The sequence below is a fragment of the Vanessa atalanta genome, chromosome 23 (assembly GCF_905147765.1).
Source record: "Vanessa atalanta chromosome 23, ilVanAtal1.2, whole genome shotgun sequence".
In the NCBI taxonomy this organism is placed as follows: domain Eukaryota; kingdom Metazoa; phylum Arthropoda; class Insecta; order Lepidoptera; family Nymphalidae; genus Vanessa; species Vanessa atalanta.
This window is the reverse complement of record NC_061893.1, coordinates 2,587,251-2,720,456: the sequence shown is the minus strand read 5'-3', so window position 1 is coordinate 2,720,456 and position 133,206 is coordinate 2,587,251. Positions and strand designations below refer to the sequence as shown.

Genomic DNA, 133,206 nt, shown 5'->3' with positions numbered 1-133,206 from the left:
AATTAACATTACGGATATATAATTTGAAATCATTTGAAATATCGAAATTATAGTTTGATTTAAAAACTTTTTTTATGGTATAGGTTATGGCGGACGAGCATATGGGCCACCTGATGGTAAGTCACTACCGCCCGTAGACAATAGCGCTGTAGGAAATATTAACCATTCCTTACATCGCCAATGCGTAGTAATTGCACTGGCTCACTCAGCCTTCAAACCGGAACACAACAATACTGAGTACTGTTGTTTGGCGGCAGAATATCTGATGAGTGGGTGGTACCTACCCGGATGGGTTTGCACAAAGCCCTACCACCAAGTCCTAATGAATATTAGAAACATGGTTTTCAAGTTTTTTTATTAAGTTTTATGTCATTAGCATCTCTGGTTGAAAAATGTATGGCAACCTGAGTGCCTGAGTAGCCAAATATTAATAAACGCGAACTTTATACTCGTATAGTTTCCTACATGGCAAATTAACCTTAATATTTAACAAAATAGTAATAAGAAAAGTAAATCTCAAAATTTTACTTTTTATTACAAATTAATATTTAGTTATTCATAAAATTCATTTTGCGCATAGGATTCCAAATATCCCGAAATATTGCATTAGCAGCCCGTAAATGTCCCACTGCTGGGATAAAGGCCTCCTCTCCCTTTGAGGAGAAGGTTTGGAGCATATTCCACCACGCTGCTCCAATGCGGGTTGGCGGAATACACATGTGGCAGAATTTCGTTGAAATTAGACACATGCAGGTTTCCTCACGATGTTTTCCTTCACCGCCGAGCACGAGATGAATTATAAACACAAATTAAGCACATGAAATTTCAGTGGTGCCTGCCTGGGTTTGAACTCGAAATCATCGGTTAAGATGCACGCGTTCTAGCCACTGGGCCATCTCGGCTCGAAATATTGGGCTAATGCCAAAAAAATTATGAAATGAATTACAAGTACTTAGAATTTACCAAATTTTGTATAGAGTAGGGTGAACATTAGAAGCAAAATTTGTTCTTTTTTTAAATATTTTTTTTAAACATGCAAATAAATGTATTTAGTACTAAACACTTGATGGTAGGACACACACTTATCACATATTATACCACCAAATAGAAATACTTAGTATTGTTTTAAAAAACATTGAATAGGTATAACAGTAGATGAAAATACAAGCCGGTCTATTAATTAACGAAACACGTAAAATATTTCTGTTTTTCCATCGGATGGAACAAACTCTAAATAAAAAAACCATGAGAAGTTTATTTAATGTTACAGTAAGTACTGCACATGGTGAACTTCGAAATGCCTGGATCAGAGGATCTCGATGTTTAATAACGATACGTTTTACTACAAAATAAATAATAAATGTACTTATTATTCCTATTTTCTTATATAGGTATTAAGCTTAATTTCTTGAATATACCTAAATAAAGTTATTAAGAAATAAATAATTATTACAAATATCTAAAGATTTGAATCTTCAACTACAGCGAAGTATCAGGAGCACAATTTCGTCGCGTACTTCGACTGGGAGCGTGGCGTCTCCTGTAATCCGGCTACTCGGAGGTCGGGGCCGGAGGATGGTCTGAGGTCGGGAGTCTTGGTGCTGTGTGGCCCACGTTGACTGGACGTCCACACTAAGCCTGGTATTAATATGGACTGCCCCCAGGAATCTGGGGAGTGCAGGTTCACTGAGGAGGGGAAACCCAGCAGCCAAAAGTCTCCGTATCAGGCAGTAGTGGGATAGCGGCCGGGAGAGGGCGCTCAGCGACAATCTGACCAATATAACCAGACCCGTCCCTTTTTATTTTAGTCTTTAAAATACAATGAATATTAAAAATACATAAAAGAAAACATGGCGACCTGGGTAGATAGCTATTTTGAAAAAAACTATTTTATTTTATTCGCTCACGTTAAATTGCTTGTTTTTAAATAAAATATATATAACAAATATTATATTATTTGTAAGAGATGTGATCCTGCCCCTGGCTATAATTGTCGGCCCCACTCCTTGCACAAGCTTTAAGCTTAAAAAATGTGTAAATGATTAATATTACTTACAGGGCCATTGTCTATGGGCGGAGGTGACCACTTACCATAAAGTGCCTTATATGCTCGTCCGCCAACCTACATCATAAAAAAAATGTATTATGAACGTACGTAAGATGAGTAGGAGCCGTGCGATGCCGAGACTGATAAGGCACGCTAGTTAGTAGTTACGAAAAATAAATAAGTATTTAATATTATCTGTAATTAAACGCATTATTGTTAGCTAGCAATTAATGTGCACTACAATAAAACCGTGAGTAGGAAATATTTACCGTTATGTTTTACGAATGCAATTACGTTGTTATTATTTTTATCACGTCCTAAACACACCTTTTTTTGTTTAATTATTTCCTCTTGCAAATAGCACATGTACTATAACATACAGCCTCATCTAATCAATTTTTTTTTATATAATACTTCTTTTGGTGTTTTGTGACAAAAATGATGAGTATTAATTTTTATGATGGGCGCACACAGGGTGACAAGAAAACTAAAACAGTTGCTCGCTAAACAAGTGTCAAATCGCTCAAAATAGATAACTTCACACCTTTCGAAATTTTGAATCATAATTTTACAGAATGTATTAAAAACTAGCTGTGCCCGCGGCTTTGTGCGCGTTTGAATTTAACAAAAAAGTTTTTGCTCATTTATATAACGGTACCGCGTTTTATCAGTGAAATTAAAAAAAAAAACGAGCCCACATACAACAACATAGCTTATTTATTGAGAATGCTACGACCCACAGAACCGAGCGCTCGTGAAACAAGCTAGTTGGGTGAGTGAGCCAGTGTAAATACAGCCACAACATCCGAACTTCCAAGGTTGGTGGCGGATTGATGCGTATTGTTTTGAATAAAAAAAAAGAAAATAAACTTCCGTTATACTAAAACTTTATTTAAATGTATCTATTGAGGTTAAATATAGTTTTACATTCCGTTATTATAAATCTAAAAATTAGATCATTTATTTACTTTCGATTTTTTTTTAATATTTAAAGAGAAAAAAATGAAATAAAAAGCAACAATAAAAGTCGACCTTATTGCTAAAATATCTTTTCCCCCGAGACCTTGGGATCGAGGAAATAGTTTAGTAACGGTGTAGCTTTGTATGATAACGATAATAATAATAACGAGCTCCTGTCGGTAAATATTTTAAATGGTTGATTGATCTAGATTAGAATTTAAATCGGTAAAGTTCGAAGCGCAGGCTTGTGGGTTCCGTAGATTTCGAATTCCCTGGATTTTTTCTGATTTAAGAATTTTCTTTTTATATTTTTCCCGTTTACTATGAGGCAGACATTGTATATTATAAATTTAGGATATTTCTAAAATAAGACGGGAGAGGAATGATTCAATCGTATATTTTACTTAGTATCTTTAAAACTTTACATTTTAGGACGTTGTCTTGTTTAACAACGAAAACACAGAATTTTTTTTTTTTTATGTAAGATCGTTACATTGTTGTTTTTATGGCAGAAAATGACAAATATGGTTAAAAATTCTAAAAGTTTACACCACTTCTTAATTTCGTCTCTTATCTTCTTAATTCGTCCTTAATTTGTTTTTATAATTCATCTCGTGCTCGGCGGTGAAGGAAAACATCGTGAGGAAACCTGCATGTGTCTAATTTTAACGAAATTCTGCCACATGTGTATTCCACCAACCCGCATTGGAGCAGCGTGGCTTAATATGCTCCAACCTTCTCCTCAAAGGGAGATGAGGCCTTAGCCCAGCAGAGGGAAATTTACAGGCTGCTAATGTATGTATGTAAATGTATTATTATATAAAATACTTGCTAAACTTAGCAGTTTCACTTGCTTTAAATTTAGACTATTGACGTCGTAACTGAGAATCTCATGGTCTTATTTATGCGTTCATCATAGAGTAAGTTTAAGTGATTCATCATTTGGAGTTATGACGATGAACACATATGCGTTTAATTTGATTATATAGCTAACATTCTATGTCACTGGTAAGATCTGAGCTCGGGGATTCCCAAAACATAAAATAGAACGTTAACAAACGTTTCTTCAAATACCGTTTGATAATATTGCTTTTTTACTTTTTGTAGCGACTATAAGTTATTAATATGAATTTACATTTTCCTGTACAAATATAATTTTGATTCATAATGTAAATTTAATCTTTGTAATTACTAATGAAATTATCTACGAACATTACGCAATAAATCGTTCAAGGATAATGAATCCGTATACGCTCAATTTAAGTGATTATCGATGTCGTTAGGCTTTTGCTACAACCCGTTCTGGGTAGAAAAAGGTTATTCTATCGCTGAACATAAATACCTTCTAATAGCTGTCGTTCAATTTCAAGGGTAATTTAGTCCTTGTAATTAAAAAGGTATACGTGTAAACTCGTCTAGATAGTACATAGTCAGCCGTTAAACAATATTAATTAGTATTGTATAGTTTGAACCGAGATGGCCCAGTGGTTAGAACGCGTACATCTTAACCGATGATTTCGGGCTCAAACCCGCGCAAGCACCACTCTATTTTCATGTCCTTAATTTCATGTTTATAATTCATCTCGTGCTCGGCGGTGAAGGAAAACATCGTGAGGAAACCTGGTGGTATATGCTCCAAAAACCTTCTCCTCAAAGGGAGAGGAGGCCTTAGCCCAGCAGTGGGAAATTTACAGTCTGTCAATGTAATGTAATGTATGTAATAGTTTGAACGGCCAGTGTAATGACCGGGGCAAGTAGACACAGGTTCATTTAAGTAATGGTTAATTTTTTACAGCCCCAATGTCTGTGAGAAATGGTTACCATTAAACTCATGTGGACTGTTTGTTAGTCCTACCTAGCAAACAATTCAAAATAATAAATACCAGATGTTATTTAATAAATTCCATGGTTGTCAGCACTTCCCGCGTTAAGAAAGATATATGATTTATTTGTATTTATTGAATACGGAGGTGAACTGTTATCTGTATCCTGACCCATTTGCAAGTCGGCCTTCTTGTTTTAGTGAACACAAAATAACAAAAGTAAATTAACACGTAATTATTTTATTGAATCCAAAGTCATTCGTAATTTAATCGCGTCACATTTATTAAAATTAATTGCGATATTTGTTGTCATTTAAGTATAACAAGCGGCCCTTCCTTGGCTTTGCCGAAAGAGGAAAAAAAATGTCGTTACAATCGATTTTTTATATAAAACAATGTAAAATATTGTGAATATTCCATTTCCGCACAGAAAAAAAAAAGTAAAATCAACGGCACAAGGACAAAAGTTCATTGACGCATAACCTGTTTCAGAATGAACGATCGACTCGCCAGCTCCATAGAACATACAGTATAGAAGTGGCATGAGAAAATTATTAACCGTTACTTTCAAGAATGACAAAATGAATCTTCTAGAATGAGTAACTTCTGAAAGAGCAGTACCCAAACAGTACTTATATATACTTATACTTTTTGGATATACTTTTGTCAAAGATACGATTTAAAAAAAGAATTATGGAGTAATAACTCCAAGCATTTTTTTTTTTAGAACCTAATCCCAAAGTCTAAGAGTAAATTCAGATTATGATGTCTACATGTCAATGAAATGCAAGCATATTAAATGAACATAGTTTGATATAACAATTATAAATAATATAATATAACAACGGCTTGGACAGCACATCTGTTGAGAAATAATAAAGTACATTAAAACAAAAGAGCTATTTGCGCAATTGGAGGAATTTTGACTTTTTTATAAGGAGTCTTTCAGTTAGCAGTGTTTACAATCCCGCACCTCGGAAAGCACATAAAGCCGTTGATCTTGTGACTAATAAATTTCCGTTCGTGAAGGATCGCCGCCCCATCGGCTTATTATCATGAAGGAACAAAGAGTGCACTTATATTATCGCGTACACTTGTGTCCTGCGTAGTTGGCTAATTTGTCTTAATAATGGCCAACATAACCGAAATTGGTCATGATTCACCAACACCATAGATGGTTTCATCTGTATACATTATTAATGGCATCTTATTTTGTTATTATATGTATGTATCATATTTTTAGGCAGACGCATATGGATGGTCACTTGTAACAACTGTCCAAACATTGGTACTGAAAGAAATAATAATCATTGTATCAAAAGTTGTTGCTCGTGCCGACTTACTTCCTAAGTAAACTAACGATATTACGTCACATTGGTAGTTTACGTAGACATGGCAAATATGTTGCGATTGACAAAATCTATTTGTTGAGTTTATTTTCAAATACCCCTTTAAGGATGAATGCTGTAATAATATTTGGTCTGTAATTATTTGAGTGTATCAAATAATTAAGTATTTGATACACTATATATATTGATATATATATATTGATGAAGTACGTACTATATTTTTTTTTATTTCAGTACGCCATCATTGAAGACACGATGAAAATCGCGACTGTTAAAATTATGTATTAGTTATGCGGTGTACAGCAGCTCCATTTTAGCTTAATTTTATGTCCAAGATTAGCCATAAGGATAAACAGATTAATAAGAATCGTGAAAAAAATCCTTCCAATGCACTTTTTATTCTGAGGTCAATCCAAGTCATACCACACTTTGTATGTTTGCAGATGTCTCACGAATTACTTCTTTCACGTTCAAGGACCACCTGCATCACAAGTGTAATTGGTTTTTATGTTTTCATTCTATTTTTTTGCCATTAATGAATCGAAGGATACACACGTCAAAACAGCATATCACAACTAGTCACGAGTGAAATACAAAGTGAGTTCTGAGTACTGCAAGCCCCTCTGGCTAGGTACTCATAAATTATTCTACCGTCAAAAAGCACTACTCAGTATTTTTGTGTTCCGGTTTGAAGGGTAAGTTAACTACAGGCACGTCTTAGTTTCCAAGGTTAACAATATATATTTGCGCCATCGTGCATTGGTGATGTAAAGAATGGTTAGTCTTCTTACAACGCCATTTTCTTTAGATGATGATGACCACTTACCATCAGGTGACCCAATTTCTCGCCCGCCTACTTATATCATAAAAGAATGTACATATTATTTCAGTGTGTGTGTGTGTGATGGCCTTACGTTGCTACATGGACTAGCGAAGAGTTTTGTGAACGAGATCACACCTGCGCCCCCTCAGGAGAGATGCTCCGTGCCATGAGCGAAGTACAGAACGGAAAGGACCACGAATATGTTATATAAACACGATCCCGCAGCCTCCCCGACGCGTCCCGACAACGACCATCCAAGTGGTTTTAGTGGTTAAGAATCCCACAAAACCCGGTTCATCACCGTTTCCCAAGCGACTTTCAGAAAATAAGAAGGTGTGAGGAACAGCTAATAACTCTTACATATAGCAAATGTATATAAGCTTGATGACCACTAAAGGTGTTTCTTCGCCTAGTCAATCGACTAGGTGAAGAAGCTTCAATCATATTGGCTGATCTCGTTGTTTAGGCTCATTGAACTGATTGTTTGTAAAACACAGTTTGTATCAATCAAGAACGACTTCAAAATCAAATTGGCATCTCTGATCGAGGTCGATTGAGTATTTAGAGAAGCATTTTAATAATCTTTTTTTTATAATTAACAATTAAATTGCCTTCTAATTATGGTCATCATTTGTTTTTGTGCTTCTGCGTTTACGTAGCTTTTTTTTTCATTTATTTACTAAAATTATTTTCCTAGTTATTCTATTTAATAGTATAGTGTAGGATCTATTGTTATATTACTATTTATAATTATATTATGGCTTTGTGCAAGCCCGTTTGGGTAGGTACCATCCACTCATCATATATTCTACCGCCAAACCTCACTATTGTTGTGTTCGGGTTTGAAGGGTGAGTAAGCCAGTGTTACAAGCACAAGGGACATGACATATTTGTTCCCAAGGTCGGTGGTACATGGCCATTGTCTATGGTAGTAATCACTTACCATCAGGTTGCCCATTTACTGGTCCGTCTGCCTATATCATAAAACAAAATCTAATTAATTATTTTTTGTGCAATCGTTGACAAAAGATTCGTTGATAGGCCTTGAGATCGAAAACACAAAAATCAATACCATTACAAAAAACCTTCCCTTCTCGTGTGGGCCGCAGCAACGTGTGCACCGTGAGTGCGCCGCGCTTCAAAGTTAGCTAGTGTAACGGATTATTATGCTTTTCCTATAACATCACCCATCCCTTGGCTGTATTCTTCGAGTGTGTGAAGATCAAGGCAGCGCTCCCAAGAAGAAAGTGTCCTCTAAAGTCATCATCATCCTCCTGCCCTTATCGCAATTTTACTTAGGGTCGGCGCAGCATGTCTTCTTCTTCCATACTTCTCTGTCGGTCTTTTCTTTCTAACCATATCGTCTTTCACACAGTCCATCCATCGTTTCTTTGGTCGTCCCCTACCTCCATTCTCAAAACCTTTTTCACAACATGGTCCTCATTCCTCGCATAACATACCATGACAGCCGGTCTCCAGATAGAATTGTGTCCTCTAAAATAGGAGCCCGAATTTTGAGGTAACAAGTCCCCTTTTTACTCATCATAATACAGTCCACTCATCTCTCGCACGTACATTTTATACGTACCTACAGGCCTATTTGGCCGTCATAAAGGAAGAACACGTATCGTTACAATGACCGTTGAGCGAACTGGTTCAGACGTTAAATATTATCTGCCGTATATGGAATACACGCCTTTACAAGTAAAATTCTTAAATACTTTTTCGTGAGTTTTGAATCATGTATCAGTCAAATTTTTATTATTTTATTTTATTTTCAAAATATTATTCATTTGTCAATTTTATCCTTCCGTAGCTAGCACGTATGTATCGTATCTCTCTAAATATTACCATACTTATCTGCAATTTAATTTTTAACCCGCCCTGGCGTCGCACAGATGCAATTCTGATGCTAAATATACTACAAAATGTCTTTATATACCAAAAGTTATCTGGCCATATTGATATTAAATGCACTATATATTTAAGGTACTTAATTGGATAAGGATTAATTATGTATTGCTTAAAATCGCTTCGTAAATAAGCCATTATTTCTCGTAAAAAGTAAAAGGATACAATGATTACTGTATCCCTAAAAGATAGACGTACATATACCTCGCGGATTTTTTTGTTTGTGTATAATGCTGTACATTATTTTGGGTTCTAAGGGTTCAGCCAGCGTTTTCCAAGTAAGCGCAAGTAACATTAGAAACTTCTAAAATTATTAGTGCTTCTCTATAATATACTATATTATGCATTTATTTTACATAAACCTTCCTCTTATATTTCCGTAGTTTTAAAGATCTAAACACACATAGGGACAGACAGCGAGAACCGACTCTGTACGTTCTGAGGTTGTAGTGATACTATTTTGGCGCAGCCACTAATGACTCACTTAAGTCTGGCCAACGCTGGCACGCCACCCACTGAAGTTATCTTGTCCAACTAGTGATCACGCTTAGTCGCCGGACGACTGTCACAGTCGACGTTGATAGTAAGCTAGAAACAACCTATATTAAACCGCTGGACCAAACAGGTTGCGACATGTACACTCTTTTTCGTGAGATTTCGACGAGATTCTGGAATAAACTCAATTAAAATCCGAATTTGCGTTGATTGCCTTGGTAGAAGGCTACAGTCGTCAGACGTTTAGCCAAAGGCGGCAGTCGCTTTTGCTTAAGCAACACTTCGACAGAGAAACCTTCGACACGGTGAAGTCATACTTCGGCAGACGACCCTTATTTACTAATTTCTATAACATTATCGAGATATTTTATTTTTACATTTATGCTTATTGTTATTTTATGAAAATTGACATAGCGTTTGAAAAATTAGTATACTGTTTTTGAATGCCTCGGTTACAAAAAATGATAAAACGAACCATTTTAGTCGACTCCATACATTAGGAAGTTCTCGGCTTGGATGGTTAGAAGTAAATTTGTCCGTCAGTTTTTCTGACACTACCAAAAATAATTCCCGCGGAATGGAATTACATATTTTAAAATTTTCTTATTTTTATTTGATCCAAATACGATAACTAATTTTTTTTCATCTTTAATTCCATACATTTTTGTAAGGAGGCGATAGAGCAAGATCGATAATGGGATAAGATCGTATTAATCGGATCCGAATACTCCAGGAGTCCAGAAAGTACTCTTCTCGGTAACACAATTTGGTTTTATAACAGAATTTTGACACATAATATAAGTATTTTTTATCAGATGATTCTTATAACAACAAAAATGTCATGCCTTATATTTCTACTACCGTAATTATAGAATTAAACCGTAAACAAAATAAATAATATAATTTCCTCGAAGTATTATCAAGCATTAATAGTGCAATGTTTTACGAGATCGATCTTGACCTCTAGGGCTATTGTCGTCCCCACTCCTAACACAAGGATTTTTTTTAAAGGGAAATTATATATTTGGTGTCTATTCATATCGCAGATACGAAATTAATTGATACTTCAATCACAATATACACAATAATCTAATCGCAATCAAATTCATCGCAATCCGTCCGTTTTAGTGGGTAAGAATACCACATAACCCGGTCACCCCCCAGGGGCCCAAGTGCACTTCTGAAGGTTTCCATTGAAATATATATATCGTATCGTAACCATTGTAAATTAAGAGTATTTGCCTTCAGATTTAGCCGTTTTTCTATTTTACTAACACAACGATCCATCCACATCGAGATGACCTCCGCCGAGACACGAGCGGAGCGCTGCATGGGAGGGGCCGCGGACGGACATCACAATGGTTTTAATGGATAAGAATTTCACATAACCTGGTCTGCTCCCGACAGGCCGGGTATCATTCTGACGGTTTCAATTTAAAAAAAAAAAATGGAATTAAAATTGAATCATTATAAATAAAAAGAGTCGACCTTCAGATACGACTCAGCTGAGGTTAATTTTTGTGAAGAATATTTGAATTTGGATCTAAACAGAATCGGGAATCTTAATCATTAAATTATTAGAATTATCCCCCTGATTAGAGCTGACTGTTCTAAGGTATCTATAATATCTATAAAATCTATCTAGAAGCCGCTTACTAACAAACACGGTCGCGAATGCAAATTACTCGTTATTTAGAAACATATTATGAATATTTATTATTCTTTTATATTCCGAGCTTAAATACTTCCCAAATCATTATTGGAATTCAATGCTAAAAATATATAACTCTAAATGTATATTTTGTATACTTTTGAAATATTTACTAATAATTTTTTTATTGAAAATAGTTATGCAGGCTGACAAATGGATCACTTGGTGGTAAAAAGTAAAGTGGTAAAATATTTTCACTGTAAGTTTTAATAACCACCTCATGGTCATGGTATGGGCATGTTATACGGAGGAATGAGGACCATGTAGGGGACGACCCAAGAAACGATGGATGGATGAAAGACGATATGGTTAGAAATAATGTTACATGTGAGATGACGTCCGACAGAAAAGTATGGAAGAAGACATGCTGCGCCGACCCGAAGTAAAATTGGGATAAGGGCAGGAGGATGATGAGATGGTTGATGCGCCACACAGCTAAGATATCCCTGGCTTGCTTGTAGTTACACTGGCTGAATAACTCTTGGAACCGAACACAACAAGAATATTCATGTTTAGCTGTAGAATATATAATGTGTGGGCTAGGGTTGGTTGGGTCTTACCACCAGGCTAATTTTAAATTTCAAAATTCAATACGGGTTGTGGGTTACACATGTGGCTGAATTTCATTGAATTAACACACATGTAAGTTGCCTGACGATATTTTCTTTCGCTGAGCCGAGGACAATTATATAAACAAAAAAATATGCACATGAAAAACCAGTGGTGCTTGTCCGGGCTTGAAGCCGCGATCGGTTAAGACGGCATGCACTGGGCATCTATTTTGGTCGTTGACAATAAGCAGCTATGAAGCCCATTTTCTTCTTAACTAACTTAACGTAACTTCTGATTAAGAATTGTTAAAATCGGTTCAATTGTTCTATAGTCCATCGGTTACAAACAAATATATTTATCCTCTTTTTAAAATACAGACATTTAAAACTTCGTATTCCTTTTTTATTATTACTCCAGTCATTATATGCATTTGGAAATACAAATATGGTATTGTAGGCAAAAATCAACACCAATTACCAACACGGCGAAAACCGCACCACCAGACTTTGAAAACCCGTGCAAATGCAAAGGGAGATGTGAATCTGCCTGTGGTTGCTGGAAAACTGGCAAACGTACAACCCGTTTTTTCAAGATGGCGGCGGACGCACATACGAAATCGAGGTAGACAATTTCAAGTCAAACTTTTCTAAGCCCTCCCTAGAACATATCCAAATATCAGCCTTCTCCGTTCATTTGCTTAATGACTCGAATGTATATTTATGGCTGCCTTTTTTGGAGTAAGGAAATGAATTTAAAATATTAAACTTTTTTTATTGTAGGTGGTACAGTTCAAAACAATATCGATATAATCTTTCATGCAATAAAATACAATCGTTTCTTTATATACAGGAAACTGAGATAAGTATCAGTTAATCAGGTGGGTTTTATGAAGCGAAATAAGCTAAGATACATAAAATCTTTTTTTTTTTTTTAACAATGACCAGACACGCGGTTGGTATTATATTTTTATTTATTTATTTAGAATACAGTAGTATAAGCTTCTACGTATATATTTATGCTGTAGGTGGCAAACGGGCAGGAGGCTCATCTGATGGAAAGTGACCACCGCCCATGGACATCTACAACATCAGGGGGCTTGCAGGCTTATTTCGAAATATACATCTCTATTGGTCCGCATAATTTGTTCTGACAACTTCAACAAACATCGTATTTCAGCCGATTTACACAAAAAAAAAGAATTATACAACTAAACCTTCCTCAAGAATCACTCCGCCTTTATTAAAAAAAAAGGAAACAAAAACCAAATGGTAGTTTTTAAGTGTTTAACAACGTGAAAAAACAGTAATAATTCGAAATTAAAAAAAAAAAAACAAACAAATTTAATGTTGCCATACTTACAGCTTAACTCGAAATCCGAAAGAGACACTAAGCGAAAAAAAAAAAAACAATTTGGGAAAAATAAAATACAGTTATGTGACTTACATTAACAATTTAGAAATCGTTTTAAATAATTGGTATACTACGGTTATACTACAGTTCGAAGGGTGAGTAAGCCAGACAGACTTACTCACCCTTATAAGACATAAGGGACATATTCGTAACATCTCAGTACCCAGGGTTAATGGCAAAAAAAAGCGAAATACCACTCACTGATTACCACTGATATCTCAGAAATTATTATAACTTGAACGAACAAACAAACTTGAAATTTAGCAGGTAGGCTCCTTATAAGTTTCTATATCCGCCATCCGCTAAGATTTAGATTTTACGAAACTCCATCCCTAAGAGTAAGGTTTGGAAATTTGTATTTTATAAATTTCGCACAGATTCAGCTAGTATAATACATATACGTTACTTTTTTAAGTATAAACCTCTTTATACGCGATGTGAGTTAAATTAGTTAGGCAATTTTGAGTTCTATATTTTTAAATGTATCTTTAAATGTTGTAAATCAAAAAGAGTTTTTGTTATAAAAACTACTCGTTACTTTAATCAATCATTTTATTTATTGCTTTATTAAAATTATTATCAGCGGAAATCATTTATTTAATACGCTGAATTTCAAACTCAAAACTTTATATATCAAGTATGTCTGCATAATTGGTGCAGTTGATTTAAATAAATAAAAACTTAAGCTCGATTGAGTCTTTTTTCAATCAATGTAAATCATATAAATTTACAATTAACATTTTGTTCGCATATTCAATCAGCTTAGATTGTATACGAGTATATCTAGTTAATATAAACTAGATAAAAATAATTTGTCCTAGTTTCGATACACTATAAGCAAAGACAGCCTGTAAATGTCCGACTGCTGAGCTAAGGCCTTCTCTCCCTTTGAGGAGAAGGTTTGGAGCTCATTCCACGAGTACACATGTAGCAAAGTTTCATTGAAATTAGGCATTTCCTTCGGATTTCCTCGCAATACTTTCCTTCATCGTTGCGCACGATATGGATTATAAACACAAATTAAGCACATACAAATTCAGTGGCGCTTGCCTGGACTAGAACTAGTAATTATCAGTTAAGATGCACGCGGTCAAACCACTGGGCCATCTCAGGTCTACACTATTTTAACTTTATTTAATTTTTTGCATTCAAGAACGGAGCGTGACGAAGGAAAGAAACCTTCGGCCCTTAGACTAAATCAACGCAAAAAAGCATTACAAACGGCGGTCAAACAAACTGACAAACATGCTTTTTAAATTCCCAGTGTGCTAAATATCTTGTTAAAAGTTGTTTTTAAATTCAATCGCAATATCTTTCAAATACAGACCTTCAAATTTGCTAAGATCTGTCTACCTGTATTTTTCCATTCTTGTTTCTGTATACTGTTTTATATAAAACTTTAGCTAAAATTATACTGAGAAGTTTATATGTTTGGACGAACTAATATTAGGAAATTTCAGTTTAATTTGCAAGCATTTTTTTGACGAATTAGGCTGTATAACTTCAGCCTTTGGCGTTTGCTCTGCTCCACTCCTTAGGACGATCCTAAGGAGTGGAGCAGAGCAAACGCCAATTAACTTATCAAACTGACGTCTGGCATTGTCATATTAGTGTTGTCAATTGTATTATAAATAGCTTATATAATCAGAATTGTACATTAACAAGACCATAGTAAGTAAGTTAGTAATTAATAAAAGTACATAAATATAAATCTTCATTTCAGACAAGAAAATTAAGAATATTAAGAAAACTAAAAATAAGATTAGTATTGAACAAAACTTACCATACATTTTTATTTTAAAAGTATAATTAAATACACAATTGCTTGTTAGCAAGAGTGCATAATGAACACCTTTCAAGTTCCTCCAGAGAGAGCTGTCGCTTTGACATTGTATATCTTTACCACGGAGCACAACTTAAGCTCATTGATATTTTATGGTTCTAATCCATCCAACTATCTTGGGTCTTTGATGTGTCATTATGTTATGCTTATAAGCGTCAAGCTATTTATTTTAAGGGAATTTTGAGATTACAAAACTCGTTGCGCTGTCTTGTTTCCTTCTTGCTTAATCATTTTTATTATTGAAGTTTTATTGCTTTTATTTTTGAAGTAGTAAGATGAGTTTTGTTTGCATTTTTTCTATACTTAAAGCTATGTACGTTTTAGTATCTGTCACATCATTAGTTTTTTTTTTTTGTTATAGGTGGCAAAAGAACAGGAGGCTCCCTCGATGGAAAGTGACTACCACCGCTCATGGACATCTGCAACACCGGGGAGCTTGCATATGCGTTGCCGACCTTTAAGGAAAGAAAAATTTAGTTGCACACGTGTATTAAATACTAGATGAAAATTCAGCTACGTTCGGGTAAAACAAATACGGAAATTTATTGATAAGTTTCCATTTAGTCTACCGTACCCCTGCACACACTTTCTGAACGCAACCGTAAACGTCAAACATGGCCGCCCGTTGAACTTCATGTCATTGAATTTTATGGATATAATATCAAAATATTCGATTATTCGAATTTTGCGTATTAATATAGTCAACTAAAAAAAATTGTGGGATCGGATCTATCATACATTTGCGCAAAATTATTGATATAGTTTATTATTAAAAGCAAAATATAATTTTAACATTTATAATATTCAAAATTAAAAACGATTAATTACAATTATTCTCTCATCAAAGTCAGACTATTTTATAAATATACATAAATTAACCAGCGTGAGGCAATTAGTTGCAACTTTAATTTAATGCAATCAAATTCTTGTTACAAGATAATAAAGTTAATAATATATATATATATATATATATATATATATATATATATATATATTATTAAAAGATAGAGAATCAGATCTGACGAAAATTAATAATAACATTTAAAGGATAACATGTTATTAGGAAATATTATTTATGAAATAAATTGTATAATATTTTGAGAAGCATTATCCGGTAATAGTTTTGTTGCTAGCTGTTTTGTCAAAATAATATCTGGCACTAATCAAAGTCATGATCAATCAAACGGAACATAAGTCATAAGTCCTTCTTCTTCTGATTTCATGTGCGCTCATTTATGTATACTATCTGTCCACTTGGCTGGAGAGCATTGTATTTGACGGTCTTCACTCCAAGACTCCTCTGTTACAACGGCCATCGATCATTCAAAATACGTTACCAACCATTGATATTTCAGTCTACTTGCTCTGCAAGGCTCTGATTTTAGAGTAAGAAAACTTAACTTTTTAGATATTGTGACTAGAATTGCATTTGGTGTTACATAATATATAATACAAAGATAAATTTTACAAAGAGTATGTTATAGGTTCATTTTTAATGCCATGAGATAAGACGACAGTCAAAAACAAAATATAGACTTCAGAAAATCCAAAAATTCAAGTTGTGCCATTTTGTACCCTGCCATGACGCCATGCAAGTAAGTTACGTCATGGAATAGAATAAAATTGAAAAAAATCTGTACCTTAACAAAAACCCATTGAGATAACAATTTCAAATTTCAAAATTCTGAAATGTTTTCCGTTATTTTTATTTAATTGAAAATCTATCTTTTTTTAAAACGCTCCCAGGAACAGGCGATTTGAGCGAATACCTAATAAATAGATGGAGAATTGATTGTTTCATACAGTGACTTAGCAAAATTCAAAGTGTCGCACTGGTTTTTCCTAGTTAATACTTTTTAAGAATTTTGATCTAAAAAGCGTTCCTTAATGAATCATTCGAATAAAATATATTTCCGTTATTTATAATAATAATTTGTTACCGTTCAGTTATACAGGAAATATCGAAGTACTTCCAATAACTCACTGTACGACTTATGATTAGAAACATCAGAAAGCTTTACGATCGATTTTTTTTATCTCTCTTCGGCAACTAATTTTATCATTATACTCTCGTTAGTTCACGGAATCAAAATAGTTTGTATATGGTAAAGATACATTTAATAGACATTAGGTATGTATTACCACCATTGCAGCATAAAATAAACTGCGAATACACCAATATAGGTTCGGTTCGGTTTGATTTATTTCAGCGGAGAGTGGCCATCCGCATCCTGCGAGGCGGCAACAGTCCTAGCGCGCTTTCCGCCTTTGGACATTCATGCGGATATGGACGCGAGAGTCTCCGTCAGAACCGCCGCGCGGGACACGATCCCGCAGCCTCTCCAATTCGTGCCGAGGACGGCCACCGCAGTGGTTTTAGTGGGTAGGAATCCCATATAACCAGATTTACCCCAAGGGGTCCAGGTGTCTTGCTAAAGAGAATAATAGAGGAGAATGGTAGGAAAAGACATGCTGAAAATAGATACTAGACGAAATACTACAAGATAGAAAATAGACGAGACACGTGCAGGGAAAAATATATGTTATATTTGTTATAACGTTTATTGAGAAATGACAAATTAATTAAAAAAAAAAATTAAACAAGGACATAATGCTATATTATGTTTAAAAAAATATATATATTTAATTAAGTTTTAAATACGTAATATATATACATCAAAAATATTTTACGATCATAATTAAAAAAAAATTAAACTATAATATTATAATGTTATGTTAATTGTATTTTTGTATATTTTCAGTTAAATTTGTAACTTTAAAAGTTACGTTTATGTTAAAATTATCAAAAAAACGTTAATTTGAAATGTGATTATGTATGTATATGAATCAAGACGAACCAGCGGTTAGGACACGTGAATCTTGGCGATGTTTGCAATTTAAAACCCAGATACGAACCATTAAAATGTAAAACGCTTCATTTGCGTTTATAATTTATTTATTAGAAAACAAATATTTGAAGCTCGTGTTCGGCGGTGAAGGAAAACCACAATCAACAATATCTCGAAGATTCCTGTATGTTATAGCTTGGCTACGCAACTAAATATGTAACTTGGATACTGGCCAATATTTAAAATAAATTTAAGATTTTTTTTTTTTCATAATGAAAATTTATATTGATTTAAGTAAAACCTTTAAATATTTAAGATTAAAATCTGGCTGTGATACTATTGATCATTACAATTATATAGACAAGTGGTTTTGGTTGTTTTATTTTGCCCTTTGCCTTCGTGTTTCTTTGATGAAGATATTGATATTATCTGCCGTGTCTCCCTAGAATAATTGAAATAAATTTAAAAACCCTTACGGAATTTCACTTTCTGGAACCAATCCTGGTTATAGAATCAGGTCATGGTTACCATAAAATGTATTGTCATTAGAACTGAACCAATACGTAAAGCTTTAATTTATAATTCCGTAGGTAGAGGAAGTAGTTCTAAATATCTAATGGATCGCCATTTTGAGATTGTATCTATGTTTTAATTGTGACTATATTTTTGCCATGTAATTATGCCAATAATTAATTTTCTATTAAAGGAATAAATTAAAGAATATTTCTTATTAAATGTTGAGAACTGACTGACGCATCCTAATACAACACCATTTTTATACATTTTTTTTACATTAGCAGCCTGTAAATTTCCCACTGCTGGGCTAAAACCTCCTCTCCCTTTGAGGAGAAGGCTTAGAGCATATTCCACCACGCTGCTCCAATGCGGGTTGGTGGAATACACAGTGGCAGAATTCCGTTGAAATTAGACACATGCAGGTTTCCTCACGATGTTTTCCTTCACCGCCAAGCACGAGAAGAATTATAAATTTCATAATTATTAGAGTCAATGTCGCATGTCACGTTCTATCATTTCACGCTCGGATTCGGCGGCGAGTTTCGAAACTCCTTACAGAATACCTCTACTTATTCCATTTTCAATTATTTAATCTCAACCTTACTGTTTTTTTCTAAACAAAAATGAAAAAAAAACGGTCCTAGGTATAAATAATTCTATATATAATACTATATATAAAATGGTAAATAAAGAAGGCTGAGAACGGAATTTCTTTGGATTATGTATTTGAATAAAAAAAAATAAAAACGCATTAAGGTGTATTATTTATTGGAGATTATTTATTAATCTAGAAAGAGCTAATCTCAAGGTTACATAATAAGCAAAAACACGAGGCGCTAAAAATAGTGAGGGGAATAAATTTTATTGCTTCACACATAAATTAATTTATATATAATATACTAGTCAATTATCTTTGCTTTGCATAAGAGTAAAAGAATATAAATTTACTATAAATATTGTGAAAATCTAAAAAAAACCGTTGAGCATGTTAAATGTCGTAATTGCCTTAATGAAGATCTTAACTAAAGTACATTACACATTAGATAACCTTCATTTGTTTTGAGACTTAAATTTTTTTTATTATTATTATTTTTATTATTTTATTTTATTTAATTTTTTTTATTATTTTTAAGATATATTAAGGTAGTATTTAGCTTTTTTGATATTAAAAATGTACAATGTAAACTCCTGTAGCTAGTGGTGTAGCACACTGTACAAGAATTTGTTTCCTACTTCTACTGGATAATTTGTGAATATGCCGATGGTGTTTCGAAAATCTATAAGTAAATAAATATTTATTAAAATAAATAATATCCACAAACAACATTGTTCAAACATATGCTACATAGCTTTCGTCACAGTTTGCTTATTTACACTGACTTGAACCGGACTGTACACAGATTCTGCTATAAATGTAATCCTAACTTTTATTTATATACATGTTATTAAAAAAACCATATAAATAACAAAAAAATAGGTTTTAATAATATTATTTCAAACCGTATGATAGGATTTGGATCTGGTTCGTTTTTATTTTAATAATATTTGCTTTTGACTAAACTATCCTTATTTTGCAAGTCAGATATAATATTCCCATACATAACTTTAAGTGTAACGATAATTTCAAAACAAACATTTTTAGATTATTTTTTAAGATTTTTCTGGCTTATTTATGTTTGTAATAGATTTATTTGAAAATAAGTTAAATCTGATCCTTGTCGGATGATGAAAGCTGTGGGAAATTTACGGACTATCACTGCTCAATGTTACAAATATATCAGAAAGTATGCTATATACTACAGGCACAAGGGTCATCACTATGCCTTTAAAAAAATAAAAAGTATAATAAATATTACAACCGCAGGAGAAGCAAGGATATCATTTGGTTAAATATTAAAGAGTACCTAATTCTACTTAATATAGATTCGAAAAAACTAACGTTTTGAATATCGACGAAATTTTTACCGAAACTTTGGAAGAAAAGTAGTGACGTATAATTTATGAAGAAATTATATTATTCGATTATCTTGTCAAATGTTATATATTGTCACTTTATTATGTACAATTCTTTAAGTTAATTAAAGCCAAGTTCTCTTATGGGTTTGTCATTTACGTATCAAGTAGTAAAGTCGAGATATGTTGTATTGTATTGTAGTGTAATATTATTGATGAATATAAATAAACACATATAAACCAAGAACTATACACTTTTCTTGTGCATAATATAGCTTAAAAAATCGTATGAAAAGTGTAAATCTAAGGTTTGTTTAGTTTTACGACTTCTTCGTTTGGCAACGCATATATGGAGGTAGAGAACTTAGACAATGTAACAAACGAACAGACAAACAGTGTCCTTAGTGTTGTTGTAGTGTTGTTCCTTAGTGTCAATAAAAGTATTTCCGTAATATAATTATTTACATGACCAATGTTATTTAATTCGTTTAATTATGCAATATTGATTTATGACTATTTTGACAACATCTACATACATGAATACTACTTAAGATAAAACTTAATCTCAAGGCAATTTCTCAAGAAAAAAATATAGTATATACGATGATACTATTAAAATGTTTCAATCAGAATATATTTAAACAAAATTACAAATAATTTAAGTAACAAATTCTTCTTTTTCCTGCCCGTGTGTCGAACTATTTAGGGTCGGTTCAGCATGTCCTTCTTTGCCATTTTCCTTTATCATTCGTCATCTGATCGTTCACATCCATCTCTCTAATATCCCTCCTCACACACTCCGTCTATGTTTTCTTCTCCCCCTCTCCCCCTCCTTCCCTCTACGCTCATTATTCTTTCTCACCAATGATGTAACTTATGTAACAAATTATGAAAACTAATATCTTTATTTGAATACAGCATACTTGATATGCATTCACATCTAAAACTTCATGCTTTTGTGATATTCATATATAATCTACCGAAAGAAATATTTAACGAAAAATCTTTTTTGAAATTTAAGGCTAAATTAAAAACATACTGTCAAACTTTATAATTATATTTGAATGTTTGTATAAATAAGGTCACCATTAACTATATATATGTTTATTATTATGTTACTAGTTTAAGTTTCCTATGTAAGTGAACTCATCTAAATATAGAACAATTGACAACATACCGTGATAATGGAATTCGTTTCGCATTTTTTCCCAATTGCTTATAGCGAATTTTCCTTTTACTGTTTCGTAGATTTGCAAATTAAGACATAACTATTCTTTAGGAATTCAGTTCGTATCTCTTGAAATATTTAAAATCTAAGCTGACGTTGACACGCTAATTTAATATTTGTATCCTTTACATATTATATTCTATAAAGTCAATGTGGCATATCACTTCCTGACATTTTCGGGGAAGCAACAGGTAGGCGGAGTGACTACCGGTTTTCTAGAATATTTTTTTCTAAAACGAGGAGATCGCTATTAGCGGATTTAAAAAAGCAAAGTCATAGAGTAAGATCCCAGAGTCACCAGACCTACGTAATTTTAGCAAAGCTGAAATTTTAAGGATTTCTAGTTTATTATGTAGTTGAGACAGTATGCGTACTTACTAACTCGAATGTGGGCCCTTTCACGGGTAACGCGAACTACTATAAAGCCCTTACTTACTCACCACGTTAAAGTAGAAACACTTATACTTAAATATGTATAATTAAGGTAATGACACTGAGCAACATAGCCCTACAATAAATTAAATGAATTTATTAAAAAATAAAACGACTTAAGTAGTATTTTATAAGAACAAAATTAATAAAGGAAAAACAAATGAAGGACCCAACTTGGGAGCTGAATGTTGCTCTTCAGAACACGATTGCTATCATTGCTTACCAAATCTCTTTTGTTACATTTTCTTTCCGTTAGGTATTGTTGTCTTTTGGAGATTAAGTAGTATATGAAAATAAACAAAGTGTATATAACACTTTGTTTATTTTCTTTTTTTATTTGTCGGGATACTATTTTTGATGCTTTTTAAAATTGTGCCGTCCTAAATAAACTTTTCTTTTTTTTTTTATTATTTCTGGTAGAAAACGTGTTAAGGCCACCGTAACCGAACCTATATTGGCGTATTTGCAGTTTAATTTATGCTGCAGTGACGTTAATTCACGTGTACCTCATGTCTATTAAATATATCTTTACCATATACAAACTATTTTGATTCCGTGAACTAACGAGAGTATAATGATATAAATAGTTGCCGAAAAGATAAAAAAATGGATGGAGTTATTGGAAGTACTTTTCATATGGATATGCTGAACGATATCTTCGGTACAATTGAACGGTAACAAATTATTCTTATAAGTAACGGAAATTTATTTTAGATCGAAATTCTTAGAAAGTATTAACTAGGAAAAACCAGTGCGACACTTTGAATTTTGATAAGTCACTGTATGAAACCATTGCAGTAACTATTTATTAATTACTCAATCTATTTATAAGGTATTCGCTCATATCGCCTGTTCCTAAGTACGTATTAAAAAATTGAGAGATTTTCAATTAAATAAAAATAAAAAAAACATTTCAGAATTTTGAAATTGTTAGCTCAATGGGTTTTGTTAAGGTAACAGGCACAGATTATTTTCTTATATTATTGCAATAATGGAATAAAGTCTTCTGGGTCTACGTTAAAAATGGGTGTTCCACAAAGATCAATTTTGGGTCCCTTTTTATTTCTAGTATATAAATATATATGATGCGAGCGCTATGACCATCATTTTCCTTTTTGCCTTTACGTAATTAGACCCCTGAAGAACCGCCATACTGATACAAATGACCTAGTATTTTGTGTCATCATCTCCCGGACTACTACTTGAATAAAGTATATTTTAATTTGATTTGATATTATTTATAATAACTTAATTCTATGACATTTTCGAATTGTTGGTCCATGTCGTAATATCAGGTCATGTCCTTTATACAAAAGTTGATCGTGACCGAGAGTTGACCTAGAGAAAAGTTGACCGAGAGAAAAGTTGACCGAGAGACCGTGATTAGCGATGAGACTTTTTGTTGTGTTAGTAACTGTATTTTTATTTTTACTTAAAACATTTTCTTGTGTATTCTTCCTATTTGGATGTTTGTGTTCTAACGATTGGATAGTAAACAAGTCGAGTATAGCCTGTAGGACAAATGTTACTTTTTATTTACGTTTAACTATTAAAAGCATTTTGGTATATCTGCTTGAAATCAAGACTTCGATTGATGAATGTTCCGATGCATGTGTCTTTTCGACGGAGGTCTTTGTGCGATAGCACGGTGTAGAAATGGATGTATCGCAACGTGCTTTGACGTATCGTAGATAAATTTCTATACCATTACTGATTGCCTTGAAAATTGCTATATATATATATATATATATATACATATATATGTGCACGACAATTCCATTCTTCTTTTGTTCATAAGCCGCTTATTATGTTTACACACAACGTACATATATTTTGCCATTACATGCATGTTACCAAAAATACGTACTGAAAATAAGTTGAAATGCCTTCCAAAAAATCATTAATTTAACCTGACAGTACGTTCGTTATAAATAATATATGTACAGAAATGGTAAACAAGTAAATAAACGCAATAGTCAAGCGTAATTTAAAGGATATTGTTGAACTAATAGTAAAGAATAGTTCTTAAAAAAGTCACATGTAACACGCCAACTAGCTATTGTCTCTAAACTGACGACTTCCTCATTACTCACAGATAAAATTATTAACCCTCGTGCGCAATTACTCCATCTCCTGACCACTTTGCAATCAATTTATAGCACTGTCTCTTTTTATTGTATAGTGATAAAAAGAAAAGGCCTCTATTTCATTAAATAAAGTGCAGGGTCTCTTAAAACGTAGGTATGATTTGATTTAAACTTGAATTGGTTGAATTAGATAATTGGTTAGATATATGTTACGAGGTTATTACCGAAGTCGTGACATTATAATTTCACTAGTTACATGACAATGGAACATAATTTTGTCAAATCTTTCAACTTCGTACAAATGTTGCCATTGTTTACAATAGTTGCTCGAAAAGCACGTGAAGCGGTTAGTTCTGTACCTATACTCTATCGGATAGTTTCGGATTGACTTCCCATCGGATTATGAGAGTAAAGGAATTAAGCTATATAATAAATATAGACCGGCAACCATAACAAAAATGTGCAAAAAATAATTTCTGAAAATTATTGTTATTTGTTAATATACTTTATTGTACACCACAAACAGAAATCTTAGGACTAAACACAAAAAAAAACTATAATACTCAAAACAAAAATATAAACAATTATTTTATGTGATGTACAATGGGCGTACTTATGGCTCATTAGCCGTCTCTTTCAAAAAAACCCAATCTGAGAATTTTTTATTTAAAACATCTGGGAAAATGTTCCTAAAATAAAACACATATACAATAACTCCCAGGGCACTTAAATATATAATATTAGAAGAGACTAATGTAACCATAACATTACTGTAATATCGTTCAGATATTTCTGTACACCTATATAACCTACATATTACTCCCATCGTCAAGGTGACGTAACCATGACAACCAAAACTCGGTAGTCGGCACGCCTTGAACGTCTTTGCTATTGTTATTATTTCGTGTTTATTTGCCTATTTTTTTAGCATTTTAGACAAAAATGGAGAAACAAGACGATGATGACGAGTTCGGAGCAGCTATCACCATCGGATCGGAAACAACGGAAGCGGAGAAAGAATTTGAAAGAGTAATTCGTTTTACTTATCATTATTTCTACTTACTTTGTATTGAGAATATTTTTTGCTTCAAAATCATTTAAGCTGCTTTGTTATTCATTAATAAGACTTATTAATAATTAGTTTAACAAAATACACATACATACATATATATATTATTTATACATAAACGTCATTTGTAACGTAAAGTTGGCTATCTAGCTTCTAGGCTGTCTAGCTTCTACATTGATTCTTTTTTCACTTTTTTTTTTAATTTTCTCTATAACAAATCTATTGTTATTTAAAATGTTTATTCTTATTAATAATTTATTACCAAGAGATAGTCAATTTTTACTACGCTCTAATTATTTTTTTAATTTTATATCAGATATTAGAACAGTTGCGAGAAGCCGAAGGTCTCAAACAGTATGCCGACGTGTACACTAAACTCTATGATTCGTATTTCAAGATGAAAGAAGAGAATGTCTCTCATCAAGAAAAACTTAGCAGCCTCAAGGTAATGTGAATTTGATTTGTCGGATAACCTTGACCAATACAATCGGATGTCCCAGTTAATTGGGACTAACGGAATTAAGAAATATCTTTTAGTAAATACATTTGTTTTGTCAATTGAAAATAATTTATTGAAACAAATTAGCTTTCATTTTCAATCAATGTATACATTAAATTTTTACATTACATTAGCAGCCTGTAAATTTCCCACTGCTGGGCTAAGACCTCCTCTCCCTTAGAGGAGCATTTTCCACCACGCTGCTCCAATGCGGGTTGGTGGAATACACATGTGGCAGAATTTCGTTGAACTAAGACGCATTCGGGTTTGCTCACGATGTTTTCCTTCACTGCCGAGCACGAGATGAATTATAAACACAAATTATGCAGATGAAATTCAGTGGTGCTTCCCTGGGTTTGAACCCGAAATCATCGGTTAAGATACACGCGTTCTTACCACTGGGCCATCTCGGCTATATGTATCAACGATCCTGAACATTTTACATTCCTCTATCTGTTATCAGCTGAACAGTTGTTATTTCCAATTATTATATTCCACCTTCGGAATTAGATGATCGCCTCCAGGTTGATTCAAATAACAAGAATATGTTTATTATTGTACATGTAATATGAAAATAAAAATAAAATATATATCCCGCTGAGTTTCTTTCGCCGGTTCGTCTGAGGTCCGAGGTTTTAAATTCCGAACCGGCGGTACACTTTTGACTAGCTATCAATAAGCAAGTGCTTATATTGATTAAACAATTTTGACTTAGAAAAAAATTTAGATAGGCACTACGTTTTATACAAATCTTATTTTATTTTAATATATTTAAGACACCAGCCAACCACGCAGAACATATTATACACGTACAAGTGTGTACGCAACACAGGTGATCTTTCTATTCCTTCCCTCTTATAATCTGATGAGACGGCAAATTCGTCACATCTGGAAAGAACTGCGCTGGACCCACGATTGTACTTGCTCGCCGAGGCGTGGTAGTGTAAACTTACAATTTCCTCACTCCGGGCTGGTAATGAATTTTTATTCGATAGAAAAACCCAGTAACTTTATATGCCTTTTTATGCCCGAACTGGATTTTGAACCCAGCAAACAGCATACCTCGAGATCTGCGGCCTTATATATATATCAGTAGACCAAACAAGTAGTGAAATTATATGTACAATATAAAGTACATATAATTTCACTAATATATAGATGATAAAGAATCGTTTAAGGCAGCATATATTATATAAAATTTATGATATACATTCTAATAATCCTAAGGAAGACATTATTCTATTACAATTATTTAATTTGCACTTTATTTATAACAGAACAGGCTATCACGATACGACGCAATGGTGTCCGAATATTTGACTGAGATTTCCGACTCCTCCAAAACCGTCGAGAGATTAAGAGCCGAAATCGGTAAGATAGTTTTAATCTTTGTAAATTCTAAGGAGCGATATAATTAGTAATACGTGTAGTAAACTAGAAATAAGGAATGTAGTTTAGTATAGTTATAGTGTTGATTTAATTGTATTAGTCGACTATTCGCATCAGTAAAAATGTTAAATTAAGGAAAAAGATTATATCAGATGGTCGCAAATGTCTTTGGAGAAAATTTAAGAACAAAAGAAAATCTATATTGGAAAACGATGATAATAATCTAACTTAAAATTATAACCGTTATAGAAGTATATTATTAACATAGTACTATAGTAATGGTATATGTAGTTGTGGAAACCCTGAACCTTAGTATAACTTAGTATATAATAAGTAGAGTAAACTAATTATAATGAACTCTTGCAAACTTGCATGTATCGAGTGAACTTCTGCCAACTGTGTATCGACACACAGATAGAAATAGTACTAAAGACTAGTACACAAACATATTTGGAAATAAAAGAATAATAAATTAAAAATGTATATGATGAGGCAAAGCAATTAAATGCCTTTTCTGACTGGAAATCAAAGCTTGAGAAAAAATACTACACCAATACCTTTCTAGGTATTGGTGTTGTCATGATCCGGTTTGAAAATAAGTAAAGCAGTGTAGCTTAAACTCTACAGTAAACTACAAGGGACATAACATCTTAATTCCCAAGGTTGGTGGCGTAATATTTCTTACATCGGCAATGCCTACCGGCGGTGGTGATCACCATCAGTTTGCCCGTCCATCCAGCTATATTATAAAACAACCCAGTTTGGTAAAATTGGTATGTCAAAAAGCAAATGACTGCGCAAGACAGGATATTTAAGTGACAGCGTAATTAACCAATATGATGGTCATTTTGATGACAATTGTGTTCTTATCATAACTCCGTAAGTATGTACTCTGATTTACTGACTGAATATTTCACCTTAGATGACGCTCGAGCGCTCGCCGATGCGATGCACGCGAGGGAATTGGCTAGCGTCGAAAGTCTGGAAACCATGAAGAAAACGGTGACACGGCTGGAGAAGGAACTTGACGCGAGGAAACGAGCTGGTGACGATGATGCGTGAGTAAATACAATAAAACGTAAATATTTTTAAATAAATTAAATAAATTTCATAATTGTATTTAAGATTAAAGTGGTATATTTTTGGGTTTATAAATTCGTTTAAAGATCTCAATATGAACCTATTCACATTAAAGAAAATTCCTTATTATGAAATAATAATGAATTATATATAACAATAAAATATAACACAAGATATTTCAACGAATTTTTCAATAAAATTAATTATAATAATTATTATTATGGGAAAGATAGGGAATGGTAAATGGCAAAATTTTCTTTTTTGTACCTAAACTCTATAATGAATTGAATGGAGTTTCATCTTGAATATTCGATTAACCTTAAAGTAATTTCTCCTTTGGCTGTGAAAATAAAGGCGTCCAACATGACTTTATAGATTTAACCTTCGTTATGATATAAGCAACTTTAGAATATTCGAGTTGTATTATAGTTGTTTAGAAACAGGTAATTGTTTAAAACAACTCAAAATCTAATACTTGACCTTTCGTAAAGTATCAAATACACATTTGAATGGAATTTACGCCTTTTAACGAACCATTAATTTGATTTTCGTAAAGCGGTGCGACGTCAGCAGTTAAAGAGAAAGAGAAGTTTGAAAAAGAGAAGGCTCGGCTACAGGGTGAGTTGGATGGTGTTAAGCAAAGGCTGACCAACGCTCTGAGTTACATCGAAGAACTGGATCAGAAGAACACCAACGCTGAAGAGACGATTGCTAAAATGGAAGAACAGCTGGAGGTAAACAGATTTAACGCCTTTCCAATAAGTGTCAATTTGTAGTGTAATGTTAATTGAATGAATGATTTTGAAGCCACGTGGTCTTTGAGGTCTTTAAGGCTCTACAAATTAATTCCTATAAGGTTAATTTTATTGAACTACATCCCTCCCACTGACAAGGTGACGGTAATGTTGGTCTCGTATAGAACGTCGCGCTCTTACGATATGGTCGATATTTTTTTCCCTGGAAAATCATTGATGCCTCCGTCACTTCTGTATGTTAGTAATAGGTACTTGACTTGTTTTGATTTGTGAGCGTGTATCATTAATAATTTAAATTAGTCAAAATTTGAGGTACAAAAACGTGTTTCTCAGACATTAGATTCAAGTTCAAGGATAATTAAATGTCTAGCAAGCTATTTATATCAATACAAAAAATACCTAGTTTTAAATTTATTTGTTTTTTTTACAAAGTATTCAAAAAGTAGGCAAGTTCAAGATATGTCACTGTGACTAATTATTTCATCAAATGTTGTTTTTAACGCTCAACTGAAACTAATCAGTTTTCTTTCAATACCACATATTCAATAAAACATTTGCATAAACTAATTAAATAAATATATTAAATAAAAATATTGGTTATATTATAAAACAAAAAGACAATGGTATTTTCAATGGTCCTAGTAAAACTATGGGACGTGGATCAAACCTTTCTAAATGACGCATGTTCATACGATTTTTTAATCCTCGGACGTCACGGAAAGCCTGCAACTACTTTTTCCGGTTCCGGAGAGTGAGGAAATAGAAAACGCATCGATATTTGGGTACACAATCGTGTACTGTAATTGCGTAACTGCGTAGTTGGGTATGTCCCTTTAAATTGGTCGCCCAGAGCGAAATCGGTCAAGGGGACATCATCATCACATTCATCTGATAAATAAACTATTACCAAATGACTCGAAGCAAATCGTGCGTTTTAACATAACACGTATATATATATATATATATATATGTGTATGATTAGATATCCTTTAGTTGTGTTATAAATTTAAATATAATTATAATGTTTTAGGAAGCGGACAATAACGCTGTACGACAGAACCGTCTGGTCGAGCATTTGAAGGGAGAGAGCGCGACGCTGAAGGCGGAAATGGAAAATCGAGGAAATGCTATTAACAGTCTTAATGATAAAGTTTGTGTTTGATTTATTATTTTACCTAAAGCAAATGGTAACTTTAATAACACTAAAAATGATGACCTATTCAGAAATATGCCATCACTCTATAGTCATATTATAGTTATCAGAAAAATCCAAAAAAAATCTATGTTAAATTCTTTAAAAATAATGACCATTTAGAAAAAAAAGACGCGAAAAATATACACCTGTGATGCATTTTCACTTCCCGTTTCTACAAAATTTCAACTTTTTTTTTTATTTATTTTTTATTTTGTAACTCTGAGTAATGCTCCTGTAGCTAGTAGTCTAAAATTTTAACCCAACTGCTCTAATTTTGAAAGATAATGACACATGATTCCCATATCAAAAGTGAAATTGAGTTTATCGTTCAATTTCAAGTGACTCTGCTGAAAAAAAATATACTACGTAGGTAGTATATTTTTGGTACTGGTTGGACGAATGGCTTTAAAAGTTGGCATATTAATTGAGGATTCCCAAATGATATGACACTTGCCAGATTATTTCTTAAATTTACATGGTGGTAGGACTTTGTGCAAGTCCGTCTGGGTAACCACGCACTCATCAGATATTGTACCGCCAAATAACAGTACACTGTATTGTTGTGTTCCGGTTAGAAGGGTGAGTGAGCCAGTGTAATCACAGGCACAAGGGACAAAACATCTTAGTTCCCAAGGTTGGTGGCGCATAGGTGATGTAAGGAATGGTTAATATTTCTTACAAAGCCATTGTCTATGGACGGTGGTGACCACTTACCATCAGCTGGCCCATTTGCTCGTCCGCCTACCGATATCATTAAAAAAACAATTATAAAAATATAAAAAAAGATTATATAAATTACAGCAAATGTTCAAACTGCAATACACACCCGACATCTAATCATCAGTAGAAAAGATCGGGTTGTCAGACGGGAGAATCTTCGGAAAAAAATTGTAAATAACGTATTTACGAATTCTACTGCTTCTACTATTCTTGCCCGTAGCTCCGCCAAGCCTTCTATTGGTTTTTGGTACAATTTTTCTTTCACTGCTCCGCAGTAAAAGAGTTCGAGTGGATTTACTGGAGCCAACGAGCTGGCCACAAGATTGTGCCAGACCGCCCTATCCACCTGTCCGGGTATTCCTCATCGAGGTATGCTCTAATCAAGCGAGCATAATGTGCCGGATTGAATCGATTGATTTTCATAAATTTGTTATATTTACCGACTCGAAAAGTGCTCTTTTACATATCTTAAAATGTACAGCACCCCACAGAGGTCTTCCTATTGCTTTCACAATTTTAAAATGTTTATTAAAATTTAAATCTAATAATAAAACAATAATCTTGCAATGGATACCATCTCATGTCGGGTTAGTGGGAAATGAGGAAGTTGACCGACTAGCTAAAGAAGCTATATCCGATGGTATTGAATTTAAGTGTTTACCTAGTCCCACCGATCTTTTAGGGGATATTAAACGAATATGTCGTGAGATGTGGTCTGAATATTTTAATGAAAGATCGCTTACCAAAGGAATCTGGTATAAAACTATACAACCTAGACTTTTTGGATCTCTCTGGTTCCTAAATTCCAAATTAAAGCGCAAAGATATTACAACTGCCTTAAGACTGCGCTCTGGTCACATTCCACTGAATAGTTTCGGATATATGATGAGAAAAGTGAATTCTCCTAATTGTACTGTGTGCGGTGTGGTAGAGGATGTCTATCACATTTTAGAAGAATGTGTTCGTGTTAGGGCGCTAAAGGGAGCTGTTATCGCTAGTCGTGGTTATAATATTGGTGTTTATAATAGCATTTTAGCTTCTCCATTGTCTAACGAAGCTAAATCTGTATATAAATTTGTAAATTTAGCTCTCAAAAATAGAAATTAGAAAACCTTATCTATGACTGTATTGTACTAATATGTGATATGAGAAATGTATTTAACTGTATATAATGACGAGGGTGACATATTCACTTAATGAAAAAACCCTCTATAATAAATAAAGATAAAAAAAAAAAAAAAAAAAAAATAATGTGCCGGGCAGCCATCTTGCTGGTACCACATATCTCGGTAAATGTTAAGTGGTACGTCTTCCAGTAAATTTGTCAATTATTTTGTAGGAATTCCAAATAAATTTCGCTATCCAAATTCTAATTCAAATAATAAAAAATAGTTGAAAATCGGATTCGTTCAAAAATAAAATAAATGCCATAATATAACAAATAATCTAGCAAGTGTCATACCATTTTGGAATCCTCATTAAATGTGCCAACTTTTAAAGTTACTTGCCCAACCGGCTTGACGTCGCATTCCGGGACTACCTGTATAGTATTTTTTAAGTAACTAATCAAATAATTATTTTGTGTTTGCTATTTGGCTGGATACATTTTACTCTGATTTATTACTCAGGCTAACTATATAAACTTTGGACGCGACCAAATAAAGTTAATTGCTACACTTATATGTCAATTAAACTAACTCCCATAAAGTTTTCTTTTTACAAGCAACATATTATACAAAATCTGGGGTCAATGCTTAAACTATTTTATACTTAAATTTATCGCATTATAGTTTTGCAAAAGTTATTTGTCTCAACTGCCGAAACATATTTAATTGTTTTAATTCTTGTTTCCAATCATAATATTCGGCTGTTCAAAGCACTTATCTACAAAAAACCAATCACTAATTACGAAATTAATTACTTGGTAGTCGGTGAAAGGTGAGTTAGCCAGTGTAACTACCGAAAGGGGCATAACATCTTAGCTCTCAAGATTAGTATGTAGTAGTAGGTGCATTAGCGAGATAAGATTTTTTTTAATATATGAGGTGGTGTTTTACTTACCATCAGGTGGCCCATTTACCCGTCCGTCTACTTATACTAAATAAAATAAAATAAATAAAACTGGGAATTACCGACCCAACTCACTCACTTGAAAGCAAAAACTCATAATTTAGTTAATCTAAGCAAAATCTAATGAGTTTCGTAATTGGTAAATTCATATATCAGTCATTTCTAGATTGAGACTAATTATCATCTCAATAAAAAAAGCTTCGGTGTCAGAAGGTAAACTCATATAAGATAAACTTCGATGAATTTTCTTAGCTGAATTCTAATAAACAAACTATTAAGATTATAAGTTTGTTTTAATAATCGATGACTAATATTGATAGCAAGTATAAATAAATAGTGAAAAAAAAATATTATAAAGGATTTGTGATTTACTGATTCATTCAACGATTCAATTTGTAAGTACCTAGTTACATAATAATTTATTCATAATGTTAGCTTTCAAAAGCCGAAAAAACTATTGAACGCCGTGATCGTCAACTTCGTGATATGGGAAACAAGTTGGAAGTAGCCCAAGAGGAGCAAGAAGCCGCTTTGCTCAAAGCTGCTCAGCTCAGACAACAGCTGGACGTCACTAACGCTGAGTTTGATAAGGCGAAGCAAAATCTCACTAACACTACAAAGGAGTTGAAGGTTTTACTCTTTTTCAAAATATATTAGAAATTATACATATATTATTTTAAAGTAATTATACAGATAAGAAAGCTATATGGTAAAGAACCGGTTGGCCAGTGGTTAGAATTTGCATTTTAGGGGGTGACTGCAGGTTCAAAGGCAAACACTGAATTTCCATGGGCTTAATTTATGTTTATAATTCATCTGGTACTCGGTGGTGAAGTAAAATGTCGCCAGGAAATGCATGTGTCTAATTTAAATGAAATTTTGCCACATGTGTATATAGCACCTGCCATGGAATGGAGCAGCTTGCTGGTTTAAGCCCCCAACTTTCTCCGCAGAGGAGAGGAGTCCTGTGATCCCTTTGCGATACTTATAAACATTGTTATTATAAGCAAGTTTCTGTGCAAATAATTTATATTGTAGAATCTGAGAAAAATACGTATTTTCCACAGAATATGATTGATGACGGTAATAGATTACGCAACGAAGTAACTAAATTAACAAAACAAGCGCTGCAACAGATGAAGAAATACCAGCTGCTGGAACAAGCAAAGGCTGGTGTTGAATCTGATCGGTAATATATTAATAAGAATAAATATCAATAGACTGAATTATGAATGATGTCTCTAAGCATTGTAATTTGTTACTCTGATACACAGATAGCGAGACCATGTTTTTACATGATTGTCTCAGAAAATGTTGAAAATCCAAAACATACTTGCTTAAGAATATATTTTTGATAATTACAAATAGGGTTATTTTGATTTGACTTCGATTATTGTACTTACTACTTTACTATTTCTAGCATCTCTATAATAATATGTATTATAGAGATGTTAGAATATGCTATTTGTTAAACGTTTCCCTCAGGGAGAATCTCCGCCAGCAAGTAAGCGTTATGGAACGGGAAATAATGCTGGGCAAGAAACAGGCGGAGGCGGACCGACGAGAGATAGAGAATCTTAACCGGGAGAAGGATATCCTCAATAAAAATATGCAAAAGATACAGAGTGCGTATAAGAAATCGATTAGCCTGTCTTTAAAAAAATATTTAAATTTTCTGTTTCAATTACAACTATAGTTTTATTTAGCTCATTATTTGGGAACTACCGTACTGCATTATGCGAGGTTATAGTTATATCAAAATATTCTAATCATGACAGAAAGCAAACGTTATTGCAATACTTATAAATTATAATAGTAATAAATTTAACTTTACTATTGAAGTAATGGCGTCATCCTCTGTACTATTAAAGAGGAACCTAACAACAACCCTACTTATATAAACAGTGCTGAACTCTAACATACCTTCAAATACATACTGTCATAAATTATCCAACTAGACGAAGCTTTGGAAAATCTGCAAATAATCAACCGTCAAGAGCAAAGACGTAAGCAGCTGGAACATGAATTGGACGCCAGTGCAGTACAGATTAATAAACAGCGCTTAATAATACGACAGCTAGAAAAGGACAAAGATAGGTCAGTGGAACAATAGAAATGAGACAAAACACAATGAGAGTTCTTCTAAAATTTAATAACATGTTGTTTAATTTTACAGAATGCTAGAGGAGACAATTGCGCTAAATGAAAAAATTGATGAGATTTCTGGTATGCCTGATACAATACTAGTCTTTTTGTGTATTATATTTAGATATAATATTTAAATATATTAATATATACTTATAGAAACATATACATTTATCTTTTTTTGTTCGCAGAGGAAGTACGTCTGCGAACAGCAGACATTCTGGATCTGAAAAAGGCTTTACGTGAGGAGTCTCTGAAGGGGCGGAAATTATCCGTCGCTTTAGACACTACGCGCGCTGAAAGAAATATGCTACACAAGAATTACACAGAAGCCCTTGATGAGATACTGGATTTGAAACAAAAGCTTAAGGTTTCTCTTTATATAATAAGCGTTCTAGAAATAACCAAATTAGAAGAGACAAATACTTTTTTCTTATAATGTGCTCAAGATTCGTTTTTTAAAGGGCTTATAATTTGCTTTTATTGACAATATTAATTTCTACAGCTATATACGTTATAAAATTGTTTTAGTGTGTTAAATAATTTTTTTTGGGGTAACGTACAAGTGGAAATTATTTTCCTTCTCCAAAAGAGTTAAACTTATTTATTATAAAAATTCGCAAGATTTGCTATAGCGACTGTCTTTAACACAGTATGAATACTTAAAGTTGCTCACGGCTTTACGGGATTAGTCTTTACATAAATAACTAATTTCTAGATGTTAGCCTATCAAATAGAACAGCTGAAAGAAGACATAAGTGGTAAGGAAACCGGCTTAAAGACCTGCGAGGGGACGCTCGTAAAATGCAACAAGAAAAACGAACAGCTTCGTTCTGAAGTACAAGCGGGGATGACGAAGTTATCCGAAGCGAAGGCGGATATTACGGCGTTGAGACAAGAAGAAGCGAGACTCAATAGAATTGTTCAGGTAAAATGGTTGCGTTTGTTTTTGTTGATATTATATTTTTTATGGCAAAGAAGGTAAAAGGAAAGTGAAAAAAAAAGGAGAAGAAATATCAAAAGATTGCTGATAAAATAATCTAGTTTTCATGTTAAGAACAACAATGGCAGCTCGATATAACACATCGCTACTCGGTGCAATATTTTCCTTATATCATAAAGGCAAACAAATGAATGTCTTAAAATCTATATCATAATTTCAAATCAAACTATTACCACAAACATCACCGCCCTAAAAATATTTTGCCACAAGAGATTAAACATTTTTCCATAAAAAACTTAATTGCACGGCAACGAGTATGAAGAACTTATTCTAAGAAATGACATATATATACAATCATATAACTAGTCTAAGAATGGCAATAACTTGATGAGCGATCGGTATAAATATCTAACTTTATATGACACGTACGTCATCTTTTGGAATCTTAATTGATAGAAACTGATACAAACGAACAGGGTTGTCTAATCGTTTTATGACTATTTGTAAAAAATAATAATGCAGAGTCATCACTTACCAGCTCGTGTCCATTTAGGGACATAATTCAAGTGTTCGCAAAATTCCAGATTTAACCAACATGAAAACAAATAAAGTTGGTTGGTACGGTTAGTTATGGCATAAAGAAATTGATGAAGATGATGTAGATATATGTTCTGTTTTACTATGTCAACTTCGTTTCGATTAGGACTATATTATTATTTAGTATTATACTAGCAATGCCGACTGCCTCGTTGGTCTATTGGCTTGATATAAGGCAACAGTTCCCAGTTCTTATCGTTCTCCCAGGGCGGATAAAAAGTCATTGGGTTTTACTGTCGAAATATTCTCAGTAACGGCCCAGTCTAGAAGTTGGAAGTGTGTAGTGTACCCGTGCCTCGGAAATCACGTTAAGTTGGTCCGTTGGTCCTGCGCGTTAACTCTTTCCGGTCGTGTCAGATTTGCCGCCCCATCGGATTATGAGAGTGGCGGAATAGAGGGTGCAATTATGTTTGTGCACACACTTGTGCAACTATAATATATTCTGGGTAGTTGGCTGATCTTTCATGAGATTCGGCGTCGTGACCGAAATCGGTCGGACGACATAATCATAGCAAGGCGTCAATTTAAATGTATATACATATATATATTTTTCATGAAATATATCAAACGTATTCAGGTATTAATAGTCTATTCGAATCCAATTCAGTCGTAGTAAAGACGATTGTACGTGGTGGTATGGCTTTGTGCAAGCCCGTATAGGTAGGTAACACCCACTCATCAGATTTTTTACCGCCAAACAGCAGTTACTCAGTGTCCCGGTTTGAAGGGTGAGTGAGCCAGTGTAACTACAGGCACTATTATCTATGGGCGGTGGTGACCACTTACTAAGTGGCCCATTTGCTCGTCCGCCTACCGATATCATAAAAAAAGGTCAGATTATTTTCCTTTGCGAACCGATGTTAGTGCTTAATACGACAATCGATTAGTAGGTGTCATGCTTTTATTGAATTTGATTTGATTGATTTGTTTTCACTAAAATAATACAGTAAGATGGCAACCCTACCGTTCGATTGAGTTCGCATACCAAAGATCCCTGCAACTTGCATGATATTATACAAGTATTAAATAATCGTTTATATTATTCTAGTTGGCGGTTTAAGGATATTCTATTTTGTCGGTAATATTGTTATCGGTATTATTAAATAGAGAATATCAATAGGTTTCAATGGAGATAAAAAATAAACCAAAAAGCCTTGTAATAACGATATCAAAATTACTTCAAGGAGAGCAATTTTTTTCGGCAAATAGGTCACCACCGCCCACAGATATTAATGCCGTTAGATATATTGACCATTCCTTACATCACCAATAGCGACATAGAGAACTAAGATGGGTTAACTTTATTGAATAAAATCTTTATTTTTTGTAAATTTAATTAGAATATTGATAATAAATAACACTTAAATTTCTTATGAATAATTAGAGGTTATTTTAAAATTACAAAATATCGACCTAAAAATAAATAATATGAATAAGTTTGAGTAGAGCCATAAATTGTAATGACGATACCAAAATTAGTTCAAGGTAAAGCTATTTATTTGTAATAATGCTTTACATTAGCGTAAAACCTTACATCGCCATTAGACATACGCAGTGACCACATAGATAACTATAACGGATATAATAAAATAAATATCATCACAGGAAGGTGACACAGCGAGAGCTAAGCTATTGAAAGAGCTAGAAGGTTTAATAAACGAACGGGACGTCGTCGGGGCGCAGCTCGTTCGTAGAAACGACGAGATATCTTTACTCTACGAGAAGATACGTATTTTAGAAGTAACGCTACACAGAGGTGAGACGCTTTATCACGCGAATACTTTTGTTTATTTGTCGTTTTTTTGCGTAATAACCAACCGTGGTATTGAACGGTATTAGCAAATTCAACAAATAAATATAATAGTATACTGGTAACATTATTTTAATTATATTTATTGATAACTAGATTATTTAAATCGATAAGATCGAGCACCTTTTTATTGATTTTCTTCTCCAGGCAATACAAGCTAATAAAACTGCTGCTTCTATTGACTGGAAAGAACATATAAAAAGTGTTCGAATCAGCCGGAAATCAGTGCGATGTTACTTCGCTGCCCATATTACCTAAACGCACTAAAAGTATAAAAAGATCATAGTGATCTATAGTAATAATATAAATTTGAAAGTAACTCTGTCTGTCTGTCTGCTCTTTCACAGCTAAACCATTGAACTGAATTTGTATAATGCAAGCTTTAACTCCGAAAAAGGACATAGGCCACTTTTTTAAGCCACGGGCGACAACTAGTAATAAATATTTTCAACCATAACGTTTTATTTACAGTAAATACTGAACTTTGCTATGGATATTGTAATGTTAGCATTAGTAGCCCGTAAATGTCCCACTGCTGGGATAAAGGCCTCCTCTCCCTTTGAGGAGAAGGTTTGGAGCATATTCCACCAATCTGCTCCAATGCGGGTTGGCGAAATACACATGTGGCAGAATTTCGTTGAAATTATACACATGCAGGTTTCCTCACGATGTTTTCCTTCACCGCCGAGCACGAGATGAATTATAAACACAAACTAAGCACATGAAATTTCAGTGGTGCCTGCCTGGGTTTGAACCCGAAATCATCGGTTAAGATGCACGCGTTCTAACCACTGGGTCATCTCGGCTTTGTAATGTTACAAGGATATCATTAGGATGGAATATTTCTTTACTTACTAAAATAACATTTGCGGTCAAGTAATTTGTACTCGCAGTTCAAGTTAAAAAAAATATCGGAATTATCCGTGTACCGCAAGAAGGAAGTCGCAGTGATATAATATATATAAATAATGCTTATTATTTAGTTAATGCGTAAAAAAAAAAACAGAAAAATCCTGCCAGCATTTTAACGCTTAACCACGTTTAACTTTTGTTGATTGACAGACGAATATTCTAATTAATATTATTCATGTTTGTCCAAATTTAAATGCATAATCTATTAACGTTCACTTTAAATATAATTAATACAAAATATAAAATTAAATAATTAATACAAAGATAAAAAAATAAATTTTCGTGTTATAGTAGTCCTATGATTTAGAATAGTTGAGACTGACGACTCCCGTTTCTTTTAGGAAATGCGTAATATAGTGATACAAATTTCTTGAAAAATGTCAGCAATGTAAAAATTTCATTGATTTTTATTTGTTTAAATTTGTATATCTTAGGGGAACGTCAATACGAGCAAAGAGTGGAGGACATCCGTCTTTTAAGAATAGAAATAATTCGTCTACGCAAAGAGAAGAATCTTCTATCGAAAGGCATAGAGAACATGACAGATTTAAGATTAGAAGTGAGGAAGATTCATGCTTTTAATGTTATTACTTTAAGCTGCAACATAAGCAAAACGGGAAACTATGGTAATAAGTTTTTATTGGAATTATGAATGAAATGAATAATTTTAGTGCAAATACAAGTGACAGTTATATCAGTGAAAATGAAACCATAATTGCTCTCAAATTATGCTTTTTTTTTGTTTTTTTTTCAACTTTTATAAAATTGTACTTAAACAGAGCCATTAAAATCGCTCGCTATTTGTTTAAGACATTATTTTAATAATAACAGCATAACAATAATAAAGCGGTTCGAGGTCAAGTTTCCTTTTTAATTTACTTTTTATCTTTTGTCTCATTAATCAATTCATGGATCGATAGGTCATTTTTAGTGTACATCTTAACTTAATTAAAATAACACTCGGGACGAAACAAAACTTTACATTCTAATCGTTTTGTTTACAAGGCTGACTTTCTATGAGGATCCGGCCACATTTTTTTCTCTTTTTTTTTTTATGTCAAAAGGTGGCAAACGAGCAGGAGGCTCACCTGATGGAAAGTGACCGTTTGAATTATTATTACAATAAAACAAGTTTTTCATTTACATTGAGAAAAACTTCACATTTATATAAATTATTTTTTAGCTTCTGATGCAAAAAAAATGAATTAAAATAGAGTGAATGATCATGAGTGAATGATGTCGATGTCACGGAACGACACTTTTATAAAAAGTTGGTAGGAAGTGAATGTTTCATTGTTTATCTTTGTTCCATGCAACATTGATAAATAAGGCACATTACTCAATACACGATTATATTAATGAAAAAAAATGTACTTAGTATTTATTGATTTCCAGGCAGGATATATGTATATAAAGTAAATTAAACTTTATTGACATACTCCGTAATTAAAATGGTGGAAAAGACCAGCTACTGAGCTTCTTTCCGGTTCTTCTCGTTAGAATCTACTTTCCGAATCGGTAGTAGCTTTACATTTACAGTAAACTGTAACCTATTGTAGTGTATTTTTATACTTTGGTTACATACATACATGTCAGCCGAAGAACGTCCACTGCTGGACATAGGCCTCCCCCAAAGATCGCCACAACGACCGGTCCTGTGCAGCCCGCAACCAGCGGCTTCCCGCGACCTTCACCAGGTCATCGGACCACCTTATGATACTTTGGTTGAAACAACAAATTTATTTAGTCAACGGAGGAAAAACTGTACCGAGTAGAGAAGACACGAGAAGCCTACGGATGACCTTGTTTATGACAGAACTTTTAAACTTCGAGAATTTATAAAAATAAATCCAGTAACATTTGTGGGTTTATATTATGTAGACAAATAATTCAGTATTTAAACACTATTTATTTTACTTTTTTAACACATTAACGCCTATTGCCAGGTTTTCAATTTAGAGCGGGAATTAGGTCGCGAGAGACTTCGCGTCCGTGCTTTAGAAGAAGCTTTGGAGACGCCACTAAACGTGCATCGCTGGAGAAAGCTGCAAGGCACGGATCCGGAGAGCGTGCATCTGACGCAGAAGTTACGACTTACGCAAAAGTTTGTGTTTATACTTGAAATTCAAGATCTAATCCTTCATTTCACATTCGCGTTTAATAATTGAGAAACTCATATCAAAAGTTTTGACAATCCTTATGTCATTGAGAAACACTTAGGTAAAGTGTTTCTCTTTTGTCTATTAAAAAATGAAAAAACCTTGTCGATTCAGGAAAGTCCTAGCACAGAGTGAAATGTTGGTTTTGAGAGATCGCGAGCTGAAAGAGACGAAGAATTTGTACAGCGCTGTTAAAGACATGCTTGCGTTACAGCCCAGCCCTGAGATACAGGTATTGTATGCACTGTACTGTACACAGCATTATGTAGTAAAATAGAAAAGTATTGTAACAGCCCGTTGATCCCCTGTCGGGCGCAGCCCGTCCTATTTGAACGGCTTACCGCCCAAACTTTGTCGTGGCGTTTTGATAAAAATATTACTAAGTTAAAAAAATAATTAGATGCAATAATCTCACTGATTTTATTAGTATAATTTAGTACTAATACAGATTCTGTAGTGGACTCTTTTTTACAGCAAACGTTGAACAGAACGCAACGTGCGCTTGCGCAGAGGACTACAAAGATGAAATGTCTTATAGCCGGTGAGGGTTCCATAATTTAAATTATGAACAATTAAGTTGCATCGCATGTAATTTTTACAAATATATTATTGACTTATGTTTTATTATCACTATTGCACATTACACATAGTACAATAAATTCTAGGAGGGAATTAATGTATAGTATAAGGTACGGGCTTATCGGGCAGAATTAGCCATTTCGTTCAGACAACCCAACGAAAATGATACTTAGGTCAATGACAGAGAAACCAGGTAGGTGATTCAATAATACATATATACAAACAGGTACCAATACTTATACGTAATACACAAATAATATTTTCTTATCTTAAATTAACATGAAAAAAAATACGGAAAAAGAATAAATCCTTTTTCCTCCTCCGTGGTCGAGTAGTGGGTACACCAGTCGATGTAAAAATTTGTTGTCTTGGGTCTGGGTGTTTGTGGTACCGTCGTTACTTCTGATTTTCCATAACATAAGTGCTTTAGCTACTTACATTGGGATCAGAGTAATGTATGTGATGTTGTCACACGAAAAATCATCCTCTCCAGTTTTGAGAAATTTGAATATCGATATAGATTTGAATCATTTTATATGAAAATAAGCATTTCTTAATTTTATTGCCTGAACAGTAAAGGATTATATATGCATAAGGCCCGCGATGATCGGGATACGGAAGAAAACCCAATACCCTCTTTTTTATCAAATAACAATAACATAGTACAGAAGAGAAAGTATATGCAAGTTACGGCGACGAAATTCTGAAACATGGTCATATTTGCGGAGACTGTTCATAAACCGAATTGCGAAATTTTGGTTTCGTTAAAATTTATTTAATTGGTAAAATCTTGTGGGATACTTAAATCGAAGGTGTGTCTATCTCTATTCCTTCTTTGATTGGAATAGACTAAATAAATATAATAAGTAGAAACTATATGTGGTATAGATGGCTAACGAGCAGGAGGCTCATCTGATGGAAAGTGACTACTAACGTCCATGAACATGTGTAACATCAGGGGACTTGCAGATGCGTTGCTAGCCTTTAAGAAATGTGTATGCTCTTTTCTTGAAAGTTCTCAAGTCATATCAGTTCGAAAAACCGCCGGCGAAAGCTGGTTCCACAGAGTGGTTATGCGAGACAGATAATGCTTTAAAAATCGCACTGTTGTGGATTTTTGGATATCTAAGTGGTTCAGGTGAAACTTGAAATTTAGACGCGATGTTCGAAGTTGAAATTCAGCAGCCGGGATTAATCCCAACAATTCCTCGGAACATTCCCCTGAAAAATACAATAGAAGATGCGGAGAGATCCACTGCTCTGCGCCGATAATTCGAACCGCTCTGCGTTTAATATGGTCAAATGGAAGAATACTGGGGAGCATTCGCCCAGAAGTGAGAGCAATATTCATTGTGAGGCCTAATTCGCACCTTGTATAGTTTTAGACAATGGGTCGACGTGAAATGCCGTGGCGAGCACACCAATCTTTGTTGATGCCAACATGGCTTTACCGTCCAATAGACCGCGGAACTGAACTTCGAGGTTCTAAACATTAACGCCAAGTATTCTGATACAAGCTGTGGCAGCAATGGGAATAGTTCTCAAATCGCTGATATACGACAAATGGTGGTTTTTAGCAGTTAACGCGTAAACTTGTGCGTTTTTGGGGTTGAATTGACTAGTTTTAGCTGGCCCCAGTCCGAGATTTCAGACACAAGTTCGTTCTGGTTTTCGTCCACGTTATACGGGCACGGCCGAGGTATAAGGTTTCTTCGGTACTGTCGTCTGCATAGCAGTGAATGTTGCTGATTTGCACCAAGTCGTTGTAATGCAAAAAAAAACAGAGTATGTGATGGTGATGACATTTTGAACGTACTAACGTTCAAAAAAGTAGCCAATAAAATGTATAATTTCAAAATCATTTCATCTATTTTTCAGAATTAAACATGCGTGAGCGACAAGTGACAGACTTGCGGCTGGAACTCGACAGAGTGAACGGTGAACTGAACTCGTCCAAGCAAAAGTACTTTGACATGAAACGCGCGCTCGACGCCGACGAAGCGAGACGGCTGCGCGTGCCCACGCCGGCCACACCCGAACAAAAATAATATACTTAAAATTATAATTACGTGTATTCTATTTTGTTAAATATTATCTTTGGTGTGTATCATCTGTGGGATATTCGATCGAAAATATTTTGGCGGTATTTTTAAATAGTTTTATGAATAACTTGAAGATTATTGATTCAAATTTATTTGATTATGAATTTAAATATTTACTGAAACGTAGGACAATAATGACGAACTTGTTAAAACTTTTTTCTATATATAGCGTTACTATACATATTCATTCAATTAAATTAGCTTGTATCGTAACTTTAATATTTTGAATACTTTGTATTCAACAATTTATACAATTTTTGATCTATTTTTATAATAGGAAAGACTGATTTTTATTATTATGGTGGTTAAAACACGCTATTGGTAAAAATCTTTGATTTTAAACTACGAATAAATTATGAATAGCATGATTAAGTCGCTATATCTAAAGGTCCTTCACTCCTGCTTGGAGTTTAATATTATAAATAAGAATTAATATTTATATTGAGCACAACCAATATTGGTTACTTACAAAAGTTAAATTCAGTAATCCAACCGTTAACAACAAATACAGACAATCTACATTTGAACTGCGCCTATTCCAACCACAAGAGGAGTCGACGCGAGGTATCATTGGTTGTGATATTGAATTGTTTATATTCTTTATGGAGTTGGCGAAGTTGTTATATAAATTGACGTTTGTTTCATACTCCTTCGGAATTGGAATACGGTAGCCATACGTAACTCAAAAAATATGCCTAAAATATTTGTTGTTTCACAAAATTATAAAATTAATAAATGTAATGTTAGTGAGCGGCCCCCGGTGGGCGTTCAAGACTAATATTTGCTTTATTGTAGCGTATGAACCGGTTGACGAAAACATTAATTTTCATTTACCATATTGGATCAAATGAAGCAAATAAATAGGTCCCTTACTTCGGCCGTGTCCAAACAAGTAATGTAAGTTCACATTGTCCCAGGTTAAGAGCCGCTATAACGGTCTTCAAGTCTAATAATAAGGTTATGGGTACAATGTTCAGGGTTCAAAATCCTTCATTATTTTCTTGGTCCATGACTATTAATGACATAAGCCAATTGATATGCCCCTCTAGTCCCGCACTACAACACTTGATTTGGGAGGCAAAACAAGGACTATCTTGAAAACAGACATAGTTGGTTTTATTCAAAATAAAAATTGTTAGTTATTTTATTAAAATCATGTTCTTTAACTTTTTATATGTATTTTATACGAATTTTAGTGTTGCCATATATTTGAGGTTATAAATAAATAAAACGCCAGAGTCATTAATCCGAAAACAATAGTTTTATTTAAGAACTTTTTCACTTTCTCATAAAATATACACATTGTTTTTTTGTCATTAAACTAAACTGTAAGTAAATACTAATTTTAAATACCAATTCTCACGATCGTCAGATTTAATCGGGTGCGGCCCGCTATTGAGTTTCGGTCTAATTTATTGGTGTTCCGTTTCATGTACAAATCCTTTACTTAATTCTATTTAGAAAAGAAAAAAAAATATATAATCAAATGAAAGCGTGATTTTGTACATTTCAAATTAATAAAAAAAACACAAGTCCTCCTGTTTACTCGTTAATTAGTGTGATGATAGAATTCTACAATCCATTGTTGATACTTAAAAATTAACAGTTTTGTATGCACGTGCAGGCTCTCGGAGCGGGCGGTACAAATGCGAACAAATGCTGAACACACGGAGGGGGCGATCCATCGAATTCATTATTATTATAATTATCAGACTTATTGTTTTAGCGAATCACATTTATATATGACTGCACGTCTCAATAACACAATTTACTAAGTTACTAAACAGTAGCACATCCTTGTTCGTCGTATCGTGATATTCGTTTTATTTATTTGTTCAAGTAGAGCGACGACGCCGTTCGTTTCCGTTCCTTGGTCTGCGTTGACTTATCATAAAATCCTTTCACAAATCTATACTTTACAGTCTGACATCCAAATTTCTAACATTTTTACGGTCTGTACATTACAATTTCATTGAATCGATCCAAGAGTTTCACATAATGTCAACAAAGATAACATTCGTCCATGGAAAAAAATGTACAAAAAACATCGTTCGATACATCGTCCCCTCCTACACCTCATACATACATCGTCCTGCGATTGTTGCACGCATTTCACATAACAGTATATAATATAGCTGTCCCAACTTACCAAATACAAACACAGAATCAACTATTCGCTCAATACACGACGTTTGCACCAACACGCTTCACTTATACATTATTTATCTTCATTCACATCTATACTTATAACCATAAAGTCCGTAAGCATCGCGTCCATTGGACAGGATCGATTTTTTCTTTTGCAAAAAAATATATTCAAAACACCCGAATATCATCACATTCGCCACTGTAAGCTACATTTCGTAGTAGTTCACTCCTCTGCCGTGTTTCAATGCAATGTCTTTGAGCACTGACGTGTTAGGACGTATGTGAACGTAGCTCCAGTTCTCGCCTGCGTGTAATATCGGTCTTTCTAGTTGTTTGGTTTCGTCTAATCTAATCGCATGCGTATGCAAACGTCGCTCCACATAATATATCACTCGTTGGCTTACGACGTAGGTACTTATGACATAGTTGCGATGGAATCAATAAAACTATTGTTTGTATGTTTGTTGCTCGGCGCTGTACGGTACTGTAACGTAGCGTGTCGCCTAGTGGACGTCGGAGCTCTCTTGCTTCATCTGGTGGTTGGCCGGGTCCGAAGTGTTGATCGGCTGTAATTAATAAATTTATGTAAATTTACAACATTTATTTGATGATTAAATTAAATTTACTCATATGAGAAACTTAAAAAATTTGGTGTTTTTTTCTGATTTGTGACAGAAAGACAGATTAGCAAATTAGCCACATCAGGAGCTGATCCCTTTAGCCCAGAACCATTGGCACCGTTATAAATCATTTATTTCATTGTTCTCGCTGTCAATTCGACCTGGCTCACTCTTTGTCCACACCGGAACACAATATTCTACCGGCCCTCCGGACGGCAGTGTGCGATGGCTAATAGCGATAGCGACGGAGTACGTACGAGCGTGATGGGCGGCTGCGGCGGCGGCGGCTGCGGCGCGGGCTGCGGCGGCAGCGCGGGCGCCTCGTGCACGGCCGTGGTGGAGTGCGCCGCCTGCGCGCCCCCGCCGCCGTAGTACCCGCCGTTCATGCCTGCGGGCAGCACACGACATTAAACCAACTTCTAAACGTGCAAAACCTCTTTCAGCTCCGAGACAGTCTTGGGTGTATTTTACTCATCATTTTAAAAAATACAACTTCTGAAGAGCTTTCTTCGATTTTCGTTAGTTGTATGACATACAAATTGCTTACATATACATTTGGATTTTTTTAGAAACAATGTAGTATTTTTTTAATATTATGAAATAACAAGATTAGCCGTGGGTAACAAAGTATACAGAATCGAGTTGGAGCTGCCGTAAGCACCTTCGCTGTAGGTGGCGGGCGGCGGCTGCGGCGCGGGGATGGGCGGCGCGGGCGGCGCCAGCACGGGCGCGGCGCCGGCCAGGAAGTAGTCCTTGTTGACGCAGTTGCGCAGGCAGTCGGGGATGCGGCCCACGATGGCGCGCCGGATCTCCGACGCCGCCATCTCGCGCAGCTCCTGCGCCGACGCGTCCGAGTAGAAGGCGGCGTGCGGCGTGCACAGCACGTTGGGCGCGTCCTTCAGTGGGCCCTGCTGGAACGTTTAATATTTTATTTTTAATGCAGCTCGTACTTCGATTTGGGAACCCGCCGATCTGTTGTCTTATCGGTTTTAATTCTATATGCCCCTGTGCATAATTTTACCGATGGCGTTTACAATTTATTAAACGAGTACTAGTTACATTTCATCAGTTAAATATCAATGAATCCACTGGCAAGGTCAACGGCAACATCGCGGCGGGTAGAAAGTATGTTTACTTTATATGACTTATATTGATAGATATCCTTCCATTGTACTCGTATGTAATTTAAGAGTATAAAGCGAGCGTGCGTGCGTGCGTGCGTGCGCGTCGTGGTAGGTACTCGCCTGGAAGACGTTGAAGGGCTCGTTCTCGTGCACGTCGAGCGCGGCGGCGCGGATGCGGCCCTGCTTGAGCGCCGCCGCCAGCCCCTCGTCGTCCACCAGCCCGCCGCGCGCCGTGTTCACCAGGAACGCGCCTGCGCACAACACACGTTACGCCGCGCTCCGGTATCACATCGATAGGGATAGCGTGCGCTAAGTCGTTACTTAACAAAGTATTTTTTAATTTGTGATTGTAAAAGCAGTGTCGAGAACTAGTGACACTGGCAAATACTGTTTACAAGTTTTATATGTAATCAGTTGTATCTAGATATGTTGTTTTATGTACACATTAATTTTAGCTATTATTTGATATCAATTTGTATGTGTATTATTTATTTTATATTTTAACATTATGCCAAACATATCAGTTTGTTAGTTAACATGAAACATATTTAGTATAGTTTATACTTTTAATAAAAAATTATGCAATGTTTGTATCATATTGTATTCATAACAAACCTGGGCGCATCTGTTTGATAGTGAATTCATTGATGAGGTGATGATTGTGTTCGTTTAGGCTGCAGTGCAATGACACACAGTCACTCTGGAATAGGAGGTCCTGGAAACATGAAATTAACATTTTTAAACTATTTGTTTTAGAAGGTCACTTAAAGCACAAAAAATAAAATATGTTTAGATTTAGTTTTTCGTTCAATTCTAAAATCAATATAAAATCATGAATATCATACATCATTCTATTTGACAAATAAAAACTATCAAGAAGCGTTAACATCATTGTATGAATCCACATCCGATTAAAAGTGTGTCATGTTTTCTAAACAATATAAAAAATGTACTTCAGATAGAACATTACATTTCAGAGACAAATTTGATATGATATGAATGTGAGATCTCTCGATCAGAAAACCACTGATGTGAGATGGACCGTATTACTGTTACCGTCTATGGTAATTATATGAGCAGGTATTTGGGTAATCGGACGATAAAAGAAAAGTGCATTAGAATAACCACAAGAATGGTAACTATTTATTGAATGATGGGAAATAATCTTACACCGGTTATGGGGTTAGATATGGCATCCATCAATGGGGTATAGTATTAGTACTAGTCATTAATACCTGCAGCGTGTAGACCCTGGTGAGACCTAGCGACTTCTCGATGCCGTCGGGCAGGTAGGGGTCGTAGAAGATGACGTTGAAGCCGAAGGCCTTGGCTCGCAGCGCGACGGCTGAACCGATGCGGCCGAGCCCCACGATGCCGAGCGTGTCGCCGCGGATGCGAGCGCATCCCGCCGCCGCCTCGCGGACCTGCTCTGGACCTGACGGGACGGAATGAATCATTAAAATTTCATTTTCTAGATTCTCCTTTAAGGCGAAATTATGTCAACCATATTTAGCTGTATAGTAAAATATTTATATTCAACAGATGCGATAAGTATATTTAAGTTTTGTTAACAGCACTGTTGTAAGTAGACGGGCTTTTTAAAGACGCCCACTGTAAAACTAGTGTCAGTAATCATTATTACTAATGTCGTGTATCAACAAAATATGCAGATTTAAGTTATTTTAAATAGTTTGGACTTGAATACAATTTAAAACTAAGTAATAGAATTATTACTTAGTTTATTATTTATTTTTATTTTGTTCACATTGTAATTTTAAACATACTGTAATAGAATAACTATTACTACTACACAGTACATAATGATAAACTATGTATCCATCAAGGTAATATCCCAAGTGCTCTTTGTAATGCTGGCTTCATCTACCGTTAAAGAAGAACAAAGTAAATAACAATACTTTTTATTACAATTTGAATCACTATTTAGCAAGTCTTGCAATGAAAAATATTCCCAAGAATCTTTTCTTTGAAATCCAACGAATAAGCATAAATATATTATTATACATTGTATTCTATACGAAGATACTAAAATATATATTAATCTCGTATAATATGATTCAAGCTTTGAATACTTTTAACATTTTTAAACATTTAAAGTAAAATTTTGTTAATTGATCCAATTAAACATACCTGTAAATTTTTTCCCTTCCCGTACCATATTGGCGAGCCAATACGTCCGTCGATATAAATTCAATATGAGACACATTGTCGTGTCCGCTACCTCCTCGACACCGTAGCCCGGAACATTACATACAGCTATCCCTGGAAACAAATTACGACAACATTGAAATAAAAATATATCCTATATTCATTAATTGCATAAACAGCAGTTTGTATGGAAACAATAAAGTTCAAAGTGGATAATTGTAATGAATTATTTGACGATCGATATATTATTTTGGATGTCAGTGTAATACAGTAGAAAATCTTCGCGACTTAAACTCAAAAAATCTCAAATAGATTCTCTACGAGCACATTTCAATCGTTAAAGTATTTTTTCTATTGAGAAGTACCAGCAAGAAACTCAGTACATAGTAATTCTTTCTCATCGATCAAATAATATAAAAATAATAATCTTATACTAGTTATAAACCTCGAAATATTATATATGTGCCACGAGGATATACATATTAAAATTAAAATTAATTCAATGTTTTAAATAATTTTGCTAATCATATTAATACAAACCGTGACCGTGGGAAATATTATAAAGAATGTTAGTTAGTATTTTATGCATAATAAACATACAAAAATTCACAACGATCTATATTATGCATGAAAATTCTATGAGAATAGCATTTGTCATTCAAGAAAATAAATGATTCGATGAAACAAATTTGATAAGCGGATAATAATAGAAAAACCCATTTCAAACACGATCCACAACTTCTGCTTCATTTATATACACATTATTTATTTATATATTCATATATGGTTATGTGATACTGATAGAATGCTGGAATTCTATACTTTTATTGATCACCATTTAGTTGTTATTAAACGATCTCATATATATGCATTGTATATTATGTCGTTCAAAGTCAAAAAATATTTCAGTCGATTTGGCTTAATCGCAATTTTACAGTATTTTTTACATGTGCCTACTATATCGAAAGGTAAATTACAAAGACGAACCGGCAATAAACTCAAATTCCTCCTCTCGGACAGTTTAATATAATTACGTTTAAGAAGCTAGTTGCTAGAAATTATTATTAGTAGTATTTAATACAATACATATAATTTTTAACATCAACTTAAGATTTATCGTTGAAGATTTTATTTTTTAATAAGCTGCTTTCAATTATTCTGGGTACCGAACTTTCGGCCGAATTTGAAATACTATTTACACAGAATAATCAAAAAGTAATATATGACATATATAAAAATTATCAGAACTTCCTTTTCGACATTGTTCTGAGAACAATTAAATCTGTTGGCAGCTTGCCTATTTATTTATTTATTTATTAACTCTTTGCAATATACTATATTCACATGTACACTTTAAAATAAAACTATTTCCTCAAACACCTGATTCCTTTACAAGCAAATGTGTATTTTTTATTCGTTTTATATATATATATATATTTGCTACGATTATTGTTTTTTATCGTCTTAGTGGATTATTTCTGGAATTCCGCAGATAATAAGCGTGGGTTATATAATAAGTTATAGTTACCTAGTTCGCCGGCCGCTTTAACGTCTATATTGTCGACTCCGGAACCTATGCGTACGATGATCCGAAGTGCCTTGAACTTCTCTAGATCCTCCTTGGTAAGGATAATGGTGTGCCACATGAGCGCGCCAACGGCCTCGTTAAGGACTTTCTCGTGAATCTCGGAAGTGGACTGCGCGTCGCAGAACGCTACCGTCGCCACGTCCTTCAGTATTGGCATCTCAACGGTGCAGTCTCGACCGTCGAGTAATGCCACTAGGGGCCTGGAATTAACGAAACGATAAATTAATAACAAAATAAAACACAAACAGGACAATAATATATCACTATGGCTTAAATACCAACTAAAATATATGTTTTATATTTGCTCCAATAATTTTGACTATAAATAATTTAATAATTCTATTAATTAGTGTACAGAAATCGTTTATTTATTGACGTAATACTCAAAAAAAAAGGTATAATTCTAGACAATAATATTGTTATAAAATTTAGCTGTAGCGTTCAAAAATTTCATACATAAATTTAGAGATAAAAACTTCAATTTCAGTAAGCAATTTAAAAAAAATTATAAATATTTGCATCAGTCTAAAACTCTAGGTATATAAAGAATACTTAATGCGACACGCTTCACCGAATAAGCGATTCCCACTGCAAATTAATCAAGTGTAATTGTTTCGCTGTCGAGTAATTGTTGGACATTCTGCCTGGGAATTACTGAACGTAGCTGTGGTTACCATGTTAGAAATTCCGTAAGAACTATTACTAAGTGTGGAACCGTCCTAATATAACTTTATACATTCGAAATGAATCATTTGTATATAAAATATTTTAGTCTGTTTCATTAGAGAAGGTCTTTCGCTTCGGTACGTATACAGTACCTGAAACTGCTATTATTTCTCTTATTTATAAACAGTTATTTATTTTTGTGATATATTTTCTTCAAATTTAGGATGTAAGTCGTTACTATATATGTAATTTTTTTTAATAAATATAAGACGTCAAACATATATTCTATTAAAATGAAATAATTATATTTACTGCACGTACTATAGGGACCTGAATTAATTTCCCATATGAATCAATCAATTTGTGTCAGAATTTTAGTATATTGAAGCCCGGCGTATATTAAAGAGGTAAGGTAATATTTAACCAAAAACCCACAAATGTCAACGACCGAAACGAATCGATGGACAAATTGGATTTAAAATCAAATATCGGCTACTCGGGACACGAATTCTAACATCCCAACTAGATTAAACCGATTGAAGGGACCCTTCCACGACTCCGGAATAATTAAGGCCGTGCCAGTACGATTAAACTAATAAATTAAACTTTCGTCATAGCGAGGCAGAATTATTATTATTGCCGACGAAAACTTTCAGCGGGCGAAACGAGAAAGTAATTCCGAGGGTGGAAGTTACGGAATTTCGACGAAACTTTACCCGGGCAGACGATAACAGATTTGGGGGCAAACAAAGAGATGGGGTAGCAATGGAGGCGAACCCTTTGGGCAAGTTTTGATGGAAAACAAATAGGATTAGAGCGGAAAAAGAATAAGTTGACTGTACCCGATGGACGAGGCTTTGTAGGCTCGCTGAGCGATGGACGTTCTCCCAAAGGCAATTAGTGGAATGCGACAGACCCTATACTATACTAACAGGTTGTCCAGTCAGAGAAACTTTACAAACAAAAGTTTTAAAAGTCTGTACAACATATTAGTGCAATGTGTTAAATTCTTGATAATATTTCTTTTACGATTTTATGTTTCGAATAGTATAACATATAGCATGAGGCCGAGTGCGTTTAATGTTTAGAAATTTATTGCTATAAACTAAAGAATTTCTCTAAAGAGTTTATAGCAGAGCTGCAATGCAGGCAGTCATAGAAACGTTAGATAGGTCAAGGCGAGATGAAAGTAACGATGTAGTTTTTTATTATAAAAACATACAAATTTAAGTAATCCAGCAATCACTAGAATATTTTTTAAAGAAGTTTAAAAATTCTAGTACATGCTTGGGTTAGTAAAATATTCTATTGCAAGATTGTATCGCGGGCATATTTAGCATCTATGCTTTAATACCATTCCACATTCTAAAGAGAAAGTAAAAATACATAAATATATATGTATATCAATATCAAATTAAAATAATATCAAAATTTAAATGTAATTAAAAAAATATATATTGGGTTACAATAATGAAAATCAGGGCTCGCAATTTTTTTGAGAACATTAAAAAATATCCGGTAAAATAGCTACTTATAAATACTTTTTAATTCCACAAAACCCAAATTTCAAGCCGCTAGACTAGAATTCAAAAATGTTATATCACGATTTATTGCCCTTTAGTGCAATAAAATTACACATTAAGTGCTCCATAGCTACAGCTAACTTCAAGAGACGTATTGCATGACTAGAGTTCATTCGGACCTCATTAGAAAGGATTAATATAATCATTACAACACGCAGCCGACCAAAGTAACACACGCAACAATTAATAAAAAATATTTCAGGAAGCATTATTTTAATGTGATTAGTCGGTACAAAATTTTACCGAAAAGCGACTTATACTTCGCGTATAGAAAGACCGTTTGACATGAAACTATAGATTTGATCGAGAATTATTATAAGAGTTTAATGAAAATTAGTTTCCTGAGCACTGATTCGTTAATAGCAAATAAGTTAACATTTCAATAATTTTTTATATTGAGTTTTCATAAAATGGTATCACGATGTGTTAATTCCGTTTAAGGATTTTCTCATCTAAGGCGAATTTGAATAACTTAAGTCAAATAAAAATAAATTAAACAAGACCAAAAATACAATCCTTAGAGCAATTGTTGTGACGAAGTTATCGCGAATATGTTTTCCCTAATGTTTTGAGTTCTTTACTCATTTTACAAACTTTAAAGACGGGGAATTATCGTCACTTAATCTAACAAATTTATTAAAAAAGTGTTATAATTTTTATCATGGAAAACAAGTTATGACCGGATTGTACTTAAGTACAATTTATCCAGATTTCAGCTAAGATAATATTGTTCTAAGTACGGCTTTAGGAAATTAATAAAAGGCAATATCCGGTCTTCTCGCTATTAAATAAATTGACTAACTTACTAATACTAACTAACAAAACAAATTGTGTTGAAATACAATTTCAGAAATACTAATATAGGTATATTACATTTTTAAAATTTTGCGAAATGTTTGATAAAATTATAATAACGGAGTTTCGGAAAAAACTTATCAGTCATAATTTGCCTAAAGAAAAAATTTATGAAAAGATTATGAAAAATAATTTATTTTCACAACCTTGACTTTTGAATTTAGGTTTCCGAGTTATGAGATAAACTCGTAAAATAAACTTAAATAATACAATTTAATGTAGCTAACATTTTGTTCACATGATAATTTTTTTCGTCATAATAATATATAATAATAAAAATAATAAAGCTATATAGATTTGAGTTAGACATCGTCTGTATCATTAAGTTTACGAAAAGCAAGACTAACGCTGAATGTCAAAAGTTTATCTCTAATTCCCGAGTTAGCAGAGTTCCGACCAAGTTAATGCATCCGGTAGATTTTATCGTGTTTGTACTCTATGTCCTTTTATCAAGATCAAGAGTTCAATGGACTAAGTAATGAATGGCACCGTTTTAAAGTTTCGTTCAAGAACTGTGGAACTTATTTAAGTTGCCATGTATATTATGAACGTGAATAGTGTTCGGTTCTGGGCAGTTAAACGCAATGCGGTTGACTGCAGCGGGTGATTGCTCTCTTAAATTTCTATATAAATCGTGTCTTCGCAATTTGTAAACATTTGGTTATAAAATAAGTTTAATCACAGCAATCTTACTAATACCCGAACTTTTGCAAATACTATCAGTTTGCTCGGTATACAGAAATCTTAAAATGACTGACTGTCATAAAACACACGACCTAGACCAGTGGACCTAATGGGATGAAATATTGCACAGGATTTTTTTATGGAACTTAGATGAGCAATAAAAAAGGATTTTTCAAAATTTATTACCAAAGAGGGTTCTGGTATATAAATGGGGGGTGCGAGTTTGTATGGAAATACGTCGTTTCAGATGTTAGAAATATGAACATCGGTATTTTTTTTGCAAATAAATCAAATGAAAGAGTGAAGCATAGGATGAAAGTTTGCATGGGAGTTCGTCAAATTTGAAAGTCATAATTATGAAACTCTGTTTAGACTTCTTTTTATGAGTAATAAAGAGCATTTTCTTAAATGTACCCAAGGTTGTTAAAATTAAGGATGAAATTTTGTACAGAAGTTCCCAATGTTTGAATTTGAAAACTTTTTGAGTAATTTCAACGCTTTTTAAAATACATCACATAGAGGGGTTATGATATGGTATGGTAGGAATTTTTGTAATTTAAAATATTAAATTTGATATATAGGCCAGGCCAGGTTACCAAAAACCTCTAAAGCTTAAGAAAATCGAGTGGGTATCGGTATAATGGTTCCCAGGGGATATCCTTTCGAGTGCACGACATGGTACTTCGGTTACTTCAAATCATATTATTTATGATAAGAAATAAAAGCGATAAACATCTGTCTAATATAAATCACACATAAAATATAAATATGATACTACATATTAAAAAAAACATAATTTGAAAATTACAAGAATAATTATATATTTGTATTATTCGTGTCCTTACCTCGACTGCAGGGGTCCATTTGCGATAGGACCCCGCATGCTATCCATACGCGCTCTCTTTGGCAGCATCTTGCGTTTGTCCATTTAAAGCGGCAGAGCCGCTTTAACTACCGCTCCGCAGCGCGTCACCTGCGAACAAAGTTCCATTAATTACGTGACAGTCGAGATAAGTTTGCAGAACTGGAATCTTTCCGCTACGGCACGAAAACGTGCTATGAAACTCAAGTATTAGGTATTTTGTGAGTTTTTAAATTAATTATACGTGATTTAATATTTGAGGAAAGTTCGTGAATAATATTATACGTTCTGTATTGTATACACTTCATTGCTATTCGCGGTAGTACGACTCTGGTTTCGATTCTAATTTTAAAAAGAAATGTCAAATCAAACTTCTTATTAATGTTTATTTAAGCATAACTTTACTTATATTAAAATAAGTGCATTATTATATTTGTTCTTCAATCCTGCAAGAACGGATCTTAAAACAAATAATTGTAATAAAAATGGACATAGCAATTAATTAAATTTGCAAAGCAAGTTTATCGTTTGATGACGTGGAATAAAAAATAGTCTTGCTCTCTTATTTACTTCATTTATAGAATCTAATAATTACATTACCCGTGGTCTAGAGCAGCCGACATGTAACAGATAGTCGTTATATTTTTAATTTAACTACCGTATAATCCTCAACGATTGATCTTTTAAAACGTTTTTCATGTATAAACGGCCTCGTTCAGTATTTATATTGGTATTGAGGTAAGATTAAAATAAAACATTTGATATTCTAAAAAATGCATAGTTTAAATTTATATTATTTATGTACATCAAGCATTAAGGTTTTATTAATTGTTAATAGGAGATTTGTTTTTTTAAAAGGGGAAAAGGGGAGACCCAGTGGGAAACGAAAGCAACAATAATTATATTTTATATATATAATAACCTTAATAAACATTGATTTTAAAAAGAATTAGATAGTTAAATCATAACTAACACAATTTTTGTTTTCTATTAGAACTTATTTATCAACATTTCTAGAATTAATAAAAGCATATACCTATTTACTAATTATCATGACCTCAATATATCTACCTCTATGAATAGTGGCTCAGAATTACTCCATTGATACGACACTCATATCTACAATTATTTATTAATTACAAAAATCAACAATCGTTATATAATAAATGAAATCGTAACACAGCGAACATCGAAGTCAACAATACACAGTATAATAATAAATACCAGCGGTTTGTCGTTTTTATGTTTAAAATTGATTAATTATTCAAACGACCTAAACATACGAAGAAAACATAATTATTAAAAGTTAAAATAAAAATATTTTCAAATACAAATAGTTAACCTACATATTAATCAGTGTGAATTATTTACATAATTAAAACGATTAAAAAGACCAAGTCAATATGCACTAAGCGTAGCGTACGCGTACTTCATGCATCGCAATAATTCACTTTTAATTTGTATGCGAGAACAAATCAGAGTGAACTGTATTCACAATGACGATAATTAAAGAGTAGGGCGTGTATAATAATGCCTTGTGAGAACCGCTTTAATGATAACGAAAGCAATTACAGTTCGAGAGCTTTGTCATCACGACACGATTGAACAATTACGTTACTTATTAACAATTATTGTAATATGAAAGTGTATTTATTATACGATATAAAATAGCTGGACAAGTGATAATTCTATAAACACTAGAAGTGTACGCTCAGTTCGTAATTCGACCAGCAAAAGAGACAATCGATTGACAAACAGTGTAGAAACAGATACCTACCTACTGAACTGTATTGTCTGTACATATATAGATAGATGTTGTATAGAGAAAATCACACGTTTTATATATTTCATTTGCCATGAAACTGCTAGATGAATTTTATCAAAACCCGGGTATGAAAACTATCCTTATGATAAGACATTCGTCATGATTGAGTTTTTGTATGTTATTGATATGGGAATCTAAAGTATTCGTATGCATAAATATTACTTATATTTTTACGAAATACCATATGTGAACGAACTTTTAGGCAGTTATCACTGTTAATCAACTTAAGATAAGAACAATAAAAACTAAAGATAAACTAAAGATAAGATATACGTAATATGTAATGCAAAGAATTTAACAAAACATATAATGACATGCTAAATCAAGAAAATCTCGTTGAAAAGTATGTTATAACTGTGTCAGATTCAGATCCTAATAGACTATGTGTGCTGTCCTGTCCTGTCCTGTCCATTGTGAGGACAATTGCACAGTTGACTAGTTCGAGTTAAAAATGATCGCTGTGGTCGAAATCGGTCAGGAGGACATAATTATATTACAATAAATAAATATAGTTTTGTTCTCGTTTCTTTTCAACAACGACTATTTAAAGCACCAGCAAGTCATTCATGACATGTAAATATATGAACTGGGTCAAACGGTAGTCGCCTAAACTGTTTTACAGAGTATTGGAACCTTTCCAATTGACCTTAGGACGCACAAAGAAGACATTCAAAAGCAAAAATTTCATTCAATTTTACGTTATCATCAATAATATATAAATAACTTTTACATTTATCAAATTATTTATGTCTGAAAAATTCGTATATTTATTTAAGATTAATATAAATCGACATCGTTTGATCGATCATCGTGAAAGTTGATACATTTATGCATGGATTGTCATATTTTATAAATGGATGATGTTTTAATACTATTCACTTTGTTGTAATTCACCGCTAGGTGGCGCTCCAGCACATCAACGTCATACCAGTCAAACGATCGCGATGAAAATTGTAATATATATGGAGACGACCGATGGATTTTGCTACATATAATAAAAAAAATGTTCATTTTGTTCGTATTCTAAGAGCTCACGCATCGTTAATCCGGTTGGATATAAACTTTGTACAATTGCTGTTGGCACTTGCGTAAAGTTATCCGAGATAATCTTCGAGGTAGATACAATAGATGGCTCGTGAGTTATATCGGATACTTGCTCAAAAAATGCATGTATTTAATAGTTTAGAATAAAATTTATCTTAAGATTATATTTTATTAGATTTAATCTTTATTTTTTCTAAAAAAATTACGTGGCTGAATATGTAATACGGGTAATAAATTAATTTAAATCTCTCTATACAAAATTGGCTTCTCCGACCAATAGCTATGGTTTTAGGAATTATTGTATCGTTAGACTTTGCGCTTAATAAATAAATAAACCTCATAAAACCGAAGCAGTAGGTATAATAAAAATCGTAAAATTAAAAATATTTTTACCGAATTGATTCGCTTCTACGAATTTTATTAGAGAATGACGTTTGAACGAACACTAATCTAATCTACCACTCCTTCGGTAGTTGTAGATGATGTCTCCCATTCTACGAAGTAATCAACTTACCGACGCTTCCAATACAAATTACGATAAAGTCTAAGTGAAATTATTAATCCAAGTTATTATTTAATTTATTTAATAAAATAAGTAAGGTAAACTATAAAAATACCATACATAAAAAACCTAATACATGCATAGTATGTGGTATAACAATCATTTAATTTCTCCTATATATCTTCTATTATGTTTAGGCTGTCGTATATTACTTTATATGAATATAATAATATCTACCAGACCAGAGATTTCCATTAAAATAATGAGTTAGCTATTTGATTTTGATTAAAGTAAACACTAAAATATTAAGAAGCGAAGTACAAAGAACAGTCGGAAACAAACTTGTAATGTCATGTCAAAACTTTTCTTGGTTTTATCTTCAAAGTAATTGATCGATCGTTATAAAACGTAACGCATTCTTTACTTCCATGTCACACTGGCTGCCAACTTTCACATATTATATCGGTTAAGATGTTTAAAGAGGAAAACAGAGTAAACGACGAAACATACCAAATTCAAATTTGATTTTTATTATTTGATATCATTAAAATTGTGACTTAACTCAGACTACTTATGAAAGCATACCACTGTCACCTTATCTGTACATATATTAGTACGTATATGTAGTTATATATTCATGGAATATATAGGGTACAGTCAGATTAGCATACAATTTGAAATATACCTATAAATAATAAAAATATTACAATTAATAAAAACTACTTAATAAGATTTTTCGTAATCAACGTCTGAATAAAAACGATAAAGTTTCCATACATAAAAATGAGACGACATTTGATCAGAATGAATATAAATAATACATAAGTTCATAAGGATGTTCATGTTTTCCGCAACAATTTAAACGTAATGAATGATGGTAAATGTCATACAGAGTGTTGTTTCCATTTAATATTCTAGGTTTTTGTGCAAACATTCGTGCGATAACGAGATAACATTAGTGCTCGTACGAGTACCCGCCTACGTATAAATGTTATTTATTGGCTACGATTCTAATTAAAGGGCACACACGATACTGCGTAAATCATTTTGAAAATGTATAAATATAAAACTATCCTGTTTTAATCAGCAAACTTGTAATGAAACAGGGATATAAGTTTGTCGTTACAATTACGGGTCTTATTCCTCTCCATGGCAACTATAAGTTGGTACTTGTTTTTACATCCAGTTATAATTTTAATCGTAGTTGAAGCATCAGCTGTTTGTTGAAATGTTTTCTCGTTAAAATTTCGAAACTGAAGAGCGAGCCTAGACAAATATAACCCTTTCCCTGTCCTGTGTATCAGATATGATTCATGCGTACTGTTTAACTATTGTGTCGGCTATTTGGACAGAGAACGTGTTATGTAACGAAAAAACATGCGAAAAAATCTGACAGGCAAAATTAGAGATCGCTTAGACAACAATTAATGCATTTCGTCTCAAGACATGACATGTCAAAAATAAAAGACCGCAGGAATGGATTATAACTTAAAACTTCGTGCGCAAGAATCGGAGCAATAAGAATATAAAATACAAATTTATTATTTACTTTATTTATAAGAATAAACGTCAATCAATCTAGCAAACTGTAACTCAGAATGTGTGAATGATTTTGTTAGGTATGATTAATCCAAAAACAGGCGAAGAACAGCGAAGAATAGCTCGTTTAAGCCATAAAGAGTTTGAAATTTTGTATGATTAAACGCGCTTAACATTATAAACTACCACTAAGAAATGAATCATTACATTGAAGTTAGTAACCCGTTATTTCAGGAAGACTATATAACTACATCCATAAAATAGTAGGCACTCATCGTGTGTAGGCATGAACCGGGCACGTTACATTCAAATTTAACAAGTAAAACCGCGAAACACATCTCTTTTATATTATAAATCACGAAAGTTCATCTATTTAAACATTTAGCACGTTTCTTGGAACTAGATTTTTAATCGAATTCTTCCTACATTATTAAACGTCAAGCAATATGATGATGACTATATAAAAAATAGGTGTAGACTTTGAATGCAAATTGAATGCAAGTGAAACTGGGATAGATCACTTGAAATAAACTCTTTGTTGAATTAATTATTGAAATCTTTTCAAAGAATAAGCATTACTCGTCATAATTTTACATCTCTTTTGACATTGTTATATATTATAACGTGTTCATTGGTTCCGGTACATGTAGTAAAATATTAAATAAATTAATTACCTCAATAGATTATTGCATAAAGGACCGTTAATTCGCTAAGCGTTATATATCGGTATGAGTAACGCGTCACAAGAAAGTCGAACTGGTTCAAATGCGTAATTCATGAGAATGAATGAACGATCAATAACTGTGTCTACTCACAATTTCAATGTCATTAGGGTTGAAGTTCGCAAAACGGTCTTGGTCTCGCCGCGCTCATTTTACCTAGGGCAGAAACAACTTGTTGAGTTACTAGTCTACTTTACGACCTTACCTACTGAGGGGTGAGCTTCGTATTATGTGTTTAGTCAACTTGTATTGCGGTAATTTTATAAATGTAATGCGTTTATTAGTAGGTCGCTATTTTACCTTGTTATCGGATATTCTTTTATACTCGACGTGCATATAAATAGAGGTTTAAATACTATGCGACTAATCTAGCTATACCTACGTACATTGTTATTTAATCGTTATTAAAATACCTAACTTTTTGCAATCATTTATACTTTATATATATAACTATGATTCCTTTTATGAATATTTGTCAAAAATGATCTGTTTTACGAATAACCCTCCTCGGCTTAACTTATTACAGTTAATTATTTTGTCTGACGTAATTCATTCCTTGAATTATACCTAATTATATTAATCAACGATCGTAATCTTGCCCAAGCGACTTGGATATTTTGAAGTAAAAACCATGTTCTTGACTTGATCATAAAAAAAGCTGATATGATGTTTTAAATATCTAAAAATATTTATTACATTTTTCTGTAAAGAAAATTTTGCTATAGTGAAATTCTATCGCACGAGAAGAAAAAGTAAATAAACATATTTGCCCTTGAATTAACATGACTGACAGCATATGTATGTATAAGTTGTTAGATAAATAAATGATCCCGTATTAATCGTAGGACTTTATTAATTTCAAACGTATTTATTATTATTAATTTTAATAGACGTAATAGAAAACCCGTCGATAGCAAAGTAATGTATGCGACACTAGAAATCACCGAGTTTTACTCTTCTTATCTTTAGACTTACTCGTGTATTTGGTATGATTTGTTAAGTTGCAATTTTGCAGGTTAAAAAATGTATCTTATAATAAAGTTCAACTATAAAGTAAAGTCATTTAAATTATTATTTTAATATACAATTTAATATTATTGTTTCTTAATCTTTATTATATACTTATTGTCATTTTAGTCATAAAGTTTAGAAGTTTAGAGTATTTATATTAAATTTTTCGTATGATAGATTAAGTTATTACACTTGAGACATGTTTGTAGCACTGTAATATAGGGAAGGTGACTTTGCTTTGTGTTTTTTACCCCTTCTGGAATTGAGATTGACTACAAATAGGTAATTCAGATTGTACATGATAAGCGACTTGCTCTTACACAGAGTTTTATAGCAGTTATACATTATACGAATAGTTTGAGTCTGCGTACATACCCAATTAACTTTATCCCATACAATAAAACATACAAAACGTGTCGATGGCAATCTACAAAACTTTATGATGCATAAGACATAAAATATTTATCTTGTATTTTCGTCTGTATTGTTTAAATACAAAATACATTTTTCTTTATATAAGACTAACTAACTGATATCAGAACTTTCTTTGTAAAAATAAAAATAATCTGTTTTATATCCAATTATAATAATTTTACATCTTACATCTCACTCGCTTTAGAATTGTTTTTAACAACATATATTTAAATCCCAAATAAATTAGTAATAACATTTATTGGTTTGTAAGCAATGAAAACAATATTCTGGTAACGTAACGTATAAACAATATAATTTACGTGAGTTAGTAGCTAATAAAGACCAATTTTCAAATCAATAGTTATTTAGTAGTCGTCACTACACTTGTAGTTTTTACGTAAACAATGTTAAGGAAATTCATACAACAATATAAGGAAAAAATCAAATATCCATACGTCCGTTTAATTGGGTTTATTCCTATTATAAATAATTATCACTTGCGGTTTTATTCAGTCATATAACCTACATATGTTAATAAGCTCGAATCAATCGCCTCGAATCTGTTCTGCTTGACTGCTTGAAAAATGATACAATCTATAAAATTTCCATTAAAATCTATTCCATTCCATTCGTTATTATAAAACGCAAAAGAAAATATAAGCTACGAATAATACATTAAATTTTAGAAAAACTATTCGCTATTATCGTACATAATAATTAAAATGGCAGAAAACTTCTCGCAAACATCCGTATAAAACAAACTTTGCATAAAATGAAAAAAAACCTAAAATATTAGTTGTCACTGTATTGCCGTTCGAATTTAATGCCCAACGATTGTAACAATAACAGCATACAATTTAACGCATTATTTTTAGATAGATTATAAACTATCAAAGTGAACTCTAATTCAATTAAAAAAATCGCTTAACTTAACCGAAAGATTATAAACAACAGAAATTTTATTCGTTTTATTGTAAGTTAAAACAACGTTGTGAACGACAGCGTTCAGATATTCGGTAAGTGCAAATCATAGTTTTCCTTAAATTTCCAATAACGTTTTGGCCGAATTTCTACTACCGAGCGAATACTAATTATTATTCAATTACTAATGGAATTATATAATGTCAATTACAATGATATATCGATGTCAGATACAGTGATTCATTGATGTTATTCTAGTTTATAAGAGTACGAATTGAGCACAGTGATTATTTTCTTGGTGTTAGGGTTTTGGTTCATATTCTACCACCAAACAGCAATACCTAGGTTAATATTTCTCACAGCGCTAATGTTAGGGCGGTGGTGACCACTCACCATCAGGTGGCCAATTCGCCCGTCCGGCTGCCTATACCATGAAATATAAAAAAATCTTCCTCGAATCAATACAATGAGATAAGCATCGATAATCTCTGTCACATACTATTCTTATCACACCCTTTGCAAGACACAAACCAGACGCGAACTTCCTTGGACATTCCTTTGCTGGCTTATTGGTTTTTTTCGATTACTTTCTACGATTCCTTTGATACTCGAATGACGGATCGGCGTAATAAAAAATGCCTAAGTCGATTACTACTAACGGACTGAAATGGAATGCTTATATTCTACTCTGGCCGAACCAGGAATACATTTTCATATAGTAAAATCGTAACAGAACGTTTATTTAACACGATTGAGTGAAGTTTAATCAAGCAACTCCGCTAACCCTGAATCGCCATACGATATAATTAATTCAAATATTTAGGTATAAGATATGTTTCAATTTCAATTAATTTAATGAATGTAGCTGTAAAAAACCTAACCACTGAGTTTCCTGCCGATTAATATCGATAAAATCTACATTCCGATGTGGTGTTAGCATATATGTAATATCTTAGATTTAATATTCTAAAATAAAGTTAAAAATATTTTGATAGCTACTTTTATAATTAAAACCTCCTGATAATAAAACAAATATCCTAACATACACACCCCAAAAAAGATATAAAAATCTGTTAAGACTGTAATTACTTACAGTCGTACTTATATACATTGTTTTTTTTATTTCCCACGTCTGCGGTTCCGTAGAACTAGATTTATCACGACCCGTTGCCTATGTGCTCGTGTTATCTCCATCCAAAATTTCAAAAATATATTTGAATATAAGTTTTAAGTATATAGTAAAATTAGTTTCGCCGTTGTCAGTTAATGTGTTTGTTTACGCATGTATGTATAACGAATAGTTCGCAGAATCAATTAACCGTTACGTGTCGTTATCTCTGAGCTCGAACGTGTCACTCGACGGCGACCTTGCACTGAATTAATTACACGTTTTCTCACGTTACTACAGCGTGCTATTTATCTTAACTCGTGGAGTTTAGTTTCTTCTTTACATTTTATACCTACTTGTAATGGAGTGATGTGATAATATGAATTAATTTGTTTGAAAACAGCGCTCGCCTTATGTTGTCGTATATCTTTCTAGATTATAGACAAAAATTGCCTTCATAACGAGAAATTGATTGTAAGTATGTATTTAGTGTAATATGTGTATTAGTAATATTTGCCAAAAAAATATATATATATATAGAATCAAAACATAACGAAAAAATATATTTAACGTTATAATGATTTTTAATAAATGAGTAAGTCAAAGTCAACTAAACTTGAACAGAGTCCTTCACTCGACATAATTAATTGGAACCGTCTATTTAAGAATGTCTATATAAATACTATAATATATAATTCAACAACATTACAAATAGACGGGAGATGTTGATGTGAAGGGCACGAGTTAACAAAGTAGCTTATAGAACTTTGCAAGATTGTATTATTCCTCAAGTCCATTGATTTTAAAATTAAGAACGATCAATATATCATATAATGTAATGATACACGATTTATATACATTAATAACAATGGATAGCCAGTCAGGCTAGAGTTTAAAAAGAGAACCTAAACCTGAACTTCCACGATTATATAGAACGTTATCAAGCGTTTACGCAATTAACATAAGCAAATTAATATGAGGACACGAATATTTTTCAGCGAATTAGCGTTACGATTTTAAATACCTATCAACAGACGGAATGAATACATTATTTAAATATATAGCGATACAAAATCCAAGAATCATTGTTGTCGTTAATGTCAACTAATTTTTCAAAGTTATTTTAATGAAACGTGCTGGACATAAATTATTAACATGTTTTTTATAGATTATATTCGATATATTATTTAATTTAATATTTATTATTCGATATAAATAGTATTTTTGGGTATTTTTTTTTGTAACTTAAGTGCTTTAAGAAAAATAAGTAATTGTTAAATTCTATAGAATATGGTATTCGAATGCTAGGGGCTCATTATCAATCGAACGAACAATCATTTCTTATTACAATATTTCTCACTGTAGATTGTCATTATCAAATTTAAAAAAAAAACATTAAAAATATGTCCCTAGACTTAGGCTAAAACCTCACGGTCACATTAGGTAATAAAAAAAATTCCATATTTATTATGCACGTAAAGTTATTTTACCATTTTTCGGAAAGAGTATATATGTAATAATTAGATTAATTGTAATATTAGTCTAATTTAGAAACTTCCTAAACATTTTTGTACAGCCAACGTTTCTTTTTTCGTTAACTTTAATTAATGAATAAAATCACGTTCACACTTAGGGGAAAACTGCGCAAGGCATTTTATAGTGCACCAGTGTGTGCCTAAGCCTTGAACACAAATGCACTCCCTATTCCCTAAATTATACAATAATGTTAATGAAGATCAAAAGGTACAGTAAGTCATACGTAAATATCATTAGTAAAATTTAATAAGATTTTCAAACTATCACATCTTAAATTTAAAGGCTCGAATGCTCTCAAATCTTAATATACAGATACTACCTGCAATTGCATATTAAGTGCCTAATTTACAAATTACTATTGTAAGCAAACGAGAAACATTATCTTCGAAATAATAGTATACAATTAAGATAAGATACTATTTATCGTACGTCATAAGTCTTTATATATAATTCTTCTGTACTGTGTCACTGTACTTCTGTGTGTGTATGTCACTGAACTCCTAAGCCGGCTGAACCGATTTTGATGATTATTTTGTTTGTTTGAGTCCTTGTCCTGTTGTCCATGGATGGATTATATCGATGGTTGTTTTTGGACCAAGTTGGGTGGAGTTACTATAGAGGATTTTTTAAATAAAATTTTACCTTTTTATTTCACCAGTACGGACGGGCAACTAGCATTATAATGTTTGTAAAGAATCACCGTGAAAAAGACGTGAATGAAATGTGAAGATCTCCAAGAATATCAATCTCATAAAAGTAGGTCACCTTTACTCTGAATTCCATTCGGAAGAGATATTCGGTAAGCAAATTCTCGAATTTAAAATGGTTGATTTAAGTTTATGATACCTAATGTACGAATTAAAAGGTTACATAACACATTACATACTTCTTTGAAATTATTTATTTTATAAAATATAAAAAGTTTTTATAATTATTCACTGTCAAAAAAAATGATAAGTTTATTTTCATAACTTTAATCTGTTTAGTGTTTTCATTGACGTAAATATTAATCATTTATTATTATTATTATTTGATTATATTTTAATCATACCAGATATGCACCTGTCACTAACAACATTCAAATCGTTATGCTTGTTTATTATTACTTAAGTGTATACTGTATGACTATATTTTATTTAGATTTCAAACTTAGTGTATAACTTCTCATGATTTTGTTACTCCGAACATATTACGAAACACATACGTGAACTCAACCTAATCAGTCAATATACTGTATAGTAAAAGTTCAAGGGTGTACTTTCCAGTAACCTTACCATAAATACTTTCGAAGGTCAAGTACACGGAAAGACAGCTCTTCATGACTAACGCTATTGTAAAAGAAACCGTATCTTTAAATTGTTAGGGTGTATTTGACTCACCAGCGCTGCTCTTGTGACGTAGTCAGGCTGCGATCACCGATCCATCGGCGCACCGGCATTGAGTTGACGCTCGCGTCGGCGCCACTTCGGACGCGCGTACGCACACACACACCACCGTCACTGTCACTGTACACACGCGTACACAAACACAGCACTGACACGCACTAACGGCAGCGCCGTCACACACCTGCACGCTGACTATGCACACTTGTCACCTAGAACAAGAAAAATTTAGGTTATATGAAGCCGTCAACAGATTTTAAATACGTAGACAAGTATTTGGAACATTAAAACATTGCGAGTCAAACCAAATGTCAGCAAAATAATCAAAGAGAATGATTTCATCGATTTTATACAGCACCTATTTATGAATACGTTTATTGAAACCGGAAACTCTCTGGTGGTCTTTACTTGAGGAGTGACTATTTAACGTTTTGATTACTATGCAACATGTTTTACGAGCTCGTTACATTCACAGTGTAAATTGTAAACACAACGATGACACCGCAGCAGAGTGCAGATATCGCTTGCACGCGGCTTCACTGAATAATAATCGTGCTGTAAACACGTTTTATAGCTTTATAAAGCGAAAATTGTAAAATACGTGATAACAACTGAAATGCTTTTCGCAAACTGTCATGGTAACAGACTATTTGCGCAGTTTACGTCACTCACGAGATAATATCGTCAGGCTAATCCAGTCTTTGCATATGTAACGTTTTTTTTTATTCGCGTGAAATGTAATATTATCTATACATGAGATTTTTATTTAATACAAAGTTTATTCAACACGTGATTAAACTATATAGAAGAAAGCAACTAGACCCATCAAGTATTTCCATATGCTTGAAAAACCCAAATTTATAAAAATCGTATCTGCACATAACTTAAACAAAAACAACAAATTCTCTTTGCGGCTTTTAATAATTGAAAAATCCGATTAAAAAGGAAATAAATGAAGTTTGACATTAAACACAAGCTGTAACACCGACCCACATATTGCACGGCGCACGGTAACGGCACTCAAAAAGATTATTTTTATAGCGTTACACGGAGACTGGCGTAATATTTTACGGTCCATAAAACAGGCACGGAGTAACAATGTAAACTTTATGATTCAGATGTTACCTGCATTGTTTCCGTCGTGGAATACAGGATAATAGATATGTACTCGAATAGTATGGAAATCGATGCGGCGTAGACCGTTGTACACACCACATGATATAATTCGAACGAATGGCGCAGTGCTCACTGCGACAAGTTTATGAACGTAATCTGGGATTTCATTCCCGCTCTTCATCGTTACGTTGTTCTTCGCTCAATTGTTTTCCACACGTCATAGACATATTAAAGATATGTGCAAAATTTAAGTTCAATTGGTTGAAATGAAACCGTAAACGTTTGTAAATTACATTTGACCTTTTGAATTGAACTTTAGCAAAAACGTTAAAAATTTAATATATTACACAAATGATAAAGTTTATCAACTTGAGTACTAAATATACGGTCCATTTCATAGCTTAAAATAAATAAATCTATATTCCAAGCTCTCTGGACAGTCAAGACAAACGACTTTACAAGTACATATACATGTTATTTCTTTTCCATTTAATACATTTTCTCTATTCTAAATTACTTGTAGTATAGTAAACTTGCGAATTCTATTGTTCTATCTACGCTACATAATATACTAGTTTATACAATGATGAATATTCAAATCGATTCGTATTGTTTAATTTTGCAAGCAGAGATAACAATGTAATTACTGCGTTCGTAGCTACAGTGTTGTTTGTTAATTTTGATAAACGAACGCTTTAGTTAGTGCACGTATTGATACATTAGAATTTAGAATTAACATTATATAGGCAAACTTTATATTAAATTATTATATTAGGTATTGTTAGGGCTGCTAGTTTCGCTTTTGATTTACTAGTTCATCTTTACACAAATATGTAACTAATAAGTTTATAGTACATATTTGTCTGTAAGTCAGTTTTTAAGTATTACGCAACAATTCCAAGCATTCATATTTACTATTTTTGTGTGGTCAACAAACAATAAAAAATGAAAAGTATGAAAACAGTATAAATATTTTACAAATGTTAAATAAGATCCAATTTGATTTTCTTTTGTTTAAAATTTTAGAAATTTACATTTATTATTCCTTAGCATTATGTTATTGCATGAAACAAATAGACAACCCTGTATATAATTCAAATTATGAAACACACTAAATATGCAACTAAACTAAAACTAGGGTAATAAGAGGTGCACATACGCACACTAACTCTGCATACCTACTGCAAACTAATGATAAATTCTATTGTCATTAAATGTGTATACAATAATCTAAATAACGACATATATATAATGACGACCGCCGTGGTCGAGCAGTGTGTACACCGGTTTTCATGGGTACGCCACTCCGAGGTTCCGGGTTCGAATCCCGGTCGAGTCGATATAGTCGTCATTAGTTTTCTATGTTGTCCTGGGTCTCGGTGTTTGTGGTACCGTCGTTACTTCTGATTTTCCATAACACAAGTACTTTAGTTGCATTGGAGTCAGAATAATGTATGTGATGTTGTGCAATATTTATATTTATTTATATTTATATATACACGATATGTATACGATGACGATAATTACATATTAATTTTCATATTTATAATTTAAATTGTTTATATTTAACACTATTATGGTTAGTATAAAACAATAATACCCTAGCTCAGATTCTAGATCATTCTTAACGATATAATTCACATTTCGACGGGAGGTTAACGTCACGTTTACATAAAGTACAATTTATTTCGCTGTTCTATTTCTTATCTTATTCGATCAAAGATTTTTAACAAACGAAATGTGACTATTGTGTTATTTAAATATGTCACAAACGCTTCAGAAGCCAATGTATTATTAACTAAATGTTACATAACGCTATGTATTTAGACGATATGATTACGATACGCTCAATATTATTAGTTGAGTTTCTAATTCAAGTCCTAGCAACACACTTTATCCAATAAATTCTCGGTACCGTATAAATCAAACGTTCAATTCGGTCCGCTTCTGATTAAAATCAATGTCGTTGTCATATGTATGTATTTATTCGTGTTATTGATTTTGTTTAATACAATACGTATTGTGCCGCAATCCTATATGCGAACTTTGAACTTATTTTTTATTTGAAATAAAATACTGTCACGTTATAATTCAACAACGACATAATAACGACTACTGAAATGGTTGTATTGTAGTAAAACAAAGAGAGTTAATGTAATAAGGAATAATACCGAATTATATTTATAACAATTAGTTCCAGAAGTTTGTTATGTAATGCCTTACTGAAAAAAAACAATGTCTAAACCAATATACATTAAAACTTATTCCGGAAGATGCAGTGCGTTTCGAAGTTTACTTAATGCTTATAAAAGCATTAAGTAAACTGTTCTTCGCAACTATGAAGCGTGAATTTCACGTTCTGGTTTTAAATATAAAAGTATTCGAAACAAAAACTAATTTCTCGATCCATTAAATTAGACCAACTGAGAATCTGCGATTTAGAATATATCTACAGCGGCAACGATGACGCGATTTATATGTAAAATAATAAATTAACATTTCCAACGAGCTGCATTGCTAACGCGATGTATAAGACTTGAGATGTTACGTCCCTCGTGTTCGTGATTACGTTAGCTCAGTCATCTTTCACTCATATTTATACATATATGTATATATTAATACACATTGGATTTTTGCTCGTAATTAATTATGTAACGAATTGTTATTCAATATATACATATGTATATATAAAATGTAAGGTTATACTAAATATTCCTTCGTAACATTTATATTCATCGAGGAACAGTCGACAAGTATCGGAAGATCACTATGTTCATCGTTAATGGAGGGTGCATCGAAATCACAAGTCTATTAAGTCTACTTTGTACTAATATTAAAGTTACTTAGAGATAAATTTCAAATAAGTGGATGTGTATAAACAAAGAATTGATATTATAAAAACTGCTACATCAAATGATAAAAACTAAACATGTCGACCAAAGCAAACTTTTACTAAAACACAAACTACAACAAAGGTAGAAAAAGCGAGGTGAGTGTATAAATTTCCGCAAAAAGCGACCGACAGGCAAACTCGGAACTATGTAGCGGCGGGACCGACTCGAGGAACTTTTAATTGCAAGGGCCATTGATCGCATACGCCGACGAGTGTTTCATAAAAAAATATTGTTACAACTTACGACGTTCTATTGTCGTTGCTAAGATGTCGTAATTCATTTTAACATTATTAACTGGCTACTGCACTATCAAGATTATTGTACCTTGTTTTTTTTTTTAAACATCAATTAGTTGTGATTTTCTAATGATCAGCACCGTCAATATAAACTGAATCGTAATCTCTATAAAAATTTGAACTATAACTATACACTTAATTTCATGATAACTAAGATAAATACAAAATATGTTACGCCCGTTGAGATGGTGGATACGAGTAGCTTGCATAAAAACCTGTCCCTGTGTTTGTGTACGACGTTACGGCCAAAAAGTCATTAAATCTGAATTGACGATGTATTGTCGTTCAAATGCTCTGACTCACTCACTTCAACTGATTTCTTATATGGGGTGACCATCAGTAGTATTTGTAATAATTGCTGTGTTAATTTTTTTAATGTAATTTCAATGTTTTAATTTTTTAATGTAATTATTTGTTTTTATTAATTACCGATACAAACTAAATAGATGAAGAAAATTGTAAAGTATAACATGTGAAATACATATATATAAAGTGAAGACATATATATTAACACTGAATTATGTTAACTTTTCAATAGTAGGTATCACTGAATAAACTATTTATTATACATTAGCAAAACAAACTAACTTTAGATCCGACTATGAAAACGGTCCGAACTCCGGAAGTACCAACTCCTGTCCTCACTACTGTACGACGCGTGCAGACGAATTGAACTTGCAACTTTGAAGTGCGCTGAAACACACCGGTTTTGAAGAATACTTTAAGACGAAGAGTTTATAAACGTAATATCTTCTTAAACGAAATCACGCTTAATAGTTGAAACACTAAATCACCGACGTACCTATTACCAAAATAATTTTGGTGTTCTATTAAAAACAAACTAAATTTATAAAATAAAAAATTCCGATTATACACAAATTGTTTTGTCATTGAGTACAAACTAATTGTACATTGAACTAGCGGAGTGAAGGAGCTGTGTAAGTGCATGAATTTCCGAAAAAAAAAAGCACAGATAACAGCGAGACAGTCGGGTACAACGCAACAAACGCGACTCGGCCTCGAGCAACTTTTAATTGAGAGAGCCATTGATCGAATACAGTGACGAGAATCTTAGTTACCCGTAGGTTATGAAGTAATATTATAAATGTCAATAGACAATCATTCGTCATAACGGTATGCGACTGGAAAGATTCATTTTAATTGTAAAAATAATATATTTTTTTAGTACATAAGTTACATCAACTATTTGGGTAAAAAAATCATAAAATTATATTAAAAAAATAACATTTATTCACATACTTTATAGTCTATATACTAATATTATAAATGCGAAAGTAACTGTCTGTGCCCTCTTTACGCTTAAATCACGAAACCTATTTAGATGAAAATTGTTATGGTGATAGTTTAAATCCCGAGGTTGGGTATAGACTATTTTTCTTAATTCACCCCTCGAGGTTGCTACCTACATTGAGGGTGACGTTTTGTGTGCTAAAGGTAAAGTTTTATGAATTTCACGCGGGTAAAACCGTAGGCTTAGTTATAACAGTAAGTAAATAATATTTTCCCATATCACTCACACACACACACAAATAATAATAAATCATAATGTATTCTAATTGCCTCCATATGAATATAAATACAAAACATAATTTATAACTAAGTTATAAAAACCTTATTGTTGACAGAAAAAATACACATGAAACATGATACATGACGCAAATAGAGTCTTAGTTTTTGTTAATTAACAAAAACTAAGACTCTATTTGCGTCGACACATCGGATATTTAATTAAATATCCGATGTGTCTAAATAACCGAACCTAATCGATTCTATTATGTGATCGCCTCTATTTTCAAGTCACTATTTTTAAACTCATTTAAATATAATATTATATATTGCAAATGACCGACATTGATTTTATAATTTTAGGAGGTAGTCAGAAACGAGGGCAAATTAGTCCAGCGAAAGTTCACTAACACTAGCGTGAATGCCTACTTAGTTTGTACCATTCCTTATGATTTCAATTCTACCTCCAGGCAAAACCATTATTGGCAGGTCAGCGTCACCAACAACAATGTAGAAGTAACTTGACATGAAATATACGCGAAAACTCTTCTGTGTGTGTGTGTGTGTGTGTGTGTGTGTGAAAATATTACAACCGTTACCGAGTTTATCTACCTACTTCACGCTTTATTATCCTTTAAATGTCTCGTACAATCTAATATTTTACTTATAAACATTTATACGTAAGAGACACTTTTAACGTACCTCTCGTATTAAAATGGATTGTATATTCCATTAACGTTACATCTCCCGTTGTAACTCGTAATGAAACTTCAGATAACGCTTCAATTAAAAGATAAATGCTGAAGATAATGACGGTCGCGCAGTTATCGTATTAATAGCGAGTCATCTCTTAGAGCGGCTTCATATTAGACCGGTACGACAGTTGGTTCAATTGTGGTAAAACGGCCCGTCAATATATCGCGGCCGGTAGTTTCCTACATCCGACATATTTGTAGAGTCGCGTCGGTCGGACTTTGTGTGAAACAGCTTTTATTACGCGAGGAAAGAGTTATGATATTATCGGAACGACTGACTATTTTCAAACGAAGACGGAATCTCTTTGTAGAGATTGACGGTTTTTTTTTCACGGAAAAAATAGCTTACGTCAAACAATTAGTGAGCCGTTATAATTACTTAAATAACTGAAAATAGAACAAATATAATATAAAACATATTTCAGAAATTCGTGTGTTTAATATTTTCACTTTTGATTGCTGTTCTATAATACAGTTCTATAATACAGTCCGATTCGCTTATAAATTACGGACTTATAGTATACGGACGAACGTTTAAAACATATTTAAAATATATAAGAAAAATACAAATAAGACTGATCAAGTTCCTAGTTAGTAAAAATGTTAAGAAAAGATGTAATAGAGACTATGATAGGCTATTTCATATATGCAAAATATTACCAGTTGACAAAAAGGTAGAATATTTATTAGGATTAGAATATTATTACAAGGACAAATATAAAATATTATTAAATAATAAATATAATACGAGAAGAGTTACCGACAAAAAGTTATATCAGCCAAAAATAAATAATTACTATGGGGAAAGAACAAATAAATATATGGTACCAAAATTATTCAATAGAAATGTTATGCTAAGACAAAAAAATGAAATAAGCAGAAAACTGTTAAAGATTAAGTTAAGGGATTTGTTTCTCGATGAAGAAAAAATGTCGCCATTGTGATATTTAAACAAATGTATATGGGAAGTGAATACTGTATTATTATTATTTTTTTTCTGTAATAACGAGCGCGTCTCGCCGTTAAGCATACCAGCTTGGCGAGAACTTATGTTTTTGTAAAAACTTTTTTATATAATAAATAAATAAATAAATAAATAAATAAAAAAAAAAAAAAAAAAACATGGAGACGTCACTTTCAAGAAAATTTATTAATTAAAAAAAAACACTCGTTTTCAACGAATTATCCATCCGTTCAAATTAACTTGGGGACGACAATACCCAAAGGTACCGGGAGTCGAACCTATGACTTATTTCACGGTAGGCAGCCCGGATAATGTTAGCTCTATTCAAGCTATTAATTTCGAGTCGAATTTAAATTTAAACTTTAAATAAGTGTTTTTTATTCAGCAAAAAATCCATTATCGATAACACATACTAAAAACTAAATTATTGCTTCTAAGAAATATAAAATCTAATTCCACTAAATAATTGACATTTGAATTCAAAGTAAAACATAACATAAATAACCAAATCGCAAAGCAAAGCGACGTCAATATTAGTTTGTAATTAGTACTATCAGCTAAACGGACATTTTCTTATCGCTACGGGTCTTACGGTACACGGTTTCGAAACCTAATAACTAGTAACCGGGGTCTATGAACTATCGATTGAGGTGTCCCAAGGGCGCTCGCTGTTATACAAGCTAGTTGCGGACTTGCGGATCAGTTATTGTCTCGTGTTGAGGTACGTGGCGTCCTTTTAACGTTTTTATTAATTAAAACTACCTATGTTTTTATAAGGTTATCACCTTATATGTTAGAAAACATTGTATTTGAATATATGTATATATTTTTATTACATAAATACATGTAGCACAAGTCTAAACCCCACCTTTAAAAACATAAGTAACGTTCGAGTAAAGATAAATATATATAATTGACTAAAATAACTTTAAACTTTGAGTAGAGTCTCTTTCAAAGATGTTTCACTTTTAAAAGACAAATATTATCTATTTATACATGTATAAACGAAACAGTTTCGACTTTCTGTTTCGTTTAATGTAACATTTAATTCAATAATGTTAAATTTTAAACGTTTTAAAATAAAGGGTATTTATCCAATCCCTATCTCTTGCCTTTCACCGACACAAAAGACCGTCGCAGTCCGACCGCAAGTAATTCTAACCCGATCGTTTTCTAAAGGCCACTTGGTTATTTACCCTTGCAATATCCTCCGCTTGAAATATGTTGAAAATTTAATACATTTTGTTGAAATACTGTTATAGGTAAAAGGATACAACAGTGACACATTTACCAACTGTATTTGGCTAACAATTACTTAAGACTCATGCACATTTTACACTACTTACTATAAATTATTCTATGTACAACAGGATACATAATATACCTACGTTAGAATAAATTAAAATTAGTTTAAGCCAATTTTATGTAATACTTAGCTAATGTCAGCTAGACATTCGCTAAGTATTGAAAAGCCTATGAAATCTTTTATTCGATGCTATGCCAGAATCGATTAGTATACCAAATTGCATTAAAATTCGTCTAGCCGTTCCAGAATAATTGAAGGACAAACATCAAAGAACCCTACTTTTTTTACAATAAGTAAGCAATTTATTTTATTTACAAAGTAAATTTTAGTTTTCCTCATTCAGTAATACTTAGACGTTTGAATAATAATGAAATCGTTTATAATTACATTATGAGTCGTTATATTTTAAAACAAGTACGTTTATCAGACGCATAAAAACGATATATATTTTCAAATGTCAAGTTATTATAATCTTCATAAAAATATTAATTAGTATGATTAATTAATTATAGCAAACTTAAATATTCAGAAATATTATTATGAGTGGCAAGGTAAACTACGAGATTGAAATCTTTAAATACAGTAAATCCGTAACGAAGTAATATCATCATTATAATTACTAGAATTAAAAAATACATGACAAGTTTTGCCATGCTATGCCAATCAAATGATATTTTTTCTGGAATAGATTTTATTTGGTTGTATAGTTTTGTACAACGCCTACACATCATTTATTCTACCGCTAAACAATAATACTTAATATTGTTGTGTTCCGGGTTTAAGAATGAGTGAGTCAGTGTTATTACAGGCACATCGGGCATATTTTTAGCACCACCAACTTTAGGAACTACAGAGGTCTAAATTAACAACCTTTAGACATCGCCAAAGAACCGCATTCTTTGGCGATGTCTAAAGGTTGTTAATTTACCATCAGATGGCCTATTTTAGTCTACCTATTATAAATATGTACAAAGAAGAAAAGGTAACAAAATATATATGAAACAGTCCTCTCAAATCCTTAATATACGTATGTACAAACGTATCAGCTTCTGATATAGACAGGAGACACAAAGGCAAATGCATTAATTTACAGTTGGCCAGATTATCTTGACGGACGGACAATCCTTCGATCGATTACCGCAGATACGTCCTATCGGGATTACTGCGGCAATTAGACGTAAATCTTTAATTTAATCGGCCCTCAGTTGCTTTAGGGTGAATTAATTACTTTATTTATAATACGACATTAAAGGCTATTCAAACAGTTTTTTTTTTATTATTAATTCCATAATATCATATCACTTTACTTAGACATTTGAATAATGCGAATTGTTAACGAGTCGTATAGACTAAATTACTTTTTACTCTAATAATAAGAGTCTAGTAGTAATCAGATTTACCAACCGTTATTTTCAAATAACATAATCTCGTCGGTGAATCTGGTTACTGGTTCTCTGGTAGGTACTTGGTGAATGAGGTTATAACTTCTGCAACGATTTGTCAAAAACATTGCCAGATTTTCTAAAAGTATTTGTTTGTTAAGACTGTTGACAGAGAGTTTAAGAATTGTCGAACTGTTATATTAACTTTAATCAATTAAAAACTTAATATTAGTAGGAAAAAAAATGCAAGTGCAAGTGCATTTAAGATTGTAATCAAAATAAAACATTATATAGAATATAAACGATACCTATTTTTCTGTTTCCAAACATAACATTCGATACGTAATTAGAACTGATTTAGTTGTTCTTGGTTATACTTCAAATGTCATCTCGCAATGAACGCAAGGGCCTTAAGTTTAATCACGTTAGTACAATCAATAAAACCAATTACGTGTCCAATAAATATTCACGGTCGCTATCGATTCAATTTATGTTACGGGGTCAATAAATTGCAGCAAGGTTACATAAACATGAGAAACTGCCTTTAAGAAATAACTTATTCTGTTTCCATTCAATTTGATACGATTCTTGTAGAATGGAAACTATAATTAACTGACAACAAGTTTAATTTCAGACGGGTTCTTTTCAACTATGTATATATATATATATATTAAATTTGACCAAGATGCTAGATGATTGATGTTCACGGCGAGGTAGAATGAGCTGCAAATCTGACATTTATGTATTAATTTGTATTAAAATTTTGCGTTACCATTAATAATTTTTATTTTTAAGGAAAACAAATTCCGGTTACTTATAACAGACCGAATACACAGACTTATACAATACAAAAGATCAACGAATATTATTCGAGCATCTACAGCGATTCAAACATAATTTGTACAAATTAGACAACAATCCACGTTTAAAGACGTTAAAGAGGAGAGAGGCTTCGAAAGTTATAATGAAATTCACGAGCAATAAAACTTTCCTACAATCTAACCTCTATATATACTTATTCCTGTAGGGTTGTCGACGGTACCGCAAGGACCGGGAAAATGTAAATTTAATGACTGTTAAATTGATTCAAATTGTCACATTCAGGTCGAGACGACGCGTCTGCGGCGATGTTTCTTTTTATCTTTATAAATATCTTAGCGTAGATATTATTAGTGACCTTGTTGTATTAAATATCTGTACTTCTATAAATATATGTAACATATTTCAATCAATACTTAGAATATCTATATAATGGAATAGTTATAAACTTGTTATGAAGTGTGGTTTGAAAGTACATTCCTTACAATGGCGCATTTGCAATAAAACATAATATAAAATAATTCAAATATATTCGTCTATAGAAATATTAAAATAATAACATCATTACCAACCCTAAATTCCGTGAAGTTATGAACGTAGCGGCGCGACCAGACGAGCGCCCGAACTTAGACAAAGACGGGGGACTAACTTCCATTAAATCTTTTGCTACCAAGTTTCACGTCCCCGCTGACTCCTGCCTGTTTGTTACTTATACTTACCTAAGAATATTGGTCGAAAACTCGTCCGCTGGCTTACTAACTTCGAATACGTTGTCATTTACGTATCAGTTAGTTTAATTCCCTTTTACACTGAACCTCATTGATATACATATGTATGAAACGGATAAACAATCTCTAAACTTAGGTCATCTCATAGGGACTAAAATACTATTCTTTTTAATCTCTGCGTAGAGATGGCAACATTTTTAGTACTGTCAAATTAGTTAATTGTTTGTGTACATCTGTTACGATCAGCGTTAAATATTTAAGTTCATAATAAATAAAATGTAAGCAAATTTTTTTCCTCAACATTCCATAAATGTCATAATGCTGGGAAAGTCATCCTCCCTCCTCGAGGAGAAAGTTTAAGACTTAACCACCACACTGTTCTACTACAGATTTTCGATTTTAAAAGTTGTATCTTTTTTATGAAATCAAATTAGTGTTTCATTTGAAATTATAATAAATTTATTACTATAATTTTATTACTGTTTCTAAAATGTATAGATTAGTAATTCAATATATAATTAACCGTTATACTTAAAGGATAAAGCGAATTGGTTAATAAATTATTATCACTACCAGACGTATTTCGAAACGGACCGTATCTTAAATGCTCTATTTAATAACGATTCCTGTGACGAAACATATTACGTACATTCATAAAAATAATGATATTAAATAACAACTAAGTTATAGTATTAATATGTTTCACAAATCGCTTAACGAAATCGATTTTGATGGCTATAATATGGTCTTAGTCATACGTCTGTCGCGCGTATGCGTCTTTAGTGATGTCAGAGTTCAGATAGCCTGACATCAAGGTTTTTTTGTCGACTATATTTAATATATACGGTACGAATACGTCAGTAGTTGTCATTTTAAATAAAACTTTAAGTCAATTTAAAAATTCTTAGAGCGTCTTTAGTCTATTCCAATCACCAGAGTACAAAAGTAAAATAAACAACATTTAACAGCGAATTTACGCTATATCATTGGTCGAGAGTTCATATATAATCTAGGTTATTCATTATGGATTTACGAAAAAATTGTGTTTTCAACGTCGACGTAACTTATGACGACGGAACTGTGGAAGTAATGTTAAAGTGGATATAAATAATTAAGTGTAATAAAGTTGTATTATAATTAATAAATAAATATTAATCGAAAAATATTAGTACATAATATAGTACATAATTTTTTTCAATTTTAAATAGGTAGGTATATATTATAACTTACAAAAAAATATTGTAATATATGATAAATTATTCTAAAGGTGCATTTTCAATTTTAAGGTTAATTTAAATTCTTTCGATACATTTAAATAAACCGGGCATATGTTTATAATTAATTATATTAATATGTATATTAAATTTATTAAGCTATACGTTTGATTAAATTAACATATATATTATTAGTATATATGCTATACTAATACAGTTATCAGAAGCAATCACTTTGCCCTAATGATAATTATGCAATCATTTCCATGAATTTAGAAATTAACGTTAATTATAGCTAGTTTCTATAATGAATTAATTACATCATTGCGTAACATTCGTTAACAATGTTGGTACCCTATACAATTATTAATTGAATAATGGATGAATGTTAAAGGTTTTAATATTATAAATAAAACTAATCTGTTTAATGCAAAACAAAAATGTATTCCAAATCAAATTTTAAAAACGCCGTCTATCGCCTTCTTTTTTCTACCGTTACATAACTGCATTTATTGAAAACAATACAATTATAATACAATTATAAAAATATAATTTATTAAAGTGGGCTCTTTACAAGCACTTTGGAATCGTATGTATTGGAATATAGTTGGAATATAGTTAAATTCTACCGAGACAAAATCGGCGGGAAATTAAAAAGTAACTATTCGCCATCAATCTATATAAGATTACTAATCTTTACATTCGTATGTTTCGATTCGATTTTACTTCGATCAAGTAAAGCATAAGCACCTAAATTGAAAACTCTTATCTGAATACACAAAATGCTATACATATATTTAAATAGCGTTTAAAGTTAAATTCACTAATGTCTACAATAAAGCCAAAACTTGTTCTCGTATATAATATATACGAAGTTGTTTCAAACAAGAAAACAAGACTAAGTACAAAGTCAAAGTAAAGTATATGAAAGGCGATTACTTTCACATAGGAAGCGGCGGAGTGTTGTAACGAGGGAAATTTCAAACTTAAGTTAGTTAAAACTGAAGATAGGTGTAGTTGCTAGCATGTTTTTGACGGATTAGTTGCAAGTTCGGAGCTTCTAACTAGTTGGAGTTCGACAGAAGCCCCTACTCGTATGCACTGGGAAATTTTAGTAACAGTACCAATAACACAACTTGTATCAAACTAAACTCGATTCAAACTGTTTATTAGTTCTGCTGCTATTGTCACTGAAACAATGAGAATGTAACTAATTGTATGTGACATATACAACTCTTAGAGTAGTAAGAGAATCCTTTCGATCGTCTCATAAAAATATATCACTTTATAAACTTATTTATTTAAAAGATACTTAATAAGAATCCATATATGCACGAACACTATTGAATTAACAATGTAAGAATTAAAGTAGAACGATCAACGTGCTTTTCATAAACGTATTTTATTATGAAAAGGATTCATTCATCATAAAAGTTTATCAAAATCATCCATACAGTATGAGCAACAATTATTACATTATGTTAAATAACAGAAACTCAAATAAACTCAAAATAACAAACTTGTACTTCATTACGATATATGTATGTATATGTGAACATGTTTTAATTGCAAAAATAAATTTAATGAAATCAGTAAAATATACATCTTTATGCATTTTTAAAGGATTAAAAACTTAACCTAAAAACGAGATAGGAACCGACCGTCGCGTCGTCGAGTGCAGCTTAAAAAAAAAAAAAAGTCGACCGTGTACTTGTTAGAAGAACGGAAACGTATAGTTACACACACGTTGCATCCTTTCGACATTGCAATAGAAGTCATAATTCAACATATACATACTACGGGGTGTGTATAGCTCTGAAGGGGTTACCATGGCTTTCGTATTAGGAAAAATAAATACATATTTTTATAATTAATCGTGCATGTGCAATAATAAAAACTATGCAGTATTGAAATTTAATACTAAAGAAATAAAACTTATACTTTCTATTGGACTCGCAAATGATTGAATGTTAAATCCAATAATAGAAGCTAAGCTAGAAATTATATAGATATACAATATATTTAAAAAATATATAAAACGTTAACAAATAACTTTTACCCACTTCAAATTAGACTATTTGAAATGTAATCGAAATAAATCTTACGACTTCAAAACCCCATTTTCATACACAAAACTAAAGTTTCAAATGTGAAATATATTATTTACGAAGGCCCTCTTTCGGTTAGCTGAAGGACGATGTCCGAATAAAATAAAACTGTTGGTTAGTTGATAGTAGTAGCACAGAAAACAGAAAGTACGGTAAAATGTCTGTCGCGCAAGTGGGGCAGGGCGTAGAGGCGGCGTTCGATCGCGGGGACGCGCTCGGGTCGTTCACCCGCGCCGACCGGACCGGCCGCGACGCGAGCTAGCGTTTGTACGGACTGAGACGAGAACGATTACGATTATATTTGACAATTTCATTTGAAAGCTATGCGAATATTTTTAAAGTCTTTAATTACGAATTATAAAATTACGATCTAAAAAATACTCACTATATTTGTTAATTCTAAAATTATATATATATATATTTTAAACTAAGTAGAAACTTAAAACTTTTATTACTAAGTAGTACCTTCATAAAGTAAAGTAAGTACTTTCATTCATGTCTTAATTTAAAACTAAACAAGCGACGAGGTTGTGACATATCCGACAGAAATTATCTTAAAATATCTTTGAGATATAGCCAAGACAGATCGCATACCGATAATAATTAAAGAAAATAATCTTGTAGCAACTATTATATTTACTTTATATATTCAACAATAATTATTCTACAAATATAATTTCCACTTATATATTGATACAACTGAGATGTTTATATTATAACTTAAATTGACGTTTTGTAGTTACGCTGTAACATAAAAAAAAAACCATTGTCGGTGTATTTACAACGAATGATACCCAATCGTATCCGTCGCGTGACAACAAAGTGAAAGCATTTCCAAGTTTTAACACGCTTGCTACTTTGTGAACCGTAAGCTTTTCGAAGATGGCCGCTGGTGTCGTTTGACAGATCAATAACTTGCTTAAACCCGATAGATGGTCATGTGCTCGGACGTTGAAACTGTATAAATGTATGGCCTTTGTCATTTATTAAGCTCCGACCATTGGACCAGAAAAGCATTATGTGTAAGGGTGAAATAAAAACCAAAATTTTTATAATAAATTTTTATATTACTTGAAATCCATTCATCAAAGTATTTATTGTATTTTTTAAGTATTTTTAAATAAAAACATAATATGTATTAAACTTAAACTAACATTATCAGCCTTTCAATAATAATTAATCGTTAAAATGCATAGGTTTTTCTTTAACTTGAAACTGGAGTAATGTCAATATTATCAAAAATATATAATAAAAGTTACACAAAAGTATAATGACAATAAATTATTTTCGACGATTGTAATAAAACACTTTCGAATACATTGAGAGGAAAGCGCTACTCAACAATTCCGTATCGAAGTCAAACTTTTATTCATGGTGGCACGCGAAACGACGCCAACAAAACTACGCTGTCAGCGTTTCCACAAAGACGCTTCCGAACAATGAACGAATTGGAAAGACAAACCCATCTCAACAAAGCTCTGGCTACTATCTTGAAATTTAAAACTTTAACTTTAAAATTTTGTTGAAACATGGTCAAACCATTTCGGAGTTCAATTTAAATCATTAAATTATGAATTATGGACTTTTTAATTGGCTAATTCGAAATTAGGATTAGGTACATAAAATATCGTTTAATAAACTTTTACTTTTTATAATTTAAACGCAAATTTATTAGTTTGCGTTTAAATTATATATCTATTAAATATTTGTAAGACTTCCGAAGCTTCTTAACAACGTCGGACCGGAATGTGAATTTACGAATTTTACGTGTAATTTAGAAGTAATGATGTTAAAGATACAGTCATAGTCATTAATTACAGGCACTTTCAAAAGTGACGATACAATTTTCTAAACGCTTAGACCTGTCGCTGTCGTGGTTTGGAATGAAGCATTTACAGTCAATATGACGCCAACTTATGTTAGGTGCGTTCGTCGGTTTATTTGGTGTTGGACTATAAAAACAACAAAAAACATTGTAGCTTTACTGTGTAACGACACAACATCACGCGACAAAAGACTTAACGCTGGTGCCATTTGTCGTGAGTTGAACACTTCTCACGCTTGTTCACACTTCGACTTAGTTCTTTTCACACACATATTTTATTCTTTCGGAATGTGCGAATGAAATATGCAACGAGATAATACATACGTTTTTGTTTACCTAAACTTAGTCAACTCAATGCTTTAAAAAAAGATATTTAATTTGATTTCATATACAGTACGCAATTAGTAATGGAATTTATGTATGCAACAGTTCCAAAAGAGATTAAAGCTTAATCTACAGCTCCGGCAATTTTTGTCGATAAGCCATTTCGTCGCGAGATCATTCGACACCCTAATAGCTTAGTCAGCTAGCGACGAGCGGGTGAACGTGAAACGAGTTGTGGTCCCCATGCCCCCTTGCAGTGATAAAGGAATCTAACCGGTTCGTGGAAGTGAAACTTGCCAATGCGGGGTAATAGCTGAGTCGAATGTATTTTTAACATTAAAATTGCGCTTTGAAAAATGTTTGTATGTATTATCTCTTCACTTTGTTTATTTCATGTTTTCACATACATATTATTTTCCATTTTTTTTTGTTTTAAGTCATTTAGCAAATAACATTACGAATATTTGAAGCTCGTCATTTTTTTTTACTTTAGTGCTGTGCAACAAAAATAAACTTAAAAAGATGTTTATATATAATACACTTCATCAGCTTTGTATCCAGCTGAGTATGAGGCTACAGTATCGCTTACTCGACGGCTCGATTGTTCGGTTAAGCGATCTAGCTAAGCCGGAAGAGCTTGTCTTTGCTATTGATTATTACTTTTATTTGCATATACCGTCGTATCGCTCAGCACTTCAAAGTTAGACTGTACTCATCACAAAATAAGGAATGATTGAATATTTGTTAACATTTTGTGTACATTAGAATGTAACTAAGGTCATAAATAGACTCATAGTTGAAACGTCAGTCTCAAAAAATACGCCGTAAAGTTAATGGAAATTTAATCAGACGCGTGTCATAATTCTTAAATCGTACATGTTATAAATTTGTGAATGATAACAATCAACGTTCAATGGTCCTGTATATTATCGCACTGCAAACACACACGAAAGTATACTTCAATTCTGAATCCTTACATTACAAGATTTAATTAAATGTAAGAGCTGTAATGTCAGTTTGTAGTTCGTTAATTAAACTTGCAAATAAAGAATTGTCATTGTCCAATACAAATTAACGATAAAGTTTTTACATAAAAATACACACATATCAGTACTAACTGTAGGCTCAACGGTGAATATAACATGACACAGCAATATATATGATGATGGAACAAATTTTATTACCGTTAGACGAGACACGAGACTTAACACGACGTAAAATAACTTACTTACGCGGTACGTTTACTGAATAATTTGATCTGTAGATGTACTATTGCTAGAGGAATACGAAACCTAATTTTATATTTGCTAAAAAAAACACACATACCTAAACAAATAAAGTCAACGAAGATTATATTAGGATTACATTATATATATTTTCAAATAACGCCATAGCATTTATTGTAAAGTCTTTAAAGAAATTTGAAATCTATTTTAGTAGTTTCTTGAGCGAACATTTGTTTAAAATAAACAACTTTTTTTTTTGTTTACAAAAGCAGACGATCTTTTTTTATTGATCTATTTCCATCGTTGGCTTTGAACGCAATACAATTGTCAGATGGTACAACAGATACATACAACGGATGCGCGATTTTAAAGTGCTAATTAAGCGCTGTCTATACGTGTTCAGTAACATTCGTCTTAGCCATTCACACATCTCGCATTGTTGTTGCGAAGGAAAGGTTCAAAGTCCGCACGGGTCACGCACACGTGGAAAAACGTAAGTATCTATGTATAGTTCGATGCGATTATCACGCACACACGTAATTATAACGTCGTTTTCACACTATTGAATTGGCGTGCTATTGTAGTAATAGAACGATTGGTTCGCTTTGTGGCCCGGTTCTTGTTCAACTAATTCTTACATGTATTAAAGGTAAAGAAAAAAATTTAAACATTTTACTGCGCAATTAACGTAATAATTACCTAAAATTCATACAGCTTTTAAATTAATAAAAATTATTTTATAAAATTGAATACGTTGAGATGATATCGTCTTTAAGCACTAAGTATCCCTTATTACTACCAACTCGTGCCAATGAGATACAAGATTGAAAGTAGTTATAACAATTTTTTCTTCGGTAATTGAATACTGCACATACTCAATGCCAGCGTTCGGAGAGCGACTATATCGGCGTATTGTTACCGAGTATTATGGGAAACGGGTCACGGGCCAACAGGGGTCGGAAATATGGGGACATCGAAATCGATTTCTATAATATGTAATATACTTCTGTAGGCGTTGAATTTAAATGGATGGTACTGTTTAACAACATGCTTTCCCCTAGGTTTTTTTAAAGAGCGTATTTATCCCTTTGAATGTTTGCGAGAATTTCGAAGACTTCAATTACGATTTAAAAGAAATCATTCTGCGTTAGATAGCCCGTTTATTGAGGTAGGGTGGTAGGCTATAAAACTTGTCGTTACGATCCAAAGGCGCAGAGCAGTAACCATAAAAGTCAACCATTCTGGTAAACTGTAGGCGACTACTCATATATTGTATGAGACACAAGCACCTCTTGTATAAAATAAAACATTAAATCTTTAAATATTATCAATAACTAGCATAAACTAGATATTGTCTTCTTCTCTTCCTCGATGTATTTAATGAGTACAATATTGGCATCATAAGACTACTACATTAATAGCAATGTGCGAAAGCCATTTCCATATAAATAAATAACCCGAAGAGTCGACTGTTTCTAAAAAACCGTTATGAAGATAACGCAATGTAGTTAAAAGTAAAAAAAACAACATCGCTTAACCAGACAAACAGTTATGAATTTACAAGCTTACGTGAAAATTCTGCATCTTGTGCAGCAGCTGTCACAACGAATATGTAGTTAGAATTCCCAAGCCACTCGGCTCAGGGTTTATAAAACCTTTATATATTCAAACTCGTATGCGGACACTCAAGGCTCCAACTTTCAGCTGAAAGTACGTTGCAGAGGTTAATGCTATGAAGTTTCGAATGTGTGCGATCAGAAAATGGTTATTTTAATATTTTATTAAAACACTTCCTTTTACCTGATTCACATCGCGTCGATCTAGCACTTTATACTTCACCCTCCAAGGAAAAATAATTTTAGACGTTAAACGAAACGGAAGCGTTTGCGATATTATTATTATTATTATTATAAACTATTCTGGATACGTGATTTGGGATTATGTGATTTAACAACGAATGCTCGTCAATTGTCACGTTTCGGTTTTGTGATTACGAAAACGATGCGTCGCGATTTAATCTACATTAAGTATTAAGATTTAAACATTCACAAAAAATGCCGTGAAGTATAAAATATAATGAAATCATATTATGTACACAACGAGTCGAAAATTCCTCGTTAACCGTATATTTTTACAATATAAAGCCAATTTATACGTTTTATTGCCCAAAGAGATATTTAACGGGGACACCTGAAAGCGTTCCGACCACCATTCCAGAGGTAACGTGCCTTGAATATTATATCGGGGGTATCTTTACTTGAAAACCCGTGGATACTTAATTAACGTATATTTAAACTCAATAACCATATTACTTACATTTTAAACCGTTATTATTCAGAATCGTTCGACTTAATTTGAATGGAGTTCATAAAAACGATTTTATATATAAAGTAACAAACCTGTGAATTTCCCACGACTGGGTTAAGGAAACTTCCTGAAAGGGAGAGGAGGTTCTCGGTCATGTTCATTAACTACTCAATAAAGATTAAATATCACTAAGTATTTTGGCATAGAAATATAAAAAAGTAATTAAAATTTGAATAATTTATTAAACCTAAATTAATTACATTATAAGTGAGAATGATAAGATGTTATATACTAATTAAACCTATTATATAACTATCTGAATTTGACCTTAGCCTAGCTGGCTAAGTGCGAAGCAACGTAGCCGCTTAGCCGCAGATTTATAGCCACTACGTGCACTTGAATTAGCATAAAGGCTGTGCGGAACAACGAGCATTATTTTGAACGCGTGCCTCGTCGTTTATTTCTTTGTTGAATTTTATGATTTGTCGAGTAAATTTTTTGACAAATTTCAAAATGTATAATGCTTATTTATATGTATATAAATTAAATTAAATGTACTCTCTTCCAATATATATTTTTGCTATTGGTAATAAGCATTTAAGTATCATTTATAGATATTATTGGAGAAGAGATATTTTTTTATAAAATTGGTATCCTACTAATGTAACTAAGATGTTATGCTTCCACAGAGCCACCACCAAGTATTAGAGATGGCCCTGTGAAATTAACAACGGGAACTTACCCCGAAGTTAGCGGCATAAATACAGAGGATTTTACAAACGAAGCATACCCAAATCTATTTCTTATCGAATAATAATTATAAAACAGTTATAGAAAGTTGTTATTACTTCTCGTAAAACGCTTCAAAACACATTATTCTATTTATATATGCCTCAAATTGATCTGCTGTAAAACTAAGATTATTTTAATGAGACTCGAATTAATTAGTTATATGAACACGATAAGCTATAATTGATTCTATATTTTTATAGGGCTAGTTTTATAGTTCTGTAATAATAATAATAATTATAGGTGGAAAAATAAACTTTCATTTTTAAAAGCATAACGGTTTTGCTGCTCGTTAATTATATTAATCAAAGCTACCAGTAGTAAATAGTCGAGATGGCCCAGTGGTTAGAACGCGTGCAGCTTAACCGATGATTGCGGGTTCAAATTCAGGGAAGCACAACTGAATTTTCATAAATATAATTTGTGTTTATAATTCATCTCGTGTTCTGCGGTGAAGGAAAATATCGTGAGGAAACCTGCGTGTGTCAAATTTAGAGAGAGAGAGGAGGCCTTAGCCCAGCAGTGGGAAATTTACAGGTTGTTAATGTTAAGCTACCAGTAAAAAATCGGTTAAAATCAGTTCATTGAAAACTTTGTGTAATAATTAATAAAACGTTCGTCAAAACTAATAAAATATGTAAAATAATATATGAATTTGAAAGTAAGACCAAATGTAGAGATTTTCGGATATTAATACATATTGGCTTCCAATTAAATGAAATTATTTTCGAGGAGGTAACATTTTTTATAAGTGTAGCCAACATAGCGGTTTGTAGTTTAGATAAAAAATATATTTAATGTGTGCGATACACATAGGTGCCACTAAGTTGAATTAATTATTAAATCTTGCAAGTTCATTGAATTTTAAAAAATATATATGTATAAATCGTCATAAATTACATCTCTAAATCTTCAAAACACATAAAAAACTATTAAAGAAAAATTCACTTACTTTCATAAAGAATACTTAACGTATTTTGCCAATATAAGAACAGATATACTTAATACTTAATCAAACGGATAAAGTTCGGTAAGATACAGTTTTACTACGCTCAGATTATGATAAATTAGTTACTAACTGCCACATTCGCTGACATTTAACGGTAACTTAGGCGCTCTTTAGTACCTATACCATATGCGTAGGTACATTAACTTATATACTTCATAAGCGTTGAAGCGTGTACTTACTAAAAAATATGCAAATAAAATATATATAGTATACGCAAAATATAAGATAAATTTCAGTTGATTTTCGCAAACAATTCAAACCCGCTTTTGTTACCCTGGCCGCCATTTTACCTTTTTTTTATTTATCCTGATATCGAACGCTAGACATTTTTTGTACACTTTTGTTTCAACGCTGCCACTGGGAAACGTCTATTTGAATTGTAAACACGGTGCGGGATTTAAAATAGTATTATATAACGACGGGAACGGTTCTATTAAACGTTTGTTATGAAATATTCAAAGATCCAACGACGAGACGTTTATTTTTGAGTGATATTGAAAATTTCAATGTTTAATTGAGTTTTAAGATTGATTGTAGATGGCTGGGCAATGATTTGAAGTGCACTGGTGTTGTTGAATTGTAGAAATTCTGACAATTCGCAAATCTGCCGTATTAGTTCCTAACGTCTAAACAATTATTTTAATATATAATAATTAGAAAAACGTACTCTATACATACTTCAACTAAATTACAAAGTGCTTTGCCAAATTTTCTGTGTCTATTCGGTCATGATTGAGTACGAACCGTCCAATACGCACACTTTATTTATATCTATCTATTATATATCTTATTATATCTTATTTCTATATATGAAAATCAGTGTTTATATACTTGTCATCCATTTGTTTCTTCAAAATGTATCCGATTATAATGAAAATTAAATAAGTTTTTCAGCGTAAACCCGAGAAGATTCTTAGTTTAGACTAACGAACAAGATTGTTTTCTTCGTTTGCCTGTCCTACAGTAGAAAGTTTGACATAAACCATCATCTATTCATACGAAGCCAATACGTGCAACTAGTTTAGAATATTAATTATAAAAAGTTGGTTTTAACGCATCTTATTTCTAAAATAAACACACATCCTCACGGTAAAGCGAAATAGTTATATTGTCAGACATAAATAAAATAAATAAAAGCGACTATTGGATAATTCGCGGAACGTGACGCACGTTTTGCAAATCATCTGTCAAACAGTTACGTTGGGCAACGCTACACTTCAACTGTCATCTCAACGCACGATTTTGATATTTATTGCAATGTATTTACGGGCTCTAATTGCTAGGTAACAAGGAATTTGTTAAATAATTTGAATAGCTGAAACGCGGCAACGAAACGAATAATATTTGCTTTGCTCTAACATTAGACTATGGGTGAGCATGAATAAGTATCCTTTTAAGTTACGTTATGAATTTAACCAGCAAAAATATTTTATTATCCATATGTTAAAAGATTACACATACAATTACAAAAAGTAATATAAGCGCTAGAGTACTTATTACTTTTCGCCAACAATAAACATATTTCCTTATATGTCTAACTACATATATTCTTATAGCAATACGACTGAAATGGGTAGAGAGCTTCGAGCTTTTTCGTTTCCAAAGATGTGAACGTAACCTAAGCGAGAGTTTCTAACAAAACAACTTAGTGCGTAAACAATTTTCTACTTTCAGTCAATGTTATAAAGTTCAAAACTTCGGATTTTCTTCAATGACTAAGGCCACCAGCGATGCCTCCAGCATTTTCCTGTTTACCGTATCGCTCTCAATACGAAGGGCCGGCAGGGTTGGCAAGTGTTAAAAACTTCGTGGTTATCCTCATCGTGATGACGTAATTTATATTTCCTGTCTGTTTTTTTAATGTGTTTCTTCTTCTTCAAATAAACTCGATTACATATACTTTTACGTTATATCGCAGCCCTAGTGGCGTTAGTAACACAAAACCGCGTGAAGTCGGGTATTAACTAGAGGCATATCTTGCCTCGTGTTTGCGTTTTATTCATTGGTTTGAATAAACAATGAGCTACAGTCGTAATTTGCTAAATATTTGCTTATATGAAGAGGTAAGACATTAATAAAGAAATAAGTCATTTAATTATTTTTTACCGAAGATTGAACGTAATTAATATAATGTCCATTTTAGAAAGTTTTAATCAAATCAATCAAATTTTTTCTCTTAAATACAACTGATAATAAATCGATTTTTAAAATACGAATCCTCGTAAGCTGTCATGTCTATACTAATAACAGTGGAGAAGTTTTTGTAATGCCAAAAAAATACTGAAAAAACTTTTACTCCCAGAAGATACATCGGATTTCTTTAATTTTATATAATACTACTGGTTGTCGCCCACGTCTTCGCGTTTTAGGGGTTGTTCGTCAAGTATCAAGCATGAAAAGAAGCATATTACCTTCCTTGGAGTACAAGCTTGCTTCATCAAATTCGGTTTAGTTATTTTGGCCTTGAAAAAGCGAACCACAGACAAAGTTACTTATATATACTTACTTTCACATTTATAAAATTAGTATATATTACAGATTTAGATTTTCGCAGTTTCAACCGTTTTCAATTTAGACTAATTATATGACAAGCGTCAATTTCATGTTCTAGAACATTATGAGATTGATGCTCGAATATAAAGTAAACAACTGATAGACACAAATAATAATAAAAAATATTTGTACTGCTGTGGATGGCTGCTTTTTAATTATTAAAATAAAATGAATTTTGAGTATACCTACTCGATAGCCATAGGAAAAACATTTTTTAACAATAGACAAAACTAATGAATACTTCCTGCTAATACATATGTGCTCAAATATAAACCAATGCCACAAAGAAAAAAGTACGCAACAATTTTCCTGTGTGCTCTGTACAACAAACACGACATTCTTGCGTCATGTTTATGTAAACGTCTCGATTCATACCTAATCTCGTTAAGTACATATCGATTGTTATATATTTCATATCATATGAGTAAATTGTTTTTAATATATTGACTTTTTCCTTTATATTTCCAACTAAAATAAAAAAGGTTATAATTAAAAACAAAAAATACTGAGTGATTATTGATTAATTAAAAAGTTTTAATCATAAATTAAAAGTAAAACGCAGTTAATTTGATAGGTACCTACTAAGGAATCAATATAACATCTGAGGGTTTTTGACAAATACATTCGATTCGAGTAGAAGCGATTTCCATCGCCTTTATTTCGTAAATCTATGACCACGTGACATATCGAATACCTTCTAATTTCTACGAACAATCAATGTATAATTATACAAACCTACCTCTTACAAATATTATGAAAAATTAAATATATAGATAATAAAATTATAACATAACAATATATATATATATATATGCGTCATTAATTTTCTTAATATTAATATCAAAACAACTATGAAAGATTATTCCTACATTAATGTAATAATAAGACAATCAAATATTACACCAAATAAAAAAAAAAAAGATAATAAAACGTCGCCGACGCCATTGCGAGACGACAAAGATTATACAATCGGGCATAAATAAAAGCCTAACCCGTATATATATGTACGTAATTATGATAATTTGATGGACTCATCGATAATGGCGTATTTGAAAACCACCTGAGAGTTTTTAATTTCATTTAAAGACCAAATAATTTATCTAAGACTTTCCTTTATTTCTTAAATGACAAGCCGTTATAAGGTCGCAGACCTGAAGGCCTGAGTTCAAGCCTTGGGTCGGAACATGAATTAATTGAGTTTAACTGACAAGAAATACTGAATAACAGGCTGGAGTCTAAAAGTTGACAATTAGAATAAGTTTGTAGAATTTAACTCCGCCATTTTAAAATGTACAGTCAAATATATAACGTTGGAATTTATATAGGTAAACGCACTGATCTCGGTAAGTACAGTTCCGATTTTTTATTTAGTTCTTTGTCTTAGAATGTTCGTTAATTGAAGAAGATTATACATGGGAATTGAACGAAACCATTTCGTTACATATTACATAACACTGCAACCTTCAGGAGCGGTGCAATACCCATATAAATGTCAAGCTGTATCAAACTGTATCAACTGTAAAGTCATACATAATCCAAATCAAATATGAGTGAACCAGTCGTGCGCTGCGAAGTATTATAAAACTTGACGAAATAACAGTAGCAATATTAGTAGCGACTCTGCAATAAACATTGCAACATACCAAAATTTATGCAAATTACTGTTATTAACTACCAAAAATCATCATCAGTTAATTGCTGGGCTAATGATGAATAACCAGTACGACTACACAATACACACACCTGCCTCGTACACACAGACGCAACACCGGCCTTGTTCAGCGTTATCGGCTCTCGCATACCAATACCTAGCGACTCTTGTTTCTTGCGAAAGGCTGAAGAGTTTAGGCTTACTTTACACTGGCGATATTATTAAAAGATTAAACAAAAGTGATTAACGTTATATTATACACACGCAAATTTAAATGCAAAAAATATATACGTATTTTTTATTTTATTATGTGTACCTTTTTTTAATATTCAAACAATTGTTTGGATTTTTGACATAAATTAAAAAAAAAACATTAATTTTCTAGAAAATTCTTAAGTAATTTCATGGCTTATCCCAGAAGGCTAATTAATTATAAGTAAATTTACTAAAGTAAAACTGACTTTAAAATTTAGGCACCGACATTTATGAATACCAATCGTAAGTATAAGCTTATATGAGTTTGAGTTGTGATTTCCGAATCGTATTCCCAACTCTTTACGATCGCAACCGTCGTAAATCTCAAGAAATTGACCTTCATTCCTTATCTTTTAAAATAACATTTACCAAATAATATAGAACGGACCGAATAAGTTTCAAAGCATTACTTTATTCTAGACCGAACTATTGTCGACTATCAGTAGCTCTATAAAAGGACGTAATAGAGATCTGAAGAGTCCTTGCATAAATTGGAGCGTATTTGTTCGAGATTGATGGCGAGGGTGCTAATGGACGCTGGTCACAATAATTGAGGCGGGTCAATTCAAACGAACGAGTGACAATCGACGCAATTGCAATCACCGCGGCTGCCTTTGATATAAATTCAGAGAGCGATTGGAAAAAAACTAGAAAAACTCATCTAACAAGGCCTTCCATATCAAATTATAAATACAACACATAATTCTATATAGTGTTAAAAATACAGTTAGCTTTACGCATTCATCTTTGCGTTACTTTGCCATAATATCTGATCCAAAATACTTTATTTAACACGAACATGATCTTGTATTCTAATATAGTTCGTTAATAATAATTGCTAAAACATTTATTGCGTTTGCAATATTTTTTTTATAATTAAAGTATGGTTGGAACATGAAAACAACATGAGATGGCAGCAATCGATATACGTCAATTTCGGTATTCATGTATCGAATTCATGGTTAAGTAAGTGTATTTGGGGCCTTACATTCTCGCTATTAGCGAGTCGGCGGGCGTCGCCGGAGATCACGTAGGGGACCGGTCGTGAGAGTCTGCCCGCCCGCCTGTGTTAAATTACCGCCATTCGGGTCCGTCGAGCGTGCTCGTAAAAATGTGCAACCTAACGGAAAAAGTACTATATAGCACCGTAAGCTGAAAAACGCTTATCTACATTTTACAGCTGCCGTTTTTGGACACATTTCAATTTTTATGTTCGGTGGACGAGTCATAAATATGTCTGGTATAACGTTAAAGTCTACTCAGTGGTTGCAGTTGATGCACTGACTATCAAATACTAATGAACATTTTGTAAAAATAATATCAAATATCGTTCATATAAAAAAAATATATAAGTGTTAGAATACATGAATGTTGATATACTTCATACATCATACGTAAATGAATGAGTCTTCAAGTATTCACGACCGACGGTAAAATTTCCAACATAGCGAACGTTCCAAGTAATTATAACTGACATTTAGAGTGCATTATATATATTTTTTCATGATACGGCAAGTTGCGTTTACCCCGTAACATACTTATGCAAGTATATACTGGGCACTCATTCAAACTGCAGCATGCCATTTCGTCTCAAGATGCGGTTAGCGGCGCGGGGGGAGGGCCGCCCGGCAACTGCGCCATAACTCGCCGCGCACGTACGGCCAGACAATCGCAATTATTATTAACAGATATACGTTTAATGATCGTGTGTTCAAACGATCCGATATGATCACAGCGACTGAGTCGTGCAATTCTAGCATTTACTTCGTCGGTATGTTCGTGTTAGAATCGTTTATGGTGCTAGAATGTATCGAGGGTGGGAATTAGTTGAAAGATGGAGTGGAGAGGCGAGGCGAGGGGTGTTGGGAGGGGTATTCTTGCGGAGAGTTGGTCGGAGTGATGATTTGTAGTGCGGTTAACGTTCATCTAGCGAACTGTCGAGGCACGGAACATAACTCATTCTAACAAAGACGGATCGTACAGTCTAACGATATGTGGACAATGGCTATTCCGTCGAGGTGACACGGTGGTACGACTAGTTGATATTAAAGTCAATGCTCTATAAAACGTTAGAAGTTTCAGATCGCACTTTTTCACTCATTAATGAAATGTGTAATAACTTGTAAAATTGTAACATTAACAATATTGTATACAATATACATTAATTAACTTCACTAAATATATCTATGTTTTAATGATCAATGAATACACATAAAATCGCAACTTACTGTGTTGTCCGAACTGTCTTCTGTCCCAACTTGAACCTAAAACAAATAAGAACATTAAATTACTAATGTGCCATAAATATGTTACTGAGATGGTTTTAGGAAATACGGCGAACTAAGAAACTGCTTGTAAGCACGTCTAAGCTCTGAATCAAACAATCGGAAATACGACTAACATATTTATTAAACTTACGTTCTTAAAATATTATTAAAAGTCATGTTTATACTTTTAATTACAATTCGTTTTTATAACTTAATTTTCTGATTTCCTAATATAATACAAGTTATAGCATACAGTTTAGATTTCGCTTAATTATCTTAACCTCTAATTAGGTATACGGTTGAACCAGACTCGCCTAAATAAATAAAAAAACAAATCCGTTACAAAGTGAAAAAAGGAACCAAAAATTATTTTTCGTATAGATATGTGAAGTATTAAAAAGCTTGAAGAGTTTGTTTGTTTGATTGAACGCGCTATTCGCGCAACAACGACCTGCCCTATTTGAAAGAAACATTAATGTATATTTAGCTTATATATTTAAAAAGGTTAGACTATATAATATCTCGCAACGATCCACGAGGGCGGAGCATTAACGTTTAACTTGGGAACCACGCGGAACAGCAGCTAGTCGTGAGTAAGTCGTACATAAAAAAAATTAAATAGTTTGATTTCAAGATTCTTGCAAGTCAATTTTTAAACATAAAGTAAAACATATATACAATTCTTTCAACGAATTTATCACGCTGGAGATGTGGTCCACCGTAAAAATCGATTGATTGCTAGCCATTCCAACAATCGCATGTTCTATACAAAACAACGAGTTTGACGAGTTCATTCGACAATAGCGAGCATTGCCTTCACATACCTAGTTGCAGAGTTATACACTTACCTATGTAGGTGTGGTTAGTGAGACGTCAAAGTGAATAACTACTCGATTGAATTTCAGATACATTGAACTCGAAGTTACTGTCAATTAAATTTTATAGTTACATGAAAATTTTATTTATTAACTTTTCAATACAAATGAAGAAACAAAAAAAAAACAGATATTGTGAATACGTATTTTAATGGCCTACGTGGTTTTGTCTATTATTATAGTTGGTAAACGAAAACAGATTCAGATACATATATAAAATATCATTAAATAGTGTTCATGTCTTTCGTCTAAGAAACGAGGCCACCTGGACCCGTTTACAACTAGGTCTAAGTTGACAAAAGATGCAAAAGTGCCCCAAACGGATGTTCTTTTGTATACGTCAATAATACAGTCCGATATCGAGTAGGGCGTTGGTAGGTAGGAATGAAATGGACAACGCGCATAAAAAATCAATAAAAGCCGGGCTCGGCCTTCGTGGAGGTCGAGTGACGCTCGGATCAGCCCGTCACATTACAAGACTAAGATGGCGGCGCTTAATTTCTTTTTAATGAAATATTATCAGAGTGACGATTATATTTCAGACCGAACATAGTTACAACATATTTTAGGAAGTTTACAAAACTTACATAAAGTTATTTTAGGATAGTAATAATAAGTTTAACTTTTATGAATTTAATTTTATATAATAAAAAAACAAGTCATTTAATTTTTGAAAAATAAGTAGTAGTTTTGTGTGACAAGAATCTATTCTATATCAACGTCATAGTGACGATACAAAAATTATATTTTAGTAAAAACAAAAAAATTAAATCGTTTTCATGACAATTGCTTAGAACAAATGTTCAAAGAAATAAAGTGTTCCAACAGTTTTAACATGCAAGTCTAAATATACATCTAATCACTATTTATCACTCGGTGTCGAAGAAAATATTAGTGATAAGAGAAATATATAACACAACTATATAAGAATACCTTGGCTTCGTATCAAAGAGTTAACGCCGTTTCATTCAGTGCCAAGTGCAATATTTTTAGATGGGCTGTGACATGGCAAATTTCGGTGCGCGTAATAACTATATTCGTATTTATGTTGTACGTGAAAAAGTCCACGAAGACATTCCTAAGTATTTTTAGAAAATTAATATCTAATATTATAGTTAGGTATATTCTTATGTCTAATCTATGTTGTTATGAAATACGTATTAGTTGATGAAAGAGATACAATTTTAATACCGAATGTTTTTTTTTTTTAAATATGTTTTATTTTTTTATCTTAATGTTTTTGTTCGCATAAAGTTGAAGCGCTTTATTTAATAAAATGTAATACCTAATATAATGATTATTTCATAATAAAATGCCATCGCAACACACCCGAGCTACGACATTATTGATTCTCGTCATGTCACTCATCGTCTAACTTATTCAAGTCCATTTAGTAATTGATGTTCTTTGTTTCGTTACTCGAAACCATTATGGATTTCTTTCGAAAGTTTGATTTGAAAAGTTTTTAATAAATTATATCAGCGATTATATTTATATAATATACTACATTTAATCTTACTAATATTATATTAAGCAAAGTTTCTGCTTGGATATTTTACACCCAATACTTCTCGACGAATTGAAATGAAACTTGAATATGTGGGTGGAGTTTGTCTCGGAATAGAAAAAGATTACTTTTTTGTTTATGACATTTAAATTGCCTACTGCATTTAAATTTAGGCTTTAATCAAGTTCTGGTGACAGCTAATCAGTCATAATTTTTTTTATAAATAAAAAGAACATTAAAATAAGCTTGTCAAGTCAATAGTCCAAATTGAAAAAGGGTGAAAGTGTTATATAATATATTAAAACCATCTCCGAAACGTGCTGCATCTTCTGGTATGTTTTATATAATGTTTAAGTAGTTTTATCAGTAAGGCATTACAAACGTATCCTGGTTATTAGTTAAATTATAATCGTCATTAATGTGTTCTTATCGGGTCGAACATTAATCGTATAGAGTTGTATAACGTCTTGTTCAGTTTTCGCATAATAATCGCCATTAAAATGTTGAAGAGTAGAGAGATTAACTTTCTACTAGTATTTAGTTTTAAGTATAAGATTAAAATAAACGACAAAAGAAAAAGAAGCAGACGACAGAAATATGATGATATCAGACAAGTGACAGTAGTGACGTGGACCATATTAGCTCGACAAAGACGAATGGAGAAGCTTAGCGGAGGCCTTTATCGAATAACAAACAGACCTGTAGAAAACAAGCCAGGAGCAAATACAAATAACGAACATTTATTGTTCCGAATAAAAGACTACTATTTAATTAATATAAGACTAAAATAATATAGAATATTAGTAATAAAAATAAAAAATGTTTTATAATAAAAACCAGTTATTATTTTAACAATAAATTATTATTCGTCTACAGAAGGTTTGTTACATCCACTAATTGTAAGATAAGAAATGACATAGGTCATTTCATATCTATAGAATGATATTAAAGACAAAACTGTACATTTTATCTTGTCAAAGAAAATGACGTCATTAATAAATTTATATAACAAAAAATAATAGACAGACTAGAGATTTTCTAAATATCATCAAACTTTATAATCGCAACAGCAAAATGTCCATTAACGAGTAACCAGACGTTATTTATACGGCCTGCCGAGCCAGGGCGGCATACATTAAAACCGGTATAGCGGCACACATAGGCACCAGCCTAGAAAATACACGCAGCGCGGCTCAGGGATCAAAGAAAGTTGTAGTGCCGTAGGTCGAACTGAGTTTACAATGCTCGACTGTGCGGACACGAACGGAATAGAAAGCTGGAAAATATAATACAATTGACTATCGCTTGCTCGGAGTCATTATGTGAAAACGAGAATCGCTGAGTTGGAACCGAAATGATTCAAGGTGTACTTAGTAAATAGAGTAAAAATCTTATTGAGGAGAAGATTTGTACCTTGGAATATGGAACATATGGATTTTTTCTTTCTCCATCGAGCCCGATACGAAAAATAAACGCAAATTACACACATAAAAATTCAGAGTCTAGTATTCGAACCCGCAATCTTCAGTTAAGATTCACGTGTTCTTACTTACTACAGAGGAATCTCAGCTCGACTGCTTAGTAAATATATAGAGTGATATACGCGTTCATTTGAAACTAACGGAGGCGATGATGAATGGATTATTTTATGGTCTCGCTGGTAATCGTTCAATGAAATGGCTTTTCTCGCTCAATAAGTCACCGCATGCATGCACCAGTGCCAATTATTATCAATCAATATTTTACTTACTGTCACCAGTTTTTATGATACCAAGATACATATTATTGTAACAATCTTAGTAGTATAATAAAATAGTTTTTTTTTTTAAAACAATACCTTTTACACACTGTAAATGTTTTTTTTTAATATCAGGTCTGATTAATATAACGGTAACAAAGATCTTCCTCAATATACTATTTTGATTCCAAACTATGTAATCCTTTAATTTATTCAATAGTAGGTACATAAAACTTTTTTTTTTACTTATTTTATATAAAGGTAAATAAATTACATCTCAGAAGCTTGAAGCTAGCTAATTTTTTTTATTGCTTACATCTATTTAAAATGTACATTGCAAGCATTAACCCCATCAACTCGACAATTTTCATAATTTTACGAGTGATTCAGAACAATTATAGAAACATAAATCTATCCCTACATAAGTTTGTTTACAACTTCGCCGGTGACAAGTCTTTTAGTGCCTTCCAAATTTAAATACATAGAATACATTGTATTATTTTTATTTATATGCTAATGACAGGCATGCGTTAAAATGACGTATAAGAAACGATCCAATTCGCGCGTCACCTACGTTCATGGTATATCAAAAGGCTTCACGCATGTGCCCGACAACAACTATATAGGTAATGCAGAATATATTCTTTATTTATATATAAATTCATCGTACATAGTATTGTTATTTTGCGTCATCATTGCTACTATATCAAATATCACAATGGTCTAAAAACACGACACAATTTCCCGCTCGCACGCAAATCACAATCGGAGCTATCAACGTTTCACTAGTGTGACATCATTAGTGAAACATTTCCACTTGATTATATTATAACCACGTACGTATATTGTAATAACTCTCACGTTTTGATATGCGCCGGCAGCGACATTCGTAACGAAACGTAAGCGCTTAGCTGCATGTGAACAGTGTTAAACTTGATATAACACGAATCGTCTGCAGTTTTAAATTATGCAATTTCCTCGTGCATTGCCTCCTACGTGTACTTTTAGTTACTCATAATTAACATGAACGGAAATCTGAATGTGTTGAAGTTGCTAGCGCTGAGAAAACATTTAAGATAAATTTAAGTTTTCTTTGAGTTAAATTAATAATTATTATTATTATACTAGCTATTCGCATCTTCAAAGGGGTAGAGTAAGGGTCTACATTAAAACGAAAATGATAAAAAGAAATATATCGTTCTTTATTGGGCTTAGGATATTCGCGGACATATGCAAAACACCTCACCAAAACTTCATCATAATTCGATGAATGGTTAAGGAAAGCATTGGGGACAGTGATGCACATATTTATTTATATAGATGATGTAAACACGTTATTATATAAAATATACTTGACGTATGAACTGTTTTTGCAGTGCCCAAGAGTATTTAGTTTAATTCGACAAAAGGCTTTCCGGTTTATGGCAACTTAACTCGTATATACGTGTAGAATTATCATTATATTTGAATGTTTCCTTAATAATCTTATTCTTCTGATAATAGTTAAGTTTGAAAAAAAAAGCTTTTATACAGAACACATTATTTTAATTTTCCAAGACTACGTAATGTCATATCTTCGTGAACGATAAACAAATTCAAAGCTATAAATATAAAATATTCGAGTCCACTTTTTCCCTTAAAAAATTTACGTAACGGGGCTTTATCTCATCTGCGTACAAGCTTCAAAACTTCGGCCTGAAGATTGTAAACCCAATTAATGTTCTCAACTCAAGATAAACTTTTGAAATAGCAGAGATAGCTCCGCATATAAATACATATAACTTCGTAGTAAAACCGCATAAATAAACATGATGAGAAATGTTTACAGTTGCCAACACAGAAACACCTTGTACTGGCGAGAGTAGGTACTTCAAACGGCAACTCCGCGCACGATCTCAAAAGTTTAATCAAAGAAGTTTACAACTTAAGACTGACCGCGCTTAGTTATACATATACCGTTATAACTTCGAATATTAATTTGACAACATAAAGTGCATAAAAGTTCGAAACAAATAGCAATTTCGTGCATGGGTGTTGTAATATAACGACGCCATGAAATCAGGTTAATCAGAAAATAAACATAGTACTGCGGCCACGTGAAGCGAGTCGATAGCGCATGGCGTCGCGTCACAAGGTCACTGAACGCGTATACCTAGGCGAACCCTCGCATACTTCACCTGTTTATCGTGCTGGCACTCGGTAAACAGGCACCGTGCTATTGTTTACGATACTAGCGAAGTTTACTCGACAAACGTACCTGATAAGTCCTTCGTTGTATTCGAACGATCCGTTCACAATGGCTCGCAGGTATACTCACTGATATCACAATGAAACATCGTTTCAAACAATAAGCACAATTGTAGAACGCTTTGCAATAGGCGTGTGCGACGGGTTCGGTCGCGAGGCGAGTTTATCTATGATGACAGTGAGCGAACGCCGGTCGCCTCGAATAACAATAAAGAGGCGGCTAATTATTATTATTACTGTTCGCGCGGTCGCACCGGCTCGGGCGTAGATAGGTGGCGTAATCGCTGAATTCCATATAATCGCGGCGCACTCACACACGCGCGCGTCCCCGCCACGTGTGATGACGTCGCCGGCTAGGCGCAGGTAAGTGTGGTACGGAGCGCGTTGGCGGGTAGGCGCACGTATTGATCTCGCGATAAATTCGACACGGCGAGCGGTGAATGCACCGCTGGCGGCGGTCGCCTTTCACGCCGACGAAAACGCAATTTATGAACACTGCAAACAGCACTGCGAAGTTGAACCGGCGCAGCGATAGTTATTCACAAGTCAAACGATTTCGGTCGGCAATGTATAGGCGTATGAAAGCGCGCGGGCGCAACGACACGCGAACGCCGAACCTTCTCGAATACCGCCGAGATAACACACGTGTTTATTTATTAACGGCGAGAATTGCGCAACATTAATGTATTGATAAGAACGTTTGCTTTACATTAACAAGTAATATTAAAGCGAAGGTGATTAAAGGTTGGACATGAACAGTGTCTATCCGTTTAACTGCATAAGTAGAAGTTTTAACAAAGGTTATTTTTTTTAGTACAGATTACAGACATTAATGCGATTATTTGGTTTTGAGGAGCTTAAGTAATAATAGAATATCACAAGGGTAAGCCGACTACTCAGCAGCACAAAGACAATCAATATTACGAGCACAATGACTCACTAAGTCGCCTACAAAGCAATAAAAACGAGCGGATACGTCTCGCTACTTCTATTGAAGCGAGTATGGTCTGACTTGTCTAAATTAGTTCATCTGTCAGCGAAGGCAACTATTGTCTTAATATGGACATATATCAACTGTTCGATGCGACGCGACGCATAATCATGTACATAATTAAAAACGAGTATTGCTAATTAGCTAAAATAGCTAAAGAGGAGTTAATATAATATAGAATTTATCAAACAGTACAAATGAAGCAGAACGAACCGAAATGAAAGCCGAAATAGTTTTTTGCGATTCGCCGAGCGGCCAGTTCGAGTCCGGAAATCGAAGTGGTCCTAAAATGACAACGGCGTATTAACCGAAGCGTGGCGCAAAAACGTCCGCGCCGACCAAACGACCAGACCGTCCAATGCTAGTGCGCTTTAGCAAAAAGTGAATAATGACGGACGTCGGCCGCCTCGACATCGCACAATTGCGCTATTTCGAGACACGTTTTCCTGCTAGCAATAATACCTATTAATAATAACAGACGCTAGTCGTCCTGTACTCGAACACAAAGACACCGATTGTCGAGCGCAAACGGCATAAACAACGATCATCGGATAGCTCCGAGCTGTTACTATGAGTATGATGAAAAAGTAACACGTGGCGCGCTACGAAGCGTACAAGGTGAACGGCTTCGCGAATAATAATGCCCAAGAGAATCGTATGCAAATCGTTACAATGAAATATACGATTGGTAAGAATTGTGTTCGGAATATTAATCCCGTTTTAGCGGCGGCGGATTGTCATTAGTATATCACTCTTAAACTAGCTAAATTATACTATTTAATTATTTAATTTTGATTTCTTTTTTAATTTATCATTGTTTAAATTCAACTCATTAAATAATAATTATTTCGGATACATAACTGTTTTTTATAAGAATTGTGACTTATCTTATATTTCAGTAGTATAAAGTAGCAAGAAAACATAGATGACTAAATAGCATACAAATATCCTTAAATATATATAAGTATTTAACTAAATTAATTAGTCAAAGTAGAGCTCGTATTTTTTCTCAAAACAAGTAAACTTCGGTTCTAAGTATACCGGATCGATTGTTCACAAGAAGTATGGAAGTTGGTGTAGATGTTACTTTAAGTTGGGAAGTTTGTTCGAGTCGGCGATGGGGAGCAGCGAGCAGTGAAATATAGTTCAAAGTTGAGGGAGGCAGTTGCGATGCGCCGTCATTGTGCAGCTCGACCGATCGAACTTGGCAAACAAACGTGATGCAATGGTTTTATAAGTTTTAGATAGTTTTTTAAAACTTTCGAAACAAAACGGACATTTTATGAATTTAACTAACAAATCAATACTTGCATTATAAGATAGCAAAACACGGTCATATCCATCGAATATTAATTCAAGTTTATACTATTTATATCTCACAATGTAATCATACTATGACTCCTTTAATAATCGAAGGAGCAACATGCTCATGCAAGACTTACATTGATCTATTTTACGAATGTCTGTCGAATCTTTAGATGGAGACTATTCATAGTATCTAGTTATTTAGAGTTAATCATATAGTAATTGGACGCATGTTTATCTTACTGTAAAAATGACCTTAAAAGCCTTTGACTAAATAGAATATTTATTCCAGAAAGCAAATGAATTACGAATGCACTAATACAGAAAATTCAAATCAGTTTAAATCAACCCAATGTGTAAATTAGGAGTTGGTAGTATTTTTTTTTACAATGACAAACCAAAAGAGTATTTTTTCAATAAATACATACAAAATTATAATACATTATAATATTACAATACATTGCAATGGAATCTTTTACTTTACACCGATAATAAAATTGTTTACTATCTAAAATATATAAGGTTATTTTATTATATTAAATGAATATGCGTGAAATAGTAATTTCGACTATACGATCGTGGCCGTTAAATTCACTTTTAATTTAAACTATGAAGTATATACATAATAACGACGAATGTATTTAACAAAACGAGTGAACCAATTACTAACTTCAAAGCAACAAAATATATTATATGTAAGAAATTATACATCAATTAAAAGATAGATGTTTACAAAACAAATCAATATTAATCTTCGCCCGATACTCCCATATATTATATAGGTAATTATTTTAGTTATATTATACTGGCGACCCGCCCTTACTTCGTAAATGGTTTCAAATCGTTCCATTTACATCTAAATACTACGCATTTATTTCTACTGTAAAGCTAAACTTTATTAATAAACATAGAGTGATAGTCTAAATAATGTAAATGTATATGGGTCATTACTTATACATTGACTGTGTAAATTATATTAAGGTGAGGATATACGTGAAATAAGTTCATTTGTGTGACGTTGATTAAATTTATTTCGGTTAACGTTCCCAAAATAACTTATAAAATTGAATGTTAACCTACACCATGTATAGTATTTTCGCTTCCCTGATCACGATGCAATCCCACTGTCACCTAATATATCAGAGCGGGACGAGTCGCTGTTCTGTTTGTTCTGTGAGACACTTTTCTCTGCAAACACAGGGAACAGCGGGTGTGAGGTTTGCGCGCGGTTTATTATTGGCCTCTTAACCATTATCTATACCATCAGAGGGCATTAAGATATGTGATAGAGCTTTGTGCAAGCCTGTCTGGGTTGGTACCTCATATTCTACCTATTCACATATGCTGCCGCAATACTCAGTATTTTTGGTTTCCGGTTTGAATGGTGAGCGAGGCAATGTATGCAAACTAGCACAAGGTGTTCCTTGTGCATAACATCTTAGTTTTCAAGTTTGGTGACGCATTGGTGTTGTAATGGATGGTTTTTGTTTTTCTACCACTTAGGTACCATCAGGTGGCCTTTTTGCCCGTCGGCCAAACTATTTTATATAAAATTTTTTCGAGACCGATAATATGATTTAAAAAATAATTTCAAATATCAAACACGACTATTTCAAAAGAAGGTGTTTATACAAAATATATTTTTTCCATGAAAATAAATATCGCGGGCACGATTCATTAACGTGAAAGCCGAAAATGACTCACCGGCCGCCGCGGCGACAGGGTGTTGCTATGCTTTTAATTGCTTTACCTGAAAATGAAATATAACAATTTAATATTGAGCATAGCCGAAAAAAATAATAACAATAAACTGAGCCATTTACATTACACGTGTCGCCCCAGTTGAGCCTTCTAAGTAAAACAGTTCCGGGCAAAGATGCGTTTGGATAATTTGATTAAACATTTAGCTAAACAACAAATAATGTGAGTTTCATTAACTATAAATTTGAAATTTACTTTTATCTGATCGTCTTAGAGAATAAATAAATAATGATTGTTAATTAGAAATTTAATAATACGTTAATTCTTATTATATACATATGTTATATTGGGCACTCATAGGGATAGGTTTTTTTTCTACGATATTTAGGAAACGCCAAACAACAAAGACACTTAGATACATCAAGCTAAACTTATGTTTTACGACATTATACAAAGTTATTAGCTGGCCGCACCGACAAAGTTCTAAAACTGATTACCCACCCTTAAAGTTAAAAAAAAGCCAAAAATCCTTTCTTAGCGAACGTCAAACGATAATGATAAATAGATATTAAATATTTCATCATACTACCATTACTCAGCAATGTTTTAATATGGTCAGGTTTAATTATTCATTACATCTAATATTACAAGTTATCAATGAAAACATAACCGCCAATCGAAACCCCAAACATATTTAAAGTGTAAAAATAACAAAGCAACCTAAGAAACAACAGCAGTTTGCAAAGATATATTCGGCTTACTCCCAAAGTCGATATTAATCGTAAAGCGTGAGCCCGGCGACAGCTAGGTCGCGCTGGGTTACGCAGACAGGCCGGTGACCTTGGCGCCACCCTCCACCCCAGCCTCCCTGCCGAGATGTGAGTCGACTTCTGAGCGTTCCTACATAGCTATCTATACAAGTGTGCTTCGAATTCTTTATGGAACTTTTTTCGTGTTCGCTCTACGTAGTAATCCAGTTACAAAGTGAACGTGTTCGCTAAGTTTACTTTGTGAATAATTCAAATAAACATTTAATTAGAACAGTAAATTGCGTTTATGGGCGGTCCAAGTTTATATACAGGGAATGGTCAACAAATAAGTTACAAATTGCAATATAATTTGTTATCTTGAGGATTGTCACAATTATCCCATTCCAACCACAAGAGAACAAAAGCCAAATTTTAAACAACAATTGACATCGAATTGACGCGATATCATTGGTTGAGAGCTTGGATAATCTATGACATTAATTATGGATTTGCGAATAAAATGCTAAAAAGCTGCTATCGGAATTTTGGATGTAAAATTAAAGTAAATATAAGAAGTTAAGTGGAATATTATAAATAAAGACATAATAATCAACAACTGTTCGTAGTAGCGTTCAATTTAGCCGAGCTATTAACAAATTGCACAGAAATCTTAATCTAAGGTTTGTCGATCTTTTTCTTTCTTCGATTGGAATAAGCTATAGAAAATGTTTATGCGATGCAATTTATAAAGAGTGGAAACAAACTATAACATTTTCACGATAACACAAAAAACATGATTATTGAACATAAAAGTCACGTGAAAACGATTATATACAATAAAAACATCGTAGATTTCCCCTTCACGTGAATAAATATGCGCTTCGATTTGATTCGAACATAAATATCGTACTCAATGTTCAAAGCCGATACATAAATTATGTAGACGGCAATGTGCAAATTGCATTTATATTTATTTATTGAGAGACTTTTGAACTCATGACAGACAAACAACATTATGATATAAACGAGTAATATTTAACGCTTTCACATACAATGGTATTGACTACCGATGGATTTTCACGAGAAATCTCAGGAGAGAATACTAATTTATAGACGTTGGAAGCCCGTCGCAATTTTATTGCATTCAATCGTTCAAAGAGGTGACTAAGAATAAAAATTGTAGATAAAAACGTGACTTGAAACGTCTATGCGGAATATCCGCTTTTATACATAAAGTGACATAGGTAAATATAATCACGTATATAACGTATCTAGATCAATTGCGTCGGTATGCAAACGTTGTGATTCATTCAAGCACATCACATTCTTATTGCATCATACTTTATAAAAAGCCGGAGAAAAGTTTAAAATACGTAACGCTATATACGTTTTTTTTTTACTCATACCATATGGTGCTAAACGTAGACACTAAGTATGTGATCTTCCTGTCTATACACTGTGTCCGTTAAGCTAACAAACACTACACTAATTTTATATTTATAATAAGAAAAGGGATGGGAATAATAATAAAACTGTATTCGTTGTTGCTATATTAAAATATGATTTAGACTGCCTTATTTGACAATTATGAAACATAGAAATTTATCTTTGTGTATTATACTTAATTAAGGATGTATTTTTATTCCAATGCCACACTTACAATCAGTTGCCGAGCAAATCTAATAGGCGACCATCTAATACTGTCAACGTTAACGTAATCAAACCTTAATTTTTATCGAATCTGAGCTCCTGGCATATCTTAAAGACACAAAAGATTTATAACTGTGTTTCTTACATACATAAAATAATGTTATATTGATTTACTCATGAATTTAATTATTATAACAGCTGTCTACAGTTTGGTTTTTTATTCATTTAGTCAGCTAAATTACTATAGGCGAATTACTTTTAACGATTAATTGGTTAATTCGTTACTTTGAAGTTGATTAAAGAAATAACTAGGAGTAACATACTAATTCGTTGCTTTGTCTCTTTCTCACTTAATAAGTCATCGTTTATATCGGACAGTGACAAACGGTTGTTTAACAAAACAGATGTTTCGCGTTTTTTAATTGACGTTTTAGCGGAACGTTCTGACTCAACCTCGTGCGGATATAATTAAAGTTTTTGATGATACAGACTTTTGTCAATTTAGTATGAAGCTAAATCGAATCCTTATCATACACGAATATAGAGTTTTCCACTAAATATGCTGACAAAAATATATATTGACTATGTTTTTTTTTTATACCATAAGTAGGCGAATGGGCATACGGTTCATTTGATGGTAAATGGTCACAGACATAGGGGGAGCAAGAAATTTTCAACATTCCTTACTTCGCCAAAGCTCCACCAATCTTGGGAATATGTTATGTCCCTTAAGTCTGGATACATATAATCAAAGAGTAGGTTACTATAATAGTAGTAATAATTTTATATCATATAAAACAAATAAGGTTTCTTAAGTTGTTTGTAGCCGTACAAAATGCCATAACCTAACAATTTTTTCTTCAATTATAAATAATAAACTATTTATTCATCCTGCAAGTGGAATCATTGAATAAACAAACAATATGTACTAATAATGGAAGTTTTTAAGAAATTCACAGAAGATGCTAATTACCCTACCAGCCGGCTGGGTCGTGGATGAGTTTTTTTCCTTTAATCGACATTGACAAGCCGGTCGGGTGCCACCTGGCGCGGAAACCAGTTCTCGAAACGATCGCTGTACTAGATAATACTATTTCACGACTCTCTTAAAACTAATTCTTTAGGTTTACATTTTCGTGTACATTTTCGTGTACCCTCTCTAAACGTTTTTCAATATAAAACATTGCTTGAAAGAACTATTTAAATTAATAACAACTTTAGCTTAAATATATTAATAAATAAACATAACAAATACAAAATAAATGAAGCCGGTAAAGTATAAAGCGTAGAACTGTAGTATTTAACATAAGACGGAATTGAAATAGTGACAACCCTGTCAGTGCAATGAATGCCTTTAAAGCTACACTTCTAGGTGCGCAGAGCCGGAGGCGCGTCAGCAACTTTTTGCCAACTCCGCACAATCCTCACATAAAGGGAACGCCGACGATGTTACTTTTCCATTGATTGCACAACCGTTTCGCATTTCTTTCGACGTTCTGGGAAACTTTATCATGTGAAAGTATTTGAATTGCAAAATATAGTTAGTGATAAGATACGTTTGCTTGTAATTTATAACATTAATTAGCCTATATGACGTAACATAACTCATATAAATGTGATGATTTGACAGTGAATAATTTGAAAAAATATATTGTTAAGTATATAACCGAAACTCATTAGATGGATGTGGAAAATAACAAAAAGAAGCTATTACAATCGTATTTGTTTGTTTATCATTCACATTTTCAAACAATTGAATCCACCCGACGGTCATTAAATAACAATTTCCCAAACCACACGGATGGAGAAATGTCCCACGACATCAGAATACATTAATAACGTTTGCGTCAGACGATTATATCTGTTCAGTGCTAGAAAAAAAAAAAATGACCCGTGCGGTCACTATGCCGCGAAATATCACTTGCCACGCATATCTGACACGTGCAGGCTTTTAATACGATACTAAAAGTGGATCAGGAAATATTTTGACTACATATCATATATAAAGCTCGTAATCCAGTGCTAAATATTATTTATGTACTAGACTACTTTTATTATATTTTCCTAGGAAGCTACATGAACACATTCTTTGACAATTCAATTTAAAACTTATGATTAACATAGGCGAACTCAACATGCAGGTCTTAAAAATGTTTAAAATTAAATTAAACTATGGTAAATATATATATTTACCTCGAACAAATGACAATTTATTTTAAGACTATCTTGAAAGTGATTGGATTTTGAAAAGATATACGAGCAAAAATCACAAAAGTCGACTATTTATCTCGTTACACGTGTAACTATCGCAGATGTTTGATATACTTTTACATAACAAGTCCTGAGAAATGCTATCGGAAATGTGTTACGATTTAATATGTCATACTACATGTAAATAATTTCATATTTAAGTTTACCGAATACTTTAATACATTAACTTAAAATATAGATAACAATAAACGCATATTATAAATCTACTAATTTTGATCCTTGTCATTAGAAAAATCCTCGTGTACTTTTTAAATATAGCCAGACTAAATCTTTAGTATTCGACGAATATACTATCAATGCGACGTAACTTAAAAAAAATACATTTTAATATTATTTGCGCCTTTGACATATTATAATGGCAATAAATACAATAGACGAAATAAATTACAATTTATGGATTCCATCCATAATTTGCTTAATTCCAAATATAAAAAAATGCAAATTGTCAGTCACGGTTAATGGTATGTAAAGTAATCTTGGTTATTCCGTGCTACAGATTAGATAGTAGTATTTCTTGTTGACGAAACGCGGCTTCTTTAACGTTCCCGATATAACATTTCTTTCGAGCTTAATTTTTATCGCTGAACCAGTATTTTATAAGTATGAATAAAGATAACCTCGTTGACATTAATCAACGTGGATGACGGACGATTCCGGACAAAGTAATTCCAAATAACATAAACACAATTTAAAGGAACAATCACATATATTTTTTGTTAAATTAAGTAAATAGATGTTGTCGAGAACAAACAAAAAATGACAATTATAATGATAACAGAAAACTCGAAGTTGTAACAAAATTGATTCACCGGCGCGGCGAAGTTAAAACGAAAACATCGGCAACCATTCGTGTCGGAAACAACACAAAAGGAGCAAACTATGAGGGCTCGAGGCCCGTACACGGTGAAAATAAAAATTCAAACAGTTTCAACTGCTCCCAGACGAATCGTGCCCAACTTTGTGTCGACTAAGTAATTGCCTTTTACAGTTTTGTCGCAGTAAGTTCCGAGCTGACTCATCCTACGTCCGCAATAAAGAATGCCTCGTGTATTTAGAAAGTTAGAAAATCGAGCGTCGATCGTAATTTATACGAGGCTTAGTATCATCATTCTATATAAATGACGCAAATAGGCAGATGTGTCCTTAATTTCGACGCGTTTAATGAAACACTGTTGGATATATTATAAATATTCAACGATTTTTTTAATCGTTCAACCTGTTATGCCTGTTAACCTTAAATTTAAGTCATCACGCATTTGCGAATAACATTAAGGTATGTGTCACGTCACATCGATAAGAGTTTATCATTTATCGTTATCTTTAGCCGCTGTATGAGCATATTGAAATTAATATTATTCAAACCAAAGTAACAATATATCTCGAGCTATAATAACACGTTATGGCATAAATCTAGTTTCCGCAGTGACGTTAAAAACCTAGTTCAGTGGTGCCGCGTCGACTCACGTCCTGGTGTGTCGCTGACACACCACTCTCAGTAAAAACAACGTGCCTCCACAATACTACAATAGGTGGCTGAGCTGAGCGGTTTCCTCTCCCCCCTCCATCTCCCCTCGCTCCCCTCTCGGCAAACCTACTCAGCTCCCCACGGCCGCCACTTACGTGACTCAGCACCAAGCTTTATATCAAATTCGACGTCGTGCGACTTTAGTGACTTGTTTTTCGTTGTAACGTAGTTTTTTCTAGTAATAAAACATTTCGTATTAGCGCTATCGCCAATGATAAAGGTGAGCAACTGAGAATAAATTATAGACTTCTCCTTTCTTTTAATAAAAGTTCAAGTAAAGACTACGCGGTGTACGAGAAAGTTCGTCGAGTTTCCGAGACCTATTTAAGAGTTTCGCCTACAAGGTTAAAGTTGACTTCTAATATTACATAGACGAACCGCGGAAGTTGAATATTATACATATAATTAAATCATACCGACCATACTTTATATTATAAAGTGTTATGTATAAAAGTATGCTATTTAGGCGTAACAAAAAATAACCGAAAGGTTATTAACCCTTTAGGTCGTGTATGCTATTATATATATCGGCGGCTGTTTCCGATACAAAACGAAATCCAATTAGCCATCCCATCCCGCTGGCTTTCATTAACAGGCTGAATAAGCGGAAACCGTAAAATACCTTTGCCGGGAGAACGACCTCAGCGAGGAGACGAAGACAGCGTCCATTAAATACCAAACGACCTCCACATCGTATAATATGTGATTAATTACATCAAGTGTGCAATAAAACTCTTACGTCTATGGTAAAAATTGTTGCCAACTGGATATATTACTGGTTAATAGGATGTCTTTCTTAATTTATTGCCTATAAACTAGTAAACGATTAAGCACAACTTTACTGAGTTAATATAATTAATTAATTAAAATTATTTAAATAACAATTTATTTGATGAACCATATGAATATCATTTATTAAGATTGTTATGTTTATCTTAACTAATATAATAAACACAAAAGTGTGTAAGTTTGTTGCGCTTGGCTTTGACGGCGTAACTACTCAACTTATCATCATGAAATATTGGATCTACAGTGTCAGAAATATAAGAAGAAGGTAACTCATCTATCTAACTCTTGAAGGAAGGGTCCTCATAAACGGACGAAATTTTTGCAACTTAAAACAACAAGTGATTTTAAAATAAGTATATATTTTTTTTTTTCATTTCGATTTCAATTGACTCTTCTTATTAAAAAAATAATTGATCGCGCATTATAGAAATAAGATAGTATTATATTATGAGCTTGTAAAATCGAGTTACATATTGTTTATCGATACGAGAATTACAAATAAACAGATGAAATTATCAAATGGATAATTTGTGTTTATATAACATTGGAGAACGTATATTATTATTATTCGTTCGAAACTGCACGTGCGATAACCGCCTACAATGGAAATTGAAATTCTATTTCGGACATCAGTCATTTACATCCAAAAAGAGATACACGCGTGCTCCGATATCTGACAGTGAAGCAAAAGTTTCCATACATTTTGCGAGCGTAACGTAAACAAGCTTTGTGTCTTTTAACAAAACAACGACAGAGTTCATTAACTTATATTCTTCGAAGGTTAGTTTTTTTTATTAGTTACCAATAAATACAACGCATAATTGAATTTTAATTGAATTGAAAACATTATTTTATTTAAGCAAACATGTCTACGAGGGCTTCTCGCAAAAAAAAATCATTACGTATGTTAAGCCAACGCAACGTATATTTTTAGATAACCTTAAATATTGCAGCACTCGACGCCTCCACGATCGGTAGATTGAGACACGCTGAATATAACACAACGGTATTCTGATAATGGTTATTATTGAGACGTATGTCTAGGTTTTTTTTGACAAGGTATATTAAATGCTTACCATGATAAGAAGAGTATAAGAAGCTATACTGTAATAACGAATTCGAAACGAACCTCAGAACAGTATAACCTATCAACAAAGTATTTCATAATAGATTTTTTAACAATGATGTTATATATTTAACAAATATAATATTATCTTTACAATAATTACAGTATTAACGTTACATCTATTATCGTACTTTTATATTATTACTAGAACAAGCAGGCAGACGTTTGCTTTGTATATACAAAGTAAAGTATGTGTATATATATATATACTAATTGTAGTGGAGATCGGTTAACTGTTTAGAAATTGAGCTCTGCGGTGCTATACACAACAAAGTGGATACTTTAAAAACACCCGCGTAAAAATTGCACATATGTATCTAAAACAGGTATAATAACATAAATTTTAAAATTATATATAAAAAATAAATTAAATTAAGTAAAACACTCTACAACTAGAATTTAAATAATATTAAAATCATAATATCTTAATATTCATGAAACACAGCTCAACTAACTTCGACACGTTTACGCCAACTTCAACATACAAATCAAACTAACCGTACAGACCCCACCCCTTAATAAGCGAGTTAGCGAAGGGGACAAAACAAGGTCGTATCTCGAATCTTGAGGAAGGTGTCCCACTGTCAGCGTTCCTCGAGGGACTTGAACCCTGCTCTACTCCCTCTCAAACATCCTTTGTGCTGAAATCACATTTATCATTGTTCAATCTCTCTTTGTACTATGTAATATGACGACACACACGTGATTGCATTCCGAAACTTGGAAAATGTGCAAGCAATACTATGTTTTACGATACTGCTCGTAGATAACACGTTGTTGTGTACGTATTTGCGTTAGAAAATGTATTTTATCAATTCAAACGTGAATCGTGGAGCAATAACTGTTGTGTTTTATTACACGATTTCGCAGCCACTGTCGCCATTTATTAGCGAGCTATAGCTCGGCTTGGATGTCAGTCGGTGAACAAATCTGCTTATTAAGCCATGAGAGCATATCATATTTAAAATGAAAAAACTTTGGACGTCTTCTTTTAAACTGTAAAATAAGTTCACTGAAACTAATATTATGAATTTTAGTTTAGTTTATTAAGAAGTTCATATTAATAGTAATATAATATAGATGGAAAAATATAATTTAATCAGTGAAAAGAACACTTTTTGATTCTTGGAGGAGTCATGGGATCGGTTCGGGTCGGTACAATTTTTAAGTTTAATTCAGTAAAGTAAATTGATGAGCTATTTTGAATAAAGAACATTTTAATATATAGATTAACAATACACATTATCTCTAACAACACAAATCTTATTAATCAGACCTACACGTTAAACATATAAAGATGTCATCGATTATTACTGAGCAAATAAACACTTCGTATTAATAGATTTACAACCTAACTAAAGATTAAGCCGACGCGTCAAACGGTTACCGACGTTTTAAACATACAATGAATAATTAATCGAGAACATAAATAATAAACTATGTAAGTTTCCATATGAATGAACTTAGACGTGGTTCAGGATTCAGGTCAAATACACGAAGTCAAATCACTGATCTGTCGAATGAAAATAAACATCAACGAGCAGTCCCGTTGAATCTTTAATAAACTTATAGGTGGACAATAAAAGTAGACGGCAAATAAAGAGCCGAAACGCAACCATCCGTTCCGATGTTACAAATGATGTCAATTAAGTTGACATACTTATAGTCGCCGCATCGCAGAACCGCTATAAATAACTTTCTTTTGACATCTTCATTCGGTTACTACAATTCAGTAAAGATTTTTGTTCATAAATATACCTACTTAATATGATATCTTTGTTTAGGATTAAAATTTTATACTAAATTTCCCTTGGTGGTAGGGTTTTGTGCGAGTTTCCCAGGGTAATAACCACCCACTATAAACAGCTGTACTTAGTGTTATTGTGTTAAGGTTTTGTGTAAAATAGAGCGAGTCAGTATAATACCAGACAGTTTAACTTATTATAAATACTGTAAAAAATAAAAAAAAAATATTTCTAGCAATAGTTACAAGTTCAAAGTGGTAGTATTTTAATATCGACGATTCAAAAACTCTTCGTTGTGAAGTTTACTTGAATAAAATTGATTTGATTCCATTTGATTTGAATAACAATTCAGAAATTGCTTTGTTCTATAACCGATTAAAACATTATCATACAATTCGTCTTGTTGAGATTTCTTTTGAATGAAATCTCAAAAGAATCAATCTTCAATCGTATGTCATACTATGCCCGATAAAGCGCACATTTCCACTGAAGAAAGTTTCATCAAAAGAATAAGACTTGTAAATGACAACAGAACTTTGCGACATATGCGCAATCGTTGTACACTTTTTATTTACTTTTTTTTGTCAACTCGTACATTCATTCACTACTATTAAAAATAATAGTGAATAATCTTTATACGTATATTATACTAGATGTGACAAAAATTCTTCAAGAACTTACATAAAACTCTTATCTACAACTTCACCCCTTTGAACGGTTAACAAAAAAAGTAGACAATAAAGGGGTTCAAATTTGCTTCGTACCAAATTACATCAACATTGATACAGTGGTTCACCCGTGAAAGCGTAACAGGCATAAAAATTGCTTTTGCATTTAAAATGTCACTATGTTAAAAAAATGTTTACTACTATGTTAATGTCATTTTCCATGAAAAGTTTTTCTTTATTTTATTGTCATAGTTAGACAGACTGACAAATGTGCCACCAGTGGCCATCGCTTATAGACTTGGGCACTATGAAAACATTAACCCTAAATTACATTGTACCGCTAATGCACTACCCTTACCCTTCCAAACCGAAACTCAATAATACTAAGTACTTGCCATTGGGTTATACCTACCCAGAAGGCCTTAAAGACTAGGTAAATATTCGAACGGTCAATTCATATCAAAACGAAATTTTCAATTTTAATTAATAAGCTAATTAATATTAACGATAACTTGGACAAAATCAATACGACATAATTTCTATAATAATACGCAAAGCCGTTTGGTAATTACAAATTTAATAGGTAGGTCAATGGGGGAGTCCACCCAACAACGGCGAGATGAAGTGCGGGGGAGACTGGTCCGCAGTACAATAGAGCTTTACGTAACTCGAATTATATAGCTTTCGATAATGTTATTGAACGACCGTACTTGAATGCGATTTCGATATGGAGAGTTTGTGTTCATTCATTTCAAGATAATATTTGTACATTATATGGTTTTATATATTTGTTAATATATTCAATCATATAGTTTGTAATTCATATTTGTTATAAAAGAAACAAGTTTAATTTCAAGCATTGTGACATTATTTTGGTTAAATGTAATTTAAAAAAATATGTTTTTATGTTATCGATTTCTTTAAACCAACTACCCGCAGCTTTATAAAAGCGAGAATTCTTTAACAACAATTAAACTTTACCTCTTTTTTTTCAATCATAGTAATTTACAATGGCCTATACATCGTAACGTATCTAGGTAAAATAATAGTCGCAGTAGTGTATAGAGGCACCGGGGGAAAACGCTTTGCGTGACAGACGAGACTAATTTGCTTCGAACGAGTCCGTTGTCGAAAAAAAATTAACACGTTGATGTCTCTTGGCGCGCAATTTATGCGCATATATTACAACTTGGCAGTTTTGGATTAACGCGTGACAAAGAAAGTTTCGTTCAAATATACTTTTATATATGGGCCACGAGGCGCGACGTTTTGTATAAATTTATGTTTACGTTGTTTTTATTCATTAGAATTTATAGCTATTGTTAATTTTTATTAAAAAGAACACTGTTCTTATCGTGTTGTTTATTTTTTAAACATTCTATTATTTATTCTTTTGTTTTTAAATTATTAAACATATATATATATACTCTGTATACGAATAATACACATGGTTAATGAATATTTGAATCGAAACGATGATTTATTTTAAGACAGTATATTTTAACAAAAAAACCTTTTGTAATACAACTATAGAACAAGGAAAATTTCATTTAAATGTTCATAAATAGCCCTCACTTAAAGCGTATCAACGGACAGGAAGCCGAAATGACAATGCATTTTATATCATGAAGCGTAACTTGAACAACACTGTGATCGATTGTTCCAGTATAGTTTTTATAACAAGAAGCATACGGACATCTATCTTTAAGCATTTACGTAAAACGATAAAAAGAGAATTACAGATATTGACACCGTAGACATGTCGATTATCTAGGCGTAAATATATAAGTACAATAATAAATTCAAAACGTGAAATGTCGATGCGATTTAAACATAGTTTAACTTATTGATTAAATATAAATCGAAGAGCAGCTATTCAGACACAGAGTTTAAGGAGAGAATTAAACAAACTTCGGCCTTTACGCGCAACATGGAAGAGGTACCATAAAACTTATCTCCAGCTTCCTAAAGTATTAATTTTTGCGTCAAACTCGAGCCCAACTTGTTTCTACTGAATTCGTTGTTTGATTAAAACTTTTCGTACCCCTTCCCTTTTACTTTACGATACCGAAGCCCCGTCAAAAACGGGTCAAGATTAATACAAAAAGACGGGCGTTTAAAATCCAATTACGTTCTTTTAAAGGTTTCCTCGTAAAAAAGATACTTCAAAAAGATTTGTAATTAATCGAATACTTGATTGGCCTCCGTAGTATCAATGAAAACCTAATGCAGTTTAATTGAACACTCGTACAAAATTACGTTTCTTTTTGACTGCATAATTATGTTAAAATAAAACTCTTGAACACTTTTAGAAGCGCTTCGTAGATCAAACTATATACTGTAAACGGAAAACAACTACACCAATACTATTTCATACCAGTGATTTTTCAATAGGTTTTTTTTTCTACAAAAGAATAATCAAAGCCCATAGAGTATACATGTGAAATAAATCCATGTCCGTAAAGGCAACGCAATCGATAGCCGATCAAGCGGCAGAGCCGGTTGTCGTGCGAGTGTGTGCGTGTGAGCGGATGTGGTGTGCACACATCGTACTATTTGCTGAGATGTATCGACCGAAATGTATGGATGTGCCGGGTGGTGTGAAGCGTATTTTTACAGTGATAGATATCGTTGTGACATCAGTTCAAATAAATTATTCTTGTGTGTGTAAGTTATTTGCCAAAAATGTAGCACATTCCTGAAAATAATAGTATGAAGACTTGGGTAACAAGTTCATACATAATATTGTCGAATGTATTAGTAACAATGTCTTTTGTTTAACTAAAATAATAAAACTCTCCATATTTTTAAATTTCGAATCCAAATAATTCCTTATTTAAAGCCTTAAAAACTTTCGACATAGATAGTATTGCTAAAAACTAGTCGATAATTATTAGATACGCGAGTTTGATAATTTATATCAACGATATGTCTACAGCGGTCACGGTCGTTCGAATTTTAAAACCGTTGTGTATTTAAATTTAAAAATACATCGTACTATCTTTCGGTATCTGTCTAATCAAGGGATTACTTTATCATATTATAAAGATATCATAAAGAAAACTAGATCTATCCAATTATATTTAATTATTCGTTGAAATATTCCGCCCGGCAACGCAAATAAACCTCGAGCTTACGCAGAAAAACACACCACAGTTTCATCTCAATCAGGTAAATGGTATACGAACATAGAGGAGAAACCCGCCCACAGATTCATTTAAATGTGTATGATGTATTAATATTGTTCACAATGTACAATTACTTTAATAAATGTTTAAAACAACTTAATTCGCGTTGTATATGTTTGATAATTTATATGCGTTCACGTTTACCTCTTGCTATGTATATACAAAAAAGTTATATAAGTATAATATTATATCTATACAAAGCGTCAACCCTACACAGCGAACTGAACAAGCTGTCCCTGTTATATCAAACTACATATACATACGCATTTCTTATGTACATACGACTGTTCCTCAGTCGCTATATAGTGTAGAGATAGGTCTAGGCGAGCCGCGTCTTTGTTTACGACATAGATCGTTACGAACACACTGTATAGCTAACATAGAATGTGTTATGCGAGAAATCATCAGAGCATCATTATTTTCAAAACGACTATTTTTGGCTTTACAAATAATCAAAAATTTTTATTGGTCTGTTTCGGAATTTCCTCTCTATATCTTTTTGGTATTATTTACAAAGATATGTTTTTATATGATAAAATAATATCAAATATATTGAAAAAAAGACATATTGCTACTCTTAAAGTTAAAATGTAGCATTTATATAAATTAAATTAATTATTTACTAGGTATGTCTCTTTAAAAACACTGATACTAAACTAAACCATACATTCACTTAGTATGTGAATGTATGGTTTAGTTTATAGGTTATTCTTGACAGCATTACTTTATAAGGATATTTATACATAATAGCATGTTGTACATTATATTGTGTAAGGTTAGTTTACTGATAGAATAACTAGTATTAAAGTGCGAAATTATATGTATTTGTTCAAATTTGTAACTTCATCGAATAAGTCCAAATTTTGCGGTAGCCGAGTCACTTATAAAATTTCCTAGTAATAAATTAATATCACAAACTATTCAAAATTACTTTTATTATAAAATAAATTTAAATACTTTTTATCGATTTTCTTTAATACCATTTTAGATTTGAAACTTACTCTAAACTCTATATCTAATGTCGGATTTGCAAATAATATGACAAAACGGCAGGCATCAAAATAATTAAACTCTCAGTTTTTGTTAACTAAACTTATCAATAATACGTAAAAAAACAAGTCCAAACATTTAGTATTGTTTTCAAATTTATATTCAATAGAAAAGTTTCAATTCGTTCTATACGGCATTGTTTCCAATCTCAAAGAAACTTCAATCAATTAACGAAACTCGGAAAGTATTCAAACAAGACTAAACCATACAATTCAAAACAAATACAAAAGCTAAATAGGTAAATAATGAAAAGCTTAACTTTCGAATGAAATCCATTCAAACTTTTTACCTAATTCGAAGTTAGTTCGCAGAGTCTCTACTAATTTAACTTTACCAAGGGACATCAGAAACAATGTTGATACTGTGACTGAGTAAAGTTATTCGTTTTTTCGTTAAATACTTACATATATCATTATTATCATTCAATCTTAATTAAATCAAGTCGCGACGGAGTTCGACGCGTAATCGTAGTCTTCCGTAGTAACATGTAAAGCATTCCTAGATAAATAACGTAAATGAAATCAATACTAAAATTGAGACGTTTTTCTTGTAATGCCCAACTAAAAAAGATACTAAACCGCTTTACAGTAAAATTTACACCAGGGAATACCGCGCGTTAGAGAGCGTTTAGAGAATGCAATATAAGGAATAATAATATCAAGTATGTAACCGCGCTTTGCAGTTTCGCTCGCTTTAAATTTAGATTATTGACAAACCTGAATTTCATTTCCTTGGGATATAAATTATCGAACATTTGAGTGATAATAATATGTAGTACATACACGGAACAGCAGTAGTTAATCGTAAAATATTTCATTATTAATCATTTATGTTTTTAAGCAATCGACGAATAATACGATATATTTATTTATATGACATTCAATTTACACTCAACAACGTAACCTCCGGGAATTAACAACTCCATAAATTATTCGGCTAAAAAAAATATTATAATTATATAAAGCATAATCCGAAATTATATGTATTTTATTTTGAAAATAATAATAAAATTGCAAAGTGTTGTGTTGATATATATATTCAATGATTCATAAATTTAAATTAATTTTGGAAAATGCCTTTGAATTTTTAGTGATAAAAGCTACACTTTTAAAATTAATGTTTTTTGCTTATGTCATCAATATCAAAGCTCATTCATAATCAATTATGTGATAAAACATTTTTTATAACTAAGCCTGTCTCCCAGAGATAAGGAAATATTTGGTGCTAAAATTTAATGAATATTAATCCACAAATTGCCTCTGAAATTAATCATTTTACAAATATCAAAGACATTTAAGATAATTTTACATATGTCAATAAATATTTTAATATAAAGCAGATTGGTCAAAAAATTAATATAATTATTTTATACTATTTTTAAAATTAATTAATACTGTAGGTTGAAGTATCTAATCTATATACTTGATTGACAATATCCAACTAATTCATTGGTATTTAAAAATATCTAGATTTAAATCCATTGAAAATTTATATGAATACATATATATAATTATAAATGATAATTCATTTAATTATCATTTTAAGTACATTACATTCACCCAAATTACCAATAAAATCAATATGCTTAATAATATAATACACATTAAAACTTTCAAATACTTTACAAGTCAGCCTTTACTACTTTTGAGTATCCATGAAAAAAATATTTGTAGTAGTGAAATATGTTTTTCAAGAACAATATTATATAAATGTTTGTTACAAGTACAATACACTTTGTCTCTATAGTATTATAAAAAGTATTGATTTTAAAGTAAATATTAAGATAAAAGTTAGTCATACAATGCCTTTATACAGATATACACATTGAAATACACTCTTTATTGTGTACAGCAAAAATGACAATTTTTAATTTTATAAATGCACTTATATGTTATTCATTTCATCTATCAAGATAACAGCAATAAATTACGAAGCAAAACTTGTAAAAAAAAACTATTTATTATTAAGTAAAATTAAATTGGTGTTATAAATGCTAAAGTTTTACGTGTATTTAAAAATAATATATTAACGATTTAATAGTTTAAACTATTAAATAAAGCTAAAATAAATTTCTATACACACATAGCTTTTATTCGAAGTAACTAGAGAAATAGTGAATATATTCAACTGAAGGAATTACACTTTATTGTGCATCAACTTTCTACAACAAGTAGGTCAGCGTCCCGACGTCTATCAAGTTAACCGCGTGGATACCATCGTCACATCGAATAGTTAATTCTAGAACATATCTCATCAATTAAGTTTGATAGCGCCTGGCAACTTATGACGCGGCTTACACATCGGCGAGTATAACGAAGCCGGGAGCCCTAGCACACTGCGCCACACATCTTAATACCAACTCGATGACGCTATCAGAATCTCTTATATTATGATGCCATAACAAAACTTTTCTAACTTTCTGGTCAACTTATTTAATACATGTGATAGAGTAACTTTGTAAAAGAATTATATATAAAACTTACCTATTTTACGCAGAATCCAACAACAAAGAGTAACCAGCCACGCGCTCCAATTACAGGGCACACACAAATCACGAAAGCACTTGGTACAGGAGCAAAATCGTATCACTTTTTTTGTCTTTTAAGCCTGCAGTCAGTTTAAGAAAGTAATTGATCGAAGTTTTTCAGTTTTTTCACGCAATAAACACTTAGCCGGGAAAGCAAACCCTGAATCACCGCCAGCTACGTACAAAATGGCGGATTCGCGTAATGAAAGTGACGCGGTGACGCGCCGACAAAAGCATAGATAATAAAAGCTTTCTCTGTCTATGGTAGGTAAATAATTTAACATTATAAAATTTATTTTAATTTATATATATAAATTAATTCCGCTAATATAAAATATAATTTATACACATATTAATTTTTTCTAGTTGTTAAAAGATATTTAAAATATACATAATATACATATCTCGTTCAATACAGATTACAAATCCTTTAAGTTAATATAAAATTAAAATTAAACCTTTTTAGATTTAACTCCGAGTCTTCGACTATTTCACATTACATTACATCAATAATTGCACATATACGATTATTCCTTTAATTGAAAAATTTAATGGACAACAGATAACTCTTTTCTAAATTATCCCACGTAGTCTGCGCTAGACCTTCAATGACGGATTCTTTTATTACCTAGTTTTGATAATCATTTTTGCGTTTTTCTTTCGTTAAACGCAAACATTTCAGTATCATTAAAAACAATAATCATTCATCAAAATAATTTTCAATTGTAGTAAAAAAATTTTGTCAATTGTGTATTTTGTTATGATAATCGAATGGTAGTCAACAACCAATCAGCTGAGTTTTGTTTTCGTTGTGTTGAGGGTGTCTGTAATCCGAGGCGTGTACCCGTTTTTCGAAGAAGTGACTAAAAATATCTGCAATGAACGAAATAAAATCACTAGAACATGCTACTTTGAAGGTATGTATAAAATTTATTTTATATATTGAATCTGATCAAATTATAACTGCCTCAGTTAATTTCCAAGTATTTTCAAACGTTCATATTCTTGCGACGCATTTTGCAAACAAACAAAAATTTCCTTTATCAGTTACAGATTATACTTATTTTTTTGTGATAATAGATGTTATGTTATGAAAAATAGGTATAAAAATAAAAAGAAGTATATTTATACAACAAAATTGTATCCCTTTTATTATTGTCTGTTACTTTGGTTTCATAATTAAGATATCAAAAAGAGGTACATATTAATTGACGACATTTTCAATGGACAAAGTCTTCACAAGTTTATTTTAAAATTACTTAAAAAAAAATCTCAATATATATATATATCAAAACCTTACTTAAAGTACTATGAATACTTATACATTATACAAGTTGGAACCCTCCATTAAGTAAAGATTTGCCCATATTAGGTGAAACCATATAATATTATAACTTAATTTTTATATTTTAAATTCAGGTACCCTATGAGGTTTTCAACAAAAGGTATCGTAATGCTCAGAGGGTGTTAGATGTGGAAGCGAGACAAGTAGCTACATCAGTGAGTGATATTGATACTGCGACCAAGAAAGGTGCCAATTCTGGAGAGATAGATACATTGCTTGGTGGTATGGTAAGAAATTCATTACATATTTCAATACATATGTAATTCCATTATATCAACTACACAATGTTTTGTTGTGAGTGTGATGGACTTCTACTAAATTACATAGTTGGTCTCATATCTGTAATAGTTTCTGCAGAATTTGGTTTGAAAATGCAAAGACTAATAACTTTGTTAAGTTTGTAGACAAAAATAAAAACAAAACACATCATATTAACATACTATATGTTGTGAAACTATAACCTATGCTAATGTGAAAGTTCCATATCAATGAGATTAAAAGTTTATGTGTTGATGGTGATTAAAAGAGCATTTAGTTTGGTAAATACATTTGCACATATTTTGATATACATTTTCAAATAATTTATAATGTAATCTTACTAATATTACAAATGCAAGCATTTCTATATAATGCCAAAAGGGCCGAATAGATCTGTATATGTTAAAATCTGTGTGTATAATTCAATTCATGCATGGTGTGGAGAAAAAGCAATCTGAAAATCTGTATGCATTACTTCCATGCCTTCCGAGCCATCTGGTCTAAAAGAAATGTGACTTTAGCCCAGTAGTCGGTCAGTTACAGACAGACCTTTACTTTTACTTTACAATTATGTGCTATGTTATGAAGCCGCAATTATTCCACTATTAATTTAGAAGTTAAAGTATTTGCATGCTATGCACTATAATAAATTTACTATTTGGTAGAATATTTGCTTTGTTTTTATATTTGTATGAAAATAGGTGAGTAAAAATTGCAAAGTATTGTGTTTATATATGTATCCAAAGATTCATAAATTTAAATTAATTTTGGAAAATACTTGAATTTTTAATGATAGTATGTATTATATGTGATAAAACATTTATTTAATAATAAGTCTGTCTCCCAGAGATCAGGAAATATTTGGTGAAAATTCAATGAATATTAATCCACAAATGGACTCTGAAATTAACCATTTTACAAAATATCAAAGACATTTAAGAGAATTAGTACATATATCAATAAATATTTCAATACAAAGTATATCTATTTATAAAAAATATAACTATTTTCGCATATTCGTTATTATTCAACACAGCGTTAGGATCAGATAGCAAGCTCTCGTTTAAATTATATGAAAGTAGGAGTGCCCCAGGGATCAAACCATAGTCAAGTTTTATACTATGTATATTAGACTTTGAATGTACCAATGTTAATTGACATGGCATATAAAATGATGAACAAAGGATAAATAGTTTTTGGTTTAAACCTAAAACTAATAGACAAGAGTAGATTCCAATTCTAGAGATTATACTACCTATGCTTAGTAATACTTTATTCTAACTAAATGTGTCTTTGCCTTATATTAAAAAAAAACTTTACTTTCATATTGAAAACTCCAGGTAGAGAAGTTGACAACCATGAAACGTAAAGCATCTGAAGCAATAACAGAAGAAGTACAAGCTGCATTTGTTTGTAAGAAACGGCTTGAGCACCTCAAGGAACAGGCTGACGCACTAGCTGATCCTAGCGCACCACAAGCCAAGGTACCTCTATTTTAGTAGTTGTCTTTTTATATTAGTGCCTAGCTTATACAGCTTCAGCTGATCGCGAAGCTGAACTTCCGGTAGGACAATAGAAGTTATTCGATTTTTCTGTTAAGAAGTTCATAGTAGTCGAAAATAAATAGGAAATAAAAATTCAAAAATCTTTTTCACTATAAAAGCATTACATTTCTTATTAATTGTCAAATTTCTGCCATCGATTCGGAAAGAAACATCTCTTCTGAGAAAAACTGTCAAAAGAAAATCAGTTACAGCCGTTGGATCTATGTCTCATTTTTCTCTGTCCAAGTCAAAAGATCATAAGTGTGAGGAAATATTGTCTATGCAGAGATACTAATTCCCTATAATATCTACCATTAATATAGTTTTAATTTAATTCTATATTTGAATAGCATATAGTCAACTTAATTTTATACATTTTTCAGACACAAATGAATCAATGGCGTAAAGTTCGTTTGGACAGAATGCTCGTCGATTATTTCCTTCGCAATGGTTACTACGATTCAGCAAACAAACTAGCAGATGTTCGCGGTCTCAGAGATCTGACTAATGTTGGTAAGTAAAATGCTAAATTCAAAAATATGAATTTAAAGATACCTCGTTTAAATTACCTAGAAACGATTAGAAAAGTATTAGTTGTCTTCAAAATCTGACTTACCTACGAAGAACAGTTCCTGCTTGAGGTGATATTTAAAATTGGAATAAAGTGTATTTTGAGCTGTGGATGTATAGTAGGATTGCAATACTGATTGGTAGTCAGTACTATTACAATTTAGTCTAGCGGAATGCCTGTAAGCCTCATAACTAAATCATACCTCCAAATCTCGTGGAAGAAGGAGGAAATGTACATAGTTCCTGGAAGTTTTTTTTCTTTGGAAGTAGAAAGAGGAATTCCATGCGGAATGTTATCCCGCGGGCGTCGCAGAGACTAGGTGGTTGTGTTCCCGCAGACATCTACGCGGCGGCGGCGGAGGTGGAGGCGGAGCTGGCGGCGCGGCGCACGGCGCGCTGCCTGCAGTGGTGCGCCGACAACCGCTCCAAGCTGCGCAAGCTCAACTCTACCATGGAGTTCAAGATACGCATACAGGTAACGCGCCCTTTGAGGAGGAGCTGTCGAGCTGACTCCACCACGCCACCACCTGCTCCAATGACAATTGAAACTAGACATGCAGGTTTCCTAACGACTTTTTCCTTCACCGTCGAGCACGCGATGGATACAATTTGAGCACATGGAAATTCAGTGGTGCTCGCCCGGGTTTGAACCCAATGAGTCATTTAGTGTGTAACTCAGCATTGTTCCACTGATGTGAAGTATCTGTGGGCTCGTTTTGATATATCGAATGGATGATGGAGACTCGCGAGTGTTTTACTCTATACGTGCTCCTTCGTCGTCGCTCTCGTGTGAGTACGTGACTCATAAATTGTATGCTTTAAATTATCATTACAGTAACCAAAACAGGTTTAATATGACTTTGATTTAAGTGTGGTTAATCCGTGAATAACTTTAAAACATAATAGTGACTTCGTGCATGTTCGTTTATCATTTATAGGAGTTCATAGAGCTAGTTCGCGAAGACAAACGCCTGGAAGCGGTCCGGTATGCCAAGAAGCACTTCTCCTCCTACGAGGAGGGCCAGCTGGAGGACATCCAACACTGCATGGGCATGTTGGCTTTTCCCAAGGATACCGGTACGTACGCGATATTTCCCGCCGTGTTTTAATACGATATAGCTCTCTATGAAACTGAATTCAATGAGGATTTGCCACTTGAGTGAGATATAGGTAGTCGTTGTGTCGAAGTGAGCGCTAACGTGTGCGCGTGTGCGCGTGTGCAGACGTGGAGCCCTACCGCTCGCTGCTGGGCGGCTGGCGCTGGGGCGCGCTGGTGGCGCAGTTCCGCTGGGAGCACGCGCGCCTCATGCACCCCGCGCGCCTGCCCGCGCTGCCCGTGGCGCTGCAGCTCGGCCTCGCCGCGCTCAACACGCCATATCCTTTGCATCGCCGGTCCCCCCGCCGCCTAATCCGATGGGTAGCGGAGCCTTCCACTGCCGCCGAGAGTCTCTCGATAGAGACGCTCGGCTTGTATCACCCGCCACTGCCCCGAGGAGGCAGCCTTATTTGTCATTTCGAATCACCGGCACCGTTTAAGTTATTGCTTTTTTTTTCAAAAGAAGCCCGTAGATATCTCTTCCACTGTTTGCTAGTCTGAAAATGGTATCTGTGTCTAAAAATCAGTCAAAATTATATTCGCTGAACACGACACACATTTCTATAATCGCATATTCATAAGATTTAATTTGAATCGATTAAAATTTGGTGCTCATCAAATAAATCTCATCATAAAAAATCATAAGTGGAAAAAACAATGAGGCTGTCGGTCCACTTTGGATTGACTTGAATCGCAATTTTGCAACGAATACCACGCCGGTCGCGGATCCCTTGACTCCCCGCACGCAGTGCTACAGCGAGAGCACGCAGGTGTCGGCGTGCCCGGCGTGCCAGCCGCCGCTCAACGCGCTGGCGCGCACGCTGCCGCACGCGCACTGCTCGCACTCGCGCCTCGTGTGCCGCCTGTCGCGCCTGCCGCTCAACGAGCACAACCAGCCCATGGTGCTGCCCAACGGACAGGTCTACGGCGAGAAGGCACGTGCCCACCGACTCTTGACCTCACATAAATTTGTTTCATATTATCTATGTTGTGTATGAGTAACTTAGCTTTTTTAGGTGATAAAATAGGTGTTTAAGGCCAACGTGTAAACTGATGGAAAATGGTCAAGTCTATCCATAGACAGTGGCACTGAGGAGCACATGTTCGACATAATCCCACTCGCACACCAACTTTTCACTCCGAGGCACAGTAGCAACTGATAAATGAATGTTATCTATCTATCTTTAGTATTCAGTGATTAATATCGAAAATACTTTAACGATTTCAGGCGCTGAAGGAGATGATGAAGGAACATGGATCGATCATATGTCCGAAGACAAAAGAAGTGTTTTGTATGAAACGCGTCGAAAAAGTCTACGTAATGTAAACGTACGCGTAACATATTTATGTACATATAAATATTTTGACGTATTTTACTTTAACGTAGCTGTCGTTATTTTAAAACTCGTGTCCATATTGGTATTATCTTTAAGTTACTTGCTATATTATATACTCTTTTATTGTGCTTATATTTAGATTTATATCGAGTTTTGGTGATTATAAATATAATGGCAACACTGAATCTCTATTCAGACCCTTCATACTGCCAGGTTTCTTTTTAAATTAATAATTTTGCATTTTAGTGTGTACATAATCTAATTGCCTGTCACCTTCCTGATGTCTGATCAACGATGTTGCCACTTTGTCCATTTTAAATACCTACATATTTGTATGAAATAAATAAATATATAAAGTATAGTTCATTTAATTCACGTTTTTAAGAAAAAAATCTAGTGTTTGTTGATTAATCCCATGTAACTGGTGAAATAAACGCTAATTAATTATATTGAGTTTAATTTATAGTTTTTAATAAAAACATAATTATAATAATACAACATTATTTTATTAAATCTAACTTTAGCAACTTAAACAAAATCACCTTTTTTGGTATATAATAAATCTATTTTCTCTTATACATATACGCATTATCTTCTAGAAAGCTTATTGTGTCGCTGATCGTAGTACTGTGAGCAACAGTACTACGATCAGAACGACTAAAGCTTATTCCCATTTCAGGATTACAAATAAATTAACAACTTACACCTTAAATTACATGATACATGATTTCATTTAATTCGTCATAATTACTAAAATAATACATGGTCCCTGTAGAACCCTTCGTGTGTTTTACAGGGATCTATTCTTGTTCTATTTCTCTTCCTTATTTATATAAATGACGTACCCATCTGTTATAACACATCGTAAAATTAATTATTTATTTCTTTGAGGATTTCTGACAAAAGATACGCACTAAACATTCGTAGCAAAAATGGGTTTAAAGCAAAATCTTGTTATTTTCTTTATAAAAACGACAGTATGCATAATAATGTTAGACTAAGCAACATTTTATAAAAAAATAAATAAAATATGGTTTGTCAAAACAAATTAAGATTAAATGAAAAAAATAAATAAAAGAAAAACAAATAAACATTGAAATCACAAAAGCCAAACGCAGTTCGTAATATGCGATCTTCTGTACAATGTGCCAAACAGCCTGATCCTAATCTGCTTAATCTAACAGCTGGATCTCATCAGTCGTCTTGAGAATTATGGGACCCAATCGAAGGCAGACGACATAGAACCGGGAGATTTGGTATTTGGGAGAGGCCTATAAAATGTCTAAATGAATCTACAATATCTACGACTGGTTTTAAAATACTGCAAAATCATTTTGTTCTAGACGCCAATTTTTATTGTACACACTAATTTACTGTAATTTCAAACAGTTCACGTTTAGTGTAAAGTGCTACATAAATAATTTTGGTCTGTATCTACTTAATGATACTTCAGGTGATTAAGCTGATTAGCTTGGATTCTATTAAATGGATTGTTGTTAACATTTATTCTTATAATATAGTACATATATAATTAATGTCGCTTAAATCATTTTTCATGAAAGCAAAAGGCAAAACTCTTTTTTTATGTAATTTTTTCGTTAAATGAAACCTTAAAATACTCTCCCGTAAAGTTTCCAAAAGTCGTTTAATACAAATACCCCATGAATCCTTGATAAAATTGTTGGCCATTTTATTTGGTTTTCTGTATCTTTACTGCTTGAGTTTTATCATCTCTGGTGGAAAAAAAACATTTGAAGACATGGCTACTTTATGTAA

General features: G+C 32.8%; 3 protein-coding genes across 9 annotated transcripts; 2 read left to right on the top strand and 1 right to left on the bottom strand.

Moving 5' to 3' along the window:
* The first annotated feature begins 24,931 nt into the window (after positions 1–24,931).
* On the top strand, positions 24,932–43,959 carry LOC125072959 (cilia- and flagella-associated protein 58-like). Its single transcript, XM_047683595.1, has 19 exons — positions 24,932–25,018; positions 25,375–25,503; positions 26,835–26,928; positions 27,869–28,004; positions 28,583–28,760; positions 29,812–29,931; positions 33,202–33,396; positions 33,834–33,955; positions 34,252–34,391; positions 34,725–34,863; positions 34,943–34,992; positions 35,103–35,281; positions 35,630–35,839; positions 38,057–38,207; positions 39,608–39,732; positions 41,120–41,277; positions 41,447–41,564; positions 41,807–41,873; positions 43,790–43,959. Exons 1-19 carry the CDS (start codon positions 24,932–24,934, stop codon positions 43,957–43,959), a joined length of 2,568 nt encoding a protein of 855 aa, XP_047539551.1.
* Positions 43,960–45,252: 1,293 nt separating this feature from the next.
* Positions 45,253–125,474, bottom strand: LOC125072997 (C-terminal-binding protein). 6 transcript variants are annotated; one of them, XM_047683636.1, is made up of 14 exons: positions 125,237–125,474; positions 107,996–108,041; positions 97,590–97,625; positions 68,311–68,525; positions 62,035–62,097; positions 56,293–56,420; positions 51,600–51,859; positions 50,054–50,185; positions 49,141–49,340; positions 48,521–48,620; positions 48,026–48,156; positions 47,443–47,692; positions 47,039–47,169; positions 45,253–46,727 (listed from the first exon to the last, which is right to left on the bottom strand). In XM_047683636.1, the coding sequence occupies exons 6-14, from the start codon at positions 56,373–56,375 to the stop codon at positions 46,665–46,667; spliced, it is 1,350 nt and encodes a 449-aa protein (XP_047539592.1). In that variant the 5' UTR covers positions 56,376–56,420; positions 62,035–62,097; positions 68,311–68,525; positions 97,590–97,625; positions 107,996–108,041; positions 125,237–125,474; the 3' UTR covers positions 45,253–46,664. The 6 variants fall into 6 exon arrangements, with proteins under 6 accessions (XP_047539592.1, XP_047539590.1, XP_047539595.1 ...); XM_047683634.1 differs by lacking the exon at positions 62,035–62,097; XM_047683639.1 differs by lacking the exon at positions 62,035–62,097 and having other exon boundaries at positions 47,443–47,689.
* Positions 125,475–125,842: 368 nt separating this feature from the next.
* Positions 125,843–131,877, top strand: LOC125073173 (E3 ubiquitin-protein transferase MAEA). Of its 2 annotated transcripts, XM_047683892.1 has the most exons (9): positions 125,845–126,197; positions 126,700–126,852; positions 128,224–128,367; positions 128,811–128,940; positions 129,336–129,472; positions 129,936–130,074; positions 130,221–130,371; positions 130,839–131,028; positions 131,322–131,877. In XM_047683892.1, exons 1-9 carry the CDS (start codon positions 126,159–126,161, stop codon positions 131,418–131,420), a joined length of 1,182 nt encoding a protein of 393 aa, XP_047539848.1. In that variant the 5' UTR covers positions 125,845–126,158; the 3' UTR covers positions 131,421–131,877. The 2 variants fall into 2 exon arrangements, with proteins under 2 accessions (XP_047539849.1, XP_047539848.1); XM_047683893.1 differs by lacking the exon at positions 129,936–130,074 and having other exon boundaries at positions 125,843–126,197.
* Positions 131,878–133,206: the final 1,329 nt, after the last annotated feature.

Excerpts from the sequence above, each read along its gene's own strand:
- LOC125072959 (XM_047683595.1), top strand. The coding sequence starts at position 24,932 with ATGGAGAAACAAGACGATGATGACGAGTTCGGAGCAGCTATCACCATC. Across the intron at positions 34,864-34,942 it reads CTAGAAAAGGACAAAGATAG|AATGCTAGAGGAGACAATTG; the intron begins GTCAGTGGAACA and ends TTAATTTTACAG. Across the intron at positions 38,208-39,607 it reads AGAAGTAACGCTACACAGAG|GGGAACGTCAATACGAGCAA; the intron begins GTGAGACGCTTT and ends TGTATATCTTAG.
- LOC125072997 (XM_047683636.1), bottom strand. The coding sequence starts at position 56,375 with ATGGACAAACGCAAGATGCTGCCAAAGAGAGCGCGTATGGATAGCATG. Across the intron at positions 50,186-51,599 it reads TAAAGCGGCCGGCGAACTAG|GGATAGCTGTATGTAATGTT; the intron begins GTAACTATAACT and ends ATTTGTTTCCAG. Across the intron at positions 49,341-50,053 it reads GGAAGGGAAAAAATTTACAG|GTCCAGAGCAGGTCCGCGAG; the intron begins GTATGTTTAATT and ends CCGTCCCGTCAG.
- LOC125073173 (XM_047683892.1), top strand. The coding sequence starts at position 126,159 with ATGAACGAAATAAAATCACTAGAACATGCTACTTTGAAG. Across the intron at positions 128,368-128,810 it reads CTAGCGCACCACAAGCCAAG|ACACAAATGAATCAATGGCG; the intron begins GTACCTCTATTT and ends TACATTTTTCAG. Across the intron at positions 131,029-131,321 it reads GACAGGTCTACGGCGAGAAG|GCGCTGAAGGAGATGATGAA; the intron begins GCACGTGCCCAC and ends TAACGATTTCAG.